Genomic DNA, 120,810 nt, shown 5'->3' on the forward strand with positions numbered 1-120,810 from the left:
TAACTTCCAAAAGCTGCATGTCAGTATGAAGTTACTGTGAGCAGCTTGGAATTACAATATTCTGCCTTTGTTTTACTGTCATACTATCATAAATAGGCTAACAATTAGCTCAATTTAAAGCACTGCAAACAAGCAATAAATATAAATTGCGAGCAAAAAATATCTTAAATAATCGAAAAACGTTTAGGAACCACTGATATACAGTCTAGATAACTATGATATAGAAAATTAAATTAAAATTAATGCAAAAGTAGTGTAACATTACAATACAGAGACAAAAATATTGTAATACTGTAAACAGTTACAGTACTTTCAGTACAATTAATTTCAAGTTACAGAAACTAATTATATATTATCTATTACATTCTGGAAGTAATTTGCAAATGCAACCAGATCACAGGAGAGCAATAAGTAAATGGCTCTAAGTGACTGCCAATCCTCAAAAATAAATAGCTAGACACACTACAGGGTTTACTGTTTTTTGTAAATGTTGAGCAGCAATATTGATCATGTGGAAGTGACTGCTTTTTGCCTTGGCACTCACTTTTTGCATACAATACAAAGGCAGAGGACAGTAACCTCGAAATAGGGGTCAAAGGTCAAGTTTGAGCTCAAGATTTTTTTATGTAGATAAATGTCATTACTAAAACATGTATTTTTTTATTTTCCAATGTCCTTTCTATAACTAGTTTGTCTGAGCAACAAAAAATCTTCGAAGTCATTTTTCTCAATTCAACACTAGCGAGTCAAGGTCTTTTGTCTTTGTAGGGCAGAATACACCACATAAACGCTCGTCTTTCAAGTAAATGAATCTTGTTTTATCTTCTTGAAATTTTGCATTTGAAGGACCTATAAATATAATAACTTTTACAACATTTATCTTGTTTTTAAAAGCATAGTTCACTCAAAACTCATAATTTACTCACCCTTCACTTGTCACAATATTTTATTTTAGAAGAGTTTCTTTTTTGTTGAGCACAAAATATTTTGAAACCTGTAACCATTGACTTCCATAATATTTGTTTTTCCTTCTAAGGAAGTCAATGGTTACAGGTTTCTAACATTCTTCAAAGTATCTTATTTTGTGTTCAACAACAACAAAAAACAAGAAACTCATAATAATTTGGAACCACTTGAGGGTGAGTAAATAGTGAGAACATTTTTATTTATTTAGGTGGACTATCCCATTTAGATAATATTTACGTCAAATATTTGATGTAATATTTAAGTCAAAAAATATGAATTAAAAATACATTAAGATGTCTTTTTTTTGCAGTGCAAGCCAATGCAATCATTCATTGTGCAATCAGAAAATTCATTCTTGACCGTTACTCTACAAGAGTTCATAATCAGTTACTAAGAAAACCACAACTTTGCCCTAAATCTGAAAGTATCAGTCTGTGTTCAACATAAATACACCTCGAAAACACCTTCAGATTAGCACAAAGTCTTAAAAGCACTTTCAGGTCAGCGGTCAGCATTCATCCTCCTCAGTTTGGCAGGAAGGTTGTCCTCAGGCCTGCCGCTGGGTGTGTGTGGAGGGTGTGTGGAAACCACTGCTGGCGTGGGAGGCAGACTCCTCTGGTGGAGGTCTCCAGTGGACAAGGCCATGGGCTGGAAACCCACCTTCAGGGCTTTGAGGTGGAACCGTGCCTCTCCGTCAACCTGCCCGGGACTAGAGCTGAGGCGCTGCAGTTTAAGAGGAAGGTCTCCTGTGCTTGAGGCTTTTTCAGACTGCTGCGAGCTCAAGCGTAACACCTTCCTCTGGAGGTCATCTCTGCCAGACGAACTCATTTTCTGGAGTTTACTGGGCAACTTGCATGAAGCGCTTCCGGGATGCAGGCCTTCATCGCCTGCTTCCAGACAGTCCATGGAAAAGACTCGCTCCCGGTGTGGAGTGAGCAGGGGCGAAGGGAGTGAGGATTTCTCCTCGTACTCTTTGACGCTGTAGGGTGGCGTAGGCACCTCGAAGGTGCTGTGAAACTGGGAATAGTCCACCCGAAAAAAGCCCTCCTCCAGAGACATGACAGGCAGGAATCGGTGACCCCACAACACCTCATCCTCCGTGTATGAAGTTCGAGCTTGACATGTCATACCTGTAGGAGAGAAATGGCATAGGATAAACAAACCATGTTGGGGAATGTTACTCTTAAAAGTAATACATTACAATGATGGGTTACTACTAAAGACTATTAAGCAGGTATGTATGAGTCGGAGGTGTTTGGAGCTAAAATATGCAGAGCTTCAGCCCTCCAGGAATTCAATTCACCTTTATTTGCATAGTGTTTTTACAATGTAGATTGTGTCAAAGCAGCTTCACCTAAAAGGTCATAGTAAATTGGAACAGTGTAGTTTAGATTTTAGTGTTAAGTTCAGTTCAGTTTAGCTCAGTTCAGTGTGGTTTAAAGTCCCTACTGGGAGTCCAAACACTGAAGAGCAAATCCAACGATGCGCAGCTCTACAGATCCCAAACCATGCAAGCCAGTGGCGACAGCGGAGAGGGAAAAATACTTCACTAATGGCGGAAGTGAAGAAAAAAAACCTTGAGAGAAACCAGACTCGGTTGGGCACGACCATTTTAATTTCTCCACTGGCCAAACGTCTTGTGCAGAGCTGCAGTCTCAGCGGCGGAGGCTGAGAGGAATTGAGGTTGAGATGACTGCTTTAAGGGATAGTTTACACCAAAACTCAAATATACTCTAATTTATTCACCCTCAAGTGATTCCAAACCTGTTTGAGATTATTTCTTCTGTTGAACACAAAAGAAGATATTTTGAAGTATGTTAAAAATCTGTAACCATTCACTTCCTTAGTATACTGTATAAATATGTATGTTAATTAACAGTTTTTGTATTTTGTGATGTTTTCCTTTTATATATGGTTGTGAATTGCATTATGCGTCCTGGATCTCTGCTTTGTCGACTTTTAATGTTGAAAATTCAGCTCTACAGTTTAACAAAGTGACTTTTATTGACATTTTAGCAGTTTGAAATAATATAATGTATAAGAAATAATATGTAGAGAAATAAGTCTGTAATAACAGAAAATGTACTGGCAGTTTATTACAACGTTTTTGTACTGTAATGTACAAAACCAACCCAGACAATATATATTTTTTTAAACTATTAAAACTGCTAATAAAAGTCACTTTTTTGAACTTTTCAAGGTTAAAAGTTGTTGAAAGAAAGATTAAAGGTGCAGTAGTTGATTGTCTTCAGAAACATATTTTGTTGTGCTGGTTGAAAGTCTCTTCACATTCCAATAGTAATGAATAAAGTAAATGATCTAACTGTGTTTATATGATTTTTTATATTCTGGGTAAGGCATAAAACAAAAAAAAAGTTCATACAATTAAATATTGTCAAGCTGACAATTCCCATAACTCTTATAAGTAGCCCAAACTCTCTGTCAGCAAATGTAGATTTGTACAACTGCGCGTTTCTGTTCAAGCGGATCCGCCAATTGCGCATGCATGCGTGTTCACGTGGACACGAAACAGTCACAGCGGTAAAATCAAATACTCAATCAAACATTTTAAAACCCTGAATCAATATTGGAGTTGCTTTTGCACGCTGGAGGAACGATGACACCATGGCTGAAGTATTTCTTTTAGACAGCTAAATTTTTGAAACTATTTTAGTCATGCAAAGCTGATGTAGATGTTGTTGTTATGAATAGGTTATAAGCACAGATGTGTTGTTTAGCCACTCAAATCTTCAGATGAAAGATTGATGTGACTATTTTCATAAGGGCCCATTTACAGCATCGATAATATAGATTGTTATTTAGTTCAACAACAAAACACAAGTAAATAGAGCTATTCCGCCAAGCCTGCTTTACTGAGGTGAAGTTGGTTTTATATTCACATTGGTTCATTTTGGAACAATGACAATCTGTGACGTGCTCCCTATATTGTTTACCATGCTACTCTGAATATTCAGACTGAAATAGCATGTAAATATGGCTTAGTAATACGTGTAATTCCTGCACAACGCCAGTCAACCTCTTAGCATACAGTAGTCACTTTAGGACAAAGCGCACGAGAGAGTGAGGTCATTGCATGGATGAGATATTAAACATTATGACAAGTTTTGTTTGCTAACTACACAACTGAAAACTTGCGAGATATATTAAGCTTTTCATTCAGAATTGTAGTATTATAAAGTACTGTAAAGTTTTCTAACTGGTGAGTGATATGAACGAATAATTAAAAACAACAATTATAAAATACAGAAATACTCACTGTTTTATATTTTTTTTTACAGTGAAGGATAAACAAATATTATGGAAGTCAATGCTTACAGATTTTCAGCATTTTTCAAAATATCTTCTTTTGCGTTCAACAGAAGAAAAAAACTGAAAAGAGGCACTTTTTTTTTTTCCTGGGTACGCAGAGTTTTTAAGGTAGAATTAAAATAAACATCAGTACATTTGCACATCATACACAACATAAATGCACTTATTACATTTACCGTCAGTCAATAAATAGAAAAGCAAATTAACTGGTGTTATGTCTTTGAAAAAGTCTCTCAGATATTTTCTTGGAAATTAATAAGTGATATGTTACTTTACTAGTTACCTCAAAAAATAAATCTGATTGCATGACTCCTGTTATCTGTAATGTGTTACCCTCAACACTGTGAACAAGCATTACAATGGAGAAGATTTATGGTCAAAATGTGTTACAGATAAGGGGGTTTTCATTGTCAGGTTAGCCTGGCCATGGGAATGATTTATATTGTCCTTTTCTGGCTTCTTCCAAGAATGTGATTTACAGACTCTCGGTACATAATGTACGTGAGAAGGCCATGCAAGGCAGAGTTTTAAGACTCCTGCAACCCATAAGTCAGCCAGGGGGCCATTCGGTGAGTCATAAACACAGACAAGCCATAGCTTTACACTGCTGTGGTCTTTCACTTTTAATGCTGGCCAGGAAGACTGAAAATCCAATCTGTTTCTCGATAAAATTAAGTACAATCGATGAAGCAGTAACCGGACAATTGCTGTTCTTAAGAATGAATTTTTTTTTATTTCTTTGTTAGTTTTTTTTTTCTGTAGAGAAATTATGCTATTACTTTCACAGGCGACAAATCAACAAACACCCAATGGAGTGCTGCCAATGGAACACAATGGAATTTAGAGGGTATGGATAAGTTATGCAAGAAACATAATCACTGAACCAATTTGTTCAATAATTGATTATTCAGGACTGATCTATGTGTGCGTTTATACCAGGGTTACACGAAATTTCTTATGAAGGGCCAAAAATCAACCTAGATTGAGGCTAGTGGGCTGAAGGTAAACATAGGTGCCATGGGTACTTCCTAATTTATTTAATACTATTTAAAAATAACTAGAAAGCATTGCTTTGTATTAACTAATACAGTATGCATTTTCTTACAGTTTTATAATGAACTAATTACAGTAAAATTGATCTCATTTCTAACAGCACTAGTCAAGCTGCACCTGATTTTGCCTTGATTTGCTCAGATGTCATTTACATTGTCCTCTATCTGTCGAGTGACAGTATTTACATTTATACAAAGTATTTATTTACATATTTACGAACAAACAAACAAACAAACAAACAAACAAACAAACAAACAAACAAAAAGATTATTTTAAACTAGAAATGACAATCTCTGTCACATCATTCGCCCCAGCCCTGGTCATCATTCGTACACCTTTCTCAAATGGGATGGTGGGCCAAATCAAAGGTTACAACGGGCCAACTTTGGCTGTTAGACCCTAGTTTAAGCATCTCTGGTATATACCTTACAAAGGAATGTTATGCAGTGACATTGTTTAGACACAAAAAGGCACTGTATGACACTTAGTGGCCTTCAACAGCATATTGTTTCTCTGTGACCGAATCCGACCATGTTCTGCATGAATCAAAGAGTCGAGCTACAGAATCAGGAACTATTATTCATCAGTGGAGGCAGGGACTAATCTATCAGGCAATATGAAGCCGGACTAGCATCGCAATTACATTTAAAGGATATAGAATAGGGGTGGCACAGTGGCTCAGTGGTTAGCACTGTCACCTCACAGCAAAAGGGTCGCTGGTTCAAGTCTTAGCTGAACCAGTTGGCATTTCTGTGTGTTTGCATGTTCTCCCCATGTTCACGTGGGTTTCCTCGAGGTGCTTCGGTTTCCCCCACAATCCAAACACATGCTATAGGTGTATTGAATGAACTAAATTGGGAAATATGGGTGTTTCCCAGTACTGGGTTGTGGCTGAAAGGACATCCGCTGTGTAAAAAAAAAAATGCCGGAATAGTTGTTGGTTCATTCCACTGTGGCGACGCCTGATAAATAAGAAACTAACCCAAAGGAATTATGAATGAATGAATGGATATTTAATTTGTGCTTGTTAGTTACATTTAGCAAATGTCAGCTTCAGTTCACCCGTTTAAATTGCAGTCATACTAGAGTTTGTGCTTATAAAATTCTGTTGTAGGGCACTGCGAAAAAAAAAGGGGGGGAGGGGGGGAAACAATATGATTAGACATTGATAAAAGTGAGCGAATGCTCCATATTTAAAATTGATGTGATTTCACAGGTCAGAGTTCATCAAGCTTGAACTTTCTAACATTGCAAAATGCGAAACTTGTCGCACAACCTTGCGTTTCCAGTCTGCCAAATCACATACGTATGAATGGAAGTCTATGGGGCAAAAAGTGCAGTATGACCGTGGCTTAAGATTCAGATCATCATCTTTATGTGCAGAGTTGTGTTTGTCAGTGCTTCAAACACTAACCATCTCAGAAACTGCAGCTGAGTATTGTTAAATACACTAGTGTCACTTTCACAGGTATAGATGTTCGTTTCAATACATTTTACATTGATAATGTCAGGCTGCAATGTCGAGCAGATTCACGGCAATATAATCTGCTTCAAACGATTTCTTTTGCCAGAGCAAAAATTGACAAAGATATCAGAAATATTACTATCAGAAACTTATATATTATCAACAGTCATTCTTGCTCCTATGATATCACATAATTGTTTATTCATAATTAATCTCAGACTTCTGCAGAGTTTTGGAATCATGCTGATTTTAGGGGAAAATCTGCATGTTTCTACAGGTTTAAACTGTCCCTAGGAGAATTACAGACAACTGAAAGCAATATGTTAGCCAAATATTTAATAAACACATATGCAAGAGCATGGGATATGCAGATCTTCATCAGTGACAGGTGTTTCAAGTCCGCGGAGCTTCTGTGTGGATCTGCTCATGATGAAATAATCATCATTAAATAGCCTACTAATTAGCAGCACCTAATATAAAACATGAACAAGCCTCCGTTTTCAAAATTGAAGGATGGAAATCACAACAGCTCACTCTCGGTTTAGCGTTTCTGCTGGCACTACATCATTCCATGTAATTAAACCAGTTTATGTGACATTAATCGCACTGAAATTGCCATATTTTTGCTGGCAGAGTGATCGTGCTGAGCAGGAGCAGTGGGGTGGCCTGGCTTCATCTAAAGGCTTAAATGATGGATCAATGCTGGAAGAGGTTTTGCGAATGTATCAATGGCTTCACCGCGGTTCAGCGGAAAGTAGCTTTTTAAGCTCTCATTTAAAGCAAGACAAATTTCACACACTTCACAGTAAGACTCTTGATTGTGCAATACTCTGTCAGCATACGTAATTACTGTCTGTCTGTCATCTCCGTTACTCTAATCTATGCTATTGATTAAAGGAAGCCTCAAATTTACAGCCTTCACGCATGCTTTTCGTCCACTTAACTACATTTGAAGTATAGTGGAGATCAAAATGAGATCAAAACTACAATTTCCTCAATTTAGAGGTAGATGCTTAACCTTATTTGAAAAAATAGAAGCTTATATTGCAGCTAAACTAAAAGAAATGACTATGAAATATTAAAGAAAATATATAAGAAATATTAGAAAAATAATTATGAAATTCCCATTTTCACTTGTTGGCTTTTAATATCAAATGTCTTATGTCTGTTGTATTTGACCTTTGTTTTAGACGGTATATGTGTGTATAGCACTTTGGTAAACACTTGTTGTTTTTAAAGCGCTTTATAAATAAATATCGACTTTCCTATATTCTGTATTTTATATAAACTCACTGGCCACTTTATAAGGTACACCTGTCCAACTGCTTGTTAACGCAAATTTATAATCAGCCAATCACATGGCCGCAACTCAATGCATTTAGGCATGTAGACATGGTCAAGACGATCTGCTGCAGTTCAAATTGAGCATCAGAATGGGGAGGAAAGGGGATTTAAGTGACTTTGAATGTATCATGTTTGTTGGTGCCAGATGGGCTGGTCTAAGTATTTCAGAAACTGCTGATCTACTGGGATTTTTATACACAACCATCTCTAGGGTTTACAGGGTATGGTCTGAAAAAGAGAAAATATCCAGTGAGCGTCAGTTCTGTGGGTGCAAATGCCTTGTTGATGCCAGAGGTCAAAGGAGAATGGCCAGACTGGTTCGAGCTGATAGAAAGGCAACAGTAACTCAAATAACCACTCATTCAAACCAAGGTATGCAGAAGAACATCTTGAACACAACACGTCCAACCTTTAAGCGGATGGGCTACAGCAGCAGAAGACCACAATGGGTGCCACTCTTGTCAGCTAAGAACAGGAAACTGAGGCAACCATCCGCACATGCTCACCAAAATCGCACAATAGAAGATTGGAAAAATGTTGCCTCAGAGTTTGACCTCAACAACATGAAATCATGGATCCATGCTGCCTTGTATGAACGGTTAGGCTGCTGGTGATGTAATGGTGTGGGGGATATTTTCTTGGCAAATTTTCAGCCCATAGAGCATTGTGTCGATGCCACAGCCTACCTGAGTATTGTTGCTATCCATGTCTATCCCTTTAGGACCACAGTGTACCCATCTTCTGATGGCTACTTCCAGCAGGATAACGCACCATGTCATAAAGCGTGAATCATCTCAGACTGGTTTCTTGAACATAACAATGTTCACTGTACTCAAATGGCCTCCACAGTCACCACTAGATCTCAATCTAATAGAGCACCTTTGGGATGTGGTGGAATGAGAGATTCACATCATGGATGTGCAGCTGACTAATCTGCAGCAACTGTGTGATGCTATCATGTCAATATGAACCAAAATATCTGAGGAATATTTCCAGCACCTTGTTGAATCTATGCCACAAAGGATTAAAGCAATTCTGAAGGCAAAAGAGGGTCCAACCTTGTATTAGTAAGGTGTACCTAATAAAGTGTCCGGTTTGTGTATATAAACGTAATTGAAAATGTAAAAATTAAAGCACACTTTCACAGTTATGGGTGTTAATGTGACACTTGGTGGTAAAGTCCTTAATTATTCCTTAATTATCTGACAAACCCTGTATTTTTTGCTTTGCCATTTTTGGATAAGGTATACAAAGAGATTCAAATTAAACAATTCAAATTAAACATTTAAACTGCAAATGCACATGCAAAGACTGTAACATGTACGTATCTTAAAGGGACAGAGAGCCCTGGTGCTGTGTTGAGCCACAGCATGTGTAAAATTATTAACTTGACATTTCAGTCTGTGTCCAGGATTTTAGTGGATCAATAAGCACTTATGAGTACATGACAGGCCTCAGCTCCCGGTCAGCAGGGCGGTTAACTGTTTCTAATCAGCACTCTTTGCTCCATTACTGGCCTGACAAGAAATTAATTACTGAATAAAATAGTGAGTAAAGAGTTTTCAAGGAAGCTTCCCCTGGTGTGCAGCGATATGCTTGATAAGTGTGTGTGCTGAGTGCGTTCGTGTCTGTCACTGCTGTAATACCTGTAATAAAGAGCATCGCTGACACCAAGGCTATGTAATACCCTTCTGCGCTTTGTGTCCTTCTTATATCATCTCACTGACAGAGCGAGAGTTCAAATTGAAAGGCTCCCTGCATTGTGCTTCCATTTTATCAGAGGTAATTTACAATAAAAAACTTATAATAACATCTGAAGTGGAAATACTGTTCACATTTCCCATCTTCCTCTGAAAGGTCTCAAAAGAAAAGTTTTTAAAAAAAGTAATAGAATTTATATAAATACAGTTGACGTCAGAATTATTAGCCCTCCTCAATTATTAGCCCCCCTGTATATTTTTTCCCCAATTTTTTGTTTAATGGAAAGAAGATCAACACATTTCTAAACATAATAGATTTATTAACTAATTTCTAATAACTGATTTATTTTATCTTTGCCATTATGACACTACATAATATTTTACTAGAACTTTTTTCAAGATACTAGTGTTCAGTTTCAATTTAAAGGCTTAACTAGGTTAATTAGGCAAGTTAGGGTAATTAGGCAAATCATTGGGTAAAGATGTGTCATGATCACCAGCGATCTAACCCTCATTGATCGCTGGAGAACATTCATTTTTACAATTCTGTCACTATATGAACTACAACTCCCTTCAGGCACCACACACACTCACCTGTCCCGGTTCTCCATTGATTACACGCGCACACACAGCTGGGAGCTACTCACGACTGATTACGTGGACCTTATAAACAGCACACACAGTTGTTTACCCTGCATCGTTATGAAACGTTCTTCAAGTCTAGTCTTTCCGTGTCTGACCCTTGCCTTGTTCTTTTGTTTACATTGTCTGCCGCCTGTATCGAGCATTTGCCTGTGACCTGACTACGCTTCTGGATTTGCCTGTATGTTCCCATTTACCTGTGTGTGTGACCATGGCCTGTACAACTATTGTTTAATAAAGCTGCACGTGGATCCTCAACTCCATTGTCAGCATGAAAAAATATATATTGCTTAAGAGGGCTAATAATTTTGACATTAAACTGTGTTTTATTTCAATAAAAACTGCTTTTATTCTAGCTGAAATAAAGCTTCTTTTGTCCAGAAGAAAAAATATTATCATATTATTACAATATTATTATACTGTGAAAATTTCTTTGCTTTGTAAAACATCATTTGGGAAATATTTAAAAAGGAAAATCACAAATCACAGGAGGGATAATGATTTTGATGTCAACTGTATATATATATACCATTCTGTTATGCCAATTTCTGTTAAACGGAGAGAAAAATTTATTCAACACATTTCTAAACATAATAGTTTTAATAACTCATCTCTAATAACTGATTTATTTTATCTTTGCCATGATGACAGTAAATAATATTTTACTAGTTATTTTTCAAGACACTTCTATACAGCTTAAAGTGACATTTAAAGGTTTAACTACGTTACTTGGGTTAACTAGGCAGGTTGGGGTAATTAGGCAAGTTATTGTATAATAATGGTTTGTTCTGTAGACAGACGAAAAAAAATTGCATAAAAGGGCTAATAATTTTGACCTTAAAACGGTTTTTAAAAAATTGCAAACTGCTTTTATTCCAGCTGAAATAAAACGAATAAGAAGAAAAAAATATTATCAGACATACTGTGAAAATGTTAAACATCATTTGGTAAATATTTAAAAACAAAAGAAAAATTCAAAGGGGGGCTAATTATTCTGACTTCATCTGTATATATATATATATATATATATATATATATATAAGACATAAAAAGTTTCTACATAAAAATAATCTAATACTAATACTTAGAGGCCATGAAATGAGAATTAAAATAAAATTTTCAGTAAGATCATCAGACTAAAATAATTTTTTTTAGTGGATGTAAAGAATTTGCACTTCCAAAAAGTACGTACACCTATTTTATAACGTTAGAGTGTGTTTGTATTAAATGCTATTTAAATTTCTTCTGACTTTGACTGAAACATAAACACATCACTGGACATCTGTGGTCACAATACAGTAAATAATGGTAACCATGCAGTCACAACAGTGGTTATTTACCTCTGTTTCTGGCAAGGTTTAATGGTTGTTAAAGGAGTGTTTTTTTTTTTTTTTTTTTTTTCAGAAAGCAAAATAATGCAAATGTTTTTTTTCATCATCATTTTCACAAAATTACATCATTTGGTCACAGTTATTTTGATGGTCCGTTTATTGAATTTAAGTTACATTGCATCTACATGCCAACTAATTATGATTAGATTATTAGTAGACTGTTAGGTTGGGGTAAGGGTTGAGGTTAGGCTTAGAGTAAGTTGACATGTACTTTCTTATAGTCAGTTAAATGTCTGTTGAAGGAGCAGTATCAGCAGATATTAAGCAGACACTCAATGAGAAGTATTTGGCATTGCAATGCAACTTTTAGTCAGCAAAAAGTGCAATAGGGACCATTAAAATAAAGTGATACCCATTATTTTAGATTATACAAAGACGACAATGGTGTAATAAAAAAAAAAAAACCTACACAGTAATTGTTTACCTGTACAAAGTTTAATATGTAGGGTTAGGCTATTTGTCAAACATGCTAAATAAAAGCAATTTAATAATAGTGATGCTTAGAAAATGTCATTACAAAATAAATGTGAATTAACTTTGCCTGAAATAGAGAGAAGGAGACAGGACTGTAAATACTAATTAGGTTTTTATTTATTTGCGCAGTAAAAATGTGAATGCACAAACAACTGCTCTCGTTCTCTCACATCCTCAAAAGAAAATCCCATACTGCCTTCCTCGGTTACTTTCTCTACTTCCACACATTCTGCCTGCATGAAAGCCACCAGGAACAGATCGAAGTCGAGCCAGGTTTGAAGCTCATACATCAAACTGACAAGCATGTGACTGAAAAAAAAAACTTATTATGCACAAGGCACTGCTAACAGCATGGCTAGAGCACAGGCCTGATAATGCAATCAGAAAGACACTCTTTTACAACCCACTCGACAGCCCTGCCGACCTGACTCTACCTATTATGACCATTCAGACAGAAAACCAGGGCTGAGGGATGAGAGGGAGAACACTGAATATTAATCGCAGTCTTCGCAATGTGTTAGAAGTGATGTTCAGTTAGATTTGATGGGGGATGATAAATGAACTCCCTGCAAAGTATGTACTTAATTAGTAATTGTGTCATGCTTCCATTAAAATATAATTAAAGCAAGATAAATTAACTTCGATTTTTTTATTTTATTTTATTTTTTTGCATAAGATAAGGCTTGTTTGTGAAGAATGCATCTTCAAAAACAAGAAAATTACATTTGCATTGACACTGTGGTTTTGCTCCCGTCAGAGAATTAGGGATAATTCCCACACACTTGTGCACACACACAAATCTGCTGTTAATTTGTTTAAATAAACCATCCATCATTAAGTTGACATTTGTTTTCTTCCTTAGTTTTGCATTTATGAGTGAATTTGTGAAATTGAGCTTTACAAAATGTCACATTAAAACTACATTTCAAGAGTTCACACTTAGATAATGCTCGACTATGATAGCAGATTTGACATGCTGTCCCGGGAGAGAACCCTGAGCTCGGAGATAGATAAGCCCAAGGTTCCCGCCTGGTCAATGAGCATTAGGAGGGATACGAGGCCAGGTATTTCTCGAGAGCCCTCTAGTTCTAAATATTTTTTACCTAACTTTGGCTAATATGGTGGTTCTAATTGATTCAATATGCGTTAAGTGCTTGTGACTGTTATTACAATTCGCTTATGTACATGTTTTTAGACTGTGGGAGGAAACCGGAGTACGCGGGGAAAACCCACGCGAACACGGGGAGAACATGCAAACTCTGCCGACTGGCTCAATTAGAACTTGAACCACTGGCCCTCCCGTTGCAAGGCAGCAGCGCCAGCCACTGAGCCACCGTGTCGCCCGATCATAGGATTGAGGAGGAGGGAGAAGGGAAGGATAGAGGGGGGAGTTGCCAGAACGAAGATAGGGAATGAATTTTAGGCAGGATATTTATAGTCATTTTGGAATGATCCGATAGGCTAGCTGATGATTAGCCATAAGGATCAGCTGTAGTCGATCATATCACGTGCTCCTCTTGAAATTAGTTTGTGATACTTCACTTATTAGTACATTACTTGTTATTTTGTCAAGTTGTCTGTTCAGAAATGTGAAATTATGATCTCTTTTCAACAAACAAAAGTGATGTTTGGAAGTTGCTAAGTAGCTATTTATTTAAAAATGGGTCCTATGTGATTTTGTATGGAGCCGGTAAATTTTGTTTTGATGAATGAATCAGCAGTTTTGAATGAATCAATCATTCATTTACTAATTGTATATTGAACATTTTTGTTTCATAACTAAAGTATCCCTTTATAAGCATAGGCTAATTTGAAATATGTGCTTTAGCCTTTTGTGAAACTGCAAAAATATACCTCTTCAGTTTTGAGGTAAGTTTTTAGAGTTTTGAAGGAATTTTATTCCCTTTCACGCTAATAGTATTTACAGGGATACATTATTGACGAATAAAGGATTCATTTGCGTTCATTAAACAACACCAAATGAATACCTATCCAGATGGATAGGTATTATCTCCATATGGAGAACTTCTCTGGCGTGGTCAGTTTTCTCCAACTCTGACTCATTCTGAAACCTACCTCTATATACATTTCTAGAGAAGGCCAAATAGTCTCAGGAGGTGCCATTTTTATCAGTTTTTGTTTTTGCGAATCCACGAGAGGCCGCTGTGTATGCTTTTTGAGATCTCAAAATTTTCTCGCAAGTGGCATTCGCGCCTGCTGTTCTCTCGTAAATTTACCAGTGGCCGCTGTCGACTGTTTGACTGACTGACCGATCGACTGACCAACCCTTCCCCTTCCCTAAACCCAACCAATAGTATTTTTAAAAGCACAGATTAACCCATCAACCCACTTCCCTAAACCCAGCCGACTAATTTAAAAAGCAATTCAGAAAAAGAAAAGCCCTCATATGATTTTTACCACATTTGCCCCTGGTTATTTACTTGTTTATTTTATTTTTTAGCTCCCCTCTGTGTCTCAAGTCCAATGACATACACGGCGAGCTAACTGGACAAACTGGTAACAGCCGGAAAAACTCTCCATACGGAGGTAAGTGGTCAGCTGGTAAGCAGGAAAATGAATGGCGTCATACCTTCCCGTAGCGTTCATTATAAAATTAAATGCAGCCATACATACTTCCGGCTACATAATTCACGATCTCCAAAAATGTATATATGGCTACGTTTTCAGAATGAGCCTATGTTGGTTTTCTCAGTATCTCACTTGTACAGTTTTGTATTTATTCCACAGAGTTCTCGGGTTTGAGTCCAGTAAAGAACGATTCCACAAAACAGATAAAAGCAAAGTAAAATCAAGGTAAAATGATTTGTTTGCAAGTTGGGTTTAGGAAAGGTCAGTCAGTCTGTAAGTCCCTTTTCATTAATGTGCAAAAGAAGAACGTGTGCTCTGAAATTATTTAACAAAACATTCCCTAAGCAACGTATTTAAGATTTGCAAAAATGTAGATAGCACCCTCAAGTGGATTTGTCATCTAAAATTATGTGCTTGTGGGTACATATGGCTGCATTTTGTGTGTAAATCAAACACTACAGGGCAGTGCAGAGCAGAGCAGACCAGGGATTGAATCTAGTGAAGGATGGTTCCAGAAAGCAGGTAAATCAAAACCCAATAAAAGCCGGCAGCTAGCTCAGATGGTCGCCCACTGAAGCTAAGCAGGGCTGCACCCGGTCAGTACCTGGATTGGAGACCACATGAGAAAGCTAGGTTGCTGCCAGAAGTGGTGTGAGGCCAGCAGGGGGTGCCCAACCTGCAGTCTGTGTGGGTCCTAATGCCTCAGTCTAGTGACTGGTCCAGACTCTCTGTGGTCATTAAAAATCCCAGAATGTCCTTCGAAAAAGAGTAGGGGTTTAACCCCGGCATCCTGGCCAAATTTGCCCACTGGCCTCTGTCCATCATGGCCTCCTAACTCTCCACATATCATAATTGGCTTTATCACTCTGTCTCCTCTCCACCAATCAGTCAGTGTGTGGTCTGGTGCAATATGGCTGCTGTCACGTCATCCAGGTGGATGCTGCACACTATGGGGGATGAGGAGATTCCCTCTATGTGTAAAGTGCTTTGAGTGCCCAGAAAAGTGCTATATAAATGTAAGTAATTATTATTATTATTTATTATAAAGGCTGTGTGACATCATGGTGACAGCATGTGGCCTCAATTCCTTTTCTCTTCTAGTTTGCTCTTGAAAACACTATTCGCTTGTTAGGTGTGATGTCACGCGAAACCATCAAATTTTAATAATAAACATTTACAAAGCACTGTAATACTTTCGAAAATCACGATTGCAATATATATATATATATATATATATATATATATATATATATATATATATATATATATATATATATTTATATATCCATGCCTAATATCCGATGGCCAGAAATGTTTTTATAAAATTCACTTTAATGTGTAATATGACTAAAAAGTGCCCATAAAAAAGTATTTTCTCAATTTAAATGAGTAGTGGCTTGGACCCAGAAACAGTGTTCCATAAGTCATCGATACTTCAGGGAAGGGGGTTGGTGGGTCAGTCAAAATCAGGCTAATATATTAAACACAACGATAAGTCAACCAGCTTCTCTCACAGAAGCATGCAAGAAGGACGTTAAGATTAGCAGAAATGTACACAGCAGCCGCTGGAAAAGAAATAACATGTATTTATGAGAAATAGCAAAACGTGCTCCAGTAACGTATTTGAGATTGCCAAAAATGTACACAGCGGCCTCTAGTGGATTTGTGAAAACAAAAACTGCAAGAAGACATATCCCCCGGTACTTATTTCTCACTTGTAAAAAATGTATCCCTGGGCACATAGTTCCAAAAAGCCTGGATTGCAATAATAAAATGTGTGCATATAAATGTAAGTAAATAAAATCAGCACACTGCCACTTTAGCTCTCAAAAGACAATTTAATTAGACAAGATCTTCATCAAGTCACGATTTCTTTCTTTTCTTGCCATATAAATGTAAAAAATAAAAACACCTCTGGAAATCAGTGTGGGGAAAAATATAATTGCTTAAAGTAAAAAAAATGAATCAGCTTATCCTTTGCTTCACAGTATCATCCACACTGCTTTTTAGTGTTATAAAAATGACCATCCTGTTTCATCATAGATCGACCAAACCAGAGAAAATTATGTTTGTAAATACATCCATAATAATGTAGACTCACTGATTTTATCAAGGACTGGAGAGTGGAGTGTAGACGCACTACTCACCCGTTGTCTCTACAATGCCCTCCAAGATGACGACAATCTCAAACTGCTCATTCATGAGCGAACGCTGGGACAGGTCGAAGAAGGGGCTCTTGGGATTGATCTCGTGGCAGATGGTGAGGGGAGAGACTAGGAAGAGCTGATCTGCACCCGTCCCAAAACCCACGTCCAGTTCACACTGATCCAATGGCAGGAACTCACCCTCCGGTGTCTGACGAGACTGGTGAGAGACAGTAAAAACATCGTCATCATAATCATCACTACAGAAGCCATCTTTGTCCAATTTACACAGACAAAATCAAAAACGTCAATTTTAGACTGCATGCCCTCCAATATTCAAGGCAAATTACAGCAGGAACAATCATCCTGCAGAACAGATCATCTGGAAATGGAGGCAGAAATGGAAAAAGGAAATTGAAAGAAGAATGTCAGCATGTATATTTGCAATTCTTCTGCGGTGTAAAAACGAATCATAATGACAAACAAAACTGCGGAATACATTGAAATTGAGGGACAGATTCATGCTGTTTAGTGTACGCGAAGTAGACCTCTCTCGGCAAGAGCGTTTGTGGCTGGCAGTGAATTGGGAATTTTGACAAGCATGAGTGATCAGAACAGTGACATAAAACACAGACGCGGCAGAAGAGGAGGCTGGGCTGAGATTAGAAAAATGCCTACAAAGCACTGTGCGGTGGTTTAAGATAAAGACTATCTTTACAAAGAGTGAGTGAAATAAAAACTGATGATTTCGAAAACTGAAGACGTGAAGGAAACTCCAGTGTGAAGGGTAGGTTTCGCATGCGCAGATTGCCTTCGGTTTAATGTCGCTCTGAATACAAAGTGGAAGGGAAGCACTCTTACATTCAGCTATTGGCGGATGTCCTTTCTCCTCCAAGTCTCCATATCATCTACTCTCACTGCTGAGGTCTTGCTGGAGCTCTTTAGGCTGAGAGTGTCTCTAAAGGGCCCTACAGCTGGAGAACAGCCTCATGGGATGTAAACCAACAACCCTCTATAAATAGGCCATTACTTAAAACACTCAGTGGGGCATCAAAAAGCTCCCACATGGAATCAAATTCCATGTTTAAACTACATAAAACTGGAGAAGCTGTTCCAGTATCTAAATACAGCAAAAGTGCATTAGGACTTATAAGGTTACTTGATAGCAACTTCACAATCATCATTTTCTCTCATTCATTCATTCATTCATTCATTCATTCATTCAATCATTTTCCTTCGCTTAGTCCCTTTATTCATTAGGGGTCACCACAGCAGATGCCCTTCCAGCTGCAACCCAGTACTAGGAAACTCCATACACACTCATTCACACAGTACGGCCAATTTAGTTTATTCAATTCACTTGTAGCACATGTCTTTGAACTGTAGGGGAAACTGGAGCACCCAGAGAAAATCTATGGCAACAAGGGGAGAACATGCAAACTCCACACAGAAATGTCAACTGGCTTAGCTAGCATTCGAATCTGTGACCTTCTTGCTATAAGGCGACAGTGCTAACCACTGAGCCACCATGTTGCCCTCATTATTTTCTTTGTATTGCTTTATTTTTTGATTTATACTCCATCATTGAATATATTTGATAATCGAGTTAAATATTGTAAATATAATTTATAGCAGAGATGCCCAAACTAGGGCCTGCGGGTCAAAGTTAGTACACGGTAACCTTTGATTTAGCCCTCCATCCCATCTGCGAAGAGAATTTTGGCGGGAATGCCTTTAACAGAGATTGGCATTTCTAATTTAACAAAACATTTGTTTTTTAACTAACTGAGCAAACTGAAATGAAATGTTTCAATTAAATCTTGTGAATGAATCAGATAAAAAAAAATTATAAAATACAGTCATTTAATGGGGGCGACGCAGTGGTGCACTAGGTAGTGCTGTCGCCTCACAGCAAGAAGGTCGCTGGTTCAAGCCTCGGCTGGGTCAGTTGGCGTTTCTGTGTGGAGTTTGCATGCTCTCCCTGCGTTCGAGTGGGTTTCCTCCGGGTGCTCCGGTTTCCCCCACAGTACGAAAACATGCGGTACAGGTGAATTGGTTGGTTAAATTATCCGTAGTGTATGTGTGTCAATGAGTGTGTATAGAGTGTGTATGGACCCAGAGATGGGTTGCAGAAAGGGCATCTGCTGCGTAAAACATGCTGGATAAGTTGGCAGTTCATTCCGCTGTGGCAACGTCGGATTAATAAAGGGAATAAGCCGAAAAGAAAGAATGAGTTACTTAATGGACAGCCGACATTGCTGAAGACATCAGCAAATGAATCAAGGCAAAGTGTATCTTTTAGTGTTATAAATCGAATTGTTCATGTTTTTTTATTGTAAGATGTTCATTATAAAATGTACAGAAATGTATAATTATTAATACAATTAAAGTATTTTAAATGTTATAAATTATAGTATTAATTAAATTAAAATAAATTATATAATGAATTATACAAATGAGTAAATTAGTAAAACTGTACAGTTTAGTATATTTACCTCTGGCCCACCACCCTCAATCAAGTTTAATTTTTGGCCCTTCAAAAGAAAAAGTTTGGGCACCCCAGATCTATAGCCATTTACATACATATACGTACTTTATGTACAGTGCATTACAATGTGTCATGTTTATTTTTTGCTAAATAAAAAAATAATAAAAAAGTATTGCTAGTTTAGAAAACGAATTATTGTCATAGCAATTATTATAGCAATTTTATTTTCATATGGTAATATATTTTTATAAAATGTATAAAAGAAAATAAAAAATCTTAAAATCAATGTGTGGGGAAAAAAATCATTTCTAAATGTAAAAATTATCCAGCTATTAAGTTTTTATCCTTGCCTCATCCTATCCTCCAGTGAGCCTGTTTTAGTGTTATAAAAATGGCCAAACTACTTTCTATTTACAATTACATTACTATTCTATAGACTATAGTCATTTACATACACATATGTATGTAAATGCACACTTTACATGTAGTACAATACAGTGTGTAAAAATTAAGATTTATGACTGTCAGAAGACACCCACTACAGTATAATTCAGTATAGCAACAGTTTATATAATCAAACTTTAAATACTTTTTGCTACATTTCTCTTTGATTTATTATTATTATTTTTTTAACTTTTTGTCTCTGAATTAGTATGTTCTTTAATTTTTTAGATTAATATATACTGAATGATGGGGGAACATCATTTCCCCCATATTTTCTCATTTAATTTTTACAAACGTTATTTGAAATATTAAAATGAACGCAATGCATTTAATGTGCATTCTATGCATATCAAATCACTTTTGTGAATTCTAGTAATTCACAATTGGCAAAATGAGAATTTTGTCATCTGTCTGAATTTGTATACAGCTGAATAACAGATCTGAATCCAAATCCCATATCAACTGATCAGTAAACTGAACCTAATATGGCAGGAAAGGTGAATATTTATTTTTAAATCGTGTGCTGAATTACAGAGTTGCTAGGTGAGATGTAACTGTTTGCAGGGAAGGCTGGACAAGGCCTATCACTCCTACATCCAGTGCGCCCAAGCGGAACAATTTAATAGTGCTCATACAGACACAGTATGACATTTCTCTATCTCTCTCTTACCCCATTATTCTCTCCATCTCACTCTTATTGCTCATTCTCTCCTTCTCTTGTATTTTCTCTTTCAAACACATCTTAAAAAACCACTGAAGAAAATTTCACCATAAGATGACCATCATAGATCAAACTCTAAAAACACGTCTGATTTTTTTCAAGCCGTCTAGCAGTCGTTTTTGTCCCAGTGATGGTATTTAGAATTCAGCCCGAATCACTGTTCAGATCTATTGAATTATCAGTTGACTTGATTACAGCTTTAATGTTGGATTGATCCAGTAACTGGTAAGGCTGATTGATCCATCGACTGCTTGTAATGATTACAGGATGAAAAATGAACACATCAACAATTAGAAAACTCCAAAGTGAGTGTTCACTGTTATTTAATTGTTCAGAGGAATTTGCCTTTGTCGGTGATGATGTAAAACTTTTTTGACCCTACACCAGGACTATTCAATTCGTTTGTCATGGGGGCTTTCATGAAAAGTATCCCAAACGAAGGGTCGGAGAGATATGACTTGCCAACACAATCTCACGGGAATTCGTAACTTTTTGATTTAGTGGCTAAATCGTATGAATTCGTATGATCTAATTCGTACAATTTAATACGATTTGCTCATCCCCAATGACGGTTGGGTTTAGGGGTGGGGTTAGGTGCCACGCCTCTTTTTTAAAATCGTACAATTTCATACAACTAAATTAGCCACTAAACTGACAAAACATAAAATACTTATGTTTTCTCGTGAGATCAGGCTGGACTTGCTATATGAGTGATAACACAACTGCATATAAGAGCCCATATGCTGTATTTTTGCTCTTTAAGACACCCACGTTGGCTTTTTCTACATTAAAATGTTAATATATTGTATTTTGAAACTACACAATAGAGATGTTTTCTACTGCTTTTGCATCTGAACTCTTCATATATTCTTACATTAGAAATAATAAACTTGCAAGCGGAAAAGATGTGAAATGGGAACGGCCGCTGCTATAGTTAATCCGGTGTGTGTGCGTATTAGCCTCGGTGTACATACTTGGAACTTTATACTAGCGCACAGTTGGCAGCTTGGCATAAATTTGGTTAATTGCAGCAGTAATAAGCATGGTAGCTTAGAGAAGCCTTTACGATTAATTAACTGTGACGAATTAAAGTGCAGTTAATAGTGAAATCAGCTAATTGTTGCATCCCTATTGACGATATCAATGCATAGAACAAAAGGCCTTTTCTACAAACATATCCAAATGTTTTCGGCTGCTCGCGCCACTCGCTTATGGTGACTTATGCTCTGCGCAGCCTTTAACTGCAACTCATCCTGTATTGAACAGACACACGTCACTTCATAACTATAGCGGCCGTTTTTCGACTGAACTAAATTTATTTTTGATCTTGGTCACACTATTTGAAGGGCCATAACAAATTGCCTCGGGGGCCAGGTTCGGCCCGCGGGTCGCCAATTAAATAGCCCTGCCCTACACATTTCTACAAATTTAGTAGATCGTCTTTTGCACACATTTTCACCTTAGAACAAGATGGAGAATATAAACATACTTTTGAAATCACACCATCCCATCCACCCACCCTCCACACACATATACACATACACACAACCTTCACCCACACAGAGGTTCTGGAGTAGCAGCACTAAGTGTCTCCTCAACTCACTATCAACCCACAAGGAGCACTTCCACCATGAAGTCTCATCACGCCAGCTACCTATATCCAGTGTATCCCTACACACACACACACACACACACACACACACACACACACACACACACACACACACACACACACACACACACACACACACACACACACACACTCACAGACACATCCCTGCCAAAAATCGATATGCCCACTACTTTTTATTTAGCAGTACTCCTGTCTTCCATCCTCCACTATTTCAGTCTAGAGTTGCTTGAACTGGTTTTAAGGAGTAAATAAATCCCCAAAAAGTAGAGATGCTGCTGCATTGACTGTATTTTTCTGTAGTGTGCCAATAGATCTGCTGCTTTAAGAAATATTGTAGCATTAACGTAACAATACTTTTGTGTAAAAGTATGCTAATGCGAAATGTGATTTGTAAATTAACCAGTTAGTCATTCAAGGTCCATATGAGTAATAAGAACAGCTATTTTGGTTTTAAAATTTCTCAAAAACTCTAAAACATCTGACAACTTTCCTTGTGTTCTCCTGCCATGCTATCAAACTCCAGAGCAGCCAAAACAAACATGATACGAAGCCATCCACCATCAAAGTCATGCAAAAGTAAATCTTGTCTACTTAAAGAGAATGTTCATCCAAAAAACCCTGTAAATTTTGTCACCATTTATTTATCCTCCACTTGTTCAAAATCGATTTGAGTTTCTTTCATCTGTTGAACACAAAAACAAGATATTCTGTTTGGGATGTTTAGGAAAAAAGCAGCCATTGATAGCAAAATGAAAAAAATAAACGTCAATGGCTGCTTTTTTCCCCAAACAACCCAAACAGAATATCTTGTTTTGTGTTCAACAGAAGAAAGAAAGTTTAAAGTTCATTAAAGTGTGAGTATATGGTGAGCAAATGTTCATTTTTGGGTGAACTACCCCTTTGTGAAGTTTATTTAAAAACTAATTTCGAGAGGATCACATGCTTATGATTGATCATGGCTGGTCCCGCATTTGCCAATTCATCTTTTGCTATTAACTGAATAATGAGAAAGAAGCCTTTAGTGGAGTAGAAAATCTACTTATTTTGCTCACCTGGGTTTTGAAGGGAATTAGCAATTTCTCTCAAACTTTTTTCCCAGTTGCGGTATTGCTCAGATGACACGTCAAAGAGAGACGAGTGCTCCTGACAAATTTCCACTAGATTTTCCTCCATTTCTTGGGTCCAAATAGACCAAAAGAAGCCCTTTTACTTTCTCCCCAACCTTCTGCTGCCCTACTAACCCTGCCCTGATACCCCTACTAGTGGATGTTGCTCTCTCAGCTGTCATCACTGATGTTATTTTCAATCAGAACACGTTCACATGGCATGATTTGAATCGCCGACAGCTCCAGATATTTAGCATGCCAAATATCTTACTGGTGTTGGTGACTCAACTGCGATTCTCTCAGATCGCATCTTTGATAGTTCACACTGTGTGATTGTTGCTCACATAAACGAGCACCGATGTGCCTGTGGTCTCAGGCATTCGTTTTCTCAAAGCCTGTCGGCAAGTTTAAACAGGGGCTAAAATTATGCAGTCTGAACTCGGCTCATTAGTCACCAAAGTTAACCAAAGTACCATACCACAGTCATCCACATTTTAAAGAATCCCCCCCCTCCACAGCAAGAACCTCACTGGTTCTAGTCCTTACCAAGCCAGTCAACTTTTCTGTGAGGAGTTTACACGTTCTCTCTGTGCTCGCTTGGCTTTGCCCCGGGTCCCCCAGTTTCCTACCACCATCCAAAAACATGCAACTTAAGCTAATTGACTAATCCAAATTGGCACCATAGACATGCTTCTAGTAAGTAGTTATCTCTTCCCCAATTGTTCATTAGCTACAAACAGCAGGGGAATTCTTAAGATTTCAAGTTCAAACTCCCCTCTCGCCCTGCAAAAGGGAGGTAGCCACGTGCTCGAGGATCTTCTGAGCTCAGGGCATGCCAAACACGTCATAATACCAATCATCAGCTAAGTGTGAACTCTAGAAAAATGGGGAAAACCTGAAATCTTAAAATCTTCTTGATAATCTACCAAATCTATTTCAAATTAGCAACTTAAACAGCTGAAAGTTGTTGTTTCTTACATTCAAGAAGCGTTAAAAATACTAATATTGCATGTACACATGTAGTCTTATCTGCAAAATTCAACAATTGTGGATTTTTGGGTTAAAGGGGTTTTTATACACTCTGAACAGTGTATTTAAAAAGCTTTGTTTTCATGTACAAAACTCCTATCTCCAGACCACAAAGAAACACAAAGAAAATTGCATGTTTTCTAGTGAAATCTTAATTTCACTTAAAATAAAAAATAAAATTAACCCCAAATTATAATGTCTACCTTTTTAAAGTCTTTTTTTAAAGTTGCTTTACAATGATTTAAATAATTCTAATATAATGTGACCATAAAGCTGACTTTGTCCCAATCCAAAGTGCAATTTATATGCATATATATCAAAGTCTATAGAATACACATGTCACTTCTATAGTTTTGAATGGGGGAAAGTGTACCAGCCAATATGGTGAATGAAGCCCTGCCTCCCAGTACAGGAGCCAGTCATCAATCACTATAGGCTGAGGATTCTCCGGGGGAGGGGCTCGGATCAGGCATTAGTTTCTGCAGATTTAGTGTGATTCAAACATTTAGAACAGCTGTTGTTTAATTTTATTGGTGATTCCTAATATGAAATGCAATCGTAAGCTCGGCAAGCAATTTTGGAGAATTTGACGTGACACACTGCTCGAGAGGTATTTCAATTATGGCCGCCTAGTGAAATAATAATAATTATTTTTTAAATATCTTAGTTTTCTGTTGCACTTTCTCTAACAATTGCCTTGATGGTGTTCTTCAACCTATATTTTTTTTAAAAAAAAAAACTTAATAGCATATTTTCTGTAGACCCTTTTATTATTTCCAGGTTTCTCAGAAGCAGAAGTCATCGTAGTTGGGTAAATTTAGAGCACAGTGAAAGTGAGTGTACAACAAATAATTTTCTTTGAATCCTATTTGCTGAAATAATAAAAGAAAAATGCCACAATGGTGTTATCAAGACTTTCAGAAAAAAGGGGAAAACAGTGTAAGACTGATGACAACAGCAAGAGGAGAGAATAATGTCAACTTTACTCTTAGCCCCATAGACGCTGAATTACAAACACCTCACATAAGCGGTAATTCGTAATTTGGCGCAAATGTGATATGCTACATGCATAACAGTGGTGTAGTCCTTGCTATACGCACATATACTCAGTATGCCTACTTTTTTTCACAAGCTGTTTGGGTATGACGACTTCTGAGGATCATTCTCTCGGTATAATCACTTGTTTTGGTGATTTCCCAAATTTTTGTACATTGAGTATTTGAGTTTTCGAAGATCACAACAAATCAGCTGAATGATGTCTTGCTGAAATGTTCAAGTAAGATGTAAAACAGCATGGGTGTTGCTTTAGCCCTCCTATATTTCCATTCAGCCCCCCTAACACTTTTGCGATTACCTGTACACTGCTAAATGACCGCCTCAGTCCCCTTTAAATTTTATATAAAAACGGCGGCAGAATCACGCTCCTGAACTCGTTTTTTAGTTAGTCAGCAAACCACAGCTGTGCAGTGTGTGTGTGTGTGCGTTTATATATATATATATATATATATATATATATATATATATATATATATATATATATATATATATATATATATATATATATATATATATATATATATATAAATAAATCAAATGAATCAAAGATACATTGACTTTCGTCGTTTCTTTGCCTACTTTTAAAATTTGGATTGGGTGGATAATAGTACACCACCTATTTTTTTAGGACTACACCACTGATGCATAAGTACATATAAATATTCATACACTTTTTAAAAATCTAAATATTAAAAACTTTCAAGGATTTAAGATTATGATGACTGTTAAACGTGTCATAACAGTCTTAAGGGTCCATATTTAGGGTGTTAGATTTTTTAGATTTAGCCTAAGCTTACCTCACACTGCATTTTGAGCATTGTGGTAGAGAGTTTACCACATAAAGAGTAAACCACATCACATCCTATTCAAACCTGTCAGCCTTCCTTTGACTGTCTCTTTGATTTTAGGTTTTCCTGCGGGCATACGCAACCCATGGAACACAAGCCACCATTGTCATTATATGGAGTTCACTGAAAGGTTTGTGATATATTATAAATACATATAAATGGGATTACACTGTTTTCTAGCAGGCTGTGTCAAAGCCCAAACATTCTGTTGCTTTCTTTTGCTCCTTCCACTCCAGGCAATGCTATTTCTTTTTTCTTTTCTTTTTTTAAACTCCTGTCTCTTTAACTTAGGCTTAAATAGACAGATTACCGAGTTCAAGAAGGAGACGGGCAAATCTTACACATGGTCTTTGCTGCACATTTCAGGAATACACCGCTAAAATACAAACATTCACACAAAATCACAGCAGGCAGTGGTGGTAATCTTAAACTGCTTAACATGAGGAATTTACTTTATTAGAACGAGATGTAATGTGATCTGCTGAGTTTTAAAATGTGTTTTAATGCTGACTGATGTCAAGCACTCAATCTAATTCCAGTATCCATTGGCTTTAGACACACAGGGCCAAAGCAATCTTAAAAACAGCACCTCCACAATTGAAGTGCAAAGGCTATTATTCAAATAGCCCTTTGAATGTGTCTGCGTTTGTGTTCATCTGTGACTGTTTATGAGTGCTGCTTGTAGACAAAAGAGCTGCCAGATCAAACCTGTCACTCTTCTTCATATCCCACAGGAAAGAGGAGGCGAGAAAGAAAGCAGAGAGTCTTAAAGAAAAGAGAAAACAGGAGGAGGTGGATCGAAACCTCTTTCCACTGCAGCAGGTACCAGCAGCCATCCGTTTGACTCAGTCATGTGCATGGGTGAATAAAAGCTGGGATTTCACTGCTTTGGCTTCCTCTGACTCACAGTGGCTTTGACAGCAGAACTGTGGGGAGGGGAAACACTCACAAGCCAATACATGGGGCTTTAACACTGTTAATAAGACGCAAATGTAACCGGAATTATACTCGGTAGGATACAAATTTAGGATTAGGGTACGAGAAGGATGATCGGAATAAAACAGGATTCAGCAGCATAACACATTTTACAGATTCCATTAGATTCCTCACTGTAAAAATGTGTAACTAGAAACAGTCTATCTAATGAGCAACCCACCCTGTCTCTTTCTGTTTGTTGTTCCTTCCATCCATACAGTCATTGTCTGTCATTCCTTCAATCCGTTCATCCATACATCAATCATTCTAGTTCTAGATCTCATCATAAGGTATTATGTCATTCAGTGGATTGTTTTATCATTCCATCTATTGTTCAATCACTCTATCTGCTTATCATTTTGTCTGTCATTATATGTGTCAATCAATCCAACCATCATCCATCTATTATTCTATCCATCCATCCATCCATCCATCCATCCATCCATCCATCCATCCATCCATCTATCCAGTTCTATCTGTTTTTCAGTCCATTTATCCATCCATCCATCCATTCATCATTCACCCATCCATCCATCTATCCATCCATCCTTCCATCCATCCAGTTCTATCTGTTTTTCAGTCCATTCATCCATCCATCTATCCATCCATCCATCCATCCATTCATCATTCACCCATCCATCCATTGTTCTATCTGTTTTTCAGTCCATCCATCCATCCACCCACCTATTCATCATTCACCCATCCATCCATTGTTCTATTTGTTCTTCAGTCCATCCATCCATCTATCCATCCATCCATCCAGTTCTATCTGCTTTTCAGTACATCCATCTATCCATCCATCCATTCATCATTCACCCATCCATGCATTGTTCTATTTGTTTTTCAGTCCATCCATCCATCCATCCATCCATCCATCCATCCATCCATCCATCCATCCTCTGGCGCTTCCGGTGGCGCTGCTCTGCTGGCGACACGGACTCTGGCATGTGCTTCAGCTGTTCTAATATTGACTATAATACTTATTTTAACCTAATTTTTAAGTTCTAGTTTATCTTATATCATAAACTGCACCTTTATTTGCGAGGGAATCTGACAATGGCAATACAGAAATTAGCTCAGAGACTGCTGCTCGCTTGGTTCTTAATGTTAGTTTGGTCATCGATAACATGTAGTATTCCGACACTACCACGGGAAAGTTGGGCGCCAATTACATACACAAGAGACGCTCTTCTGCTTCGTTCTCCTGAAGTAATTAATGCGTCGGTGGAGTCGCTTGGTTGGCCACATGATATTAGAAGGACGGAGGATAAAGCTCGCCGGAGGAAAAGAGGACGGAGAAGCGGAGTACGTTTACGTCTCCGGCGCCGAGGAAACAGGCCTCCGTTGCCTGGTATAATTCTAAGCAACGTAAGATCTCTTCAGAACAAAATCGAGGAGCTGCGAGTGAAAACAAAGGTCTGTTTCGAGTACAGAGAAGCTGGGTTGATCGTTCTCACGGAAACATGGCTGCAACCAGGTATGCCAAGCACACAATTCGAACTAGATGGCTTCACCTTAGTTCGAGCTGATCGGACAGCAGCATCCGGCAAAGACCGTGGAGGCGGTGTGTGCGTGTTTGTAAATGATAACTGGTGCACACAACTCTCTGTGAGGTCAACGGTATGTAATCCTGACGTTGAACTGCTTTGCTTAAGTTTGAGACCGTTCTACCTACCTAGGGAGTTCGGTAATATCATCATCTGTGGAGCCTACGTTCCCCCCTCGGGTAATGCAGCCAAAGCAGCTATGTATATTAATGACTGTGTACAACAGCAGCTTCAACGCTCCCCAAATGCACCTGTTTTTATATTGGGACATTTTAATCACTGTAAACTTGAATTATCACTACCTGGTTTTGAACAGTATGTTAAATGTGCCACAAGGAACAGTAAAATATTGGATAAATGTTTTGGGAATGTTAAAAAGGCTTACATAGCCAAATCCAAACCTCCATTAGCAAATTCTGATCACCATACAGTGTATTTAATTCCTACATACAAGACACTTCTGAAAAGTTCGAAACCCATAACTAAAGATGTTTTCGTTTGGTCTGATGATAATATTGAATCTTTAAAGGGCTGTTTTTTATGCACTGATTGGGATGTATTCAATAATGAGAATTTAGATGAAACAACAGAGGCAGTTACTGACTATATAAATTTTTGCACAAAAAATGTAATCACTAAAAAACAAGTTATAATCTATCCAAATAATAAAGTGCACATCACGAAAGAAATTAAGAACTGCATTAATAGGAAAAAAGTTGCATTTAAAAAGCATGACCGGGCTGAATTAAAAATCGTGCAGAAGGAATTAAATCATTTGCTTAGATCTGCCAGAATAAAACAAAAAAATATTTTAGAAAACAACTTTTATCAAGCGAATACCAGAGGACTTTGGAGCTCAATCAAAAATATAGCAAATATGCAACCAGCTAAAAAGCTAGTATCTACAATTGATGATAAACAAAAAGCAGAGGACCTAAATAGCTTTTTCTTAAGGTTTGACACTCACAGCATAAATTCAGACAGTGGAATAGAAATAAACTCATTTTATACTAATGAATCAAGAGATAGCAATTTTCTGATTGACTATAATCAAATTCAACTATTATTTAAGCAGATATGTCCAAAAAAATCAGCTGGTCCTGATGGTCTCTCTGGCTTTTTACTAAAAGTATGCGCAGAAGAACTGTCACCAGTGTGGTGTTCTTTGTTTAAAAAATCTATTAATTTGAAGGTAGTTCCAGCAATCTGGAAAAGATCTCTCATAATTCCTGTGCCTAAAATTGCCCGTCCTGTAGATAACAATGATTTTAGACCAATTGCCCTCACTTCAGTTGTAATGAAATGCTTCGAAAAGTATATGGTGTCAGTGTTAAGAGAGAATATTAATACTAAACTTGATCCACTTCAGTTTGCATATAGCAAAGGAGTAGGTACATGTGATGCCATCAATAGTCTGATGCACTTTGTTTTAAATCATTTAGAAGGCCCTGATGCATATGCACGTGTACTTTTCTTTGATTTTAGCTCTGCTTTTAACACTGTCCAACCACATGTTTTAATTAGAAAACTAAAAAAGTTAGGAGTAAACTCTACAATTATTGAATGGTATCACTCCTTTTTAACTAATCGAACTCAGGCAGTTAAAGTAAATAATAGTTTGTCCCAAGTCAAATACAGTAGTTCTGGTGTCCCTCAGGGTTGTGTGAGCTCATCACTTCTATTTACTTTATATACTAATGAGTGTTCAAGTAGGCACTCACAGAATCTTATTTTTAAATACTCAGACGATACAGTCATTTTAAGCCTGCTAAACAAACAAGATCCTGTTTCTGTTTATTTTTCTGAAATTGATTCATTTGTTGAGTGGTGCGACGAAAACTTTTTAAAAGTAAATACAAAAAAAACAAAGGAAATAATCTTTGACCCCAAGTGTGTTGTTGAGCATTTACCAGTGTTTGTACATAATCAAGAAATCACTCAGGTACAGTCATACAAGTATTTGGGAATTTACATAGACAGGTCTCTAACATGGGACACTCATGTAAACTGGATCTGTGAAAAGCTTTACCAAAGACTGTATTTTCTACGAAGGTTGTGGTTTTATGGTGTTGATAAGAAAATCATGTACTTATTTTATCAAGCTGTATTTGAAAGTGTTATCAGGTATGGTCTATCTACATGGTATGGCAATCTTTCTGTAAATCTGAAATCAAAAATTTTCAATACTATCAGAATTGCTACAAGACTAATAGGTTCTGAAACTTTTACTAATATACAAACACTCTACGAGCAATGCACTCTAAATGAAGCGAAAAGAATTTTAAGTAACCCATCTCATGTACTCTTTCCATTTTATGATCTTTTACCTTCTGGTAGAAGATACAGAACTTTCCGCTGGAAGCGGAACAGACTGAAGAACTCTTTTATTCCAGTGTCAATCAGACTGTTGAACACTGATCGATAGTGTATGTAATTCTTTTGTATGTTGACCTATTTTTAATTGTTATTATGTTAGAACCTGCTGATGTGCTGTGTGAGTCCACAGAAAATTTCCCCTTGAGGGACAATAAAGTATACAAACAAACAAACAAACAAACACCCACCTATTCATCATTCACCCATCCATCCATTGTTCTATTTGTTTTTCAGTCCATCTATCCATCCATCCATTCATCCATTGTTCTATCTGTTTTTCAGTCCATCAATACATCTATCCATCCATCCAGTTCTATCTGCTTTTCAGTACATCCATCTATCCATCCATCCATCCATCCATCATTCACCCATCCATCCATTGTTCTATTTGTTTTTCAGTCCATCCATCCATCTATCCATCCATCCATTTATCATTCACCCATCCATCCATTGTTCTATTCGTTTTTCAGTCCATCCATGCATCCATCCATCCATTGTTTTATCTGTTTTTCAGTCCATCCATCCATCTATCCATCCTGTTCTATCTGTTTTTAGTCCATCCATCTATGCATCCATCCATTCAGTTCTATCTGTTTTTCAGTCCATCCATCATACATTGTTCTATCTGTTTTTCAGTCAATCCATCTGTCCATACATCCATCCATCCATCCATACATACATACATCATCCATCCATCCATCCATCCATCCATCCATCCATCCATCCATCCATCCATTCATCCATTGTTCTATCTGCTTTTTAGTCTATCCATCCATCATTCATCCATTGTTCTGTTTTTCGGTCCATCCATCAATCTAGTTCATATGTTCTATCTAGTATTCTATTTATAATTCTAGCTAGCTATCCATCCATCCATCCATCCATCCATCCATCCATCTTTTCATTCATCTGTCCATCCATCCATCCATCCATCCATCCATCCATCCATTATTCAATAATGCTTTTTCATTTTCTTTTTTCTATCTGTCATCCTATGTCATTCTATTTAGCCTTCTATCATTATATCTGTCTATTTTAATAGTTCTCTATCATTCTATAATTCTACATACCTGTTGTTCTCTCTACAGTATCATTCTGTTATTCAATCCATCCATACTTCCAAACTATTATCAATGTTGTAAATCAGTTATTTTTGATTGTTTGGAGAAAACAGTTTAGTTTTTTAACGAACAGCAAGAGAAGAGCACTTCTTTGAAATGGAAATCTCATGCAAAAAATTTATTGTTTTTTTTCTGATGCAAATTATCATGACATAGTAATGCATCATTATATTAATATATCAATTATTGTATGGAATAGAGAACATTGCTCATTGTATTAATTTATTCCATACTCAAAACATCTTTACTTAGAGTCAACTGAGTATATTCAAATATGCAGAACAGAACAGCATCATTACATAGTAATACAAATAAACAACAGGTAGCAGGTCTTTCTCTCCTTTCTCTCTCCTTTCTCCTCTGTGGAATTGCACAAAAAATTGCATATGCATTATAAAGACAGTGTAATGTGCAGCGCCATACACACATACACACATACAACCCCAATGTATGTCTAAAAGAAACTCATCTATCTGTATCAGCACTGGGTCACACGTTCCCAATCCCTGACAGTGACAAGACAAATAACATGCTGTTCACCTCACATCTCATGCATGACTGCAGCCATGTGACACACATGCAAATCTAACACACCAAAGCATCCATATTCATACAAAGGTAAATAGCTGGCAGCATGAGTTTGTCTTATTTTGAACATACACTCAAGTGGTTTAAGGTTATATACATGATCTTTATGAGTAATACGAATCCTCTGCATTCATGTTGTTGAACATAAACGCACATTTAAATTCATTGAACTCCTTTTCAACTCATTTAAAACCTTAACCATAAACACAGAACAAAGACCTTTTACACACTAAAGCCCAAAGCCTGTCTCCTCTAATCGAATTATCTGCAATTAACTCATTCATTACAGCGCACATGTGTCTCTGCAACTGCAAACATCTGCTTGTTTACGCTGTGAGACATGCTAAATGAGATCAAACAAATCCAGCTGAACTGCAACGAGAGTGTGCTTCTCTTCAGCTTTTATGAGGTTGCTTGCACAATTAGCACTTTGTTATCATCATGTCTAAACTGTGTTGTCTGTGTTTAGACAAGAATGCAGTGTAATGCAAATGGGTTTTCCCACTAATCCATTTCATTTAGAGCTTACAAAATGTGTGCTACCTGAGTGCTACCTTGCCAAAAAAGATGGAAAGGGAGTCAGTAACTTCAATCAATCAATCAATCAATCAATCAATCAATCAATCAATCAATCAATCAATCAATCAATCAATCAATCAATCAATCAATCAATCAATCAATCAATCAATTAGTAAGGTGCTAAAATTATAACTGAAAACAATGCTTGTGTCTTTTGATTCCCTTCAGTCTGTTGCAGTGCTTGTGAAGCTTGTAAGTGGGATGCCAAGTCACTACTATCATGTTAGTATTTGGTTCATTAGTATTGTTCTGAATCTGTAAAACAAGTGGAAATAAATGGACCAGTTACAAAATTTCACCTGAAATGAACCACTTTCGTTCGCACCCAAATCAAAGTCAGGTTGTGGTTTTTGAGCAAACTTGTTTTTGCCACTCTGCTTAAAGTAAATTGAATTAAGTTAACTTTAAGGTGTTCCGCTGAACACTAGCAAGTAGTAAAACAATGCAGGACTATAGGGTATATGCAAAAGTATGCGGAAGGACTTTTCGTTTTTCATTATCCTGGGTCAAGCGCTTCCGGTGAACTGTATGCTGTTACAAAATCGGCGTGTTTAAGGTCTGTTTTCTTTCAAAATCAACTGCTATGTGAAATACAATATAAAGTGGGTCTCAGAATGTACAAGAAGTACTGCATTAAATTAAATTTTTCCACGCCATGTTAAAATATGAACATTCATTTTACCCCAGTATTTTCAATGGAGCTTCTGTGCTATCATGCTGATCCTGACAGGTGCGTGCGTGTAAATGGCTTTTCATCTCGCTTTACACTCAAACAACTAAATGAATGCTGAAGTCTATTTAACTGATTGTATTTTAAGTACATTAAAACATTGATGCTGTAAAAGACACCGTATAACATTGAAAAAAGTCACATTAACCGTTCACCGGAAGTTTGTCAGTTTGGGAAGAAACACTAGTTGTACTTATACCCTAAAAAATCAGGTGTTCTCTCTATTCTATTCTATTCTATTCTATTCTATTCTATTCTATTCTATTCTATTCTATTCTTTTTTTCTGTTCTATACATTTTGCGGTACTCTCAAACCTTCGCAGCTCCTCTAATGTTTTATATTTTGTTTTAACCTTCTCTATCTACAGATAATCTTAGTAATTTTGTGGTATTCCTTTCTGCTTCTCTAATTTAGTACATAATATTCTATTCTGTTCTTATTGTTGTACTTTCCGACATACTCTGGCCTATTGTATTTATACTGTTACGTGGTACTTTCCAGTGTACCCTCCTAGCCTATGCTATTCTATTCTATTCTATTCTATTCTATTCTATTCTATTCTATTCTATTCTATTCTATTATCTGCTTATTGTGGTACTCTCCGCTATACTCTGGCCTATTGTATTGTATTGTATTGTATTGTATTGTATTGTATTGTATTGTATTGCACAAATATGTGGTTCTTTAAAGTGTACCCTCCAATATTTCTGTACATATTGTAATACTGCAAAGTGTCTTCTCCCCATTCTGATATATTCTATTCTAATTTAACTTAATCACGTTGTGATATTTAAGTGTCCTCTTCTGTTGTACACTTTACATAATGTGGTATCTTGTGTCATCTTGCCTATTCTATTTTCTGTTCTGTTCCTGTACATATTGTAGTACTCGTAAGTATTCTCTCTCAATTCTTTTCCATTCTATTCTACTCATGCTGTTTTAATTAAATGTCCTCTTTGGGGACAAATTATATTGACGGTTGTATTCTATTCTCTGCTATTCTTTTCTAATCAACTCCTCTAATGTTTTGTATTTTATTTTAACCTATTCTATTTACACATAATCTCAGATAATGTCATCTATTCTATTCTATTCTATTCTATTCTATTCTATTCTATTCTATCCTGTACATGTTGTAGTGCTCTTAAGTGTTCTTGCTCCTTTCTTTTCAATTTTATTCTACTCATGCTGTTATATTTAACTGTCCTCTTTAAAATGGAGGTTGTATTCTATTGTCTTCTATTTTTTCAAATCATATCTAAGTACTTTTAAGTGTCATCTCCCATATTCTATTATATTCTATATTATATTCTACATTCTATCATATTACATTCCATTCTATTATATTCTATATTCTATTCTGTTCTGTTCTATTCTATTCTGCCTATCTATTATATATTCTATTCTATTAGATTATATTCTATCTATTCTATTCTATACTATTACATTCTATTCTGTCTATTCTATTCTATATTTTATTCTATTCTATATTCCATTCTTTTATATTATATTCTACCTATTCTATATTTTATTCTATTACATTCTATTCTATATTATATTATATTATATTATATTATATTATATTATATTATATTATATTATATTATATTATATTATATTATATTATATTATATTATATTATATTCTTGTCTATATTCTTGTCTATTCTATATTTTATTCAATTCTATATTCTATTTCATATTCTATTCCATTACATTCTATTCTATTTTCTATCCTATATTCTATTCTATATTCTATTACATTATAGTCAGTTGGCATTTCTGTGTGGAGTTTGCATGTTCACCCTCTGGGTGCTCTGGTTTCCCCCACAAGTCCAAAAACTTGCGGTACAGGTGAATTGGGTAAGCTAAAATTGTCCGTAGTGTATGTGTGTGAATGAGAGTGTATGGATGTTTCCCAGTTATGGGTTGCAGCTGCGTAAAACATATGCTGTATAAGTTGGCGGTTCATTTCAGATTAAAGGGACTAAGTCGAAAAGAAAATGAATGAATGAATGAATGAATGAATCTATTCTATTCTATTCTATTCTATTCTATTCTATTCTATTCTATTCTATTCTATTCTATTCTATTCTATTCTACTCTATTCTATCCTATTGATACAGTGGTTCTCTCAAATCATCCCTTTGCTTCTTTCAAAGCTTCTCTCTGCTTCTCAAAGTGTTCTCTCAGCTTCTCTACTGTATTGTATTGTACTGTATTGTAACATATTCACATTGTTTTCCTCTCAAGTGTCCTCTGCTCTGTTGTATTCTGTGGTACTCTCAAGCATCCTCTGTCCTTGCTCATGTTTCCTCGCTCATTGTTTCCTTATGCACAGAGCCTCCGCGCAAGACAGACAGATGTTGAGGACTCCTCATTTCTACCGTGTTGCATAATAATTCTCTTGTGTACTTCCTAAAACATAAGGCTGAACTCTACCTCTCTGTCTCCCACTTTTCTCCAAATCACGCCTTGTATTTGTCCCTTACGATAATGATCTTTTTCTCCTTTCATCTCTCTACTCTTTTCATCTGTTCTTTTTTCCTCTTCTCTCTGCCCTCTGTCTGTAGTCTCTGTTCATCAATTCACAAACAATAGAGACAGCGGCTCAGGAATAGAATTAGGTGAGAGGAAAGGTGAATTGAAGGTACAATAAAAAAGATTAGGAGAAAAAAAATATAGTGATGTTTCTTTCAAATTAAATGAGATGGGAAGGCAAAGAGCGATTACAAACAAGCTAGAAAATATTAAATGGAAAATGAAAATTCTTTCATTAGATTAATACTGAAAGATACAGCATATGGGTTTGCAGTGACATGGGGCTGAGACAATAATGATTGGTTTTCCTATTCATTTAACAGATAATATTAGGCTTAGCAGAGTGTCTATATGTTTGCATACTACATAAATAATATCCATCCTGTATGATTAGTATTTTACAAGCACCTACACTGAATCCACTCTAATTGTTCACATTCAACCATACAATTTAAGTGTGCATCTGACAGCTGAAATTAGAAATGCATGATCAATATTATCAAAGCACGGTTAATTTTTTTTTCCTTTGTTTATCTGGCGTGATGAGACATGATCTGACAAAAGGTGACTGGGAATGACTGAGACTGAGTGTGTGGGCGACTGAATCTAAATGGACTGGATATGCTTTAGCGAAAAAAAAAATTGGCAGGACGGAGAGAGAGACAGAGTGAGAGAGAGTGCTAGTTTGCATGGGATTAAAACTGTGAGCGATGCCAGCTTGCATAGGTAAGATGTGTTAAGTGCTCTTGTCAAGCAGCCTCCTTCAACTGTTGCTTTTGTTGCTTATTGTGTAGTTAATTGTACCTTTAGCTTAGCTTAGCATAAACTGTTGAATTGAATTAGACCAGCAGCATCTCATTTAAAACTAAAAACAATAACAGTTTTAATAATTTTCCTATTTAAAGCTTGACACTTTGGTGGTTACATTGTGTATTATGACTGGCAGAAAGTTCAAAGTTGCTATTTTATAGGCTCACATAGGAACTATAGGAACTATACTTTAGGAACTTGGCAGCCATAACGAGGCTGCAACAGTGATATTTCAATAAAATTAATATATTAATATCACAGTGCCTACAGAAATAAAAGCGAAAAAAGGGTCAAGCATGAAAATGAAAATTATAAAAACTTACTTATTCTTTTTTCACATTGTCATTATGGAGTATTGTGTGTAGAATGCTGAGGAAATAAATGAATTTAATCCATTTTGGAAAAGGGCTGTAACAAAAAAAAATGTGGGGAAAAAGTAAAGCGCTATGAATACTTTCTTGATACACTGTATGTTATATGAGAATGAGCATTTAAATACATAAATACAGCAAATAAATAAATAAATAAATAAATAAATAAATAAATACACACACACACACACACACACACACACAATAATATGCAATAATTAATATATAGTAAGATACTATAGCCAGATACTGCTTCTGTAACATACTAATTCTGTTTAACAACTCTTCAGATTTTTTCCTCTCTCCATACTTCACATCTCTGTAGCTCAGACTTGGACTTCTTTAAAGATAAAAAGTCTTGGCTGCTTAAATACCCCTCAAGCACAAGGAAAAATACAGATGAGAACAGAGTTAGGGTTATGGGGGAGAGAGAGAGAGAGAGGGAAAGAAATTTCTACTTTCCAATTTTTGTTCACATTTCATCACTCTCTTTCTCTTTATTGAGTCACTTCTCTGGCTCTTTATTTCAGCCCGTTTTCTTCCAATAAATCCAATTCCCTTTCTCTATCTGTCTATTTTGTTTGTGTTCCCTGATGCCTTTCCAACCTTATACTATCCAGACAAACCTTTCTTCTATCTCTCACTAACATATTTTGCCTTCTCTATTTCTCTTCTTCATTTCTCATCAGGAGAAAAACTTCAGCATTGTATTAAACCGACAGTCTTCTTCATTAAGTCTGACCCCCTTGGACAAACGTTCCTAATCAGTCACAGCATTGGGTTTTTAAGTAATATATTCGTGATACTCTTAATTTACTTTAGAGTACATTACCTTGGATCACTTTAACCCTTATGTTGTTGGTGTCTAGAATTCTGTATACACTATTCATCCTTCGGTTCAAAAATGACCCGCCTACACTACGATAAAGCATATAAAGCAGATACATTAAAGTTCAAACCTCAAATCTACTTTGCATGAAGAAACAGACTTATCTTTATCACAAATTATGTTAATGTCTAAATTTCCCTCATCGGTTTGAAGTGTTTCATCATGGTTAATCAGTGAGCAACAATCAGTTTTTGACTAAACTGAAGGGTATATTTGCTAACGCTAAAAGTACTTGGAAAACTATTAAAAGTTTTTAGCAAGACAGCATTTATAACAGTTAAAGAGCCCCTATTATGCATTATAAAAGGTCATATTTTGGTTTTGGGGGTTGAACAGGCTGATATCTATGCAAGGTAAAAAAAAACTTTCATTGTCTGCTAGATACATGCTAATCTGCGGTCATTGGTCCGATGACCCAGTCTGTTGTGATTGGATGACTGGGCTCAACACGAGGCTATAAAGTAGCACACAGAGTATGTGAGAGCCCAATGCAGGAATGCAATAAAGCAATGCAGTTAAACAACAGCATATTACTCTACTCTCAATCATAACTTGGCAAAAGTTGAACTATTTTGAAAATTGACTGAGCCGCACGTGTGTAGGGGCATCTGATGGTGGGCATAGCAATGACAAACGGCAGAGGATCACAAGCTCAGAAACGCATTTAAATCAGTAAAGGAAGAAGCACGTGTCTTGTTTTCAATGTGGTTTTGGATGCAATATGTGAATAGCCCATAATGATTTAACCTGAGAGATACAGTACTGGTCCATATGAACTGTAACAGTTACTGACAAAGCCCCTGTCAAAGTCTAACAAAGTCCCATACATAATAGTCTCTGCTGCTCCTTCCTTTAATAGCAAACGGCGGATGAGTCCCGTGTTGTAGTGTAGGTTTTTGTATAAATCATTAGAAAAATGACAGGAGCAAACACAGCACACGATTGGCTATACTGTTGTAGTAAAAGTGAAATTTAACCCTTTATTCCACACAGCCAAATCTCCATCTGTCAATGATCGTCATCTTCGATTCTTGATTAGTCCCATGATCCTCCGTGCTCCGCTAGTGTCTGAAGTGAAAGGTGCGTTCACGTTTTACCGGATTCGGCACTTCATATTTGGTGATGTAACATATCGACGTTGATGCTCTCAAGCAAAAGATCCCAACCCAACTAGATTCATTTATTCGACTCTGAGTCGACTATTTCGCTAAAGAATCAAGTTGTAAACAAGGTGCACTTTCAGATTTAAACCTCAGATAAATGTTTTCATTCACTTAGTGCTGTGTTATGGGTCATTTTCAAAAACCCATAATAGGGGCTCTTTAAAGCAGCAGATTCTTATTGTGTGTGTGTGTGTGTGTGTGTGTGTGTGTTGGTTTTGCTATACTTGTGAGGACCAACTATTGAGAAACAACCAATGTTGTGAGGACATTTTTCTTTGTGAGGACATTTTAGGTGGTCCTCACAAATAAAATGCTTTAATGGCCTCCAAAGGGCCTATACTTGATGCTGTGCAAATTTCAGCAAAAGTCCTCACAGCAATAGTAAAACTGAAATTTGGTGTTTAGCCTTGTGTCCGCGAGCTCCCCCATCGGTCACACACGTGTACTGCAATCTTAAATCTCGGGAGGAGGAGCATGAGTGAGAGCGGATTTTTCCTATTGGACGACAGCTCCCTCGCTGGGGAATTTTTGTGATTGGCCATTTCAGTCCCATTACTACACTATGGAGGAGGAAGAGGAGAGGAATGCCTGAAAGCATGATTAAACTAAACTATACGAGACCGGTTGGCAAACTGAAATGTCATGTTTGTAATACTACCTCACGAAAATTAACCAACTGAAGTCAATTTGCCAATAAACACGTTACTACACGTTTACTACATTAAAACCTTGGTTAATTTACTGCTGGATTTAATGTAATTACATATGAAATTATACATCATTAAAATGTTCATCAAGACTCCATAATAACACCCTTATAATGTTAAAGTGAATGTAATTCCTATCTGGAGCCTTTAAAAAGCCTTTTGTTTCAGATACGAGCATCAGCCGCATTAGTGAAAGCACTCCTATATGATCGCCATGACATCGCGTGACAAAACTGCACCTCTCGACACTCAATGAACAATAATGAAATGTTTAGTGTCTTACCTTGTCTGATGTTATAACTCTAGAAGCTGACTGTGCTGTTTCGTCGCTTTAGTTTCCAGTAAAGTCAAAGATAAACTCTGTAAATTCTCTTTGCAAAGCCGTGTCCTGATTATGAACAAAGGTTCGTTTAAAAATGACTCTAGCGAATCAACGTCAATGATTCTAGCGAGTGAATCAGTGAATCAATTAAGCGTTCGTAAAGACGTCCGTTCATTCTAGAAAGCATCGGTTGTTCAAACAAATCAATTCAACTCAACTAATGATTCTGTGATGAAATTGACTCGATTTACTTCACTCGCTGTTTAGTTTCGATATTTTAATGTATAATTTCATGTTTCATCTATATACATTTATATTAATCGTTAATTAAATAAGATCTTAATTAACATTAATCTCAACATGAATCTATGAATGTCATTGCACTCATTCTACCTGAGCCTCACTGAACGTCTGAAAATACATAATATCTACAACTTATTAAATGTTTTTCACCCTAACCCATCAGTCACCAGCAGCCTTAGTACATCACCATATTTTACAGATGAATTTTCATATTAACATATGATATTTACACTTGTGCAAATGCCTAATGCTGTAGAGGTGTTATAAATGTTGAAATAAAATACATTAAAGTACATATAATAAACAAACAATAATATAGGCACTATAGGAGTAGTGAAAGTAGAATACTGCTTTTAAGGAGCATTTGTTTCAGAGGGAGGCTTGGGGGAAGGAGCTGCTTCTGTGTGAGCTGCTCTGAAGCGCTGGACATTCCTAGTCTTTACTCAAAAAAGACTGTCTATACTGTTACAGGTTAACATAACCAAAAGTAGATAGATTTATAGAGTACATGCACACCATTAGTGCTGAACAGCCGTTCACTAGAGATGTGGTGTGGAGGAAAGATGTACAAAACTGCAGGGTGAGAGTGAAGTGTGCCCAGTGAGAGAAATGAAAAGAGTAAAAAGAGTAATGCAAGGTAAACTAAAGCATTCAAACACTCTTCCAGTCAGGTGTGATGTCAGCTCTGTGTCAACCTTATTTAAAAACAACCAAGGTTGATCAAAGTATTTCACAAAGTACAACACTAAAACCGTAATATAATACATAATAAATCACAATTATATATATATATATATATTATAAAACACTGGTAGAGTTGTCGTGTCCTCAACTAAGGTTGCCAGCCGCCCTGTATTAGCCGGGACATCCCATATGTTGAGCTTGCCTGGTTTGTCCTGTATGTGATTTCCCATGTCTTGTTTATTGGTTGCTCCACAGATTGAAGCAGCAGTGGTGTTGAGAAGGCTTTACTGATTTAGCTTTTAGTTTTAAATGTTTTATTTAATGTACAGTACAGAATGTATCCTTTAAACAGTAAATGTAAATATGATGCAATGATGGAGTGCATATGCTAATTTGCATGGCTGCACTAGTCAAATTATGTCACATATTTCATAGCAACAAAGTTGGCAGCCCTGTCCTCAACTTGACAGAAAAAGAGACGATTTAGAGTCCTTGAGAGTTCAGGCAATTCTAAAATGAATGACGAGCTGCTTTACAAGTGATGGTCAGCTACAGCAAAGGCCTAACCACCTCTGGTGATGAGCCTTAGTTTAGGCTGCTAGTTCTGTTGAAGCAGACTGGCTGTGATATACCGTGTACACACTGATCCAGCACAACATTATGACCACAGACAGGTGAAGTGAATAACACTGATCATCTCTTCCTCAAGGCATCTTTTAGCAGGTGGCATATATTAGGCAGCAAGAGAACATTTTGTCTTTAAAGTTGATACGTTAGAAAGGAAAATGGACTTGTGTAAGGATTTGAGTGAGTTTAATAAGGGCCATAGTGTAATGGCAAGATGACTGGGTCAGTGCATCTCCAAAACTACAGCTCTTGTGAGGTGTTTCTGCAGTGGTCAGTTCACTCATCTAGTGAAATCTGTTCAAGGAGGGAACAGTTGTGAAGCGGAACTTATCACAGGCAGCCAAGGCTCACTGATGCTCATGGGAGTAAACGCTGGCCCGTGCCGTCTGACCCACACATGACTGCTGAAGAAGTTAATGTGGTTCTGATAGAAAGGCCACTGAATATACAGGACATTCCACTGAATGGGTAACATTTATGTCCCCAGAATATTAAATATATAAAAATGCATTAAATTAACTCAAAAATGCATTTTAGTAATAATCAAAGAGTCTTCAAATTTAACAAACTGCAAAATTTAGAATAAATAATTAAAATCATTATTAAAAACTATGTAGAACACTAAAAAGAGCAGCTGTTGCATGTCACCACTCCCTGCTTCTAACATTTGCTAAAATATATTGTTTAAAATCCTTCCAAATTAGTTTTTTTTTTTGCATTTACATGCAGTTTTATATCCAATCAATGATTTCCTATTTAAAAAAAAATAATAAATCTGAACATTTTTGATAAAATACACATTTTAGCCGTGTCGCCAGGTTTTCACTCATTACTGTTACCCTAACACATTTACCCCTTTGATTAACTTGGGACATTCCATAAGGCATATTTTCAACAGGAAGTTGCATCATCCAGATCTTTTAAAGGCAATGGGAGAACAAAGGGGAAAGTCTTCTCATTTTATTAATTCATTTTAAAAAGACATATCTTTGATAAACCGCTAAAACTTGCTCCATATCCTCATGCTATTAGCATGTGTGCCATGTGGCTATTTAGCATGAATTTGATAATTTTATGCTGAAAACTCACCCTCAGACCCTCAGTCCCGTTACTCATATACTGTAAGCCATAACAGGACTGAGTAATAGTAACAGGAGTGAGATGCGTTCTCTGTTTCATAAATAATAATGCAAAACATTGTTAATGTAAGATGATTTACTTGAATCTTTTAGGTTTCAGTTACAATTACTTATATTGTAAATGTACACTCACTGGCCACTTTATTAGGTACACCTGTCCAGCTGCTCATTAATGCAAATTTCTAATCAGCCAATCACATGGCAGCAGCTCACTGCATGTAGGCATGTAGACATGGTCAAGATGATCTGCTGCAGGTCAAAGCGAGCATCAGAATGGGGAAGAAAGGGGATTTAAGTGACTCTGAACGTGGCATGGTTGTTGCTGCCAGACGGGCTGCTCTGAGTATTTCAGAAACTGCTGATCTACTGGGATTTTCACACACAACCATCTCTAGGGTTTACAGAGAATGGTCCGACAAAGAGGAAATATCCAGTGAGCGGCAGTTCTGTGGGCGCAAATGCCTTGTTGATGCCAGAGGTCAGAGGAGAATGGCCAGACTGGTTCCAGCTGATAGAAAGGCAACAGTAACTCAAATAAGCACTCGTTACAACCGAGGTCTGCAGAAGAGCATCTCTGAACACACAACACGTCCAACCTTGAGGCGGATGGGCTACAGCAGCAGAAGACCAAACCGGGTGCCGCTCCTGTCAGCTAAGAACAGGAAACTGAGGCTACAATTCACACAGGCTCACCAAAACTGGACAATAGAAGATTGGAGAAACGTTGCCTGGTCTGATGAGTCTCCATTTCTGCTGCCACATTCGGATGGTCGGCTCAGAATTTGGCCTCAACAACATGAAAGCATGGATCCATCCTGTCTTGTATCAGCGGTTCAGGCTGCTGCTGGTGGTGTAATGGTGTGGGGGAGATTCTCTTGGCACACTTTGGGTCCATTAGTACCAATTGAGCATGGTGTTGACGCCACAGCCTACCTGAGTATTGTTGCTGACCATGTCCATCCCTTTATGACCACAGTGTCTCCATCTTCTGATGGCTACTTCCAGCAGGATAACGCACCATGTCATAAAGCACCAATCATCTCAGACTGGTTTCTTGAACATGACAATGAGTTCACTGTACTCAAATGGCCTCCACAGTCACCAGAGCTCAATCCAATAGAGCACCTTTGGGATGTGGTGGAACGGGAGATTGGCGTCATGGATGTGCAGCGACAAATCTGCAGCAACTGTGTGATGCTATCATGTTAATATGGAGCAAAATCTCTGAGGAATATTTCCAGCAGCTTGTTGAATCTATGCCACGAAGAATTAAGGCAGTTCTGAAAGGCAAAAAAGGGGTCCAACCTGGTACTAGTGAGGTATACCTAATAAAGTGGCCGGTGAGTGTATCACATGTATCATATGTATGTATTATATACTTGCAGAGTGCCAATCCACCTATAAGTGCTGCAGAAAAGCAACGACTTTATTGTAAACATGATGCAGACCCAGAGAAGAGACAGAAATATTTAGAGAAGGAATCTGAATAAGGGTGTCACGGTGGTGCAGTGGGTAGAATGATCGCCTCACAGCAAGAAGGCCACTGGTTTGAGCCCCTGCTGGATCAGTTGGTGTTTCTGTGTGGAGTTTGCATGTTCTTCCCGTGTTGGCGTGGGTTTCCTCTGGGTGCTCCGGTTTCCTCCACAGTTCAAAGACACACAGTACAGGTGAATTGAATAAGCTAAATCGGCAGTAGTGTATGAGTGTGAATGAGTGTGTATGGATGTTTCCTAGTGCTGGGTTGCGGTTGGAAGTACATCCGCTGCATAAAACATATGCTGAATAAGTTGGCGGTTCATTCCTCTGTGGCGACTCCTGATTAATAAAGGGACTAAGCCGAGAAGAAAATGAACGAATGAATGAGTCGGAGAGATACAGGAAGGACCTAGAGTCAGGCAGGAAGAAACTGATCAATGACCTAAGAGAGAAAAGTGCAGACGCCACAAAAAGTGGAGAGAGATGTACCATAACATCAAAGACAAAAGAAGCCCTCAAACATCGCTCCACACAACCCAGTTATCACCAGAGCAAGCTGAACATCCACAGTGTCTGGATATTCATTCCTGTTACTGCGTGTTCATTCCTGTTATTAAATTATTATTATTTTTTTTAATTAGGTTAAGTGACTTTTTTGTCTTTGTTATGTTCATAATTTATCCAATAGTTCATACAATGTATCCAATGTATTCTATCTACTTTATACACCTTAACTTTATTTAGTAATTTAAGTGCACTTACATTTAATTTAATTTACAAATAACGTAAAACAGTGATATAAACTGAATGTGGTCATAATGTTATGCTTTAGCTGTGTGTATGTACATTACTATATGTGTGTGGATGTGTAACACCTATAACGTGCTTAATTAAAAAGATATTAAAACCACTTTATCAGTTAAATGTTTACCCCTTTTAGTAAATAAATGCCTATATCTTATTCCATATCATCCAATGTATTATATCTACTGTGTACACCTTAATTTATTTTATAACTTAACTGCATTTATGCAATGATAAATTATTTATTTACAAATAAATAAATAATTGTCATAAAATATAAAATCTAAAACAATATCAACTCAATTAATAAATTAATGAACATATAGCCGAGTGAAATGAAGTGCAAAAGTCGTGATATTGCTGAGTAAAAGTCTTAATTGGTGATACTGCTGCATGAACTTTTGAACTTGAGGCTGCGCTGGGGGAGGGGAGCTTGAGTTTCGAGTGGGGGAGGGGAGCCTGAGAGCGGGACAGATTCAGAACCGATCATTAACACAGATCAGAATTATGGCACGTGAACGCATGTCACGGAGGCTGCTAAAGCACATCACGAGACATGTGCTCGAAGACAGACGAAGCCAAGGAGGGAAACAGCGGAAAAGACGTCCAGAACTGTTACAGGTGAGGCTTAATTCATTTTAATTAACTTTAAACAAGGCTGAGGTGTTTTATAGTCTGGTCTAGCCTTCCCGATCGTCATTTAGCTAACGTTAGCATTAGCTTAGTTAACATTAGTTGGTCCTTACATGTGCTTCAACTAATACTGAAATTTGGTAACAATTTTGATGACAAATTAATTATTCCAGTCATTTTTGCAGCATAAAAGTGACCCTGGCTGTGAAAACTCTGCAAAAGTATTTGTTTGTGATTTTCTATGAAACTGCAACATGGATATATTTTCTATTAATGGTATGATAATTGTGGTGAAATTAATAAGTTCAATGAAACTTCAAAGTTATCAAGTTGATGCCTTATTCTGTTTTTAAATTTATTTAGGCTAAATTGTAGGAGCAATTAGCAAAAATATCCTGAATGGAACAAATTCATATTTGCCATAAAGTCATTTATTATGATACTAGCAATATTTAATGCATTCATGTGGCATAGAGGTAAAGTTGGTTTTATTTTCGCACATTCATTCATTTAGAAGTCTCTTTATTGTTTACCATGTTACTTTGAATATTCAATCAGAATTAGCATGCAAGTATGATTTCTAAACAACATTAACACTGTTAATTCGACTGTGAACACTGTTGTACTTTGATAGTCATTTGCTGCTAATATGATTTTGTTATTTAGAGTTTGCAAATAATACTTTAATGAAATAATATTATTAAGGGGAAAGTCCGAATGTGCGAATATAAAACCAAATTTACCTCTATTCATGTGGCCACTATTTAAAATAAATGAATAAATTATACCACTGTGGTAATTTAATAATAATGTGTGGTGATCTTGCTGAAAGGTAATTGTTTTGTTTTACAGATAATGGGACAAAGAAAACCTTCTGGAAATAAGCAGGTACAAATTGTTGTAGTTTCATGTACCACTGATTTTCTCATGTTAATTAAACATATTAAAACCTAATAAGCCTGGTGCTTAATAAATATTAATGTTATCACTTTTACACTTCACAGTAAATGTAAATGCTGAATTAAGACTGTTCTTTTGCTTATTATTTTATTTAAATTGTCAGACAGCTAAAACATTTCACAAAATGTGTTAAATCAGCTGCACAAAGGGATTGGTGTGGTTAAAATCTTATAAAATTGATAAATATGAAGATTTTTACATTTATCATTATAATTATCGATATCGACCGATATGAAAAAAATTATCGTTATAATTTTTTTGCCATATCGCCCAGCTCTAATATGATTGTTATTGAGTGTCTAACACTATATATTCACACAGATATCAGAGGAAGTTCAAGACAGAAAGAGACTAAGAGAGTATCACCACCCTGGCCAGGCTGAGAGAGATGATCATGATGAGCAGGTGAGTGTTAGCAGAGTGTTAATGATAGTGTCAGTGACCGCTCCTACAGGAGACACACGCTTTATTATGATGCACCACTGCTAGCGCAGTGACCGCTCCTACAGGAGACACACACCTTAATATTATGCACCACTGCTAGCGCAGTGACCACTCCTTCGGCAGATGCACACCTTATTACGCACCACTGTTAGCGCAGTGACCACTCCTTCGGCAGATGCACACCTTATTACGCACCACTGTTAGCGCAGTGACCACTCCTTCGGCTGATGCACACCTTATTACGCACCACTGTTAGCGCAGTGACCACTCCTTCGGCTGATGCACACCTTATTACCCACCACTGTTAGCGCAGTGACCACTCCTTCGGCAGATGCACACCTTATTACGCACCACTGCTAGCGCAGTGACCACTCCTACAGGAGACGCACACCTTAATATTATGCACCACTGTTAGCGCAGTGACCACTCCTTCGGCTGATGCACACCTTATTACCCACCACTGTTAGCGCAGTGACCACTCCTTCGGCAGATGCACACCTTAATATTATGCACCACTGTTAGCGCAGTGACCACTCCTTCGGCTGATGCACACCTTATTACGCACCACTGTTAGCGCAGTGACCACTCCTTCGGCTGATGCACACCTTATTACGCACCACTGTTAGCGCAGTGACCACTCCTACAGGAGACGCACACCTTAATATTATGCACCACTGTTAGCGCAGTGACCACTCCTTCGGCTGATGCACACCTTATTACGCACCACTGTTAGCGCAGTGACCACTCCTTCGGCTGATGCACACCTTATTACCCACCACTGTTAGCGCAGTGACCACTCCTTCGGCAGATGCACACCTTAATATTATGCACCACTGTTAGCGCAGTGACCACTCCTTCGGCTGATGCACACCTTATTACGCACCACTGTTAGCGCAGTGACCACTCCTTCGGCTGATGCACACCTTATTACGCACCACTGTTAGCGCAGTGACCACTCCTACAGGAGACGCACACCTTAATATTATGCACCACTGTTAGCGCAGTGACCACTCCTTCGGCTGATGCACACCTTATTACGCACCACTGTTAGCGCAGTGACCACTCCTTCGGCTGATGCACACCTTATTACGCACCACTGTTAGCGCAGTGACCACTCCTTCGGCAGATGCACACCTTATTACGCACCACTGCTAGCGCAGTGACCACTCCTACAGGAGACGCACACCTTAATATTATGCACCACTGTTAGCGCAGTGACCACTCCTTCGGCTGATGCACACCTTATTACGCACCACTGTTAGCGCAGTGACCACTCCTTCGGCAGATGCACACCTTAATATTATGCACCACTGTTAGCGCAGTGACCACTCCTTCGGCAGATGCACACCTTATTACGCACCACTGTTAGCGCAGTGACCACTCCTTCGGCTGATGCACACCTTATTACCCACCACTGTTAGCGCAGTGACCACTCCTACAGGAGACGCACACCTTAATATTATGCACCACTGTTAGCGCAGTGACCACTCCTTCGGCAGATGCACACCTTATTACGCACCACTGCTAGCGCAGTGACCACTCCTACAGGAGACGCACACCTTAATATTATGCACCACTGTTAGCGCAGTGACCACTCCTTCGGCTGATGCACACCTTATTACGCACCACTGTTAGCGCAGTGACCACTCCTTCGGCAGATGCACACCTTAATATTATGCACCACTGTTAGCGCAGTGACCACTCCTTCGGCAGATGCACACCTTATTACGCACCACTGTTAGCGCAGTGACCACTCCTTCGGCTGATGCACACCTTATTACCCACCACTGTTAGCGCAGTGACCACTCCTTCGGCAGATGCACACCTTAATATTATGCACCACTGTTAGCGCAGTGACCACTCCTTCGGCTGATGCACACCTTATTACGCACCACTGTTAGCGCAGTGACCACTCCTTCGGCTGATGCACACCTTATTACGCACCACTGTTAGCGCAGTGACCACTCCTTCGGCAGATGCACACCTTATTACGCACCACTGCTAGCGCAGTGACCACTCCTACAGGAGACGCACACCTTAATATTATGCACCACTGTTAGCGCAGTGACCACTCCTTCGGCTGATGCACACCTTATTACGCACCACTGTTAGCGCAGTGACCACTCCTTCGGCTGATGCACACCTTATTACCCACCACTGTTAGCGCAGTGACCACTCCTTCGGCAGATGCACACCTTAATATTATGCACCACTGTTAGCGCAGTGACCACTCCTTCGGCTGATGCACACCTTATTACGCACCACTGTTAGCGCAGTGACCACTCCTTCGGCTGATGCACACCTAATTATGCACCACTGTTAGCGCAGTGACCACTCCTTCGGCAGATGCACACCTTATTACGCACCACTGTTAGCGCAGTGACCACTCCTTCGGCTGATGCACACCTTATTACGCACCACTGTTAGCGCAGTGACCACTCCTTCGGCTGATGCACACCTTATTACCCACCACTGTTAGCGCAGTGACCACTCCTTCGGCAGATGCACACCTTAATATTATGCACCACTGTTAGCGCAGTGACCACTCCTTCGGCTGATGCACACCTTATTACGCACCACTGTTAGCGCAGTGACCACTCCTTCGGCTGATGCACACCTTATTACGCACCACTGTTAGCGCAGTGACCACTCCTTCGGCAGATGCACACCTTATTACGCACCACTGCTAGCGCAGTGACCGCTCCTACAGGAGACACACACCTTAATATTATGCACCACTGCTAGCGCAGTGACCACTCCTTCGGCAGATGCACACCTTATTACGCACCACTGTTAGCGCAGTGACCACTCCTACAGGAGACGCACACCTTAATATTATGCACCACTGTTAGCGCAGTGACCACTCCTTCGGCTGATGCACACCTTATTACGCACCACTGTTAGCGCAGTGACCACTCCTTCGGCTGATGCACACCTTATTACGCACCACTGTTAGCGCAGTGACCACTCCTTCGGCAGATGCACACCTTATTACGCACCACTGCTAGCGCAGTGACCGCTCCTACAGGAGACGCACACCTTAATATTATGCACCACTGTTAGCGCAGTGACCACTCCTTCGGCTGATGCACACCTTATTACGCACCACTGTTAGCGCAGTGACCACTCCTTCGGCAGATGCACACCTTATTATGCACCACTGCTAGCGCAGTGACCACTCCTTCGGCAGATGCACACCTTATTACGCACCACTGCTAGCGCAGTGACCACTCCTTCGGCTGATGCACACCTTATTACGCACCACTGTTAGCGCAGTGACCACTCCTTCGGCTGATGCACACCTTATTACGCACCACTGTTAGCGCAGTGACCACTCCTTCGGCAGATGCACACCTTATTACGCACCACTGCTAGCGCAGTGACCGCTCCTACAGGAGACGCACACCTTAATATTATGCACCACTGTTAGCGCAGTGACCGCTCCTTCGGCTGATGCACACCTTATTACGCACCACTGCTAGCGCATTGACCACTCCTTCGGCAGATGCACACCTTATTACGCACCACTCCTTCGGCTGATGCACACCTTATTACGCACCACTGTTAGCACAGTGACCACTCCCACGGGAGATGCAACTTATTATGCACCACTGTTAGCGCAGTGACAGCTCCCACTGGAGACGCACTGCTAGTGTAGTAACAGCTCCCACTGAAGATCCCACACCTTATTATGCACCACTGCTAGTGCAGTGACAGCTCCCACTGGAGACGCACTGCTAGTGCAGTAACAGCTCCCACTGGAGACGCACTGCGAGTGCAGTGACAGCTCCCACTGGAGACGCACTGCGAGTGCAGTGACAGCTCCCACTGGAGACGCACTGCGAGTGCAGTGACAGCTCCCACTGGAGACGCACTGCAAGTGCAGTGACAGCTCCCACTGGAGACGCACTGCGAGTGCAGTGACAGCTCCCACTGCAGACGCACTGCGAGTGCAGTGACAGCTCCCACTGGAGACGCACTGCGAGTGCAGTGACAGCTCCCACTGCAGACGCACTGCGAGTGCAGTGACAGTTCCCACTGCTAGTGCAGTGACAGCTCCCACTGGAGACGCACTGCTAGTGCAGTAGCAGCTCCCACTGGAGACGCACACCATTATAATGCACAGCGACCGCACCCACCAGAGACGCAATCATTATTGATATAGAAATCATATCACAACACTGCAGATTACTGCCTCAACAGTGGCGGCTCCTTCTGGAGTACACATTTACATTTCATCACTGCCAAGCATTAACAGCTCCCAAGGAGTCACATCTGCATCACTGCACCCACCGGAGCCATTTTTCACTCTTTCCCAATGCGGTACAGCACCCCTCCAAATTTTCAAGGCTAGCATTTTGGGAGAGACCATGATATCTGTCTGGTTGCTGTCCTTCTATAAATTGCATCTTTGGGGAGCATTCTGAAGCCGGGCTAGACACTGCACTCGGACCCTAACTCTCTCTATCCTGATAAGGGAAATAACACGAGTTAGGGTGTCTTCCCGAGCGCTCTCCCCGGACAGCACACCAAATATGCATATTCTATTAAGTCAAATATCTGTCAGTGTGAACTCGTGAACTGAGTGTTTGATAAGTAATGGACACAATATGATTGTTATTGAGTGTCTAACACTATATATTCATACAGATATCAGAGAAAGTTCAAGACAGAAAGAGACTGAGAGAGCATCACCACCCTGGCCAGGCTTAGAGAGATGATCATGATGAGCAGGTAACAGATTAACTCTAACTCTATGGGCCCTATCATACTCCCATACTTTCTGTTTTGCACCACGTTGTTTAAATAGTAAATCCATGTGCGCTACTTTGTGGACTCATGGGTGTTCTGGTCCAAAATAGAGGTGTGTTAAGGTGTATTGTTGGCACATTGCTGAAGGTTGTTTTCAATCATTTGGTTCTGGTGACGCACAAAATTTAGACGGAGGGCAGGAACTAAAAACTGAATTGGAGTCATAGAGGAAAGTGTATTTTTGTGATTTATACCATATTTCTATCTTTCTGTATAAGATATAAATAGAAAATAAGCACATATGTTGGGCATGATCCTTATATCATGAAGAGGGCCGAGTTTTGTACTCAACTAAAATATGTTTGCCTGTCATCGAGGCAGTAGACACTATATAAGCTATTATATCACATGAAAAAATAAATACTTTAATTAATTAAACTGTCATAGTAATTGTTGCTGTGGGAAGACTACTGTAGTAATAAACTAATTATTTAAGAGGCTTCTCTTCTCTACGCTATAATCATACACGATCACAATGCAGCAGTATTACAGTTTATTAGTTTACTATGCTACAGTATTTGGTAGAATTCATTACCTTCGCTAGCATTCATTGTTCAATAAGAGTTCTACACATTATACACTTTACTATGTGGTTCAAAAACATCTTTTATTATAAATTACTATAGTTTTTCCCCATGTGGATCTTCCAGACATCACAAAATAACAGATGAAAGCAGACAAAAGCATGGACGCATAGTCTACATTATTATTTATTTATTTTTGTAAGGAGGTAAAGTGCTCCACAATAATAATCGTCTAGTTTTGTCCAGTGAACTTACCATTAACAAACATTCACCGCTTCTGCGCATATAGACCTTAATGTAACAGGTGTTTATTCTGCCAAACGCCAGTAAAGACTTGGATTAATGCAAAACAAGCCAGAGATTTTATTACAGCGATTACATGGCAGAGTACGTTATTTATCTTTTCTTTGATATTGTATAAGTGTGCTGGTGTTTGTATCTGATTTTATATAACACATTAATATATTTATACACACAGCTAGGCCTGTATATAATCTTTATTGGTGCTGTTACGAATTATAGCGTTCAAAAAAAGTTTGTACACATAGATGTGTTGAGTAAATGTTTATCACACGCCACCTTTTTTACATTTCTTGAACTTTTACCACTTTATGAGCAAAAGCTTTTGAAAGTCTATAAAAGCTGTTCGGCATTTCTTTATATTAGCCACTTTAAACTATTAGAAACAACATAAAACAAATATTTTAATGTTCTGGTAGCGAATCTTATGAAGAACCACTTCCTGCCCTCCATCTGAGTCACGTGTCAGCAATGACGTCATGTGAAAACAACCTATTTTGAGAACCTGAAACAGACTGCGCAATAAACCTAGGGCTGTGACGGTGACGATTTTTTACTACCAGGGTGGGAAATCACCAACAACTGCCGGTGGTGAGGGGGGGGTATATAGCCTTTAAAACGTGCATGTGGCGGCGGAGGTGCTCTCTAATTTCACACAGGAGAAAACTGGACTAGTGGATTTCATGAAGGCCAACAGCCTAATTCATTTCATGTTTTGGTTAATTAAATCTGAAAATACAACTCTCTTGAGCTCTAAATGGAAAGAAACGCTAAAAAAATTTGTTGTTAAATAAATTTCAGCAGGGACGCAGCTGCCAGTCATTTTATGTTTTTTAGTTAGAAATAAAAAGGTTTAGTTGGACACTGCACAGTCCCTCAGTAGTCCACACTATAAATAATATTATCATTTATTATATTCATTATTATTACAATTAAGCTATACAGTTGACAAAACGCAGAACCCTTTTGAATGTTTGCTTTAATTTTGACATTGCTAAAGTGCACTTTAACGGTTGTGTAAAGAAACATCCCATTATGAGGCAGCAGTCTCAAGTTAGGACACTTAAAAATATCTTTAAAGATGATCAGCCTGCGAAGTCAAGTTTGCAGTGTTATAAAGTGAAATAGGTATATAGTGCGTGATGTGGATTTGAAAATATAATGTAGACCTATTTTGATGGCTTTAATACAGTTAGAATATCTTTGTTTGTTTGTTTTTTACTTGTAAGCTTATTGCCTTCAAATGAAAATGTAACCTGAAAACAAGTTATTAAAATAGGCTAAATAGATAAATAAAATCACAAGTAGGCCTAAAGCCTAATTTTTTATTATTATTATTTTTTTACAAATGCCAACCGGACAATTTCACGAAAAAAACCCCACTTATGATAGCATAACATACATTTTATTTTTACATTTAAAATTATAATAAAAGTTGTGCCTATTGAGTTGCGTGTTATCCATGCCTAACCAATTTTCACGGTAATAACTGAGAACTTTTTTTCGTTGAGGTCGCAGCCCTTTCTGTTGAGCGGGTGAAGGCAATGACCAATCATAAAGGTGTAAGACCTCAATTGACAGTGCTCAAAAAGCAAGCGGGATAATGTTTACATTAGTTTATTTGCTATAAATGCTCATGCTGTCTTCTGTGCATGTACTGGAGTTTTGTTTGATACATTCAGAAAGAGTGTTTTCTTGAGCAGATCAAATTAAGGGTACAGTTCATATATCTGACTGCTGTTTTTAAGAACAAAACTGTATTACAAATCAAATATAAATATTAATATATTTATAGATTTTAATAAAAAAAAATCTTGTGTTGTGAAGAAAAAATCTAATTATGTATGGAAAGCATCGTCAATGCACCGAGACATCGAATTGAACCAAATCAATGGCATGATAATCATAACAGAACTGAACCTAGGACCAGTGTAGGTTCACATCCCTAGTATCTTGCTTCATTATTCCGCCGCCATTATTTCTCGGAAAGCAGGTTTCTCTACACCGCGAGTACATGTATGTGTATATATATATATATATGCAATCAAGCTCATAAACACATAAACAGAAAAAAGGGATCTGAATAATGTAGTTATTCAGATAATTGATGACCTTTTTCTATACAGATATAACTTGTGATAATCTGATGTTTATTTTCTTGTGTTACAGAGTTATCTAGAAGGCAGAAATGTAGACGTGAGCATGACGAGGCATATTATTCCAACTTGGATGGTTTGCAGTTTGATTATATACAGCTTAGACTTTCAGGCTTATAGAGTTCAGTAATTAATAAGTCAGTTTTTAGTTTATATATCACAAGCTGTCTCTTTTCTTTACCCAGAAAGCCCTGACTCCCACACAGACCAAAGAAAACAGAACGTCTAAGACTGGTAATGGAAATGGTAAGATTGTTAGCTATGTTATTCAGATAATTGATGAACTTTTTCTATACAGATTAGGGATGTCCCGGTCCGGTATTTTTGCCCTCGAGTCAGAGTCCTTTGATTTCGAGTATCTACCGAAACCTGATCCGATACTTCAATAATAATAGAATAACTTTAAGGTTACAGTTACATTTTAGGTTACCTTATTAACTAATTTAAAGTCTCTAGGATGCATACTTTATCCTCATGCTGGTTGATCTCAACTCTTCAGCATTTTGAGTTATTTTGTTGTCACACTCCAACTAATTGATAATACCATTAATTGACAACAAATGTCTATCAATGATTATCAATTAAGGCTGTTACGGTAACGGATTTTCTGTTATCGCGGTGTTGAAGCAAGAAATCATGCGGTATGTCGGTTACCCGCACACACACATATATATATATATATATATATATAAAAATAAAATCGCTCCACTGAAAATAAGCAGTTTTAACGCTGTAATTTCTATATCCCAGTCCCTTTATCAACATGTTTAATGCAAGTCATTATTTTAAAGATTATGACTTGAGAATATGATTTACCTCAGCGCTGCACTTTTGTCCTTCGCCCTCGCGCTGAGTTCAGGTGACGGAGTGTTGTGAAGTAGTTAAACTCTCCTCAGTTTAATTTACAGTGTCAAACTGGCACAGGAATATCAGTATATTAATATAGGCTTTGCTAAAATGCTGGTCAAATGTAGGTCTTTTTTTACAGAAGCTATACAGAAGCGCGAGCTGTGACCACGGTGATGAGGCAACAATCGCATATATGTTGACTTATTTAAAGTAGGCTATATGCTATAATAATTGTGTGTAAAGACTTTTTTTTTAAAATGTAGCCAATATATCACAGGGGTTTGTGTAGCAGCAATTACAGTGGAGCATAATCCTTTTTTCCAGAGGAGCGAAACAAACACTGCACAGTTGTGTTTCAATTCATATATTTTTTACAATTAACGCATTTCGTTTTGTACAATTTGTATCTTAGTTTTTGTCGGTCAGTAATCTACAAAATAAACAATAATAACTAATAAACTTTGAGGTGAAGCGATGTGCCTCAGGGCCTATCTACTAAAAGGGTTACATACAACCTTAACGTCCCTGCTATGTAGCGCATATATAGCCTATATATACTCCATTGTAGGTAACCCTTTCAATAGATAGACCTCATCAATGACATATTAAGCATGGACATTTAAAGGATAAGTTATGCTTTGCGCTGTGAGATGTGTCCATGACTTTACACATTCAAGTAATAATCAAGTGTGCGCAGGTTATGTACCTTATGGAGTCACTCTCTTAATATTGGATATTTAAGAAGCAGAAAACACTGTTATGAAACAAACTCTCTTATATCTGCTGGTGCTGTTATTAATACGCAGATCTCGGTTATGCTGGTGCAGCCGTTAATACACGGTTCAGGTAATCAAAAAGCCAGCTCGCCTACATGATGTTTAATTATGGGTGGGTCGCAGGTGGATAAGTTCAATCATTGGTTATGCAGACCACTCTGCCTAAAATATCAAAAAGTTCAAACTCTGATTAAACTAAAGCGAAACTGACCGATCAATGGATGTTTGTCATAAAGAGTGTTAATATAGGCTGCTATTTTATTTTTAATACAGTTAACAAAGATTCAATATTCCAAACTGAATATTTCACTTTTATTTTATTTATATTACGATTGTATTTAACAGACAGTTTGTGTTTTAGCCGCGGCATATAGCGGACCCTGAGGCACATCGCTTCACCTCAAAGTTTATTAGTTATTCATGTTTATTTTGTAAATAACTGACCCACAAAAACAAAGATACAAATTATACAAAACAAAATTCGTTCAAAGAATATTTTTCTTCCAACAAAAATATCTGAATTGTATATTCTTGTGCGTCCCCATCCGCTACACAACTGTGTAGTGTTTGTTTCGCTCCACGGGAAAAAAGGATTTAATTATGCTCCATTCTAATTGCTGCTACACAAACCCCTGTGATATATTAGCTACATATTTTTATAAATGTCTTTACACAAAATTATTATATAGCCTATAGCCTACTTTAAAGGGCACATAGTTTACCTCTTTTTTATGATGTAATATTAATATTCTGGTTCTTCTGAGTGGGCCAGTTTAGCTTCAGTTTAAAACACAATTCAGATTGTTTTATTATAATGTGTTCAAAAGTGTCATGTTGGGGGCGTGTCCACAGTTCGCTGATTTATGGGTGTGTTGCTTCACATGTGGATTAGTTTCGGCTTCCCGCCCAACGTAACAAGGGGGCGGGGCCATGAGCTCACCCGCTCTGTGTTTGCAACAGAGGCAGACTGAGAGGAGAGGATCAGCATTCAGTCGTACATGTACAACTCTGACACAGACCAAGCAGAGAGTACAAAATCATTTGTGTCTTTGTACAGTTTTACAGCCAACTGTGTGCTAGTTTCAAGTGCCGAGCTTGTACACAGAAACTAATAACCACGCACACTGAATTAACTTTGACTGAGGCACCGGATGCGCCGCTCGAAGCTGCGACACAGCACACCAGACACTCTCTGTGGCGCGGCAGAAACATGAAGTGTCCCGAATCGTCGCGCCACGCATTTTTTTATTCTAAACATAGGTTTCTGCAGCGGTCCGCGACACCCAGCCGTCGACTTGAGTGTACCCTGATAGAAACCGATGTTTAGATCTCTAAATCGCATGCTAGTTAAGATCACAGGGAGCTTCTGGGATCGTGAGAAATGCAAACGACTGAAGTATAAGGTAGACTCAATAAGAAGTACACATGTTTGCAAACCTACCTAAAGATACAACCAATAATTCTGATTAGAGCGATAATGTGGAGAATATTGATCTTGTGTTGAGCCCAATGAGCCTTACATCTAAAAATAGAGCTAGCGTGTTCCTTTAGTGATATCGCTTCGACTCACGCTGAAAATGGCGGACGTGAATCAACAAACTGAGGATATGATGACACGCCTGTCAATCAATTTTGGTGGGTGGGGGGACCGCTCCAATGTAAAGTTGCAGTCGGTTTGAACACCGCTCCAATTGGTCCACCGTTTTTTATGTTGTTAAATTGAAAAAAAAGCACTGGGTGTGCTTATATCAGCCCAATATGACGGTCTATACACCATACATGCACATATGGCTGTCTAAACAGCTTGAAAAGTAGATTTTTTACCATAGGTGCCCTTTAAATAAGTCAAAATATATGCGATTGTTGCCTCATCACCGTGGTCGCAGCATGCGCGTCTGTTTATAGCTGTAAAAAAAGACCTACATTTGACCAGCATTTTAGCAAAGCCTATACTAATATACTGATATTACTGTGCCAGTTTGAGAGTTTAACTACTTCACAACACTCCGTCACCTGAACTCAGCGCGAGGGTGAAGGAGAAAAGTGCAGCGCTGAGGTAAATCATATTCTCAGGTTATAATCTTTAAAATAATGCCTTTTATTAAACATGTTGATAAAGGGATTGGGATATAGAAATTACAGCGGTGCGTTAAAATGCTTATTTTCTGTGGAGCGATTGATTTGAGTTAGTAGGCCTGCTTTATTAAAATAAGCTTCAAATAAAAACAGCCTATGCTGGTTTTAAAAAGGATTCAGTGATTTCGTTTTGTAATCTAAATTTGTAATTTAGGTGTAAAATACTCAGGGCAGGCCTTTTATTCCTTTTATTTAGTTTATTCTGTTTTTCTATACAATCCTGAAAGATTCACAAGCAAAAATAAATAATAAACTAAAATGGGCGGTGATGACTGTAATAGCCACATCACCACGGTTGACATCTCATTATGGCGGTAAGGCAGTGATGCAGTTATCGTCACACCCCTATTATCAATTTTATGGATTAGTTTTAGGATCCCTATTATTTAGACTTTTTGTGATGTGCACTACATCAATATTTAAAATATATGCTCATAAAGCAAAAACATGAACCCTCATAGAAATTGAAATGATTGTCTCTCTGTCATCTTTACTACACTCAGTCATATAATTTTCTAAAAGCTACGAAAGCTGCCACTGATGCTAAAATACCTACCACTGCCTCCACTGATATTACTGCTCTTACTACTACTATATTACTACGTTCTTCAGTTTAGGTGTTGTTCAGTTCACATGTAAAATAATGCAATACACAAGGACTATAATAGATGTATACATAGTGATTTTATTGTTATTATCCCTCCAGCAAAGTCATACTTACTTAATATACATGTTTACTTATGACTGATGGAATCATGTGCTTTTCTGATTCTTTTCTGTAGGTTCTTCCAGGCAGAACGAACATTCCCTGGAGTGATGCTGAAAAAAAGTGGTTTGGCGACAGCAAGGGACCTGCATAACACTAATGAAAGTTCCTGGGAAAGACAAATGTTTAAAGTGCCTACAGAAAGAACCAGTGCTTCAAACCAGGGGCTGGAGAGATGTCAGAAATCATGTTCACAATGTAATCTAATCAAAAAAGAAGAAACTGATTGATAAATTTCTGTTCTTTAAAGAAGTAAACTAACCTTTAACTATCCTCTCTCCCTCTTAAATTCATCCTGATTTTCTGACTCTTTATTCTGCACAACAAACAAAACTTTACGCTTTTCTTCCTTTAGTTTTGCCATCCAGATGTGTACTTTTAGAGCTGACTATGTTGTTAGATGTTGGGCTTGTGAGCCTGTTTTTGACAGGTATTCTGTGTCGATTTTTTTATTAAATAAAATATTTCTGTTATAAATAAATTACCATCTTCTCTGATTTCTAATTTTGGAGCTTGTAATGTAGTGCTTGTCAAATAACCGGTTTTGTTTCTCTATACTTTTTATCTAAGTGGGTATTTCACTGAACTGCTAAAACTAAAATAAACCTGTGACCAAGACCATGTCTGAGATTAGAGTGGTATTTATCATCAGCGTAAACTTTAACTGCAGTTTTTTTGTCTTGTTTTCTGTTCCAACTGCTCAAACTCACAGTGCGGCTCATATCACAGATTTTAATTCAGCTGCTATTCTTTATCATAATATAAGCCGGTTAGAGAATTTAATAAAAATGTTGTTTTGAAAGTACCCTGAAGATATCAACAGATTAACAAACTAATATTGGGTAACACTTTATTTTAAGGTGTCCTTGTTACAAATGTTACATGTACGCCAACCATAATCCTAACTATATAGTAAGTGCATGTAGTTAATTACTATTACTTGGTATTTAAATGTATAATAATGCTGTAACAAGGACACCTTAAAATAAAGTGTAACCAAATATTGTTTTTAAACAATTATGAGTTATTTATCATCTATACTGTCATGCAACATGCATTAAAAGCAATACCTACTGTAAAAAAATAAATATGAAAACATGCAACAGTAAACAGCTGACAAATCTCTGGAAAAAAATATAACAAGTATTATTATTATTAGCCTGCTTTATAAGGTGTTCGCATGGAGCAAGTGTCATCATGACTGACTTTCTTTAGTCAAACGCGACTAAAGAATCATTGTTTACTGAATCATCATTTAGTGAATCATCAGTTTGCAGTGAGTCGATACTCCTGAAGTGCTGCGGCGCGCATGGATTCGTCATTTGCTCTCTTACTCAGTTTACGCAGCAGTTCAGATGAACGCGAGATGGACAGACATCATTCCTCCATGATGAATGAATTACAGTTAACCCGCAGCTCACGTGCGTTCCGTAGAGAAAGATCTGTGTGGATGGAATCAACCTCGAGCCGTTTCATCACTCATTATAGTAAGTTCATTTCTTGAATCAACCAAATGTTGTCAGGGTTCGTGTTTATGGACACACAAAAATAGAAATGAGTGTCAATGACCATGACCGACCTAATGAAATGGCCATTGTGTGATATAGCAGAGTTTCCTTAGTCGAGACTATATTATCCAATCATGAAATCAGCAGGCTATTAACAAAATATATCCGCATTTTGAACCGTTTGAGTAATTAAAATGATAATCAAACTAATTATTCAGTGATTAAAAGTGTTATTTGGACTAAAATCAGCATCTCTGATCACTTTTAATAAGCGCTACCCATAACCGTCAAACTGAAATCTGCCTAGTAACAGTGCGGTCCTCGCAACTCCTCTCCCGACCTCACCATTTCTGTGAACATGGTGTTTTTACAGATTTAAAGTGATTTCCTGGTTGTCTGCTCCCCTCTAGTGGCACTACTATTTTTTTTATTTTCCTAGCATTAACAGAAAGGGGGGTCCTCACAACATGCTACTGGGTCATGGCCCTCACAAGTATAGCAAAACACGTATGTGTGTGTGTGTGTGTGTGTGTGTGTGCGTGTGTGTGTGTGTGTGTGTGTGTGTGTGTGTGTGTGTGTGTGTGTGTGTGTGTGTGTGCGAGTGCATGTGTGAGTAGTTTTTGTGGTGCAAAAATGGTTTTATATACTGTAAAAAATGCTGGGTTCTACAGAATTCCGTCATGTTGTCACAACACAAATTGATTCAGTTAACTTAATCATTTTTACAAATTTAAGTGGATTGAATATAAAACAATTAAGTTGTCCAAAAAAAATGAAGAATTGTGTAAGTAGTTTGAACAAGTGGCAAAAGTAATTGTTTGAGTGTAGCTGGTGTGTCAAAAGTGACCCAAAGGACAATCGTTGTTCCCTAAATGTGTACAGCATTCATGAAGATATGAAAATGGAAAGTTATAATTTTTTTTATTACATAATTTCAGAAAACGTCACCAAACTTAAATAATAATAATAAAAAAATATTGTTTAGCTTTTTTTTTCTGCTGTTAAAATGGTGCCCGGTTCATTTTTGACAACAGGATGGCTATGATTACTTTTGACCGAGCTTATTTATTTATTTTGTTATTTTTTGTGTCCCTAAAATGTAACATTTGCATGTCAATTTGTATAGAAAACATTCATTCATTTATTTTCCTTCGGCTTAGCCCCTTTATTCATTAGAGGTCGCCACAGCGGAATGAACCACCAACTTATCCAGTATATGTTTTACATAGTGGATGCCTTACCTTCCATATACATTATTCAATTCACCTATACCCGTATGTCTTTGGACTTTGGGGGATATCGGACCACCCAAAGGAAACCCACGCCAACACGGGGAGAACATGCAAACTCCATACAAAATGCCAACTGACCCAGCTAAAAACTAAACTAAAATTAGTTTAGTTTTGAGTATGAACAATATGGGTGACACGGTAGCTCAGTTGTTAGCACTGTGCCACCATGTCGCCCATATTGTACATATTCAAAATTAAACAAAATCATACACAGTAGATTTAGATTTTTAGAAAGGAAAATAAAAAATATGAGTAATTAAGAAGAATCAATAAATATTGTTTTATTATCATTGCGTGTGGATATAATTTCCAATATTATAAGCATTTTATAAAATAGTGAACAAATATTAATAGATTCATTTTGTAAGTTTTCTACCTTTCAAGTATAGCCAGAAAGCTTACTGCTTCTATATTCAGAATATACAAAAACTTTCTTCTACTTCTGACTAATGTTCTTTGCCTTCTCTGTTTTTCCTCTATTTCTCTTTTTCATCTCTCATCAGGAGAAAAACTTTAGCATATCATTAAACCGACTGTCTTCTTCATTAAGTCTGACGCCCTTGACCAAAGCCTCTTAATCAATCACAGCATTCGCTTGGCACCAGATAATTACTGTGAGCTCTGCAAAAGATTTTTGGAGTGGGCCTGAAAGGTCATCCATCCGTATCTTTGAAGAATACACACCTGCTTTGACTCTGTAATTGTTCTGAGGGCTGAGATCAGTTATCCTAATATTATTATATGAGATGAGGTTCACATTATCACGTTTCATGCCATATGGACCACAAACGCCAGTTATTACACTGACCTCTTTGTTCACCTTTTCAGCAGCTTTTGACTGACAGATATCCATCAGTTACGTGGAAGAAATCCTATTGTGTGTTCATATATCAACTTTCCATGACTTATTCATTTAATTTCAAACCTGCTTCTTTAACCGAGCTCAACCGCAGACAAGCTGAAAAAAAAAAGGATCATTTAAACCAATTTTTAAAAATTATTGTCATTTGTTACAGCTAAAACAATTGTCTAAAAAATGTCTAGTTTTTCACAAATTTATCTTTGGTTTAAAATTTAAAATCTAATTTAATCTAAATAAAGAAAATATTTATTGTGGTCAAGAAAAGAAAATACATTCACAAAAATATATGGTAACACTTTACGTAAACAAACAATGAACAATACATTTATTACAGCATTTGCTCATGTTAGTTGATGCAAATACAGTTGTTCATGTTAACTCAAAGTGCATTTATTACCGTTAACAAGCGTGAATTTGGATTTTAGTAAATGTTGAACTTGATTAATAAATGCTACACAAGTACTGTTCATACTTAGTTCATGTTAGAAAACACATTAACTAGCATTAACTAATGAAACCTTATTGTAAAGTGTTTCCAAATTGTTTACTATATAGAGACCACTATTCTTGCCCCCCCCCCCCCCTGCTTTTTATGTATATTTTTTTTAAATTTTATCTTTTTACCCTTACATCAAAGTATAATTCCACTTCCTCAAATTATCCTTTTGAACTGGTTGAAGCTGAACATTTTATTTAATATTAATCAAAATATTTCTTCTGGCCAAAGAAAAAAGAAAATTACATTCACTCAAATGTCAAATATTTCATAGAGACCATGAATTAATTGAATTTATTTATTTATATTTTTTAGCAGTAAAAGATTAAAAGATAATCGAGCCTGACTCAGCATAAATGCTGTTTTTCAGCAGGTCCCTGCTCTGCAAAACATAAAAAGATACAGACACCAGGTAAAGTTTCAAAACGTTGTTTCTAACTCACATTACAAAAGCACAAAAAAACAACAACATGAAACTGCTGGAATAAGCAAAAATAATACTTTTAATTTCACCTAGGGGGTTGCTGTTTTGCTTTTTTTTTTTACTTAATATAAAATTCACAAAACAGAAAATGTACTTTGAATGAAAGATGCAGTGCACTCAGAAAAAAAGATTTTCCTGCTTGTTCAAACCACTTATTTAAAGGTGCAGTATGTAAGTTTGGCACCCAGTGGTTGAACTAGGTATTGCATTCCTGGATCAAAACACATGCAAGCGCAGGTTGTTAGATGACCAACAGGAGCAAGTCTCGAGCCTTAAGTCTGATTTAAACCGTTTTCTAAATAAAAGCAATGGCACTGATAGATGGAATATTTTCCATATTTAAAGGAGCTTTTGTCCTAACCAACTCCTCGAACTGATATATTAGAAACTGCTTCTATTTCTCACAGGTGAACAACAGAAAACTGACAATGATCACCGTAAGTACACCTCATGTGCTTTATTCAGTGTTAGTGCTAACAATGTGAGTTTGAAAGTCATTTTACATGACATTTGTTGCCATATACTGAAAGCAGCAGCAGATAGTTTACCTCAGGTCTTGAAAATAAAGCTGCCAATGGGAGAAATGACTATGAATAATAAACGGCAGAAAACGGTTAAACTACTTACTCTACAAACAAGTATTTGCATGAAAATACAGACAAAATAGAATAATATAATAAGAAAAAATCAGTTTGCAACATCAAGCAGCAAAACGAGCTGTTTTTGACGTCTAAAAATGAATGGAAGTGAATGAGACCGGGAGTCTCGTGCCAAAATGATTCAAATGGCTGCGCCCTCTCGTACGCGGAGAATAAGGTGAATAAAGCACCACCCAACAATCTGTAATCACATTGGGAGATCACAACTGTTGTAAGCGTTTGTATGTAGAGAACGGGGGCTATGGCATCTCTTTGGGGGATCATAACAGGTTTATAAGTGAAAACCGGGGCCGTTACAAAACCGCCCAATTTTACACTACCCGCCTATGTCATTTTTACCCGCAAAAATAAATTCAAAACCACCCAATCTGGCAACATTGTCGAGAACATGCGCGTGCCCATCATTAGTGAACAGAAGACTGTGAATAACAGGTAATAAAGTTGTAAATAACCATCAGTTTGATGCACAGAGCGATCGTTTGAGGGCCGTGCGGAAGGTTTGATTTGCATGTATGTGTTTTTTTTCTCAGTGACAGCAGCCATGAGCCGCACTCAGAAGTGAAAGTGAAACCTGTGCACACATCATTTAAATGATCATATCGCATTTTACAGTTATGATTACGACAAGCATTTGATATGTTTTTTCTTCTTTCATAGCGAACACAAAGTGTTGTGCATGAAAATAAATGTTTACTGTGTCAGTATAACAACCCTAGCCAATATAATGTTGAATTTAATGCAAGAGTATGATAATGACAAAATTCAGATTTTACCAGTGAAAACAAATGGTCTAATAATGTTGTCAATGGCAGATGACAAGCACATGTCTTAAACATAATAAATCAACTTTATAATTATGAATAGTTACATTCTGATGTCATCATTTTACTGTGAATTAACAAACAGGACATATTGAAAGTCTGTTCAAGTCCACCATAATGACTATAAAAAAATTAGCATTTTAAGCAACAGTAGACCTACACATAGGCCTAATATTGTTATTGTTGTTTTACCATATGTTTGAGAATTAACAATAACAATAAGCTAATCATACTAACCTTTATTTTACATTTACAGAGTCGTGAGAATGAATCGTGATCTTGATTTTAAGCAAAAAAATCGGGATTCACATTCTTGAAGAATCGTGCAGCCATAATTCAGCATTTACATTTAATAATGTCAAAGAGGTTTAATATGTATTAATTAGATTATAAACCTTACCATTTTGTTGGTGTGCAGTAAGTGCACTATTCTGTGTTTCTAAATCGCTGTATTTAAATTTCTGTCATGCTAGTCTAGTGCAAACAGCCAAATTGCTTCTCAATGTAAATCTCGTCACGTGGCATCTTGTTTGGACACGTCTTGTAATGTTACCTGCTCACCTAATGTTTACGCTTGTAATACTTATATTATGTGCTAAATAATAACCTCATGTGGAAGTCTGAATCTGCGTCTCATTTCGAAGTCTGCTACTGTCCACCGGAGGTCGTTTTTCAGTTACAGGCACATGTTATGAGAGCCTTTCTGAATGAAAGAACGAATGAAATGCGGTTTTCCAAGGCAACCCAGGGTGCTGAAATATAATTGGCTAAAGTGGCTTTGGGCGGGTTAAAAGAACCAAAACAAACACAGCCTTCCAGGACGTAATGCACATTTTCAAAGCAGAATATCTGACTTCAGCATTGTTTTTTAGATAAACAAGAATGTTCACTTACACTCTCAGAAATAGGCACGCGAGTTGTCACCTTTTCAAAAGGAACAAATTTGTACCCTAAAGGTCTATATTAATACCTCAAGGGTACATATTAGTACCTAAAAAGTACAAAAGTGTTCCTCTTAAATTTTTTAGGTACTAATAAATACTTTTGAGGTACCAATATGGACCCTTCAAGAACAAATCTGTGCCTTTTGAAAAGGTACCACCCTAGTGACAGCTCGTGTACCTTTATTTCTGAGTGTGTAGCATGTTTCTTAAATATCTGCAAACATACTATAGTATTTTTATACTTTAGAAGAGTCAAAAACCTACAGCACCTTTAAAATTAGCTGAAACAACACAATTCTGAGACTTTTTTGGGACAACTTAATTGTTTTATGTTTAATCTACTTAAATTTTTAGGTTAACTTAAACTATTTGTGTTGGAACAATATGAATGAATTGTGTGGAACCCTGCATTTTTAACAGCGTAGTTTCACTTTTTTCAGTGCAGACAGACACACTCACGCATCCAAGCGTAGTGTAGGAACACATAGTATATTTCTAGTAGCTCTTATGTAAGCATGTTCTTCTAGGGAAAACAAAAGCCTCCATTGACAGCAACAACTCCTCCACTCTTCATAATGTATTTCACAATATATAAAACATTTCACAATAGATGTCTACTAACATGCACATCTGTAAATTATTCAGCTAGCATTTCTAAGAAGATAAAGCCTGAGGGTTCAAGCCACAAAGCATCCTCCTTCACAAAGTGTGCAAATGCAGATTTTCCAGCATCTCTCTGGCTGTGACCTGAGCTCCCGCAGGAGACTTAGAGAGGCTTATGGGCTCAAAACCCAGAGACATTGTCTTTACTCTCTGCTGTTGGAACAAACCCTCTAAAACCCGGCAGAAACTCCGCTGACGTGGAACTGCCTTCCAATTACCGAACAGGTCGCTTTAAATGTCAGCTGTTACAGAGTGACAGATGTTAGGTGTCTGTAAAACTCTCTTATCTGGGGCTTTTGTCACCGGAGTCTCGTCTCATTCAATTGTGACGATGGCTGTCTGTGTCAAGATTACAATAATACAATTTCAAGCCTTTTTATGTAACTGCTAATCAGTTGTGAAGGGGGTACCCGTGTGCCTCGAATTCTCAGATGCACTGCCATCTCGCTAAATCATATTTCACAGGTCTCTTGATTGTCACTGATTCGCAAAAATCTTTGCTCAACATGTTTGCTGTGAAAGAGGACAGCACTTTCTGAAGGGAAAAGCAAGCACGGGCAAATGTTAACTAGCAGTATGGCATAAATAAGTGATTAAAATGAAGAAAACATGCAGTTATGTATGCCATACAGCAGGGATTCTTAAACATTTGTCAGATTGATATGTTTACTTTTTAGTCATCTTCTCTTTTATATATAACTATTCATACTGATTAGGGCTGCACAATATATTGTTTCAGCATCGATATCGCAATCAGGGGCTGACTTAACCAATAAGCGAGGTGAGCAGCTGCTAAGCAGGGGGAATTAGGGGGCCCCAACCAATGCCAAGAAGCCTATATTAATCATACAGCTCTTTTATACATTTTCTATCGTATGTTGAAAAATCTGTCTATAACTGTTAAGTTTTTAAAATTATTACTTATTTTCAAAATCGGGGGTCCCCCTTAAATAATGGCAAACCTATCGACTTTTCACACCCCCAAGTGCCATTTTTCCCCCCCAAAAAGTGACTAGCCAATGTTTTTAGGTTTTACTGGAGATTTTTAGGGTCTCTCATGAGTCCGTGCTGTACGTTCCTAACGTTACTCTTTGCAACGAGCTGTGGGTGATGCAGTCAGTCTCTCCACTGCCTCAGAGCACTCAAAGGCGGCACAGTGCCGCACAGCTTTCTCCCACACCTGCAGCATTGAGAGCAAATCATTCCTCTGCATACCAACGGCAAATATTTCAGCACCGCAGGCCGGAGGTATTTTCCCGATACAGTCAAGCCGGTCTGCTTCTCCTCTGTTTTAAAAGTAATGATTTAAATAGACCGTTTATTATTTTCTTGCTGTTGTTTACAATCACAGATATTTTAGTGACACCTTTCTGCCAGCGATCAGAGTAGAGGCAGGTAGTAGAGTGTTCAAGAGTGAGAACATTTGCGAAAAAAGTAGAAATATGACAAACAACGAAATGCAGCTTCCTCCGCGATCCTGCTGTCTGGCCGAAACAGCTGTCAGTTGATGAGTGCCGCCAATTCACAAATAGCAATTACTCAATTCATTTGAAAAATGGTGAAAAGATTAGTTGATTGATTGTGAATTAAATTTATCGAAATGTTTTTTTTTTGTTTTTTTTTTTTTTTTTTATTAAAATTTAATTAAAAATATAGGCTAATTAACTGTACATCGGGGTGCCCAAGCTTGGTCCTGGAGGGCTGGTGTCCTGCAGATTTTAGCTGCAGGAAATAGCCCCTCCAGGAGTTTGGACACCCCCTTTATTTTTTATTTATTTTTTTAACATGCAGTTTATTTTTCAATAATGCTAGGGCCCCATACCTGGAATTGCTTAGTGCCCCCAAATAACTAAGTCCAGCCCTGATCGCAACGTGTGTATTCGCTATAGTCACATTGCAGGATATGCAATGTTGAGTTGGAATTATAGTTATAGTATAGCACAACAGTTGAGATTTGTCATTGCAAAGTAACCACAACAGAGGGATCTTTATCATTTGCATGTTTTAAAGGCAATTCAAGAAAGTTTAAAGCATTTGGGCACAAAAAATGTGTAATTTTAATGACTAATAATTTTACTGAATTATTAATACAATGAAGACTATAAAGTGTTATTTTACATTCCATTATTCACTATTTGTAGCTGAATACTGTTAAAGTCTGTGGGAAAAACCCATAAAGCACTGTTTATTTAACTTTTTTAGTTGCTCTATTGTAATAGTTTTTGCTTGCAATGTGTTTATTATTTTTTTATACATGATTCACACCCATACAAAATCTCCCCAATCAATCTAAATTAATGATTGCTTTCCAAACAGAGCTATTCAAGCCATCTGGTAAGACTGTATTCATAGCGCAATATATATATAGCAGAAAAACTAAATATCACAGATATCTCCAATATCAGGCAGCCCTAATACTGATTATTTGGGCACAAGACATCTAAATTAAGTAATTAAATTAAATATTTAGTATTTAATTTCTTATTTTACTTGCTTTTATTTTGAGATTATTTGTTTGTTTACTTACATTTTATCACTCAATGTGAGCTCATCCAAAAAATTTTATTTGCACAACATAGAAGACAGATTATTTTTTCTTCACTGGAACATTAATGAAGATTTTTAGCTGAAACCGTGGTCCTTGATTCATTTATTAAATGTAGGTTAATACGGGCAGTGGTAGAAAGAGTACTGAAATATCATACTTAAGTACTATTACTTGCCCAAAAAATATAGTTCAAGTAGAGTAAAAGTATCTGTTGAAAATATTACTAAAAATAGGAGTAAAAAGTAGCCCTTTTAGAAGTATTCAAGAGTAGTGAGTATTATGCTGTGAAAAGTTAATGCGTTTACATGCAGTTTGTGCAGGGATGTGTAAACGTGACATTCTGTAATGCATTTAGTGATCTTCCCATATTCGTTTGTTCCTTCCAACCTTCCTTCCATTGTTTGTTTTGTCCTTCCATTATTCATGCGTTTGTTCGTTCCTTCCTTCATTTGTTCCTTTCTTCGTTTCTCCCTTCGTTCATTCATTCCTTCATATTTTTGTTCCTTCCTTCATTAGGTCCTTTGTTCATTCATTCATTCGTTTGTTCCTTCCTTAGTTTGTTCAGTCCTTCCTTAAATACTTCATTCATTTGCTCTTTCCTTCGTTCCTCCCTTCATTTGTTCGCTCATTCATTCGTTCATTCATTCATATTTTGTTCCTTCCTTCATTAGGTCCTTTGTTCATTCATTCATTCATTTATCCATTCCTTCCTTCCTTAGTTCCTTCAGTTCTTCCTTGAATCCTTCACTCATTTGGTCCTTTCCTTCCTTCACTAGCTCAGCCCTTCTTTGTTCGGTCGATCTTTCCATTACTTATTCGGTCCTTCCTTAATTCAGCCCTTCCTTCCATTCTTCATTCGTTCCATTTAATGATTGTTTAAGGTTGTTTAGTGATTTCAGTCATCATATAGCCAACATCCTTCATTTCCTCATCTGTGACATGCAGTCTATAAAAAGTCTCTGGGTGTAACGACTTTGGACATCTTCTTGGACATTTTTAATGCTTCCAGAAGGTTTGCTGGATTTATAAAGTGTCGATGTCCTGAGGTTGTTACTTTCTATGTGCGATTTGATTTGACAGGAATCACAGGACTGATTTTTCTACATTAGCCAACCACCATCGACAAGAAGGACATAAAGTAGTGACTGCAGGTTCAAGGAAAATAGTGTGGTAAAAATGCCGATACAGCACTAAAAATGCACTCAAGGGAAAGTAAAAGTACACAATTTTAAAACAACTTAGTAAATTACAATTCCTGAGAAACACTACTCAATTACAGTAATTGGAGTATTTGTAATTTGTTACAGCCTGATCTCACGAGAAAACATTTGTATTTTACGTTTTGTCAGTTTAGTGGCTAATTCGTACAAATTCGTACGAGTTCAGTTGTACAAAATAGTACAATTTTTAAAAAGGAGGCGTGGCACCCAACCCCACCCCTAAACCCAACCGTCATTAGGGGATGAGCAAATACTAAACTGTATGAATTAGATCGTACCAATTCATACGAATTAGCCACTAAATCAAAAAGTTACAAATTGCTGTGAGATTGTGTTGGAATACTGGCACTTTGAGGGTTACAAACAACAGCAACATTTGGCTCCTGATGTTACACTGGGGTCTTAAAGCAACACGTTCAACCTATGCAATAAACTGAATATTATTTACAACTTTATTACCACTAATCCACAGCCTCAGAAAACGCTTCTCAGTGTGTTTCCTGATGCATAATGATGTATGCACAGGCACAACCACAGAAACGAGCTGAAGCTGTTTGTTTACAACTGCGACAGAGGATGAATGCATTGTAATTTGTACATCAATAAGGATGACATTCATTTGTGCTTATCCTGAATGCTGCAACTTATAAAGTTGCAAACAAGCAATGTGAGCACACATTTGAGTTTGTCTGTTTACATGCATCATAAGCCATTGACTTTAATGATGTAAATCACCAAAGATCATGGTTTCAGTTAAAAGTCTACATCTTGTATGGCCTGAGTGTGAGCAGATTTTCATTTTATGAGTTGAACTGTATGCTTTTAGCTATTTATTAGCATTAATATATTCACAATCCCCACCAGCTCCCTTACAAAGTATTTTTTAAACCCTGCCTTGTTGATCTTGCGGTCTGCCATTTTAAAGTATCCTAAATGCTATTATTATTTGCACTTGCACACATACAGCTGCATCAAAGGAGATTAACAATAATAAAGAAATGTCACTTTTAAAACTTATAACAGACATGTTTTCCTTACACATTGTTGATTTCGGGCATGCAAATTTTGATTGAAATACTTTTGAATGGCCTCATTTTATACTAAAAAAGAAAAGTAAATCCTAATAATAACACCCATAACATATGTGGACTTCAGTGTTTGAAAAAATGTATTGATAAGAGACACCACTGGTAACATTACTTAATATTCCATAAATTACAGCATAAAGTACAGCCTGAGAATGAATGAAGGAACAGCTTTAGCCAATGGTAAAAATAATCCATAGTAAACATCTCATAGTGGAATGTAATTACCAGATTTCTGAAAAGAAATATGCATTTAATAATGTTTAAAATGTTTATAATGTCTAATAATTTATTAAATGTTTAATTCATTTATTTTAATGGATTATTTGCTTTGTATGTTGCCTTTGTTAACACTAAGGAGCAAATTAAACTTTATGTACGTGGTCTTTCGTTGCACCACACATGTAATTAGCAGTACATTTTAACATTGAACACTTTAAAATCTGAAATATGGTTGTGTTTCTACATATTGACAAATAACAACTGTGAATACATCAGCACGATAATACCATGCATCTTCTACTTTTGCCAAAAGTTCTGTCATCATCAGGCATTTGTTTATTTTTTACATTCACGGTTCTTAGGTTGACTAAATTTGTGATCTAACAAATTGAAGAGAATGCTATACGTGTCTAAAATTCAGCATTTATTAAGAGTCGTTTACTTATTTATTCTGTATTAAGTACTAACTGCAGATAAACCGAGTGCAGTGTGTCTGCGTGCGTGTGTGTGTTTTCACCTTTATGAGTTTACACCTGATTTGCGCGGACACCATATGGCTGTTCCTGAGATTGCCCACGCGGAACATTAAGCAGAGTTTTCCGTCTCGCTGTGAAATGACCGCGTCCTGACTGAACATGAGGGTCTCCGCGCGCTTCTTGGGCTGAGACATCTTAATGAACATACAGCCGATGAGAAACGCGTCCACTATCGAGCCCAGCAGAGACTGGAACAGGAACAGGATGATGCCCTCGGGGCACTTCTCGGTTATATAGCGGTAACCGTAGCCAATGGTCGCCTCGGTCTCAATGAAGAAGAGGAACGCGGAGGGGAAGTTGTAAACATTGGCGACGCACGGAGTGTAAGAAGCGTCGTGGCCATGATTCAAGTCCCCTCTTATATACGCGATGATCCACCACATCGAGGCCATGACCAGCCAGGCGATGGTGTACGTGAGGATGAAAATGAGAAGGTTCCAGCGCCACTTCAAGTCCACTAGTGTGGTGAACAGGTCTGATAAATAGCGGCTGGTTTCTCCACCGAGGTTTCCGTGCTGGACGTTGCAGCGGCCGTTTTTCTCCACGAAGCGCTGGCGCTTTTTCTTTACTGGTGCGCTGGAGAAAGTCGCGCCTCTGTTGGTGTTCACCACCTGGTAGTCCTCGCCAAATTTACGCCTTAGCGCTGCCATAACTTCAGCACTTCTGTTTCATTAAACCGGTGTTTTTTGTTTTGTTTGTTATGTTAGAATATAAAAAGTGAACTCACATTGTCTGTGGCTGTCCTTTTCACTTTTAAAAGTAGCTGGAAAAGGGTCGCCAACTTTTTGCCTCGAGTAAATCTGGAGTGTAAAATCCAGTCAGTAAAGCTGAGAATGTCACTTCACTGGAGCATCCCTCTCTTCTGTTCGAGTGTCTCTGGATGTCCGTGTGAAATGCTCGGGTTGTGTTCTCCGTGCACTTTCAGCTCTTCTGCACATAATAAGGCATGAACAGGAGAATAAGAGGGAGAAGAGAGAGTGAGTGGGTGTGAGGGGACTGACGGGTGGGCGGGAGGAGGGGGGTTTGTGTGAGGCAAATAGTATTTTCTACACTGGAAAGATGCTTGAGAGGTGGTGTGTGTGTGTGTGTGTGTGTGTGTGTGTGTGTGTGTGTGTGTGTGTGTGTGTGTGTGTGCGTGTGTGCGTGTGTGTGTGTGTGTGTGTGTGCGTGTGTGTGTGCGTGTGTGTGGCTGGCAATGGGAAGAAGATTGGTTTTCCAGTCAAATGTTGAAATCAATACGCTGCTCAAACTGCATTGGTGTCCTGTTAAAGTGAACACATAGGTTGTTTGGTTGGTTGATATCAGGTTGAGAAAGGTTGAAAAATGAAAACGGTCTTTTTGTCACTAAAGCAAGAAAAAAGAAAAAAAAAGAAAGAAAAGAAAATATAAAAGAAAATTACACTTAATTTTCCTTTAATATTGAAGGCTGCTCCGCGGTTAATTCATCAAACTGACAGCGCCATCTGCTGACTGAAATTTGTGAGTACAGACGTCTGGAAAAGGACTGTAGTTTACGCAGTTCATTTATTTCAACTTTAAAATTTAAAACGAATTGAGAGTTGACTCTCAAAGAAAGGTAAAAACACAAAGTCTGAAGGTTATGGGTAGGCCCACACGGAATATGCGCACACAGAAATCTGCAAATTTCTGCAGGTTTTTAGTCCATCACTGAGTCTATGTATTTACTTGTGTAAATGTGTGTAAATATATGTTTATTCAGTTTTTAAATTAATTTCACTAATATTATTTTGATATAATAATAGTAATAATAAAATGTTATTATGATTTATTTACAATACAGTTTGCAGTTTGTACTTTTAGTAGAGATATTATATGAGGGACTTGCTTTGTTTACCAATTAAGTGGATCTAATTGGATTTGCATTGTAAACATTAAAAAAAAGTTTAAAAGGTATTATTTTTATTTAATATATTAAGTTTTTAGTTATGATACTCCTAAACTCATTCCACATAAATCCGCAGTTTAAAAAAAAAATATATCTGCAGAAATAGATTCTGTCTGGCTCTAGTTATGGGTCTTAAAACAAATGATTGTTTATTATTATTATTATTATTATTATTATTATTATTATTATTATTATTATTATTATTAGCAGTAGTAGTAGTAGTAGTAGTAGTAGTAGTAGTATTGATCACAGTACATATTGGTAACTTAAAAGCACATATTAGGACCATTTAAAACGTAAAAAAAAAAATCACAAAAGTACTGCAGTGATAGATTTCGCAATACTATGTTTAGGATGTATAAAATAGACTACCGTACACTGCTTAATGAATTTAGTAAATTAACAAAGCTGCCCTAAACTAACAATATTGATGATTGCAAAAATAAATTTTATGATTTTATGATTATGTAAAGTGTGGATTATTTTGCATAGTTGGGTTAAAAATTCATTAGCACTATTATGTGGGTTTTTACAGTTTGTTACTGTTTGTGACTTTTCTCTGATGACTTGTGGTCTAAAAATTTATATTCTGTCAACATTCATTCACATTTATTGTTTCAACCAAATATGCAATACCAAGTCACGATAAACATGAGAAAATTATTTTTTTAAGAATGTCAGTGGACAGTTTATTGTCTCCATTCTCCAGATCTGGGTCACGAGAAAGCCTTTCTCCCATAATACCCACAAAATCAGGAATTTGCCTCACCACAGACTACAATGGTCTATTTTTATTGGTAGTTTAATGCTTACCTCCATTCTTAACTGAGTATAATGAGGACCAGAGCACAAGAGTTTGTTCCATTTGGCTGGCAAGGTGTAAATGGTTTAGTAGGTACTAGCAACAGTTTGATCACTAACATTCCTCAAAATATCTTCTTTAGTGTTTCACAAAATAAACAAATTCATGCACATTTGGAACAACTTGAGACACAATAATTCTGAATTATGATTTTTCATAATATAACGTATAAAGTCGCTAAAGTTTGTGTTCCAGAAAGCTGTGAGACCTGATGACAGTGTTGATTTCTAGCTTTAACTTATAGCTCTGAGACACATGAACCTAATATTCCCACCAGTCTACTGCATGCTTATTTTTGGTCATTGTGCAGATATTTGCTGGACAGAGAAATCTGAAACTGCATCTTTGTTTGCTCCTTTGGGGAATCTCAAATACACGGGCAGTCGTCCGGCCATGCAGGCCAGTATATCTGTTTGTGCGAGATATTAAAAATCATTATAGTGCCTATAATGACAACTGTTCTGGCTCTGAGGAATAATGAACACAGATGAAAAAACATCCCTCTTGTTGAGGAAGCCACTGTATATTTGTCTCCAGCTTAGATTGAAACAGTATTAAATGCATTTATCAGGGGAATGAGATATAGCGGTAATGAAATATGGTGGACTGTCTGGCATTTTTTTATTATTTAAGCCTGTGAGCGTCTATGAACATTATTAAAGTATACTTAGTTTTAATTTGAATGCAAATTACTAAAACAAAATTATAGAAGATATGATCATTTCAGCTAATCTGATTACATGTCATATATGATGATATTCAATATCCAAGGCATAGATACATATAACTACACAGCAGGGTGGAAAATATTGCTCCAAATGAACCAAAGGTCTTATGTTCATACATGTGATTGACAGATTACTGGCCTCATGCGGATGACGCACAGAAGTTTTGATTGATATTTAATATTCTCAATTATGCATAAACAATATAATAATGTATATGAACACCATATGCTCCTTAACACCACATTATGAAAATTAAAAACAAAGAAGAAGAAGGAGCAGTAAGAGAAAGGCTGAGAGTGTATTATATATTAATAAATGCGATAGCTACTGAATAATGAATGAGCTCTAAGAATTGATGACATCCGCATGATATCACATGACTGTCAAGTTTCCTTAAATACAGTCATGAGGCATTTATTCAGAATTAGGCATGGATTAATATCTGTGAGATTTGGTTTACTATAGAAAATTAATCATTTATTGCATTCCTTAAGCTTCTAACAAAAGGTTATACTTGATTGCTAAAACAATATGTTTGATTAAAGGGATAGTTCATCAAAAAATTTAATTCAGTCACCCTTTACTTGACTGAGTTTGAATGCACAATAAAATATAAAATAAATGCGGGTTGCTGTGACCCTTTTAATTTCCATAGTATTTTTATTTATTTATTTTTACTGTTGAAGTCAATGGGTGCCAGCAACCAGCATTCTTCAACCTCCAAAACTCTTAGAATCAGAATCAGAATCAGAAAGAGCTTTATTGCCAGGTATGTTTGCACATACGAGGAATTTGTTTTCATGACAGAGCTTCTACAGTGCAACAGGATAACAGAGTCAGGACAAAAAACAAATAATAAATATATTAGAAAATAAATACTAGTAAGTAGTGAATGCAAATATACAGATTGACAAGTGTATGTACTTGTTTATTACTGTATACAACGTTCTATGTGCAGCTGTTATGTGCAAATTGGCATGTAAAGTGTGTTGTTAAATAAGTGTATATGTGTATATTATCAACTTATCAACTCAAATAATTTACATTCACATTTTTTTTACATTTTAAAGGTTCGTACTGGCCCAATACACCCATAAGTGGTTTCGTTCTCTCAGTTGGAATAGAATAACTTTTGCATAGATTATGATCGAGACATTTTTCTTTTTTTCTATGATTACTGATATGTGCAGGAACCACCAAAATTAATTACAGCAACCTAGACCACACCTAAAAGGTACACTTTCAAATTTGAGTTTACAAAAAAAAGTGCCTTTTTTAGAGGGGTTTATTATAACACAGACAACATATGCAATTATTTTAATCACTTTCAACTGTGTTTTATGAAAATTCAAAGGGTTTTCTTTAAAATGATACCAAACTTTTGCATTTACACCTCTGCATGTGGATTTGGGAAGCTTTTGAATTTGGGTTGGCAAAATTTCAGGCGGAAAGCCCAAAATAGCACTTTACTTAGTTAACAATGCAGCAGGTCTAAAATGTTGCTGTTAGTGATAATATCACATCTGCAACTATTCATTTTTGAGCACAGGAAAAAGAGGTGTTATCATATGGAATCGTATCTGTACAAACACATTCAGTCATTAGAATAAAAGTATGAAAGTCTATTGCTACAAAAACACTGTCAAAACATTCCATTGACTTTAAAGTCATTTTTTATTTATTTATTTATTTATTTATTTATTTATTTATTTATTTATTTATTTATTTATTTATTTATTTAGGTCTAAAAAGTGTTCTTGGAGCTTTATATGGTTACAGTTGGACTACTTAAGTCACATGGAATGTTTTGGCAATGTTTTGGTTGTGGCCCTTGTTTGAAGTGAGAGATCTCAGAGGTTTGGAATGACACGAGAGTCAGTAATCAATGGGCTAACAGATTTGTCATCTCTTTTTTTAATCTTTGGATCTGAATTGCATTAATACACAGTGTGATTTTATGTTATGATTATTGAAGCATCCTTAGAATATTTTTGTGCCCAAAGAGTGAATGCTCCTTTTAATAATCAACCAGCACCTGGTTTTTGTAACTATCTATTCTTTTCTATCATACACTTTACACAGAAAACAGCCACTGTTGCTTTAAAAAAATGCAGCACAACTAAAATATTGCTGTTAGTGATAATATCACACCTGCAACCATTCATTTTTGAGCACAGGAAAAATAGATGTTATCGTATAGAATTGTATCTGTACAAACACATTCAATCATATGAATAAAAGTCTATTGCTACAAAAACACTGTCAAAACATTCTATTGACTTCAAAGTAATATTTCTTATTATTTATTTATTTATTTATTTATTTATTTATTTATTTATTTATTTATTTATTTATTTATTTATTTATTTATTTATTTATTTATTTATTTATTTTGGTGTGCAAAAGTGTTCTTGGAGCTTTTGTCACATGGATTGTTTTGACAATGTTTTGGTTGTGGCCCTTGTTTGAAGTGAGAGAGCTCTCAGATTTCCTCTAAAATATTTTGATATGAACAAAGATCTCAGAGGTTTGGAACGACATGAGGGCCAGTAATCAATGGGCTAACAGATTTGTCATCTCTTTTTTTAATCTTTGGATCTGAATTGCATTAATACACATTGTGGTTTTATGTTATTACTATTGAAGCATCCTTAGAATATTTCTGTGCCTACACTGAAAAAAGTGTTGCATGCAAAACTGTTGCAAACTATTTATTTGTGTTGAATTTAAACAAACAAATTAAATTGAGCAATGTTCAACTTAATTTGTTTGTTTAAATTCAACCTAAATAAATTGTTTACAACCACTTAACGTACAAAAATTGAGTAAATCCAAGGAATCATCTTTGAATAATTTTTTTCAGTGTAAAGAGTGAATGCTCCTTTTAATAATCCACCTGCACCTGCTTTTTGTAACTATCTATTCTCTTCTATCATCTACTTTACACAGAAAACAGCCACTGTTGCTTAAAAAAATGCAGCACAACTAAAATATTGCTGTTAGTGATAATTTTACACCTGCAACCATTCATTTTTGAACACAGGAAAAAGAGGTGTTATCATATAGAATTGTTTCTGTACAAACACATTCAATCATATGAATAAAAGTCTATTGCTACAAAAACACTGTCAAAACATTCTATTGACTTCAAAGTAATTTTTTCTTATTTATTTATTTATTTATTTATTTATTTATTTATTTATTTATTTGTTTGTTTGTTTGTTTGTTTGTTTGTTTGTTTGTTTGTTTGTTTGTTTATTTATTTATTTTGGTGTGCAAAAGTGTTCTTGGACCTTTATATGGTTACAGTTGGACTACTTAAGTCACATGGAATGTTTTGACAATGTGTTGGTTGTGGTCCTTGTTTGAAGTGAGAGAGCTCTCAGATTTCCTCTAAAATCTCTTGATATGAACAAAGATCTCAGAGGTTTGGAACGACATGGGGGTCAGTCATTAACGGGCTAACAGATTTGTCATCTCTTTTTTAAATATTTGGATCTGAATTGCATTAATACACAGTGTGATCAAGGACATATTTAACCAATAAGCAATTTGCCGCTTAGGGCCCCTGGACATCTGGGGGCCCCCAATAAATATCTAGAAGTATAAATTATACCTATAAACTATATAACATTGTTTTCTATCATATTTTGTATGAGAATCAAACTGATAAGACTATTACGTAATTAATTATTATTTAATATACAATAAAATATATTATTATTATTATTATGTAATGTTATGTAATAATATTATGAAAAAATATTCACCATCCCAATCATGGAGCAGTCCAGCAGTCAACTTTGTAAAAAAAATATACGTATATTATTTTATTATATTATTTTGTTAACACTTTATTTTGATGGTCCATTTGAGTATTAGTAGACTGTCTTTTTAATACCTGTTGACACTGCTCCTTCAACAGACATTTAACGGACTTTTTCAAGTTACTTTTTTTTTCTAATAACTGAACGTGTTTGTACACTGCAAAATATATATATATATATATAATCACTTAGTCATGAAAACATGTATTTAGGTCATTGTAACTTATTAAAACTAAGTTAATCGTGTTCTAACTTAATTTTATAAGTTACGCAAGCTGTTTTAAGTCAGTTTAATGTAATGTAAGTTTAAATGACTTATAAGGTTAATTTGATAAAAAAATTATGGCAATCAGTATTTTTTACAGTGTACATATACATTAATTGATAACTCATTTTTTTTCTTTGGTTTTTATAGACTTTTTAAGTTTCAAAAGATATATTATATTGGCCATGTAAATTATGGTACAAAAATAGGCAGTGAGCTGTTGGCACATGTTCTATTATTGCACAAATTATTTCTATCATTTTCAATAGCCTATTTCATTGACTCTTTTTTTTTCTTGGCTTCTCTCTGTTCTGTTAAGGGGACAAAAATATCCAGGATTAATTAATTAGGGGCTATTTGAGTTTATCTCTTTTTTTTTTGTCTTTAATGAATTGTGTCAGACATCCTTTTAATTTGAGAGCTGTATTACTACAACGCCGTGCCCTCGTTTTGGGGGACCCAAAGGGATATATCACCATATTTCTGAGAGACAAACACAGTTTAAGAGAATAGGATGGGGAATAGAAACTGGTTTGATTTTCAAAGATAAAAATATGAACGCCGTCTACCCAGACATCTTCATCTGTCAATGTAACTTCATTAACGTTACAAAGTTTCTAGCAAGAATTTAAAAACAACTGGTCTATAGATATTATGTGTGAGAAATACCTATAATGGATGCTGAGGGCTTTGATAAAACACAAATGGTCTTTACTAAAAAGTCTTCCCAACAGCACCCACTAGGTCCAGTGTGCTCCTATGCGCGATAGTTCACTATCGGACGCTGCTCCAATGCCCTGGATCAGATCAGAGAGCGTCTGTCTCCTCGCAGGACCCGTCCGCTCTACCCACAGTTCCCCGCGCTCAGACAAGATGGAGGAACGCAGCAGCTGCGGGAGAACAATGTTTGGACTCTGAACATTAAAAGGAACGGTCGAGGGGGCAAAATTTACAGAAAGCGACACAACGGTGGACATGCACTGGTAAGCGAAATCCTCAAATGCGCTTTGCTTGAAGTTTGAAGCGGCGGAGAGGCGCTTGAAAGCGGTACAGACAACAAAGCGCAGCGGAGCGCAGTAGTGTAGCATGTAGCCGCGTAGCTTGACGCGGAGCATCAATTGTTCGTTGGAGTTGCACGGGGCTGTTTATTATGGGTAAGCGCTTTCGCCCGAGCAGCCACACCATTGTGTTTAATCCACATGTGTATTATTTGTCTGTTTTTGAGCTTGGGATGTAAGTCTGAATTATATTTTATACTTTGCGAAGTGCTTTCTGTATAATTATTTCACTTATATTTATCAGTTACGTGACCGCACATTGCGTGTTCAACACTTCACCGCTGTTATTTATTTATTACGCGTCGCTTAGCCCGATTGCTAGCGCGTTAGCAGCGAGGGCCTTTGTCAGTCGGTATGAAGTTATTAATATGGATCCCACCATAACGGTCCTGCCGTAGTAACAAAAACTTAAATTCCCACGTTCACACCACAGACTGCTCGGTCGTGTGCAACGGAGTCGTGTTGATTTTTGTCGCCAGCTGGGACGGAGCGTCCCGAGTTGATCTTGTTTTGATTTGAGAGCGTTAAATGATTTATTTGTCTGATTGATGAGCTAGCTCGGTTAGCTAACGTATGCACGAGCTATTTACATACCATCTGCGTCGCGTGCCGTCTGCGCGCACTCACAACACAAAGAGACGCGAGCTGCGTGCTGCTGTAGAGATAAAAGACTCCTCTGCTGGGACAAAGTGCTCTTTATTTCGCCTTTCTGTGCTCCACGACATGTTTGGACCCTCTTTTTATTAAGTGTTTTGAAGTACTGTGAGCTAACCTTTTATATGAGCGTTTCACACAACCCACGTATTGTGTATTTTTATATTATATTTACAAACTATTTACATTTCTAGTTGATCTCAGGTAATATTGTAATAAAATTAAAACATAACGTTACCCATATCCAACTTAAATGGCTAATTCTTTTCCAATACAACTTAATTATTATAATATTGTGCCAAACAGTTCATTCATTTGATGTAAGTACTTTTGTTGACATCTTATGTAAAGTGGGATCCACTTTTAATCAGAATCCTGGATGTATGTGTGAGCCTCTAATATTTAGTTGTTGACCGTGAACTGTCAATGTCCCGAATGCGCCCCTGTTGGTCCTTGTAGTTCTTCATCTTTGCCTTGAACGTGGTGATGTGACACGGATGGAGCGGTTGTGACTAATGCAGGGCATCTGGTTCAGATCCAATCCAACAGTCTTTTAGGGGGAAATGAGTAGTATGAATCATCGGATGGTGCAGGAATCCAAAAAGCAATTGGCCATTGACTTCCCGGAAACATCTTGTACCCCAAGAAAATGTGCACACAAATAAACCGAGACATGGAGAATAATCTGCAATCAGAATGAATCATGATAAGATTTCTGCAATATGCCACAATTAAACTCTTTTTAACTGGGCCGGTGTAAGATTTTGACGGTATGATAACCTTCAAATATCACGGTATCATGGTATCGTGATCACTGCTGTAAAATATATTCTTTTAAATGTCTGGGTAGAAAACAAAACCTATTTCCCTTTTGAACAATATATTTTATTTTGAGAAACATTTATAATATTTTGGAGCAATAAACATGTCAGGCTTAATAATCCAATGCATCATTGACTTCTGCTGTCTTCATTAGTTTCAATAACACAGATTTCGTTACAATTTAAAGCAGCGTCTTTGGAGATCTTTTCTTCTGGAGATACTGTTGTCCTAAAAAAAAAAAAAAAAAAATCGTACACATACCATAGGAATGGTATAGCAGAAAATTTTGGAGGTTTTAAAACCTTGACTTTTCTAAATCGTGGTATACCTTGAAAACGGTTATCGTCCCATGCCTATTTTAACCACAGTAAATCTACTGTAAATTAGTATGTGTTTATTAGTATTTTTTTTCTTATAATGAGCAACACTATGTCAGTTGAAGGAATTGTACTTCAGAAGATTTAAATTGTCTTAGTTTTCTCACCCTTATGTTGTTGCAAACTGGTGTGGCTGCCTTTTTTCAGTGAAGCATAAAATGTGTGTTTATTAATTACTATTATATATTTTTTTGTCTGTACAATGGAACACAAAGGTAACAACAGTACCAAAAACTGCTAATCTGCCATTCCTACCATAAAGAAAGATTTCTACTTAAAGGGCTGGGCGATATGGCAAAAATGCAATCTTGAAAATTATTTTCCACATTGAAAGATAACGATATATAATTCGATATCAGTTGTTAATGCTTCCAGATTTAAGAGTATCCCAACAATGACTGAAGCCACATAAATTGGAGGGTCCATTAAATGGCATAACATGTTTTTGGCTCTAATATCAACACACTTATAGATTCCCATTGTTGCACATTTCTGCTGTGTGATTGGCTCTTAGATCAATATCGAGTAAAAAAAGTCCAGAGCTTATCATTGTTATCGACATAAATTTTATTTCGATATAATATCGTGTATTGGCTCTGCCCTATTTCTACCTGATAATTTAATTTTGTTTTGTTGGTTTAATAGTAAATGGGTTGGTTTAACAATGTAAATATTTCTGGATATTAACTTGGATTACTACTTCTATTTGCGTGTGTGGCAACCAGGATTCTTCACAAAATCAACAATACACTTACTATATCATTTATTAGTATATTATTATAATTTGTTTCATATTTTTCCAGAATAGTGAATACTTCATTTATATAAGAAAATGAACACAGTCTAATCTGATCTCATTCAGTTTAGTGAGGGTGCTTGAGTTGTGTATGGTTTAGATTTCTTTATGTGATGACTACCCAAGTGAGTGAACACAGATCAGTTTGAGCGCTTGGTGAATCATCAACTGACTCATTTTCATTATAGTCACTCATGTCAGCCTAAAAAAAACATTTATTTATTTATTTTTGCTTAAGATTGTCAAACGTTTACTGTTCTGTTGTTTTTACCAACAGAATTACAAGACTGTTTGAAAATGAAAGTTAGAACTTATCATAATGATAATGCTAAAGAGGTTTAATATGTTTTAATTAGATTAAAAAACCTGGCGGTTAAAACAACCTTTACAGTTTCTTTGGGAGTGCAGTGGCTGGTAGGGCTGCATGATATTGGAAAGATCTGATCTTGTGATATTTTATTTTTCTGCGATTTTTTAAATATTGCAATATGAATACAGTTTCACAATATAGATTGAACAGCAGTATTTGATGTTTTTCTATGGAGTCTAACAGTATTTAGGTACATGAATTGAACAATCACAATGCAATAAATGCATTTCTTACTTTCCTTTGTCTTGTTTCTCCAAATATCAAAACATTTTCAGATCAAGTACAAATATTATTTTGTTTTCAACTTGAGAAGAAATGTCAAAATTAAGAGTTTTTCCTTAAAACAAGTAAATCGATCTGCCAATGGAGTATATAAAACAATTTTGTTTTTGCTTTGAAATGTAGGTATTTGGACTAGAAACAAGACATAATTTTGTTGCATAAATTGTATGTATTTTGTATAAATACAGTAATTAAACACAATTCTATGGCTCCTGCTCAACTATAATACAGACTCAACATTGCATATTTCGCAATGTGACTCTTGCGGGTGCGCACATTGCGATATCAATGCTGAAATGATATATTGTGCAGCCCTAGTGGCTGGTATTTAAACGTTTCTTTCATGTTGCATCACGTTTGATGCAGACAGTCAAATCGCTTATCGCCAGAATCTTGTTGCATGTTGTGAGGACACAGTGTTAAACTAATAACAAATCTTTCTGTTGGTTTAAGTTGGTCCTTCACAATGCAACAGCTTGAAAATAGGTTGCAAGTTTTTGAAAATTTGAATAAAACTACAAAGACGTGATATTGTAAAAACAGTGTTGTCATTCAAACATCAGAATCAGTTTTATTGCCAAATGTGCTTCACACACACAAGGAATTTGTTTTGGCTACAGAAGCTTCCAGTGTACATAAAGTGACAAGTGACCAACCCAAAATAAATAAATATGAAAAATAAAAAAGACGATAAACATTAAACAGACATGCAGTTAGTCAAAAAATCTGGATATTGAATTGTGTGTACAGATTTGTTATAAATATACAGGTTATAAGGTGCTGTGTACAAATACGAATGGAGAAGGTATTGCATTGTAAATTGATATAAGGTGCTGTGTACAAGTGCATATGAGAAAGTATTGCACTGTAGGGGAATATTTAACTGTTCATAAGGTAGTCTGTCTACCTTTGTGGTCAGTCTATAGGCACTAGTGAAAAAAAAGTGAAAAACGAGTGGAAAAAAAGGGCTATATTTTCACATGTGTGTAGTGTTTTTTTTTTTTATACACAAAGTGAAATTTCCGCACATCTGTATGAACAGATTTTGACATTATAGTTGTCCATGCGAAACATTTAAAAAAATTAAAATGTAAAACCATCCATTTTCTGCCCGTCATCATGTAAACATGCCCCAAGTCAGAGTAGGACATCTCATCTTTAAACAAGAGAATACATAGAAATAACCACCGCAACAAACTGAGCTCTCTCTCACACACAAGTTTAATCTAAATCATTGCCAAAAACTTAAATGCTTTGAAGGAATGTCCCACAGGCCACCGTCTACTAACATTCCCTAATGCTGGACAGGTTCACAGGGCACAACATCTGTGTTTATATTTATAACGCTCTTAATCCTTAACGTTCAAAATAGAGTGTGTGAGCAAACACCAGCCAGTTTGTTCTGCGTATATGATGTCTTAAAGTGGATGTCTGTGTAAATACTGGTTTCTTGTGTCCGAAAAGCTGCAATTTAGCTATTACAAGCAAATATATTTTTATTTTATTTACAACAAAAGAACATTTCTGAATATTGCCATAAGACTTGCTTCATTAAATGATCTTTAGTAATCTGTGGTCAGTCTTCTTAATCCTCTCTGGGCTAAGCAAAATGAAAAATAGTGACGTTTTGTACATGTGTGCTCTGTGTCTGTATTTAAAGTCTATTTATTAATATGAAACGAACCAAGTGATTACACACATATAAAGAATGACTATTAAAATTGTTCATATGAAAGAAACGTTTTATCTCTGCAGTTTACAGCATTTAAATGAAAGCGAGGCCTTCGTTAGCTGCTGTTAATGACTCCTGATCTTTATGAGTAGGTAATGTTTCTCCTTATCAAAAGTCATAAGTGAATTGTTTCCTGTAGTTTGTTATTTATCTGGTAAAAGAAGGAAATGGCTACCATAATACGCAGTGGAGCAGTTGACATGTCTTTTGTGTCTGACCCACAAACCTGTGATTAATCCATTTAAGCACTAGTTGGATCAAAAGGGCATACGGCTACTGTTTCTTAGTTTGTCCTCAAAAATCTCTACATTACGTGTTTACGTTACATGCTTTGTTTTCATGTATTTGAGAGGCCACAATTTTTCTTAGATGTTTTTAAATACAATTTGTCACAGTGACCCGTTTTGTATTTTTGTTTTGTTTTTGAAGAATCTCTGAGACTTACAATGATTATGTTCAGAAGGGTAGTCATAGCATTAGGAATAGATAGTCAGATTTGTCCAGACTCAGCAGTAATATAACTGGTTTGGTTCTGTAAGATTTTTGAAACGCTTATTGTTTTTTTTTTTTTTCGAAAGATTTTATTTCCTCTTTACAAGCTTTAAAATATTAGGGAAGTAAAATTCAAAACAGCATCAACACAATTTCAGGTGTGCTGCCATTTTTATGGGTTTGTTTGTGAATTCTGATACTAGGCATGGGCTGGTATAAGATTCTGATGGTATGATAACCTGTGATAAAAATAGCACAGTATTATGATCACTGATCTAATATATATTCTTTTTAAATGTCTGGGTAAAAAACAAACGGCTAAATAATTCAACTGAATCATTGACTTCTGCTGTCATCATTAGTTTCCAAAACACAGGTTTCTTTACAAGTTAAAATGGCATTTTTGGATATATTTTTTTCTGCTCGAGATACTGTTGTCCTAAAAAACAAAAAAGTAAATAAAAAATCTTACATATACAATAGGAACGGTATTACAGAAAAAAAATTGGGGGTTTTAAAACCTTGACTTTTCCACACTGTGGTATACCTTGAAAACGGTTATCGTCCCATGCCTAGCTGGTACTGATATCTGCAGTTCAAATGCTTGTATTATTGTTTTTTTTTTTTTTCAATTTTTAAAAATTTTATTGTATTTTTTTTAGTAGTTCATTTTCATTTGATTGCGTAAAATGTTCTACATTGTTACAAAATAATTATATTTTAAATAAATGTACTTTTGAACTTTAAACTTACTTTTTTCGTTCATTGTTTTTACAAATATGCCTTTTAAGCACCAAGTCAGTATATTAAACTGATTTCCGAAGGATCGTGTAGCACTGAATACTGGAGTTAACAGTTGAAGTCAGAATTATTTGCCCCCCCCCCCTCAAAAAAAAAAATTCTGTTTAAAGGAGAGAAGTTTTTTTTTTCAACACACTTCTAAACATAATAGTTGTAATAACTCATTTCTAATAACTGATTTATTTTATCTTTGCCATGATGACAGTAAATAATATTTGACTAGATATTTTTATGACACTTCTATACAGCTTAAAGTGACATTTAAAGGCTTAACTAGGTTAATTAGGTTAACTAGGCAGGTTAGGGTAATTAGGCAAGTTATTGTAAAACGATGGTTTGTTCTGTTGAGAGTCGGAAAAAAATTTGCTTAAAGTGGCTAATAATTTTGACATTAAAATGGTTTTTAAAAAATTAAAAACTGCCGAAATAAAACAAATAAGGCTTTCTCCAGAAGAGAAAAATATTATCAGACATACTGTGATAATTTCCTTGCTCTGTGAAACATCATTTAGGAAATATTTAAAAAAGATAAAAACAATTCAAAGGGAGGCTAATAATTCTGACTTCAGTTGTATGATGATGAAAATTGAGTTTTGCGTCACAAGGGTTAAAAATACATTACAAGCTACTACAAATCCAAAACAGCTACTTCATATTGAATTAATATTTTAAAATATGAATGTTTTTATTGTATTTTGGACTCATGCATGGTAGTCTTTAGCATAAAAGACATTCAAGCATATTATTCCAAAACCTTAAGGCTGCTTTATACTTTCGCGTTGAGCGATCGCCATGATTTATGTCGCATACCTTGAGCGTAGCTGTGCAATTATACTTTTGCGTGCTGTTTTTGTTGCTCTGCAATAACATTCCCTAAATGCTAGCTGGCAGTAGGTTATATTATCTTCCTCTGTATTGAGTTTCTTTGTGGGTGTTTAGTTTTTTCTGAACGCTACCTTAATGTACAATCAGCTAAAACTCACTCATGCAAAGGCGGGAAACGGCGGATGCGCAGCAACTTTTAATAATAAGGTAAACACAAAATATCTGGAGCTCCTTCACAGGACTCAACACTTGTAAACACTCGCTCCATCGGGCTCGCGGCTTTCAGCACCGCCCACACTCGGCACAGCTACCAAGCCGACCAATCACAGAGCTTGCGATGTGTCGTTACATTTTTTGAGAGGTGCGCATCAGCGTCAGCCACAGGGAAGGCTATGCGATCACGCGAAGGCTGCACCGGAACATACGCGTTCACTTGTAGTATTTTTTTAATATGTTTATATTTTTTCATGTAAAGTTATGCATATTAAAACAGTTAATGTTAAATCATAACTCATTGTTGTTTCTGTCTTTAGGATGAGCGAGGTGGCCTTGCATTAAAGCAGACCCCATCTCCCCCTGTTCCAGCATCAGTGTCGGTGTGATAACACACTGAGCCTTGCCCCTTCAACATGAGCCTAATCCAGGACAAACTTGGGAATGAGTTCCTCCGCTCCAATGGTGGCATGGAGCCAGGCTTCGGTGCGAGCATGCTCATGTTTAGCCACTTGCCCCCAGTTACTAGCTTCACCCGGCTGGCCAGTCAAACAGTTATGGCTGAACTGCAGCCCCACGAGATGATCTTGAAGAAGGAGCGGGACTCGCCGGACTGTGGAGCTGGAGGAGGACTCAATACTGGAGGCATGGTTGCTGGAGGTGGCATTGGAGGAATGATGGGAAATGTGGGCGATTATGTTCATGCCATGGGTATTAAACAGGAGAAAGTTTCTGAACATGATTACAGACTGCCTCTTTATCCGGGGACTGGAACTGGAGCTGGAGTACGAAGTGGAGGAGAGTTGCTGGAGGTTTCGCTGGGGAACCATCAGAACCTTGTGGTGCACGACCTCAGTTTGGGAAACGTAAGTGTGTCTGTGGAAATGCTTTTAAAGTTGCATTTGGACATGATGGTAGTTATTTTCTTTTCTAGACTTCTTGCTTGTTATATCACTGTGGAGGGTTTATTATAGAGTTCTGATGTTTACATTTTTTTTTTAAACCACAACAGGAAAACCACACATATTTTGCACATGCAATCACATGTTGAAATCATTTACATGTAAATATGTGGTATTGAATTCTAAGTATTGGTATCGTTTTGAAAATGTTTGAGTGATACCAATTGTACTGAATATTTTTAAGTGATACCCATTGTATTGAATTTTTTGAGTGACACCGATCGTATTGAATATTTTTGAGTGATATCCATCGTATTGAATATTTTTGAGTGATACTAATGATATTGAATATTTTTAAGCAATACCGATCGTATTGATTATATTTGAGTGATATCCATCGTATTGAATATTTTTGAGTGATACTAATGATATTGAATATTTTTAAGGAATATCCATCGTATTGAATATTTTTGAGCGATATCCATCGTATTGAATATTTTTGAGCGATATTCATCGTATTGAATATTTTTGAGCGATATCCATCGTATTGAATATTTTTGAGCGATATTCATCATATTGAATATTTTTGAGTGATACTAATCATAATGAATATATTTAAGTGATACTCATCATATGGAACATTTTCAAGTGATACTGATCATATTGAATATTTTTTAATGATATCCATCGTATAGAATATTTTAAAGTGATACCGATCGTATTGAATATTTTTGAGTGACATTCATCGTATTGAATATTTTTAAGCGATATCCATCGTATTGAATATATTTAAGTGATACCGATCGTATAGAATATTTTTAAGTGATATCCATCATATTGAATATTTTTGAGTGATACTAATCATAATGAATATATTTAAGTGATACCAATCGCATTGAATATTTTTGAGTAATACTCATCATATTGAACATTTTAAAGTGATACCGATTATATTGAATATTTTTGAGTGATATCCATCGCATTGAAAATTTTTGAGCGATATCCATCGTATTGAATATTTTTGAGTAATACTCATCATATTGAACATTTTAAAGTGATACCGATCATAATGAATATTTTTGAGTGATACTAATCATAATGAATATATTTAAGTGATACCAATCGTATTGAATATTTTTAAGTGATATCCATCGCATTGAATATTTTTGAGTAATACTCATCATATTGAACATTTTAAAGTGATACCGATCATAATGAAAATTTTTGAGCGATATCCATCGTATTGAATATTTTTGAGTGATACTAATCATATTGAACATTTTTAAAGTGATACCGATCATATTGAATATTTTTGAGTGATATCCACCGTATTGAATATTTTTGAGTGACACCGATCATATTGAATATTTTTGAGTGATACTCATCATATTGAATATTTTTAAGCGATACCGATTGTATAGAATATTTTTAAGTGATATCCATCGTATTGAAGATTTTTGAGTGACACCGATCGTATTGAATATTTTGGAGTGATATTCATCATATTGAATGTATTTTAGTGATACCAATCGTATTTAATTTTTTGAGTAATATCCATCATATTGAATATTTTGGAGTGATATTCATCATATTGAATATATTTTAGTGATACCAATCATATTGAATATTTTTGAGTGATACTCATCATATTGAGGTCCACATTGTTTTCATGTGTTTCACTTTTTTTTAACACAAACTAGTGCAGTATTTACAAAAATGTATTTTTAAAAATGGTGCTATTTATTATTTGTTTTTTTGTGTTTTACACTTTTTGTGCCATGCACATGCCATTGGTGCTTATGCTGGTGTCTTAATTTGGCCTTTATTTCTTTGTCGTCATTGTATTTTTAGTTATTCTTTTCTTCCATTTCACATAGTCTTGGTATGAAGGAACGACAGATAGAGAGAAAACATTCAAAGGCAAATTTTTCATAACGATTCTTGAATTAATAATAGCATTGGTTATATATTTAAAGAGATTACAAGCCTGTCCTTTAACCTCAAACTTAAGTGTGTGTACTGTATTTTTGTTTTTATTTTTCTTAATCGTTTTAACCTCCTAAACTCTTAAATCTGGTACCGGGTCCGTGATGTATTTACTTCCGCATTCTTCAAATTTTAAAGGTCCATACTGGCCCAATGCCCTCATAAGTGGTTTCATTCTCTCATCAGTTGGAATAGAATAACTTTTGCATAGATTATGATCGAGACATTTTTCTTTTTTCCTTTGATTTCTGACATATGCAGGAACCACCAAAACTAATTATCGCAATCTAGACCACACAGAACCTGAAAGATACACTTTCAAATTTGAGGGGTTTATTATAAATTTGGTTTAATATAAACCCCCAAATTTGAGGGGTTTATTATAACAAAGCAAACTAATACAATTATTTTAATCCCTTTCAGTAGTGTTTTATGAAAATTCAAAGGGTTTTCTTTAAAATGATACCAAACTTTCGCTTTTGCACCCATGCCTGTGGATTTGGGAAGCTTTTAAATTTGGGTAGGAAAAATCCAGTGGGAAACCCCAAAATAGCACTTAATTTTAAGGTATTGTTTATTTTAGTTTAGTGTATTGTGGTCTAACTAACCTATTTGCTTATTTTGGAGGGTTGCATGTGAGCCATTCTTGTGGTTTTGCATTGATATTTTTACAATTTCTAATGTAATCTGAACATCTAAGATTCCTCAGACACACGAGTTTAACCAGATTTATTTCTTTTATTTATCTGTGGCCTGTTGCAAAATATGACATAAAGCTTTAAGATTAAGTTTAACATTAAAGAACTAATTAGACCAGCTAGCAATGTGTAAGCAGTCTTATTTTTCCAACACAATCTAGGCCAGTCCACTTTTCATTTAAGCAACTTATGTTATTGCCTATCTTACAAGGAAAAAAAAGACTTGACTAACTTGTATGACTAGTCTAAGTATTTTATGTAATAGGCCTCTGGATTCCCTGAAAGTCAGCATTTTATCTCAAGCTGAGGTCAATATAAGATTTCATAATAGTACTGTAGCATTGAAATTGTTCTTCCTGTCAGTGATGTCATCATCTTTCTGTGAATGCGTCAAATCTAAAATGCGAATCATACAGACGTGTGTGGGGAAATGCAAAGCAGCACCTTTGCTTCTCATACCGTGATAATTGAGCTCTTTCCAGGGTTATAAGGGCAGGGAATGCATTTAATCATTATAAAGGCTTATTGATCAGCTCATCCGCACCAAGGACTGAAAGGAAATCAGGCTGAAGCATTGAGACGCTGCATCTGGCTCCGTCTTTGTGCATTAGCCAGAGGCAGCTGTGATTACATTAATAAACTGATGACTCATGCTAATTCACAATTATTTCTCGCAGAAGGCCGAGAAATAACACGCAAGAAGTCTTTGTTCTGTCGTTTTGTCTTCTGGTTGGTTGGTTTTAATCATTCCCAGTGGCTCTTCCTCATGTTTTTTTTTTCTGTTGAAGGAGAGGTCGTTTTAAATATGTCTGACTAGAGCAAGATTTGTTTTGGCTAGCTCTGAGTGCAATTAAAAATTCCATCTCTTCCTCGCTTTGGTTTGTTCTTTTGTTAAATACGCCAAAGCCTTCAGAAGGACAATGAGTGTCAGAATGACAATTCATATTTTAATCTCCATCCGGGATGTTTTTTTGTGCGTGTTTTCAGCTTTCTTTGTTTTTATGCTACCCAAGTGTGCGACAATATTCAGATGTGCAGCTGGTCAATAATCCACATAGTCTTTTTCCATAGATTGTCCTGAAAATGAGGAAAGTGGCATTCACTCTCCTGGGATAGACGTAGAATCTCGTAAATAAGAGATTTACCACCCTGCCTTCTGCCACATAGACATTAGGGAGTGCTTTTTAATATTCAAACAAGAATGTAATCTATTCTAATTTCTGTGTGCGCATTTGTTTCAGTTTAAAACAAAGCAAATAAATAAATCCAAGGCGCAGCGCGACGGCCTGTGCATACATAATGAAAAACAGATTTGTGTTCCACAAATGTTGTGTGAATGAATGGGATTTTGTTGGCTTTTATTTAGTCCGCTCCCAATCCCATTCTATCTTTGTTATCCTTCCAGCTGTCAGGGCGGCTGGTAAAGGAATCCTCAGGGAGGAAAGGTCGAAGGTCAAACGGTGAGGGACAGGAGGCCAAAACACGGAGGAAACGAGGAGAATCGAAGGTGCAAACGCGCACAGCATTTTGCATGCAGCTTATTTGTTTTTCCTCAGCCGTGATTTCTGTTGTAATTGAAGTGTTTTTTTGTTCATGTGATAATATTAGTGTTGTCTAATGCTGAACAATGTTTTATCTGCAGTCAATGATGCTGGATCCAGATGGAGGGAGCTTGTCTCCGAATTCCAAACCGCACATCTGTGAGCACTGCAATGCAGCGTTCCGGAGCTCCTATCATTTACGCAGACATGTGCTTATACACACAGGTCAGCATGTGTTTATACTTACAACATCATGCATGGGATAGTATGTGTACTACACTGAAGGCATTGGTCTGTGCACATGGTATCATCACAAATGAATTTGTTCTAAGGATTAACAGCTAGTATTAAGTAGTGATTAATGAGACTTGCGTTCTAAAATAGCTGGTTTATCAGGTTCGTCAAATAGCTAAGCTCTTTTTTTTTATTACACAATTGCTTGCTATAATTAACTGGATTATTTAAAAAAAATTATTAATTAATTGGTTGTTTAAGTTAAGATTAAAAGGTTTGAAAAAGCACTAAAATATTTCTCATTAAATAATTTGATCAGAATATACTATTTAATTGCTACATAAAACAATGCATATAAAGATGCGTTCATGTGTAGCTTAAGTAATAGTAGTGAAGGGTGAAAATGACAATTCAACCAAGCAACTTGACACAAATGACCTTTTAAGAAAAAATAGAATTTTAAATGGAATAGCAGGTAGGGCTGCAGGATTCAGGCTAAAATGAGAATCACTTTTTTTTTGGCTTAAATTAAAGATCACGATCCTGTAGATGTAAAATAAAGGTTAATATGATAAGGTTATGGCTATTTTTATTTTTATTTCTCAAACATGCGGTAAGATAAACAATAATAATATTAGGCCTGTGTGTAAGTCTCCTATTGGTTAAAATGCTACATTTTGTATAGACTTAAAAGAATGGCCTGGACAGACTTTAAGTATTGTTAATGCACAGTAAATTGATGACATCAGAATACAACTATTTATAATTCTGAGTTATGTTTGAGACATATCCTTGCAGTCTATCATTGACAACATTATTAGCCAATTTTTACTGGTAAAATGAGACTTTTGTCAATATCAGATCATTATAATTAACATTATATAGGCTAGAGTAGTTATAATGATACTGTTATGCGATTATTCTCATGCACAACACTCTGAGTTCGCTATAAACTAAAATAAACATATCAAAATTGTCGTAATCATAACTCTAAAATGCAAAGTGATCATTTAAATGATGTGGGCGCTTTCGGTTTCTCTTTTACTGCTAAGTGCGGTTCATGTCATGGCTGCCGTCACTTTGAGGAAAAAAAAACACACATGCAAATCTTCTTGCACAGCTCCCAAAAGATTGCTCGTTTAGCTGTAACAAACTCAACATTTTTTTAGCACTTTATTACCTGTTATTCACAGTCTAGGGAGGTTCTGTGAACTGAAGTAAACGCAGTCAGACACGTCCTCTCTGGTAAACGCACAGCTCACGTGTGATTTTGCGGCCGCGAATACGATATTACATGAGGACAGAAATTACATTTTGGGTGAACTATACCTTATAAATACAGTATGTGACTCTTTCAACCCCATTTGGAGGTGTTCATGTTGCTGAGCAACGTATATAAAACAGTAAAGACTTGTGCGACCACCTTTATTCTTGTCTCCTGACCTTGAAAATATAATTGGCTGAATCATTAAAATGTTGAATTAAGATAGTGTCAGGGGTCGAATAAGAGATTACAATCTTTTTTTCAATTTATCGTGCAGCCCTTATAGCTAGGTTTTTGTTTTCAACAAGATTTTTGGTTTGTTGATTTATAGTTTAGTTCTGCCCATCCAATGGCTTTCTGAAATGGTCAGTTTGGTTGTAATTGCGGTAATCATTTTAACACATCTGATGCCAGTACAGAATGCAAATACTTGCTCTAATAGAGCATCATGTAGTAATGCTACCTCTGTAGCTACTAAAACACAATCTATGCCTGCCACTCCATGTTCTTTACAGGTGAGAGGCCTTTCCGCTGTACGCAGTGTAACATGAGTTTCATTCAAAAATACCTCTTACAGAGACACGAGAAGATCCACAGTGGTAAGTTCCTCAAGTTTGCATCAACTTCAACTTTCATATCCTCATTTCTAGCTTATTTGTTTGCGACATGTCAATCATGCTTCAAATGCTTCTGTTTTTGTTGTAAGTTTTGCTAACTTGTTTTTCTTTCCTTTTATGTTTGGTTTCCAGGAGAGAAGCCATTCAGCTGTGACCAGTGCAACATGCGTTTTATTCAGAAGTATCACATGGAAAGACACAAGAGAACACATAGTGGAGAAAAGCCATACAAGTGTGACACCTGCCAACAGGTGTGTTTGTTGTGCAAGTTTTAAAGCAGTTCAGTTTGGAGTTTGGCTGTACCATGTTTTCACACATGTGCTCTTCCTGTAGTATTTTTCCAGAACAGACCGACTGTTGAAGCACAAGCGGACGTGTGGGGATGCCATCAAAAAGGGTCTGGATGGGGCAGATCATGAGTTGGGCTCAGTAGGTGACACAGAACACGGCAGCTACGGTATCTCTCAGGGAAATGCGCCCACCCCTGCACGCAAACGGGGCAAGTCAAAAAACTCTGGTGAGGGGGGTGAACGCAAGCGTAAAAAGGCATCTGGGCCTATTGGGATGACGCATAGTCAAGGGGTGGATGGTTATGGGATTCATGACTTTGGTTCAGCTGTAAACCACGGGGCATCAACAACCTCAGCTTCAGCCCAGTCAGACCCCAACATTCACGCCGAACATATCCGGGCACCCAAGATGGCCTTCAAGAAAGGGAACAGAAAGTCCCTGGAGAAGACCACCCACCCCATGGTTCATTCTAAGCAAGAGGACATGGAGTTACCTTCTGGAGGAGGCTTGGATGGTCTCGGGCTTCTTCCAAGTCCAGGGGCCAAAGTTGGTCCCAGCAGCAGCGGCAGTAACTACGATGATGCAATGCAGTTCCTGAAGAAGAGGCGATACCTCAATGTGACAAACAGTGGCAGTGCTGGATCTGGAGCTTCAGACTATGATGTCAGTCATCTGCAGTCACATCCGACCGTTAATCAGGGTGTCGTTTCTGGGGTTCTAGACAGCGACGGCACACTTAGCCTTCTGGACGCTTCCTCTCTGGTAGATATAAAACCAGACAAGTCTGGAATCCCGGATGAGGTTCTACAGAGCTTGTTAGACCACTATGCTCACAAACCCGATGTTAGCTTTGACATCCCTGATCACCATCATGTTGAGCTTCAGCCTGCTGCCCCAGATGCCACAGACCCATTGGGTCCCGATGACAACCCTTCAAGTCCCAACAGTGGCGACAAAGCAGTGATCATGCATGAGTACTCACGGTTTCTCCTCCAAGCACTAGAGCGGACCAGTCACAGTGCAAGCTTTGTACTGGGTCCTGGTTCTGCCGTGACCACCACGGGACCTTTTCCTGGGACTAGCCCACTTTTGTCAGACAAGCATGTGTATACTTCCTCACCTCTTGAGTACTCATTCTCACATCCGGTCTCGTCTTCGCCCTCTCTTTCGTCTGTGCCAAAGTCCCACTTTGGTCTTCTAGAGGGCTCGTCCCCTCCCCCGGGCTTCCACTTGAGCGGCCTAGAGCAGTCAGCGCACACACAGCAGCTCACACCTTCCCAGGAGCTCACTGAACAGCTGGACAAGCAGCACACCTCCCCTCCGCCCCCTTCACACACACCCAACACCAATGCCTACCAAATCGCACCTCAGCCTCCCGACCTGGGCGGTCCAAAAGAACCGCAAGGTCCCAAAAATGGCGCTACAGCCACCACTGGTGGATTCTCTCTGGCTGCTTCCCAGGACCTGGCTACCCTGGACTCAGTCAAGGCTCCATATCAGATTGAAAACTTTGCCCAGGCTTTTGGGGCACAGTTTAAAGGTGGCAGAGTGTCCCTGGCCTTTAGCAGTGACTCGGGGGGAGAGGTAAATCACCGCTTACAAACAGCAGGGCTTACAGTCTCCGAATTCTCAGGGTATAGCAGTCTCTTGGCTGATGCCAGCGAACCAGTCAGTAGTGGCTCCAAAACCCCAACAAGCCAAAGCTACAGGTGAATGGGCTCCTGTGCCTAGATGCTCAGATGGAGGTTCCCTATTTTTATTTTGTCATGCTGTCTTTTTGTGTTGTTGTTGTTGATGTTGTTGTTATTATTATTGTTATTATTATTATTATTATTAATGATATTGTTATTATTGTTATTTAGTTCTCCTACTTTAATGAAATTGTAATGTTTTTTTTCTCACTGCCGTTGTTCATTTGACATTTTGCCCTCCGTTGGCCTGCGATGCATTTTCCATTATTACCTTTTTCTTTTTTTGTTTCAAGTTCCTTTAGAAAAAAGGAAACATACCTGTTTTTTAATGTCAGTAGACTTTTAGTTCTGCTCTGTTAATTAATAGTTAAGGGAAATCAAGCAAAAAAAAAAAAAAAAAGTTGTTTGCTCCCATGTTTTAGCAATTGACTTTAGAAACGTGTAAAAATAACTGTACGTGGCAATGGCAGGGAGTCACCCAGAAATGAAATCGTCTGTTACAATGATTCAAGTATTACTCAGGAAAATGTGTGGATGGCAAAACTGTAAGAAAGCATTAATTGAAGAGGCAGACGTTTTGCAAATACAAAGAGCTTTATCAGGAGATGCATTTTTTAAAAATTCTTCTGAATGAGCACGACAAGTAGAAGACAAAAGCGCTGCCTGCTAAATTACACTGACACCACTTTCCACTTAGCTGTATAGAGATTATGGTACTTTTATGTCAATGTGAAATACTCACATTCTCTTTCAGTAAGGGCCATATATATAAATATATAAATATATATATTTATAAGAATATCTGTATGTAAAATAACATTTTCTTGAGACTGGCAAGTGACTTGGAGGAGGATAAGGAGGGATTGAGTCTGTGAAGGGAGGCCTGTGACTGACAACGCACAACCCCCTTCACCCTGTCCTCCTTTTTTTTCCCCCCTTTCCTTGGATTGCAAAGCCAAGGGCTGTACACTAGAGGGCGCTGCATGCGAGCGTGTAAGTGCCTCTTGGCACAGGTCAGATCACGGGATTCTTCTGTGCCTGTCTGGCTTACTCATCCCTTTCTCCCTCAGTCCACTCCTCCTTTACCTTCAGTGTCAGAAAGAATCCCATCTAGCACTTTTATGATCTGGTTAATTTTACACGGTGAATAAAATCACCCAGACAGATCATCACACAGAATGTGAACTGTGTAACTGACATGCCGTTTTTCAAAAGGGGGCAGTGGACAAACCGGCGGGAGTCATTTTAGTAAGTGTATAGATTATGTTGAAATGACCAGGGATACATGGTCTTTCTGATGGAAAACTTTAGTTTCATTGGGAAGCGTTTGCTGGAATTTAGGGTGGGCTTTCCTTGGGGTGGGAGTGTAGAGGGTGTCTTATTTTATATTTCATTCCCAGGTCTCATGGACATAGGTTAGCTTATAAGGGGATTTTGTCTTCTCTGTTTTTATTTTTATTTTCGAACGTTTTGAGTTGGGGAAATGTGCTGTGTGTTAAAATGGCCCCTGCTGTACCATGTTTTTGCCAGAGGCGACTTGTTAAAAGTCCCACTCTTAGTAATTTATATAGTTTTGGTCCTAAATTGACTGACTTACAGCCCAAAAGGAATTCAGCCAACCTATTGCAGCGTGCATGCAGGGCAAAGTATTACCTTGAACTACATTTTTATGTTTTATTTTGTACTGTACAAGTGTTATTGTAAAAAATAATAATGTTTTTATTTGAACGATCAATAACTGTCTTCCATAATCACCATTGGCTGCTGTTACACTGTTGTTGAATTACTGTCATCCAATGTTGTTTTTTTCTTTCATGTTTATTTCTTCTACCAATCCCCGAAAGGACAGAACCACATGCAAGATTGTTTGTCAGACATTTTCTAGGGAACACAGACCAACCACTAGGACTCATTTATGAAGGTTGGGGTACTATGTTCACAATAATGCTAGTAATAATAATCAAAATAATGAGGAGTGTGATGGCTATGATGAAAGCACCACAGCTGATGATGTTTTTATACCTCATATCACTGATGACAGAAGCAGGGATATCAAAAAGTGACTATGTAGCATGACTGATGTGGCTACTGTTGAGAAGCGCCTCAAAATATTCCCTCGCCATTAAACTTGCCCTTTTTTATTCCGCAGTTTGCTTTTAATCCGCTCTTCTCAGAGACTTGTGAACATTGATGTCTGGACTGCGCACAGAGAGAGAGTTTCTGAATACAAAAGCTTCTTAAAGATGGTCACTTTGTATTGTTAACTGTAGGGAGAGGAGATCCAAAGAAGCTTGAAATGAAATCAAATTTTATTCATCACAGGCAGTGCGAAGGCTCATGTTTTGTTATGAATTGATTGCGCTCCCTGCAATAATGTTTTATAATTTGTTTTGTTTGTATGCAGACCACTTCTAAAATATGGTTTCCAGTTTAATGTGTAAAACCCCTTTAAAACCCTGTTAAGCCTCGAATGATATCCTATTTGGCTTGAATAATGCCAGCCATCAATCTGTCAGTGGTTGCCACCTTACGGTCCTCTTAACTTTTTATTTTCTTTTGCCTTCTTGCTGTATATTCCAGAAAGTATTTATTTTGTTTACATACGGTTATAAACACTACATCAGATTCTTTTCCCAATATTCGTCGTCTTTTTTTTTTTTTTGCATGTAAAATAATGTTTTCTTTTTGCCCCCCTTTTGTCGCCATGCCAAATTTGTAGCTAATGATCTTTTTCTTTTCTCTCCTGTCTTATTTTATGGCAGATTCTTGTGATCTGATAAACAGGACTATACCTGTCCATTTTGACTATTATTGATTAGGAAAAACAATAAAAATGCTGGTATCAGTGTGTTTGGACATGTGGATTTATTTCCATTGTGATGTCACACGGTTGAGACACTTTTGCGTCGCGTATCTTGTGTGATAAATATTCTGATTAGCTCAGCAGGTAAAGTTGAAGGACTTATGTAAGTGGACTTAAGCTTCTCAACCTCTAATGTGGGCTGAATTTGTATCTAATCTTAGGACTTGCTTTGTCATGGTGCCTATAAATCAAGGAACTTAAGCTGACAATCACAGCAGTTAGCCTACAGTCATAGAAATAAAGTTACGAGAGCTGTCACTGGGGCAGTAGCTTTTCAAAAGGCACACATTTCTATCTAAAATCATTACAGGGTGTCGACGGGCTCTTAATGTCTTCAAAATCAAAATTTTAGGCCCCGAAGTCTTAAGTTTAATTTAGTTAAATTTCAGCCTGGTCTCACGAGAAAACCCAAGTATTTTACGTTTTGTCTGTTTAGTGGCTAATTCGTACGAATCCGTACGAGTTCAGTCGTATGAAATTGTACGATTTTAAAAAGGAGGCGTGGCACCTAACCCCGCCCCTAAACCCAACCGTCATTGGGGGATGAGCAAATCGTACTGAATTGTACGAATTAGCCACTAAATCAAAAAGTTACAAATTGCCTTGAGATTGTGTTGGAAATTTTGTCTTGTAGGTCTGTAATCTTTTTTTTAAACAGGTCTTCATTTTCCTTTGTTCATGTATTGTTACTCAATCTGGCCAACACCCATACAATCACCAACAATCCACCTTAATTAAACTTTCAACTTTTTATTTAAAATTGTTCTTTTTTTTAAACTCTATATCCCAGTTATTTTCCTTGCAATAACATTTGTTTAAAAGTGCTCCATGTATTTACTGCTGGACAAATTGTTGTGCATAGATAGTTTTTAAAACTTTTAAAACATTACACAATATTAAAAATATTTGGCTAAGAAATATCTGAAATATTTATTTTTTAACCATTGCATTATTATTGTATTAAATTGTAAAAAAAAATGTTTGATAGTACAAATAGAAATCTTTTTCATCTGGGCCATTTGAAAAATTCCTTCGTGTTTAGCCATGTGAGTCTAAAATTTCATTCATAATGCTCTTAAAAATGTCTTAAAGTCTTTAATTTAACTTAGTGAAACCCGCGGAAACCCTGTCATTAGAACCTAAAAAAAAATAACAAAACACATTTTAAGTACTAATGTAACCAAGTTACCAATATATTTATCAAAATTATCAACATACCAAAATTACCAATATACCAGTAAGTACAAATGTTTGCCGTTTGAATAAGAACAACCCCAGGTACACACTCAAAATATGACTTTTGCTGCTTGTTAAAACTAGGGTTGGGCGATGTCGACCAGTTTGGCATCATACGACGTTTAATGCGAAACATCGCGATGGACGATAGCATCAGTGAATTAATTATTTATAAAAAAATTACAACAACTTAACTGTTTTATGTTCAATCCACTTCTATTTGTAAAAACAATTAAGCGAACTTCTAGATTTGCATTGGGACAACACAAATGAATTGTGTGGAACCCAGCATTTTTTACAGTGCATCTCTTGTACGTTATTTCTGAGATTTACTTTAATTACTTTGAATATTTAGAGGCAAATCTTTTTGCAAATTGGCCATTACATTCTATTAAGTGTTTTTGTTCTTGCTATCTGTCTTGCTACTATTGCTTGCACTATCATGAGGTAATGTCTGTATCAGGGTGGAGTGTGGACTCTGTGTTTGAGGTCTTTTTATAGATTTCTTCCCAGCCCAGTCCAATGTAGTTATCTGAACTTGCCTATGAAGTTCACAGAATTCTGCAGTCATGCCCATATAGCAACTCGCCCTTAAAAGTGAATGATGGACAAATCTAGAAATGTTATGTTTTAGATTTTTAGATTTTAGATTCAACTTTATCATCATTACACATGTAAGTACAAGGCAACGAAATGCAGTTTCGGTCTAACCAGCAGTGCAATAGCAGCAAGTGCAGGATATAGGTATAAGTTATAAAGTGCAGTTATAGAAAAACTATGGTAATATTTACAGATGGATGTACTATGAACATTATGTACAGGTCGTATTAGTTCCATGCACTTACTGTAGTAATAACATTTAATTATGATTAAATGTAACCCTAAACCTAATCCATATTCTAACCCCAACCATATAGTACGGAAGATAATAACATTTCTCAATAGCTAAGTAGTCACACTGTTACTACGTCACCCTAAAATAGTGTAACCATGTTTTTTTTACATTTTATTTTTTAATTTTTTGTAAAGTAGAGCCTACGCTAATAATTAATATTCAGCTAGAATGTATTAAATTGTTTCAAAGTGACTACCGACATTATTTTAGCTTTTAAAAAATCAGAAATTAAAGTTTTCCCAAAAAAAAAAAGAATTGTTTATGTGTGTGAGACTGAATTCATTTTAAATAACTAATTTGAAAAAAAAAAAAAAAAAAAAGATTAAACTAATTGAAGAAAATAGATCGAATAAAATAAAAACTATTGAAATAGTGTTGTTTTATACAAAATATAAGAAGTTTAATATTCAAATTCAAATTTAAAGAATCATTTTCAAGTTATGACCAGATAAAAAAAAGCTTGTTTAGATTTAGATTTTTTTACGATTTGTGTATTATGGGCAGCTCAATGTTGATCAAACATGTGAAGTCATTTTCAAGTTGAAGCATGTTCTCATCATATCTTACAGCATCAAGGAAGTTTTTAATACTGTTATAGTCAACAAAGATATTTATGGCCCTGTTCATTTCAGGATCATAAATTCAGCTTGGTTATCAACAGAAACATTGTTCGTTTTGTTTGAGGAGTGAAGCAATTTGAATGTATGAAAAATATACTGGACTTCACATTTTTGAATTTATGAAATCTAATCTTTGATTAGATTTATTTGACATTTTATTCAACGTATTCGTATAACTTTTCAAAGATTCTTTTTAAAGATATCTTTAATATTGTTGATCTGCTTTATATTTGTCCTGTTTACAACACCGTAGACATGATGTGCAGTCGCTTAGAAGGGTTAAAGTCCATTCACTGTTTGTTTGTCGTCATCCATGTCACATATTACATACAGTAGGCCGCTATTAAAATGGCTTTAGTGCTCATCTTATCAGGCTAGGTTTCTAAATTAGTATCAGTCCCAATAAGCAAAGCGACCAAAGGAGCAGCTTTCTAAAAATGTTTACAATGGATGAGCAAGTGTCCTTTGGCAAAATGTAAACCTGCATATCATTAAGCAGAAGCTGTATCATGTTCTGAGCACAATTGACCAAACAGAATCACTTTTAATTGGCAACATTTGTGCAAAAATGGCTAGTTGTGGTTGTTTCAACAATAAAAAAAAAAAAAAAAAAAAAAACTGTGAGAGTTAAAGAGAGTTAAATATTGTGTTAAATAGTCTCAGAAACGGATATACACTTACCGGCCACATTATTAGGTACACCTGTCCACAAATTTCTAATCAGCCAATCACATGGCAGCAACTCAATGCATTTAGGCATGTCGGCATGATCAGGATGATCTGCTTCAGGTCAAACTGAGCATCAGAATGGGGAAGAAAGGGGATTTTAGTGACTTTGAATGTGACATGGTTGTTGGTGTCAGACGGCTGCCACATTTGGATGATAGGGCCAGAATTTGGCATTAACAACATGAAAGCATCGACCCATCCTGCTTTGTATCAACAGTTCATCCTGGTGCTCTCATGGTGTGGAAGATATTTTCTTGGCACACTTTGGGCCAATTAGTACCAATTGAGCATTGTGTCAAGGCCACAGCCTACGTGAGTAGTGTTGCTGACCATGTCCATCCCTTTATGACCACAGTGTTCCCCATCTTTTAATGGCTACTTCCAGCAGGATTATGCGCCATGTCATGAAGCGTGAATCATCTCAGACTGGTTTCTCGAACATGTAGTCAAATGGCCTCCACAGTCACCAGATCTCAATCCAATAGAGCACCTTTGGGATGTGGTGGAATGGGAGATTCACATCATTGATGTGCAGTCGACAAATCTGCAGCATCTGCGTGATGCTACCATGTCAATATGACCAAAATCTCTGAGGAATATTTCCAGTCCCTTGTTGATTCTATGCCATGAAGGATTAAGGCAGTTCTGATGGCAAAAGGGGTCCAACCCAGTACTAAGGTGTACCCAATAAAGTGGCTGGTGAGTGTAAGCATCTGGTAACATTTGTTATGTTTTTGTGCACATATTGTGGCAGCTTGAAAATCAAAAGGACAGACAAAATCATATTTTATATTTATATTTATATATATATATATATTTAAAATCTTTTGCTAAGCTCCCATTTTACATCATTTTTACACCACTTGGGGGGATTGTAGCACTGAAAAATAAGCCTACCTCAAAGTATAATCACTATTTTATTAGTAATATCTAGTAATGCTCTTAAGATTTTTTAATAGTCTACAGATAAATACAATTTTTATTTTGCAGTCATCCAAACTTCAGACAACAGAAGAAAAACATCTTTACAATAAAAAGTTTAGTTCCACGCCTCAGTATTTTGTCGAAAACCTTTACTCAGGTGACATAAACCTTTGTTTTGTTGTTTTGTTTTTTGTCTCAGGCAGAGACCGAATGAAACTGTAATTAAACTCATGGGCCAAATGAGTTTGAGTCCTGGCTTGAAGACCTTTTTTGATCCTGTGCCCCTGTTTTTTTTCTCACTTCGCTTTTCGTTACTAACCTATGCTAATAAAAGTGTTATCACTGTAGCATGTTGCCCATGGTCTCCCCTGCAATACTGAATTAGGTTTTATTTCAGAAAACTCATACATATGGAGATAAATCTGTAATCCAATCATTAAAATGTATTTCTTTACATGCTACTTTGAACTAATGTGTGGACGCTCAATTATATAAACAATGTTATTGAGAAATGCCAAGAGTGAAAGAGATGCTTAAAGGCAATCTCTCACCCTCATTGGCATTAGCATGCAGGAAACTCACTATGCCTTCTCTATCCTACTGTATAACATCAGACTTGGTTTTCGGGAGCAAGTAAGGGTGGTGTTCTTCTGCACACCATGGTTGCTCTGCTGTCTGATGAGTCTAAAGACCTGAATTGTGGCAAAGGATTAAACCCCAGTTTGATTATAGATCTTTACCGAGTCACAGATCTTCCCCTTTTCGTCCCCACACAGAAAGTACGACACTGACTGCACGATTTCAAAGCTGCCACAGTCATCACAGAGCAGCATCTGTGACTCCGATGCATACCAGAGATCTTGAAACTTCGAGACACCATCTCATAAACTCTGGTCTCAACAGCTGATGTTGTTGAGATCATTTTAAGATCCAGAGCTCCCTCCATTAGGAACTGTTCTTGCACTATGAGCAGTGCTGACTCAACCAAGTCCATTGCTTGCTTGGTACAGTGCTGGAATTCCTCACCTTTCAACAGTATTAAACCCTGTTTCTCTAAAACAATATGTGGTCACTGTTTTTGCTTGCCATCTATCCATTGATAAAACTTCTGTGTCTGCGAATGCTTCGATTCAACCTCAGAGAAGATATTGACTCTGAAGATTTGACCTCACTTCAGAGAGTAGGATTTGCAGGCCCAGTCAGTTCCCAGGTAGCAAAGATATCTGGCCCAGATTTGGCATAAATCTGGCACAGCAGGCATTTATCTGGCACTGGCATACAGCATGTGGGCCAAACGTAGCCCTGGTTTGGCAGAAGTAGCACCGTCTTTAAGGTGGCACAGAATACTTGGGCTAGATGTTAATAATTGATTTGTGGGGCATGTATGTTTGGCCTATCTTGACCCACATTTAAAATACATGTTGATTATTTTCAAATAAAGAACAACAATTCTACCAATCAGGTCGCTTCGAGAAAAGCACGCCTAAAGCACAATGATTCATGGGTTTATCAGTTTCATTGCAGTACTGACATACCAACATATCTGGCCCAGTTCAGGCTCAGTTATGGGTTATTAACTTGGCTGAGATTTAGCCCAGATTTGGTCCATGTTTGGTTCTTGTCTGGAAGCCAGACTTGGTCCAGTCATGCACCGTAATTCACTGCGGCATGTGGGCCAAGAAAAAGCTAATTGTGTGGACCAGAGATATTTTGCTATGTGGGTTGCCACCCTTTTGCGTACAGTTTGTACAAACTCTATTCTGAAGCTAACTTTTATGTCCAGTCTTGGCTTTATATCGACCATTCAAACTTGTGCCACAGGGTAGTCTAGGATCCAGAACCCACTAGACCAGTAGTGTAGCATCTTCCAAGCTTTATCTAAATATTAGTTCAGCAAGTTTGTCTTCTTCAAACACTTTCCTTGGGTTTTGTAGTGAAGACATTGATTAAACTGTAGGATTTCAGGTCCCCTGGGGCTAATCCATTCTTCTGTACTCGGCAGCTTTCTGTTTCAGTGTTACAAAGCCATAATGGGCAGACATTCTTCCTCATTGTGGCGGCATTAGTATTGTTGTTCCTTCATGCATTGTTTCCAATGAGCGGTATGGAACAGTTTTGTACAGTACGGTAAGATTTGGAATGGGCCCTGATCAGACATGTGTTTCCACTGCAAACAATACCCTTACTTGGTATGCTTGGTGTATGCCAGAAAGTTGTAATCAATGTCATTCTCACACAAAGAGGAAAACCATAGAGTCGTTCACCCTTTGGCGTTTGACAAATGCATTCAAAAACAGGCATCCAAAACACTTTTCACACGTTGCGAATGCCTCTGTAAACAAGAATGAAGGATATACAGCAGATCCTGTTCTTGATTCTTGGTATGTGGGCGTTTGTCACAAGAAGAGACCAGCTTTATTTTAGCATGGTTCATTGCTGTGTCATCGTTGTTGTTGTTTTTTTTCTCACTGTGTCATGTTTCAACTTTGTATTTAAAACAGAGCCACCTGTGTTGTTGTTTCCTTGACTTGTTGCACTTGATGCACTTTCTGACGATTCACTTTAAACCAGTAGCGTTCAGAAGTGAGTCTAGCTACACCCTTTTAGTACCGTACTGTTGTGATATGTACCCTTACGAAAGGATCACACTAGTGATTAGGCACAGTTCTGACTGCGGAAACCGAATTAAATTCTTACTGTACCAAGTTCCTTCTGAAAGTGAGTGTCTTAAGTTACATTTGTAACCCCAACGTTCGTTTTGAAGGGAACCAGACACTATGTCATCATGTCACTCCTTGGACATGCTTTCAAGCGTCTTTCTTCAGACAATTACAATTCTATGACATGCATTGCAGGAACCTATTTGTGGCCTTAATGCTGCACTGCATCATACCATGATGCTATCACATTCTGCCTATAGAATTGGCGTGCTTCCAAACAAGCTACATACACCAGCTCATGCAGAAATAATCCAATAGCATCAGTGCCATGATGCCATGTAATGGGTAAGAATAATCTGTACAAGTAATCCTGTTTTATTAGTATCTGGAGTTTAGTCATTAAGCAAGATTACTCATTTCTATACTCGGCTTTATTTACCTTAACGTTTATTTATGTTTATAACAGTATATCTCAGTAGAATCAGAGTGGACATGCAACTGAATGTTGTGATTTTTAAGAAATCACATATTTTGTTTGGCATTACATAGATGGGGTATATTCAAAAGACAAAAGTCTTGTCACTTAACAGAAATAATGTACAGTATAGAATATAAAATCATGATGCAGTGGAAAAAGAATTAATACTGTGCTTGACTTCCATGAGCTTGGAGGACTGCATCCATACATCTCTGCAAGGACTCAAATAATTTATTAATAAAGTTATCTGGAATGGCAAAGAAAGCGTTCTTGCAGGACTCTGAGTTCTTTGGATTCATCTTCAATGCCTCCTCCATCTTACCCCAGGCATGCTCAATAATGTTCATTTCTGGTGACTGGGCTGGCCAATCCTGGAGCACCTTGAACTTCTTTGCTTTCAGGAACTTTAATATGGAGGCTGAAGCATGAGAAGGAGCACTATCCTGCTGAAGAATTTGCCCTCTGCTGTGGTTTGTAATGTAATGGGTAGCACAACTGTCTAGATACCTCAGGCTGTTGATGTTGAATGTAACCCCAAATCATGATTTTTCCTTCACCAAACTTAACTGATTTCGGTGAGAATCTTGGGTCCATAGGTTCCAATAGATCTTCGTTATTATTGGAATACAGTTCAACAGATGAAAAACCTTCTGCCACTTTTTTTCAAATAATCAACTAGAAGTCTCAACTTCTCAACTAGAAGACAACTGGGATCGACGACAAGATTTTTGCCAGGCAGTGTATGTTTCTATACTACTATTACACGTTTTATGTTTACATGACAAAGATGATGGTCTGATCATTTGTTATTTATTTGTTAAGCTGACCCCACACCTCCATTAAAACCGAAACTATAAGGAAGAATTATATTTTTAAGGTGTAAATAAGGGCTCTTCAATGTTTCCTTGTCCTGTAACAGACCTCCCACTTTCTCTAAACTCAGTTATGTTCATTGCTTAAAGACAAAGGGAAGTAGACATCTGTCTGTGATAATATCTACCAAACATCACAATTTAGTAAATAATTAAACTTAAAGGTATTATATATATATATATATATATATATATATATATATATATATATATATATATATATATATATATATATATATATATATATATATATATATATATATATATAAAGACTCTGTGTATATAAAGACACATAAAAACTTATGTGTACCGTGCACTAAATCATTTTAAGCCTAGAACATGGAAGCCGAAGTTTTTGATATTAAATTACTTAACTTTATAAAGTGTAGGAAGGGGAAAATAATTATTTTACTAAAACCAAAGGTTCCAGTAGGGGCTTAATTTCAGTAATCAGAATCGCAGCTGTAAGCTTGTCAGGTTTACCATAACCTTAGGAACTTGGTCATGTTCTCCTTCTGCTTTAATTAAAGGCAAAAGGATTTACTGCACTTCTCGGTGTCCTGTCCACTTGATGAATGACTGGCACACATAAAACTGTCCTGAGGATCTTAGAAACATGAAACATATTCAAATATGGTAATCTTGAACTACCACATTTGATTATTGTTTGTCACACTTACAGAAACTGACATCATAACAACACCTCAGATGTGTGTCAGATTCTGTTATTGAGAGAATTTTGTGCCAGATAATGCACCATAAAACAATCATAACAGCTGATATTTGATAACTTCCTGGGAACTTTCATGTACTTCTTTGTGTGCATTACATTAAATTTCTGTTCCTATTTCCTTATTTTACTTCACGTTTTACGTAATAGCCAGTAACTCCTACAGCTATGGATTAATAATATAAATAAGTTTTTTTTGTTTTTGTTTTTTTACTTTAATCAAAGTTTTTTCCTTATTTATTCCATCTGTAAAAAGAAAATGAAACTTGTGTCAAGCAAATTAAAACATGTTTGCTCAAGAAAATTATCATTTGAAGTTCCACTCTGAAGAGTAATGCTGTTATCAATGAGTTTCCCTGAAAGTTCATGTTTCACCTGCTGTAAAATATACCGCCTTTTGTATGTAAATATCTATTCATTTAATATGACGATAAAACATTGTCAAATGCTGCAAGTTTCCCGAGTTCTGTAATCATTCTCAGAACAATGGGGAGCAGCATATAGTATCTGCCTTCCTCTCATGATGATTTGCCTGCCTCATATTTTCATGAGTAAATAACGGAGACGGTTCTCTTGAAATACATAAATGCATCTCGGAGAAAATAAGTTTTGTGTGTGCAGTCCTGACACGTAGACCAGAATTATTGCATTTATGCAAAATCAGCCATTGAAGTCAAGTCAACTTTAGTTTCAGTGATGACATTTAAAGGCTTAACTAGGTTAATTAGGTTAACTAGGCAGGTTAGGGTAATTAGGTAAATTATTGTATAACAGTGGTTTATTCTGTGGACAATAAAAAAAATAGCTTTAAAAAAGAGGGGCTAATAATTTTGACCTTACAATGGTTTAAAAAAATATATATATATCTAAAATAAAGCAAATAAGACTTTCTCCAAAAGAAAAAATACTATTGGAAATACTGTGAAAATTTCCTTGCTTGTTAAACATCATTTTAGAAATATTTCATTTTCTTTTCGGCTTATTCCCTTTACGCAGCGGATGCCCTTCTAGCCGCTACCCATCTCTGGGAAACATCCATACACACTCACTCACACACTACGGACAATTTAGCCTACCCAATTCACCTGTACCACATGTCTTTAGACTGTGGGGGAAACCGTAGCACCCGGAGGAAACCCACGCGAGCGCAGTGAGAACATGCAAACTCCACACAGAAATGCCAACTGACCCAGCCGAGGCTCGAACCAGCGACCTTTCCTGCTGTGAGGCAACAGCACTACCTGCTGCGCCACTGCATCACCTTTAGAAATATTTAAATTGGCTAATAATTCTGACTTCGACTGTACATAGCTTCAGGAAAGAGTACAGTTTCCTTAATTAATCAGTTAGTTCACCCTCAAAAAATTCTGTCATTATTTACACACCCTCGTGTAGTTCCAAAGAGACATTTGTTTATATGTGAACACAAATAGATATTTTAGATGAAATATTATGAGGCTATGAGAATACTTTTGTGAGCACATTAAAACAAAATGACTTTATTAACCAGCTTCTTTTCCTTAGTGTTAGTATATTGCCCACAAGCACGAGCACTGTGTGCATTAACATATAGCCTGGATGACCGTGCATTACTTCTTCTCATTGAAACAAAGCACAGGGGTATTTGTGGAATACATCAGAGGTATGACTATAGGGGCCGGTATAAGAATCTGATAGTGTGATAACACTAGATAAAAATATCACTTTTTTATATATATCTGTTTTTTTTCACCCCATTGTACAAAATACATTTCATTTAAAGAACTATTTAAAATATTTTGGAGCAGTAAACATGTCAGGCTAAATAATTAGAATAAATCATTGACTTTGAGAATCTTCATTAGTTTCAAAAACACAGATTTCTTTATAACTTAAAAAGGCATCTTTGGATATCTTGCTTTTCTTTGGATATAAAGTAAGCCACTGAAATGTTGGTGCATAAGCTATTCGTTTTTTAAATGTTTGCTGAATCAATGGCTGACCATTAGCTATTGATGTGGAAAAAAAGCAAATTAGTCATGAAAACATGTAAAAAGAAACAAAAAAAAAAACCTTACATATCCAGCAGGAATGGTATTATAGAAAAATGTCGCAGTTTTAAAACCTTGACTTTTCCAAATCGCAGTAAACGTAAAACTGGTTATCAATCCATTCTTAAGCACGACACACAAACAGAGAATGTGAACGCGTTTTCTATTTACTGTAAAACCCAAAAAGTTAAAAAGAGCCCCTAATATACATGAAATAGGGTCATATTTTGGTTGTAAGGGTCTCCAACAACAGTCTAATATGCATGCAAGGTCAAAAAACACTTTCACGGTCTTATAATCTGCATTTATTTTTACCTAACTATCCCAGCGACTCTCGTATGAATCATTTAGCGACTGATTTGTTCCCAAACCCCTCCTTAGCGCAAAGCTAATCTGTGCTGATTGGACCAATGACAGTCTGTTGCGATTGGTCGACAGCGTTCCGAAACACGCTTCATAGTAGTTCCTAACACCATAGTACACAGTACCCGGTTCTCACCAGTGTTATCAGGGCCAGTGCGTTCATAGAGCCGAGTTGGCCATCATAAGCGGCAGAATAGTGAGGGTGGCGTCTGCGAGCCCCCCGGTCCTCACTTTCGTCCACGACAACCACCCCCTCCCTCCCGGTCCTCACTTTCATCCACGAACCGGTCACTTTCTTTTTCACTCTCAGGTTGAGGGCGGCGTGATCGCCGTTCGCCTAGAGCACCAGTTCAGCTTGCTCCGGCCCTGCGTGTTATTCAGACACCTCACCCCGAACCTAACCCCCCCGGTCTCCCGGATTTTCAGGGACAGATGTTGGCAGGTATGTGTGTGCAGTTAAACATTAGCATATTGCTCTATTCTGAACCATGACACACATTCAGTATTAATCCACACAGTGGCAAAAGCTGAACTATTCTGAACCTTGACTGGTGCACGTGTGTAAGAACAGCTGACGGTGGCCGTAGCAACGACAAACGGCAGTGGAACGCAAGCTCACGAACGCATTTAAATCTGTAAACAAAGCAGCACGCGTCCATGTTCTGACATAGTCCCTTACATCAGTAGTCTTTTCTGATCCTTCCTTTAACAAACGACTGAGGAATCCTCCGTTGTAAGCGTGTAGATTCCAGAAGCACTCGAACTGCACAAGGCTGGGCTATAATGCTGTAGTATTTTAGCAAAAATAAACCTCAACCACTGACTCTTCACAGTTTCATCTTTGGGTAGAGAAAATAGCACACTTTCCCTCACACTTCCAATAATATCCAGCGGAGCACAGCGTGACTTAATTCAACCAGCGTCTGCAACAGTGTGTGTCTAGCCTCTTTTTCTTTTGCTAGTGGGCGGGACAGCAGGTTTCAATTTTACCGGGTTTGCACGTGCAACAACTGGGCGGGGCTTACGTTTCATGTCCACGTCACGCCAAAACAGCTAAAGACTCGTTCTCAAGACGATTCAATTGAAGTACTAGGAGTCGACTCTTTTATAAATGAATCAATAGTTTTAAACACTGTCCACTTTCAGATTTAAGCCTCTCGAACTGTGCTTGTTAGACCTGCAGGGAAACTGCCTTATAACATTAAAATAATCTAGTCTTGAGGAAATAAATGGAATATGCTGTTCCACTTTAGCCATTGACAGCATATGTAGTATAGCAACATTTTTGAGACATGGCATTTAGGGATGTTCCGGGACACAATTTCAGGCTGGAAAATTACACTCCTACCAAGGTAAATGTTTGGTAAATAAACGATGCCTGAAAAAATTGAATAGTATAGGAGTTTTGACTCTATTTCCTACTTTATCTTTGCTGAAGATGTTATGAAGAGCTTGTTTCGTTTCATAGGCTCTGGTCATGCAAACACAATTAAAGGCTTTGTCTTTAATGGCCCCATCTCTTCCCTTTTCAATTTCCCCAATTTCCCTAATATCTTTATGCTTCCCTTCAACAAGGATCATCAGCCTAATATACTGTGCAAAGATAAGAACTAGTTTTACTGGAAATTTTCACCAGTCATCTCAATGCCAAAAAACGGTCCCAATCATTATTCATGCTCTAGTGTTACAAACAGAACTGTCTCCACCTTATAGTGCAAAACAAACAGTTTTAAATTTACATTACATTTATTCATTTAGTAGAGGCTTTTATCCAAAGTGACTGACAAATGTATTTATTTATTTTATCCATCTTAAAATGACTTGGATCCAATATTTAGAAAAGCATTACATGTCAAACAATGTGTTAAAACGATTTTTTCTTCCACCTCTCTCACTCCCTGGCTAAATTTGAAGAGTGATTGCTGCACCAGAGCTTGTGCTATTGTAGATTTATTGTTGTGTAGGGCACTGTAGAATCTCCTTAAAAGGATAGTTCAACCAAAAATGAAAATTCATTTTCTCACCATCAGTTTATCTCAATCCTGTATAAAATTCTTTGTTCTACTGAACAGAAACGTGGATATTTGGAAAAATGTCAGTAATCAAATAAATTGTTCCACCTATATACTGCTGTATAAGAAAAATTAATACTAATATATATTATTTAATAATTATAATAATAAAAAACTGCCTGGCTGGCAGTGGACTAAATCATACCAGCGAGCACCAGGATGATCCCCTGTGAACTAATTTGGCTTGCCGCCAACCATTGTTTAAAAATAATAATTACACTAACTGATAAAAATCCTGTCGTCGATCCCAGCTGTAAGGGCAACAAAAAATAACTTGACTTCTAGTTGATCAGTTGGAAAAGTGGCAGAAGGTAGATTTTTCAGATGAATCATCTGTTGAACTGCATCCCAATCATCACAAATACTGCAGAAGACCTATTGGAACCCGCATGGACCCAAGATTCTCACAGAAATCAGTCAAGGTATCAAGACATTTGTGCTGCCCAAATTCAGGATAGCACTCCTTGTCAAACTTCAGCCTCCACATCAAAGTTCCTGAAAGCAATGAAGGTCAAGGTGATCCAGGATTGGCCAGCCCAGTCACCAGGTATGAATATTATTGAGCATGTCTGGGGTAAGATGAAGGAGGAGGCTTTGAAGATGAATCTTGAGGAACTCTGGGAGTCCTGCAAGAATGCTTTTTTTTCCCATTCCAGATAACTTTATTAATAAGTTATTTGAGTCATTGCAGAGATGTATGAATGCAGTCCTCCAAGCTCATGGGAGTCATTAACAATGTTCATTCTTTTTCCACTGCATCATGACTTTATATTCTATAATGTACATTATTTCTGTTAAGTGACAAGACTTTTGTCTAAGCAAAGTCAGACCTCTCTGTCCTAATTAAAAATCAAGGCATGATCATATATTATTTTGGTAAAATAAGCGTAATCTAAAGGCCTTCGCCTTTCATATGAGCCACTTCTGATAGCAAATGATCAACTAAAAGTCAAGTTATTATTTGTTGTTCCTAAAACTTGGATAGGCGACAAGACTTTTGTCAGGTAATGTTGTTTTAATATATTTATTGGAATAGTTATTAATTTGGAATTCAATTGTCGATTAAATTATATACACAAGCTCTTGACCGAAGACAAAGAACATTTTTCAAAAGTTAAGCAATGTTCTATAGGTGTTTATTTCTTCATTTATTTGGTCCAATAAGTAAAACATATAAAACATTGAGTGGAACTATCTTAGGAAGATTTAGTTCATTTCCCTTACTGAAAATCAAAAAGATGTTTTACTCTATTATACTATCACACAATTATGTTCCTTTACAAGCTTCAGAGGAAAGGATTTGGCTTGAGTTGCAGAAGCCATGTATTCATATTGTTTTCAGGAAATATACTGACACTACAGCAAAAAGATCTGCTGCTGCAATTGTTGTAAAAGTATGACATAATAATGAAGTGAATTTAAAAAGTACAATATGGCTCACTGATGTTTGTTGTGCTCGGGGCAACTGGCAAAAAAGGGTCAATATTTTCAGATCTATGAAATGTCCTAATAACCACTGTAGCTAATGTATTTGTAATGTATTAAAACTATACAGTTAGCAAATCTCTGCTGCTTGTTCAAACTACTTAGTTAAAATGAGCTGAAACAACACAATTCTTGAGATTTTTTTTGACAACTTAATTGATTTATGTTCAATGCTATTAAATTTAAAAAATAATAATAATAATAAATAAATAAAAAGTTTAATTTTATATGAAGCTGTTTTGTGGAACCACATGATTTTTTTAACAGTGTAGCAAAAAAAAAGTGATTATAAGTTGTGTAAAATCAGTTCAACTGAGTCAAAATAGTCAAATGTTTTTATATTCTTTAAATTTCCCCTGTTTGTTTAATGTTCCAATCATTTTGTCCACCATCGAGCCTTGTGGAGAGTTTGGTATCATTGGCCTTAGAGTGAAAACTAACTCTTGTATATTTTTAATGATATTTTTAGGAGTAGTAGATACAATATGAAAAGTAACTGTTTAAGTCTTGCTCTGAAATGAGCTGGTCATCATTATGATACCTTTGCAGTTGCTACAAAGTGAGAATTGTCACATATACGATTTGAATAATTCCAATACAGACCCAGTAACGTCAAAATAACTATTAAGGAGAACGTTGTGGTTGATTTTATCAAATGCTATCATACCAAAAGTGTATTTCTCTGTATATTTAAATACTCACCAGTGTTTAAATATATTTTTAGATATATTTGGGAGGCATTTTTCTTTTAGAATAGTATTTCCCAACAAGCATTTTTAGATGAGAGGTTTTCTTAAATCTTTTACAATTTGTTCAAAAATAATAAACAAAATTATTAACAACAGGATGAATTCAGGTAAAATAATACACTTTTTCTATTGAAAAGACTGGGAGAATATTCAGAATATGCAAAATTATGTATTATTATTTTCAAAGCCAGAAAGTAAAAACAACAACATGGAAAGTCCTTTTTTTTTTTTTAACAACTTTTTGTATCTCCTTGAAATTGCCCTCGCTCTGACTAATGAACTAATCAACATGGAGTGATAGTGCATTCCAGCATAGATTAGAGGCTCTCCTCATTTTACACGCACCCACTCATTTGTCTTTATTATCTTTTAAAGCGCTTACAATACTGGTGATCTACAGTTGTAGAACTCTTTACCCTCTTGTATTATCTGAACACCAGTCCAGTGCAGTTCAGTTCTTTATCACACTGTAAATGACACATAAGTGGAAGCATTGGATAATGTTTCAATAAAATGTGTCTGTGTGGAACATTTAGGAAATGAAAGATTAGACCGACAGGACTCAAGAAATTCTTATTACATTTTGTTCTGATCATCAATGCTCTATATGAGATACAATTTCCATACACTGAACTATTTTAATTGCTTTATAAAGTCCAAATTATACACTTCAGTGTTAAGAGAGCAAATTATCAACCAATAACCATTCAAGAACAGCAGAACGTTATGCTGACATTTTGCTCTGGCATTGCTTGACACCAAGTCTCGGCATGGCTAAGCTTTATCTGTTGGGATTTAGAGTGCTCACAGTCTTCCTTTTTATCGCTGCTGGTCAAACAAAAGGCCTATGTTGCCATCCTGTCCTTGGCAATCCACACATTTTCCAAATTGATAAGAAGGAAGGGAGTGTCTGTAGCTACTTGATACAAATTGAAGGAGTTGGAGCACTAAATGTCAAGACATTCTTCTTTAAAACCGTATCCAACAGACCGTTTCCATCACATAAATCAACGATTGCCACCCTTATTGTGAAGGTCTGATTGAGTTTAAGAATGAATCAGAGAATGATATGAAGCGTTGGCTACTTTTCAATTTCTCTTCTCAGCGGTAGTCGTTTTTTTTTTCTATTTGTTATTGGAGTTTAGTTATACTTTATTATACCATCTGCAAACATATGCCTGTAAAGTTGGACATTTCCAGATATACTTTATAGTTCAAGGCAGGAGCTCTTTTATAGGCTCATAAAATGCATGTCATACTCGAAGGCTTGAGTTAATTTTATGGAAAAGAATTTGTGAAATGTTTTACAATATAAGGTGTGCGTTACTTGACCACTTGTGCGTCAGCGTAAGATCAATAAGACATTGCTGAAAGATGATGGTGTTATTACCAACATCTTTCAATATATTTTGTCATGTTGACATATATTGTAATAATTCTTGCTATCATTCATTCATTTTCTTTTCGTCTTAGTCCCTTTATTAATCAGGGGTCACCACAGCGGAATGAACCGCCAACTTATCCAGCATATGTTTTACGCAGTGGATGCCCTTCCAGCTGCAACCCAACACTGGGAAACACCCAAATGTGAATTAAATGTGTCCCCTACTTTTAAAAATGAAATAGAATTTTTTTATATTATTAGCAAGTTTTATGTACACAAGTTTAAATGAGAGTAGGCTTCTCCCATTTCAAGGCTGATTTAAAAACGTATTTTGATACTCTTAAAGGACTTTCAAGTCGTAAAGCAACCAGAACTGTAAATATACTCCCAAAACTCCAAAAATAGTTCATTAAGTATGTTTAGTTGTGAATTCATCTTAAGAAAACAAATCGTTTCAAAAGTTTTACAAGGTGCTTTACTTGTTGTTATCATTTTGCGTTAAGATAAAATGTAGAAAATGAGATCGAATGATATGAGAACAAAACAGCAAAAAAAAAAAGAACAAAAGGAGCATTTTAGATCTTTTGGGCCCCCTGGCTGGAATTGTTTAGGGCCCCAAAATCACTAAATCCGCCCCTTATCGTGCTACCCACTGCGCCACCATGACACCCTCTTGCTATTATAATTGGATAAATTATCTGAATTAAGTGTTTCCATGGTGAATGTTATTATAATAGTAAATTCATTCAAATACTTTATCTTTGCTGTCTAAATTGGCACAACTTTTTTTTATACCACAGCTAGTTATAGTAAAACCTAACATTAAACGTTTTGCATTTTTACAGTTCAAATAAAAAGCATGATTTATATACAGATTTTAAATAAATTAAATAAAGAAAAATATTAAAAAATCAGTTAAAAAATTTTATTTATAAAAGATTTTTTTTTTTTTCTGAGGTTTTAACTGGCTTAATTCACCTCTGGTTACAAATGTATTTTCAAAATAATCACACACTCATACACTGATGAAGTCCTGGATTTTTTAGATTTAACTCTTAATAAACTCACAAATAAACTGCAAACATCCCAAATAGATGCAAATAAATGGTGACGAAAAGCTGCCCACATCAAATCTAACTTGGCACATTTTAAAATGGAAAGTTAACCATTGAATCTAATAATGGACACCTTGTTAAATGACATTCTGTCATGAGAGCCGTGACGGTGAACCAAATGTGTCACAGAAAGTCAAATTATTTAGTAAATGAATAACATTGGATGCTGTTGTCGGTGATGTTAATAATAATATAATAATAACAACAACAACAATAATTCATTAATTCATTTTAGGCTTAGTCCATTTCCATTTATTAATCTGGGGTCGCCACAGCGGAATGAACTGCCAACATATCCAGCATATGTTTTATGCAGCAGATGCCCTTCCAGCTGCAACCCATCACTGGGAAACATTCATACACACACCTAATAATAATAATAATAATAATAATAATAATAATAATAATAATAATAATAATAATAATAATAATTACATTTTGGCAACTATATTATTATTATTACTATGAATGGATGGACTAGAGTTCTTTTAAATAAAGTA

At 36.8% G+C, this 120,810-nt stretch overlaps 2 protein-coding genes and 1 long non-coding RNA gene across 4 annotated transcripts; 2 read left to right on the forward strand and 1 right to left on the reverse strand.

Annotated features, from left to right (window-relative positions):
* Positions 1-1,302: 1,302 nt before the first annotated feature.
* On the reverse strand, positions 1,303-74,774 carry kcnj19a (potassium inwardly rectifying channel subfamily J member 19a). The gene is made up of 3 exons (XM_056454033.1): positions 73,853-74,774; positions 17,102-17,318; positions 1,303-2,096 (listed from the first exon to the last, which is right to left on the reverse strand). Exons 1-3 carry the CDS (start codon positions 74,519-74,521, stop codon positions 1,468-1,470), a joined length of 1,515 nt encoding a protein of 504 aa, XP_056310008.1. The 5' UTR covers positions 74,522-74,774; the 3' UTR covers positions 1,303-1,467.
* Positions 46,656-61,002, forward strand: LOC130221505 (uncharacterized). Of its 2 annotated transcripts, XR_008836282.1 has the most exons (6): positions 46,656-46,796; positions 47,661-47,696; positions 52,863-52,946; positions 56,018-56,080; positions 56,190-56,250; positions 60,548-61,002. It is a non-coding gene; the product is annotated as an uncharacterized LOC130221505 (long non-coding RNA). The 2 variants fall into 2 exon arrangements; XR_008836281.1 differs by lacking the exons at positions 46,656-46,796; positions 47,661-47,696 and adding an exon at positions 48,102-48,173 and having other exon boundaries at positions 60,548-61,001.
* Positions 74,775-82,323: 7,549 nt separating the features above from the next.
* Positions 82,324-101,950, forward strand: znf281a (zinc finger protein 281a). Its single transcript, XM_056454034.1, has 7 exons — positions 82,324-82,442; positions 90,202-90,747; positions 94,873-94,974; positions 95,110-95,233; positions 97,022-97,105; positions 97,256-97,374; positions 97,457-101,950. Exons 2-7 carry the CDS (start codon positions 90,298-90,300, stop codon positions 99,125-99,127), a joined length of 2,550 nt encoding a protein of 849 aa, XP_056310009.1. The 5' UTR covers positions 82,324-82,442; positions 90,202-90,297; the 3' UTR covers positions 99,128-101,950.
* Positions 101,951-120,810: the final 18,860 nt, after the last annotated feature.

Source organism: Danio aesculapii, chromosome 3 (assembly GCF_903798145.1).
Source record: "Danio aesculapii chromosome 3, fDanAes4.1, whole genome shotgun sequence".
NCBI classification, from domain to species: Eukaryota; Metazoa; Chordata; class Actinopteri; order Cypriniformes; family Danionidae; genus Danio; species Danio aesculapii.

Bases quoted from the DNA above. Each gene is read 5' to 3' on its own strand.
- kcnj19a (XM_056454033.1), bottom strand. From the start codon at position 74,521: ATGGCAGCGCTAAGGCGTAAATTTGGCGAGGACTACCAGGTGGTGAAC. The intron at 17,319-73,852 runs GTGAAAACACAC...GTCTCTCACCAG, and splicing joins TCAGGTGTAAACTCATAAAG to TCTCGTCAGACACCGGAGGG. The intron at 2,097-17,101 runs GTGAGTAGTGCG...TCTCTCCTACAG, and splicing joins GGGCATTGTAGAGACAACGG to GTATGACATGTCAAGCTCGA.
- znf281a (XM_056454034.1), top strand. From the start codon at position 90,298: ATGAGCCTAATCCAGGACAAACTTGGGAATGAGTTCCTCCGCTCCAAT. The intron at 90,748-94,872 runs GTAAGTGTGTCT...TTATCCTTCCAG, and splicing joins ACGACCTCAGTTTGGGAAAC to CTGTCAGGGCGGCTGGTAAA. The intron at 94,975-95,109 runs GTGCAAACGCGC...TTTTATCTGCAG, and splicing joins GGAAACGAGGAGAATCGAAG to TCAATGATGCTGGATCCAGA.